This window comes from Anolis carolinensis, chromosome 2 (genome assembly GCF_035594765.1).
Source record: "Anolis carolinensis isolate JA03-04 chromosome 2, rAnoCar3.1.pri, whole genome shotgun sequence".
NCBI classification, from domain to species: Eukaryota; Metazoa; Chordata; class Lepidosauria; order Squamata; family Dactyloidae; genus Anolis; species Anolis carolinensis.
In genome coordinates this window covers 250,995,098-251,139,276 of record NC_085842.1, presented here as the reverse complement: position 1 = coordinate 251,139,276, position 144,179 = coordinate 250,995,098, and the positions used below count along the sequence as shown (strand labels likewise).

General features: G+C 41.6%; 1 protein-coding gene and 1 long non-coding RNA gene across 2 annotated transcripts; one reads left to right on the top strand and one right to left on the bottom strand.

Moving 5' to 3' along the window:
• Nucleotides 1–55,274: 55,274 nt before the first annotated feature.
• On the top strand, nucleotides 55,275–116,780 carry slc28a3 (solute carrier family 28 member 3). Its single transcript, XM_003216519.4, has 18 exons — nucleotides 55,275–55,742; nucleotides 60,686–60,778; nucleotides 64,062–64,138; nucleotides 65,539–65,630; nucleotides 72,678–72,867; nucleotides 74,793–74,937; nucleotides 77,983–78,096; nucleotides 80,213–80,290; nucleotides 89,615–89,695; nucleotides 90,962–91,042; nucleotides 93,803–93,928; nucleotides 95,716–95,846; nucleotides 98,488–98,656; nucleotides 101,097–101,294; nucleotides 109,071–109,152; nucleotides 112,033–112,131; nucleotides 112,772–112,871; nucleotides 113,968–116,780. Exons 1-18 carry the CDS (start codon nucleotides 55,539–55,541, stop codon nucleotides 114,083–114,085), a joined length of 2,178 nt encoding a protein of 725 aa, XP_003216567.4. The 5' UTR covers nucleotides 55,275–55,538; the 3' UTR covers nucleotides 114,086–116,780.
• Nucleotides 116,781–130,669: 13,889 nt separating this feature from the next.
• Nucleotides 130,670–133,768, bottom strand: LOC134296628 (uncharacterized). The gene is made up of 3 exons (XR_010003424.1): nucleotides 133,344–133,768; nucleotides 133,114–133,218; nucleotides 130,670–132,990 (listed from the first exon to the last, which is right to left on the bottom strand). It is a non-coding gene; the product is annotated as an uncharacterized LOC134296628 (long non-coding RNA).
• Between the last annotated feature and the right edge of the window lie 10,411 nt (nucleotides 133,769–144,179).

Genomic DNA, 144,179 nt, shown 5'->3' with positions numbered 1-144,179 from the left:
TTCTTGCTTGTCAGCAACACAACTTTTAAAAACTAATCAGACCCCTTCCACTTTCAAATAAAGATTTTCTCCCTGATTTATTGGCTGCTCTTTCTGATCCTACTTTTATTAAAATGGATTTCTATCGTTATGCCCTTTTACTTTAGACAGCATATTAAGTAGGACTAATATACAGGGTGACAAAGGGGTCCTATATATACTGTATATGATTCTATGGTATTGGACGCCATTTACAAGATTTGATTTTTGACATGTAATGTAAATTTCCTACATAGATTGTATATTGGTGTTATGGTATTGTAAATTAAATGCAAAAAATAAAGGAGTTGTTAAATATTGAAACCCCTTCATGAATTTTACTGTTACTATTAGGACTAATCTACATCTACACAAATTTGGGGCTAGTCCAGAAAAAAAAATGTTTAGGACTAACCACAGATGCCACAGACCACATCTATACTGCCACATAATGCAATGTAGACTCATGTAATGTAACTCAATGTAGTTAAACTGCATTATAGAGTGGTGTAGATGGGGACCCAGAGGGCACTCAGTATGACCCATGGCAGCATTGGGGCAGAGTCCAAAAGATCCAGTGGGGCTGAAATCAGTTCAAACCCATAGAATTATCACCCTTCTCTGGCCTGTTGCTTTTGTCATTGCAGGCATTGCTGGGTACCTTTGCTGACAACAAAGGTAGGAGGAGGGGGCAATCCGATGATTACACAGCGCTGAGCCATGGCAGTTAAAATGCTGCCAAACTGCATTAATTCTACAGTGTAGATGCAACCACTGTTTGAGACATTGTCAAAGAATACAGTGTGGCGCACATACATACACATGTATCTGTGGAGGATTCCTTCCCGGACTTTGGATATGTGAAACCACCGATAATAGTGAAGTCTATTGAAATGAAGGTCTTCTGGCACAAGAATACCACAGGATTGCTGTGGAGTACCTAGAAAATGCCTGTAGATTACATATTTTGTTGGAAGTTTATAAATGAAACAGTGGGAAACAGTCCCCAGAATATGGGGGGGGGGGGTCATATTGTACAAGCGATATAACCTTATCATAGATAGCCTGATGACCCTTGAACTTAAAAGGTGTTGATGTTTGGAAGATTGAGGGCGGTTCTACACAGACATTATAATCTAGATTGGAAGTGGATTAAAACAAACCAGTTCCACTGCGCAATGACTACACAAACATCCCAGGAACTGATTTGAGGCAGGGACAATGGCCACACTATCCAGTGATTGTGGATTGGAGTCAAACCCAGGAATCACAGTATTTGTGGCAAGACAGCCACCCAAGAATGCAGGTGTGTGTTTGTTTCTTAACCAGCCCATTGTGATGTACCATGTCTGTTCGGGGTCACACTAGTTTTGAGCCCTACATGGGATAAACTATGGTCAGCTGTGGTGCATTAATTGGCTTATTCCAGACTTTCTGGTTAGTTTTTAGAATATACAGTTTTTTGCTTGATGTGTGCTGCAGTACATATTGCGGGAGTGCATTTTATGGACACCCTGTTCTTGAGCTGGCATCGAACTTCATTATAGTGTCTGTGTAAAATCGCCTAAATTAACAGAAAGAACAAGAAATATCTTCAAGCAAAATGTTATTTTTTATTATTTTCTCACTTATTTGCTAATTTTCTAAAGTAGCTTACTAACATTTTCATTGTTCTTGTTGTTTTGAGAATGATTTGTGACTTTTGACCTTTTAAAATACAAAATATGGCCTGAAATAGCTCCAATAATTTCCAAATACAGTAGAGTCTCACTTATCCAACCCTCGCTTATCCAACGTTCTGGATTATCCAACGCATTTTTGTAGTCAATGTTTTCAATATATCATGATATTTTGGTGCTAAATTCGTAAATACAGTAATTACTACATAGCATTACTGTGTATTGAACTACTTTTTCTGTCAAATTTGTTGTATAACATGATGCTTTGGTGCTTAATTTGTCAAATCATAGCCTAATTTGATGTTTAATAGGCTTTCCCTTAATCTCTCCTTATTATCCAACATATTTGCTTATCCAACGTTCTGCTGGCCCGTTTACGTTGGATAAGTGAGACTCTACTGTAACAATGTTTTGGGAATAAGGTAAAAGTAAAGGTCCCAACATTAAGTCTAGTCGTGTCCGACTCTGGAGGTTGGTGCTCATCTCCATTTCAAAGCCCAAGAGCCAGCATTGTCCATAGACACTTCCAAGTCTATGTGGCTGGCATGACTGCATGGACCGCCATTACCTTCCTGTTGAAACGGTACCTATTAATATACTCCAATCTGCATGCTTTTGAACTGCTAAGTTGGCAGACGCTGGGGCTAACAGCAGGAGCTCACCGCGCTCCCCGGATTCGAACCACCGACCTTTCGGTCAGCAAGTTCAGCAGCTCAGCTATTTAATCCACTGCACCACTGGGGGCTCCAGTGTTTTGGGAATGACAAGTAAATATAATTCATTATAACCCCTTTATTGGTGATTACATTATTATTTTCCAAAAATAATACATCCTTGGTTATCCCTCAAAGTCTAGAGTTACACATAACGTTATTATTTGTAATGCACTGCTTCCAAGTTCTGTTGCTAAGGACATCTACCCAAAATAAAACATAATGCCTGCAAATGATACTAGCATGGGCAAAGGAAGAAACAGATCACCCACATACTCACACATACGCACATACACACATATGCCTCGCTTGTTCTTGCAAAATAAAATATCTGTTTTCCTGAACAGACACTGGGCACACTCTCAAATCTTCAATGGAGTCATCAAGGTTTTTTTAATTTTTATATTTTTGCCAACATCACCGTCTTTGAAGCAGTACATGAATGTGGTGAGTAGAATCCAAAGAGGCACTATGCCACTAGAGTTCTGATCCTAGAAATTCAAGAGGCTTATCCCAAGTATTAGATTACCAGATGCTCTGATTTGTGCTAATCCATGCGCTTTTACAGCTGCATTCCATGGCGTTATACAGCTGTGAATCCATAAGGTGTCTCTTAAAGTGATGACTGACTTGGGAGAATAACCCTCCCTGTATCAGCACCGCAGGATGGAAACTCTCCCGAAAACCACTGCTGCAAAATAGTGCTCTTCCGACGGGTTAATCATTGTATGCTCTCTGCAAGGGAGAGGACAATATTTCTTCTTGCGGTGAAAATACAAGTTTACTTTAACTATCTTAGCATGAAGCCATGCTCACACATCAGAGTACGAAGACAAAAGAAAAATGTCCCCCCTCCCTTGCCCCCGAATAACTTAATGGGACTTTCCTTTGACCATATGAACCCAAACTCCAACAAGAACACGGATTCTATGTTAATAACATTAACATTATTTATGATATAAGCAAAAACAGACGGTTCCCAAAACCAGTCCTGTGTACAGTACTTTATTTAGTTATATATCATTAGTACAGACAGCCATTTATACCAGACCCAAAATAATAGTGTTGTGATTCCCAGAATTTTCCATCCTTTGCCTGGGAAGTGTATCTGGTAACGATCGCAACTGCTGTTCTAATATCTGGTTTGCAGAACCTGCCCAGTATAAATGAAAAATACATCAAACCCATGTTTCCATTAGTTTCCAGCTGTTTTGGAAAATGTTGATTATGTAGCAAAGATTTCCACTTCATGTTATAAGAAAGATCTTCTAGGAGAATTAGTATGCTCCTCTATGCAACCTGGCACAAGCTGATAAAACATTGGAAAATATTTCAGAACAGGAGAGAGCAGAAGGTTGATCTGTTGGTAGATCTCCAGGAGGTTTGCAGCAAGTGTTTCCAACTCACAGTCTTTTAAAAATAGAAACAACAAAAGGCATCTTATTCAGTCCAAAACTAGTCAAGAAAGCTTGAGGTGGGAGGGACATCTATTCTTCAGGATAGTGAACAGGTTTGCATTTGAGTTCAAGTTCTGAAAACACATTATTACGGTGAGTATATGCTCAGTGAGATCTTGCTCCACAAACTCATGTCTTTACCTGCTTGAGCCACTTCCATCAACTCACACCATCAGTGGGTGCATCTTCACTGTAAAATTAATGCAATTTGACATCACTTTAACTGCCATGGCTCACTGCTGTAGAATCATAGGAGTTGCAGTTTGGTGAGACACCAGCACCCTTGGGAAGAAAAATCTAAAGATTTTGCAAAATGACAACTCCCATGATTCTATAGTATTGAGGCATAACAGTTGAAGTGGTGTCAAATTAATTTGGTGCAATTAATTCAGTTTAATTGCACCAAAGGTCTTGAAAGGTTGGCATTTTCTCCCACTGATCACTGGATTTTTTTTAGATGAGGACTTCTGTTTGGTATCTCTCTGTTCACTGGAGATCTCCAAAGGAGTATCCTGCTCAAACTACCATGATTACTTAGGGTTGAGCTAAGGCAGTTAAAGTGGTAATTCTACAATATAGATGCACCCCCGTACATCTGTTCCAGAGCCTACTTTGGAAGTGATCATTCCCAGAATCCCACAGGCCAATGATCATCTTGGTTGTAGGCTTCTTGGATATGCAGTCATGAAAGTAGCTTCTCCAAGGTCTGACTGGTCTACACCTTTGCTGATTTCCACAGGCACATGATTTCTCTTAGCAGCACATTTTTCCATTTCTGGCTCTCAACTCTCCTTCCTTCCCTTCATTATTTCTGCCTGTCACAAATCATAAAGTGGAGTGAATGGCTGTCCGTCTATATTTGCCTGTGTAATTCTGTAAACAGTTGTGCCCACTAAAGTTAATGTTAGTGTAATAGAACAACCACTAGTCATTGTATCTTGTAAACCAAAGTGCAAAGAACATGCTGGAAGAGGGAACTATCAAAAAGAACTTCAGCATCATTTTCTCTGTGTTTATATTATCCTAATGGGAATGTCGCTGAGACAAGTTCATGGGCAGGCTGGCGAAATAATTTGTAACAAATGAAGGTATCACACTCTGTGAAATTAATTTCAGACCACTTCTCTTGAGCTGTTTGGCACGTATTTTTAGTGGAGCCACACCTGAAAGCACATCCCTTTGATCGCCAGCTTCTTTTAATTGAGTTCTATAATGCTGCTTCATTGTTTTGAAGAGAGAAGGAGTCATTTGTAATTTGTTTAGACAACCCAAAGAAATGCAGTGTCCTGAGGTAGCAAAAGATTGAGAAATTTAGAAAATGATTCACTGGTAAAGCAAATGGTACAACTTGTCCCAACATTGTCAGATCATGTAAAAAATATACTGAGGACACAGTCCTACAGGAATGTTCCCTATGCAACTCTCTTTAGAATGAACACAATAATAGATCTGGTAAGTATCCATTGAAAGAGAAAGTAATTACACAGTCTTTGCTGTACATATTGCAAATGGCCTTCTGTATCTTGACCTGATCAGTATTCTCTTGCTTTGGTTGAAATGGGCTATTCGTGGAATAGCCTGGAATCCCACCTTCAGTTTAAGCTTTTAAAAGATTATAGACACCATCATCTGAAACTTCACCATTGGCTTACTAATGGCCATTAAAATAAACTCCATGTTATAAAAGTTTCCCTATTTTGGAATAATTTTTTTATTAAATGGTAAGGCATAACAAGAAGCAAAAGGAACACAACCCTTTCTCAGCAGCAAATAATTCTATTTACAACAAAAACTGAATGATAGATGTAAACTTAATTCTTGTTCAGACCTCCCCATATAAAATATAAAATTATAGCAATAGAGTACATCGTAAGGTAGAACAGTCCAAACTATGAAAAATCATCCTTTTTGTTCAAACTACACATATTTTGCCCTTCTGTCCATACTAAATTACAGATTCTCTGATTCTGTAGGATGCAACCATGGCTGTAAATGTGGGATGGAAATACTTGGCCTTCCACATGTGTGTGTTTAACTTTTGCAGATTTGATTATTCACAAATTTGATTACTATGTTCTCCCCAGAAATCTCTAGGTCTTCCAGGGTGACTCAATGATCAATTTCTACTAGAGGACCTAGAGACCTCTCTGGTTTTTAAAAAAGTTATTTCTCCCATTTTCACAGTCTTGCACCCAGGTGGAGGGCCTCCTGTAGTGTGAATGAGATATAAGGAACAAATGAAACATAAAAATAACAATTTCCTATGATTAACCTATTTCCCCTTCCCCAACAATCTTTCTTCAGAGATATATGTTTTGCCAATTATCGTTGAAAATTAACATTGCGTTGACGTTCCAATTACAGGCTGCAATTTTTTCATGTCAGCAGCGACTTGAGAAACTGCAAGTTGCTTCTGGTGTGAGAGAATTGGCTGTCTGCAAGGACGTTGCCCAGGGGACACCCGAATGTTTGATGTTTTACCATCCTTATGGGAGGCTTCTCTCATGTCCCCATATGGGGAGCTGGAGCTGACAGAGGGCGCTCGTCCACTCTCCCCAGATTCGAACCTCCAACCTATCGGTCGGCATTCCTGCCAGCACAAGGATTTAATCCATTGTGCCTCCAGGAGCTCCAGTGCAATACCCTGTTTTCCCCAAAATAAGTCAGGGTCTTATATTATTTTTTGCTCCAAAAGATGCGTTAGGGCTTGTTTTCAGGGGCAGTCTTATTTTTCCAAATTGACTTTTTAAATGAACTATATCTAGGGCTTGTTTTTGAAATAGGGCTTATATTTTGAGCATCCTCAGAAATGCTCAAAATCATGATAGGTCTTATATTCAGGGTAGGGGAAAACAGGGTGCTAACTAGCCAAATGCAGGCCAAGCTTCTTTGACTCCTTGTTTTGTGGGAAAGGCTAGGTATAGATAAAAAAACAAGAGAAGAGGGAGAAGAATGGTAGGCACGATGATGATGATGATGATGATGATGATGATGATGATGATGATGAGAAGGAGGAAGAGGAGGGAGTAAATCATATGCTATAACAAATGTTGACAGATATCTCACTGTTTGTGGAATCATCTCTACAAAAAGAAGTTAAGAATATTGCTTAATATGACCATGCCATTGTAAATACCTATAAAGGACATGTGTCAAACTCAAGGCCCGCAGGTCAAATCTGACCCACTATGTCATTTTATGTGGCCCTGTGGATGCTGGACCACAACTCTGATATCCCTCCTCATCATTAGACATCATGACTGGAGCTGATGGGAATTGTGTTACAGTAACATCTGGAAAGATGCAGTTTGTTCTGTTTAGTCAGGATAGTGGAATCTGGAGTATCAGCTACTGCTTGAAGAAACCTGTAGCCCTATCCATGTTAGGGCTACAAGGCCTGTGGATATGATGTCTGACTTTTAAATTGCCTGTAATATTTCCCCAACCTCTGAGCCATAAGTGCTGTTGGGTTGAAATTTCCGTAACCCCATGGCAGATAATTAAAAGTGATGAGAGTTATCATTCAATAAAATGAGGAGACCCAAATTGAGTAAAAAGAGCACTGTCCTCTATATAAAATATATATAGTTGGCCCTTTGTCTCTACGGGTCCTCTGACCATGGATTCAACATCTCTTTGAATGCAATTATAAGGCCAATGTGGCCCTCAATGAAAATGAGTTTGACTCCCCTGTTGTAGAGGATTTAGCAGGTGAATTTTAAGTAAGATTTAGACAAATGAACACAAAAATCCAGATACTCAATAATCACAGAAACCTTGTCTTCAATTGTAGGTTCTGAAGAGCAGACAGAAGGGTACCACTTCCCTCCTCTTCAAGAGCTTCTTTGTAGAAGAGACAGCCATCTTTCCTTCCAATAGTTGTAGTTCCTGAGTGTATTGTCAGCAGTTGTTGACAGGAGGATTTTAAAGTCAAGAGGCATAGCAGGCTTGATGCTTTGCAACTAAGTAGCCTTGACACTTTTCAACTAAGTATTTCATTTGGGAATGGAGGGGGGTGCAACAAAACAAGAACCTGTTTACGGCAGAAAACTCAAGTGACTGCTTAGTGTGCCAGGCTTGTGAAGCAGCAGCCATGGGCTATTTGCTCAGCTCTCCACTTAGGACCTGAGAAGTACAAATAACTCACCTGGCATTAATAAATATGGATTTGCCGATCCTAGTATACACATTTATCATTTGATATGACAAGGATAAATGGTGCATAAAAATTGTGCATGCAAGTTGTGAAATAGTCTGCAAATGTAATAAATAAATGGAACACACAGGACAGGGGGTCAAGACACTCCTCCATAGCACCCTTTGAGATTTCTCTAATCTCTTTCCCTTTGCACTCCGCACCCCTTCCTGGATCCTAGAAAATTTGGCTGGCTTCTCCATTTTGTACCAGCACAGAACACACAAGTGATCTCACCTTGCTTTGTAGTTCCAGTCATGCTGCTGGCAGGCACTCCATGATTACATAGTCAGTTCACATCTGCCTTTTCAGCCTTCTGTGTGGGTGTTTTTTTTCCACCCTCCAAATGGCTTTGTTGCAAAGAGTATTAGATCACACGTAATCCACTACAAATGCAAACATGGTCTTAATTGTAAATGTGTTCATTTTAAAAGCATCTGTTTAGTAAAGGGGACTCATTCTGGCAGGCTTAGACATGCAACTTACAAATACATAGGGGAGCTTTCCACCTGTGTTGAATACAATTCCTATTGTGCTCTGAAGTTTATTCAGAAAACTTCTGTGCAGATATGAACTCTCTTTCTGACACATTTCAGCTGCAGCCATGAAGTATATCCACATTGCACAATTATAGTAGATTGATGTCACATTCATTGAGATGGCTCCATTTTATTCTTGGCAAATTCAGGGGCACTAAGTGTAGTTTGAGGACATGGTGGATTTCTTTTTCTTTTTTTTCAGGCTGTTCATCAATAGCAGATATGGGGACCAACAGTGATAATTATGAGCTGGCCACCTGATTGGCTAAGCCCCTCTGGATGAGGGTGGTGGCTTTGGGCTGAATGGGACTGGGCATCTCTAAAAATAGGACTCTTCTCTCTCCCTTCACTCTTTCCCTCTCTTCCTGACTTCTTAACCTATTGGTCAAACGTATAGCATTCTCAGTGACAAGGAATCTAGGTGGCTTGGTGGAAAGAGCAGTGAGGTAGCTGGTTGGTTGAGCAATTTGGAAATAAAAGAGGAGTGGGCCATCAGGACCTGCAGCATTCTGGAGACTGGTATAATCTAGAAACAGATTTTTTTTTCTTTTCCTCTATCAACACTGTTGTAGCTCAACCTAAGATTGGCCCCATTCAGCGTATGATTGTCCCTGCACCTGCCTTGCCAGAGGACTCTGGGTTTGGGTCAGAGATGCAGCCAGAGACTGAGATGCAGCCAGAGTTTGTCCCAATGGATTCTGGGACCAGAGACAGAATGGTTGCAAGCAGGGAGTTTGAATCACATTCCTCACAGCTGTCAAGGTCAGATCTCCAGGTGCCAGATGGACATTCTAGTTTGGATGTGGGAGCTGATAAAGTGGAGAGGGATAATGAGCTTGACAGGAGGAGGGCGATAACTCAGCAACAGAAAGAAAAGGAGTATGTCTGAAGAAGCAGACGTTTGCTTTTGAAGAGAACTAACGAACAATCTTCTCATGGCCAAGGACCTTGAATTTCTCTTTAAAAGGGTTGTTTTCTCTGACACAGCCAGAGGTGGTAACATTGCTAATCCAAGGGAGAAAGATTTTTGTCCCTTGTTCCTGTGCAGCCTTGTATCTTGTTTCAAATTTCAGCCTCACTTCTGCCTGTGAATCCAGTTGAATGTTCCAGTGACTTTGCCGTTTGGATTTCTCTTCTAGTCAAGACTGTGGCCTTGTGTTCCAGCATTGTCTTGGTACCTTGGACTACCTTGGAGTTTAATCCTACATTTGAGCCTTGTTTCCTGTGTTTCCAGTTTGTCTCATGCCTTAGAATTAATCCTTGATATCTGGTTTTAGATTATTCTTGATACCTTTCTTGGGACTTACTTTGAAATCCAGTTTGGACTATTTTCTTTAAGTGACTTTTATTGATTCTTGCTTCAAGATTTTCAGGTACGTTGTTCTTGTGAACTCAAACCTATTTTATTGACTTTGAACTCTGATTTTGCTGTTGCTTGCATATAATATTCAATAAACAGCTTGCTTGCTATATTCTGAGGCTTCAGTGTGGTTTTGAGGTGCCTACACAGCCAGAAGCGCCCCTAGGTAATTTCACCTTGTAGGCGAACCTAGTGGCCGCGCCCCCCCCCCCCGAAGGCGCCACACATACCGCCGACGGCCCCAGCAGGGGGAACCATCGGCTCCCGCCCCATCGGCCATTTTGGCCGACGGGACTCATGAGCATGCGCAGAGCTTTGCTCGCTCTCGCGGCACGGGTAAGGTACCCAAGCCGCCCGTCCGCACGAGCGATGGAAGCCCTGCGCACAGGAGTCCGGCTCCTGTGCGCAGAGCTTCCATCGCTTGCGCGGATGGGCGGCTTGGGTGCCTTACCTGTGCCACGAGAGCAAGGGACCCTCTGCGCATGCGCGTAAGGGTCCCATCGCCCAAAATAGGTGAGCGGAAGGGTCCCATCAGACATTTTGGGTGATGGGACCCTTTCACGCATGCGCAGAAATTCTGCCACAGAAAAACAAAAGAGAGGTGGTGGTGGGCGACGGTGGGGCCGCGGCGGCACCACATTTTCAGGGGGGCGCCTTGAGTGCACTCCCTGTTAGTGTGCGCCAACAGCGGCCGCCTACTTAGCCTTGCCGTTGGACCGCCTCTGTACGCAGCCTAGGGGTGCAACAAACACGCTACTTGATATTTCAGTGGATGATTTTTCAGGAGTCTGACTTCTTTTTCTGGCTTGCCTGGTGACAGTTTTCAGCCCCTCATGGGCCAGCTAAACATCTTTACACAGAATTTCAAACTTTTGTATATCCTTTAAAATGTATTAACTTTCTAGCAGATACCAAAAACAATAGTTACTACAGAGGCAAAATCAAGACAGCTAGTGTTATAATGGGGCAATGTGACCGTTTCCCCTGCTGGCCACCAGATTTGCCTGTTGCCCCATGGATGCCTCCAGTCGTCCCCCCCACCCCAGCTTGAGTTACTTAAAATGATGAGGTCTGTCGTTCCACTTTCTTAGCAGCTTTTAAAATGTCCCAATTTCTTGTTCTCTCCCTCCACTTTCCTCCTTTGTCCTCAGCTTACTTCAATTGCTGCAAACATAATTCAAAGTGCAAAAGTAGTTTGCCCTCAGTGAACACAGGAAGAATGGAGAGGGCAGCATTTTGTTCTTAGGCAAAAGCAAACTGCTGGAATCCTCCTAACTTGTGTTTTGTTTTGTTTTTTTCAAGATTGCCCTCTTGACCATACTCTGTTGTTGCTTTATCACACATATCCCGGTTTACATCTGTGAAAAGTTGGAAGATATAAAGTATAAGTTCATGTTCCCAGTGCCTCCTGATGTTCTTAACGCTTCCAGTCCTCCGGATGTTACAATTCATTGGAATTCCTGGCTGTATTCCTGAATTCAGATCACACATTTTAAACACTGTTAAACAGAACTGAAACTATGTTTTGTCATTCTCTCTGTGTTATCCAAACTCTATGCAAGATGACAGACCCAAATTTTCGATTCCCCATCTGGTGTATTTTAGCAGACAATGATAAATGCATCATATGGGATTGAAGAGGATTAGATCTCTTGGGCAGTGATTTATTCCTGGTTGTGTGTATTGTCAATTACTCATAGGCACTGCAAATGCTCAAACTTTATGTTTATGGTAACTGCATAGTAAATAATAGATGAATGTGTAATATATGAGAATCTATCCATCTGAAGCACAGATACCAAGCACCAGAGTACAAGTCTCCACTTTAATGTGTACCAAAGATTTTTTTTCTGCACATTAAAATGATTTCCCTTTAAAAGTAAATCAGAACATTGACATTTCTAAAACAGCAAATGGGGCAGTTATTTATTGACCAAATTTCATCTTCAAAAGAAAAGTGCACTCTAACCTTTTGACACAAAGCGAACAGTTTTATGACAGCTTGGGTAAATATCAGAAACTGAATATTGGCAGAAATATATTACTGGAGATAACAAGCAAGCAAGTAATTTGCTGAGGCAATACATCTCAGCTACACATGAAGAAAATGTAACATTTGCCACAAAGTACTGAGGGCAAGCATTTGACTTAAGATTTTTATGTTGGATTAGGTCCATCTCCTGGACTTAATCCAACCCACTGAGATTTTGGATCTAGTTTGCTGACTGACCTCCTCTCAAGATCTGAGCTCCCCCCCCCCTCCACCCCAGAAGACCTGAGCTCCTGAGGAAGCCACAATATTATCTCTGATCAGTGATCAGTGATCAGTGATCAGTGATCAGCAATAGCAGGGATACATTTTCCTGCTATCAATAGAAGCTTCCAATGGGTGGAATTGAGATCATGTCCCCAAGAGAAGCAAGGAAAAGAAAGGCTCCACCCATCACCCTTCCAACAATGTTGGAGCATAGCCACACCAACTGATATCTTCTGGCCTTTTGTTGACATTTTGTCTTGTGCTTTTCCCGTTGACTCAGAGAATCCTTGGATGAAAGCAAAAGTATGCCCATTCTTCCTCAAAGGATGGTGCACTAACCCCAACCCCTATATTGGTTATATGGTTACACTCTAAGTGCCTCTCTTGACATATATATGTACACTGTGGGATATAGGAAATCCATATCCATAGTTCCACTTACTCATGAGGCGGGATGAAATAGTATGTAGGAATTCGTTTTATCCTCCAAATGATTCTATGATATACTTCCCTCAAAAGTTATTCTTTTTGATCTATATGTGCTAGAATCCCCCAATGGCCTGCTAGCTCAGTGATTCTGGGAGATGTTTATCAAAATCATTATCTGTCCCATCATACTTTTTCTTTTGTCTTTCCACAAGGTTGAAAGTTCCAGTCCTAAGGGAAAGCCACCTTGGAGACCTCATATGGTGTTTGCTAAGGCTTGGAAGGAGAGGCACCAAAATCCAATCTCCCACCGTAAGAAATGTTCCACATCAAAGCATCTCTGAGGTGCTCAGTGGAGAATTTCCTATTCATCCAAGGGCCCCAGGGATGCATTCTGAAAACCACAGGATTGCAGTTGAAGAGAAGGTTAAAAGCTGGTTCCTTCTTTCACGTGTCTTTGCTGCTTGTGCCAAAGTCTTTGGCATCATTGATCTTCTGCTCCGAGCTGTCTCTGAAATATGTCTCCTTGAGAGCAATCAATGAGATGCCATAACTCCAGTCCATAAACCAAAGGCAAATAACAGGTTGTAGCAATTGTAGACTAGACCTACAGATAATGATTTTTAGAGACTTCATTAAAAGGAAATGTATGGCAGTAAGAAAGATGAAGCAATGTCTGGCAACATGTTTAAATGGTTTAAGAGTTTGGAGACAACAAAGGCACTTCTAACAGAAAACAAATGGTTTGAATTGAAATTAGTCCTACTGATTTCAATGGAAATGGCTAAACATGACCTAAACCAAAGATCAAGTAATCCTTTTTTTTCTTTTTGAAAAAAAAGGCTTAGGAGAAGGGCATATGGCACAGGACTCAGAGTGTTTATACTTCTTAGTGCCTAGGTCACTTCTTGTGACAATTTGGAAAACAGTGTAGGTAGAAAGAGTTCAATTCATTCACATGACAAGGTAGGTCTCCTTGATTGGTCTTGTTATTTGTAAAACTGAAAAATCATGAGAAGTTTCAGTTATGGAACGTCATTTATAGCTCTAATCCACCGAAATAAATTGAAAAGTCACTAACTTGGAACGATCCCCTGCTGAAACAGTGCAAGGCTTGGCAATCTGAATGAGGACAGAAAGGGATATACTGTATATAAATATTTAGATCTTGTGAAAGAGTTGGCAACAGAGGAAATGTAGGGGTCAGTTTGCCCACCTACAGCAGACTCCTTAGCCCTGGCCAAAATCAATCTGGAAATAACTTGTGGCTTGGATTTCATCTCATTTTAACCTTTGGAGAGTGAAGCAGTATCAAAAATACATTTTATGCAGGGAGGCATTTCATTTTTTAGTCCACAAGGACTCCAGGAACAATAATTAAATAATATGGATCAATTTTCTCTTTTCCAGAATTGGGAGAGCAGGGTAGCTTGTTTGAGGAGTTTGGGGAGTTTGGGAATGGTTTGGGAAGCCACATAAAGTCTATGGGGGCCACATGCCTCTTACAGGCTCCTGTTACTCCCCTCCTTGATCTAATGGGCTTGAAGATAATCCCCATCGCATACCTGGAGAATATACATCTGTGACCTCAACACCAAACACATTGAACATCCAGTCATTGCTCCCTAAATCCAACCAGACTTTCTGAACATTAACCGATGATATAAGCAAGCCCGTGCATAGCTCTGATTTAATGGTAAGGCAGAAAAATGCTGGTTTTAAGATACGATCTATGAGTGGGAAAGAATTCCTTTAGTTTGGTCCTTTTTTCTCATTTTGTTGGAACCATTCACCAGATAGATTATTCATATCAGATGGGCTGCATCCACTGATGTTCTTGTACCGATGCTAAGCCCTTTGATCCAGCAGAGGTTTTATCAGCAAAACAGGAAAGAAGGTGATTTTCATCACTTCTCCCTCTCCTCAGACCCTCTGCAAGCCCTTTGGATTTGTCCTCTGGACCACATTTAAAAGAGTCAGAAGGCTGGCAGCAGAGGGAGAGAGTCAATAAAACACATGAGGGAAGCGTGGAAAATTTACTTTTTTGGATTACATCTTCCAGAAAACGTCAGCCACTGGCCATGCTAACTAGGGGGTTAATACTAATGGACTCCATACTAATTGGAGTCCAAAACTGTTTACAGGGTATAGAAATATGCCCCTTTCATCATTACACAAAGTAGTGAGCAATTAGATGGAGCAGGACAAAGACGGATAGCCTGCTCTAGGATGACTTACAGAATGAAGGGGGGGGGGGGGGAGGATTCAGCACAAGATTTCCCATTGCAAACCCCAGTATGTTTCTTATTGTATAAGTCTATGTATACAGTGCAACAACGGCACCCAACAACTCCCAGGAAAATCAGCCACTTCTTTTCTTACAATGCTGACTTATTGCTCCGCTGGCCTGGGATTCTGGAAGTTTAATCCCAAAGAAAGAAATGATTTTTTCCAAACACTGCAAAAGAAAAAAACCCACAGACACCTCTCTCCACATTCTGTTGACAGAAATCTCTGTGGCCTGAAAACAAAAATCACAGTCCTCTGCCTACTTTATGATTTTCACACACAGTTGTCAGGATAAACCTCTGTGTATTTGAACTGACTAATTTCTTTGCGTGTCTGTTCTTTTCCTTTTACTCTAATGCAGGAAGGATGACTTAAGAGCGCACATAAAAACTACTGCTCTTGCAATTCCTGCTGGGACTCCAAGGAGCGATCTCAGCCATTTGTTTTCTTGCACACCATCAAGATGTTCTGTCTTCCCATGTCTTTGGATCTTAAGATGTTTCGCAGCTAATACCCAGAAAGCAGGGGAATTCAAATTTATCCACTTTGCTTTTTGTGACTGCTTTTAAACATTTTGGACAGTATAAGTTGGCTGAAGCTCTCAGACCATTTAAACAGCTCCCACAAACACACATAATTGATATGATGGACCTGTTTTACTGTATGGCTATCAAGAAGCTATTTGTGGTGAGCAGGACAATTACTAAAAACCACAACCCTATTCTTAATATGATTAATCATTATCAAGGTGCTTTTGCACACCATTTGGAAATCCCTCAGCAACTGTTTCAATCTTTGCTATGCAGCTGACGACTTAACGATTTTGTATTTCCTTTGGGGGTTCCTCTTAGTTAAATATTATCTGCATATGGCTGCATAGAGATTCGAAATAATATGAAAGAACTAGTACATAGTCCAGTTTTGAAACACTTGTCAATAGGAATGGAACCATTGGGCAGCCTACGTTAATGGCAGCTACTCGTATGTCTGAAAGATGGCCTTAAAAAGTAAGTCTAGGGTGACTTGGATAATCATATTATTGACAGAATAAGACAGAATATGAAATCAAATTAAAATCATGGCTTCATATCTTGATTTCTTTGGATGCTGTCAGGTATAGTTCCCATTTTGGAAAAAAGTGAAAAATATAATTTATAGAAGACATTCTCGTTTGTTCATTTGTTTTATTTGCAGGAAGAAACAAAAGCACTGTCTGCACAGCTGAAAGTTTCAGCCCTATCTCATCCTATTAAGTTGTGGTAAAATTGCCTGTACACAGCCATAGATTTGAATGTATATATCAACAAAGTGCCTCCTGATCATGGTAAATCAAGTCTGCCAAGTGGTACGCTGTGATTTTATCTTGTTTGTCCTGATCTGCCCTATCAAACAGAGTGGCATTTTCCACCAAAGCATTAAAAATCGCTTCCTAGACTCTTAATTTGTTGTATATTGGACTGAATACAAAATGTGTTGTTGAAGGCTTTCATGGCTGGAATCACTGGGTTGCTGTGAGTTTTCCGGGCTGTGTGGCCATGTTCCAGAAGCATTGTCTCCTGACGTTTCACCCACATCTATGGCAGGCATCCTCAGAGATGTGAGGTCTGTTGGAAACTAGGAAAGTGGGGTTTATATATCTGTGGAAAGTCCAGGTTGGGAGAAAGAAACTCTTGTCTGTTTGAGGCAAGTGTGAATGCTGCAATTGATCACATTGATTAGCATTTGATGGCCATCAGACAAGAGTTCTTTCTCCCAACCTGGACTTTCCACAGATATATAAACCACACTTTCTTATTTTGCAACAGTAAGTAGTAAAGTAAGTAAGTAAAAGTTTATTTGTATACCGCCCTCTCTCCTGAAAGGGACTCAGGGCGGGTTCCAATATAAAATCAGCATAAAACATTGTACAATAAAACACTGAAAACACTATAAAACGCTATAAGAATTAAAAACAAAAACAAAACAAAACAATTGACTAAAACAATCACATAAGCAGAAGGAATATAATCACTCAAATAACATATGAATCTGCAAAGAAAAAAGAAAAAAGACCACTGGGATGGAGGAGAGGATGGCCTGGAGGGACCACTAGAACTAAAATACAATGTTATATTCTAAGATGCTTTCGAGCAGAGGAATATAGTGCAATGTTTCAAGTCAAAGAGATGGCCTGTGCAACTACTATAGCTATGGGCTTGGTTATCCAAAGGCGCAGCGGAAGAGCCAGGTTTTAAGCAGCTTTTTGAAGGAAGCCAGGGTGGGTGCTTGCCGGATCTCCTCCAGAAGGGAATTCCAGATCCGGGGAGCAACAATAAAAAAGGCCCGCTCCCTCGTCCCCGCCAACCGAGCCTGGGATGGTGACGGGAGCGAAAGAAGTGCCCTACCGGATGAACGAGGAGGACGAGTGGGTTCATAGCGGGAGATGCGGTCAAAAAGGTAGGCGGGTCCCAGACCTCACAACCTCTGAGATGTGGGCAAAACGTCAGGAGAGAATGCTTCGGAACATGGCCATACAACCCAGAAAAATCACAGCAACCCAGTGAATACAAAATATTTCTCAATTGTGCTCCAATATTTCTGAAATTTGGTTTGTTCCTTCAAGGCTATACCTAAAATTCACTGTTTTTCTTCAATAGTCAATGAAAGTTTACTATAAAAAATAACACTGAAGAGCACAATTGGGTAATAATTCCTGGAGTACATTTTATCATTCTTAAAAAAATTTGGAACTACATGCAGGACTACATATAATATTTCATTCTTATCCCTTCAGCATCTTGCTACAGGCATTTCTATCATAAATGAAGCCTAACCCTTCCTAAATTTTGGCTCAGTTTGCAATGGCTTAGTGCCAGTTCTTCACTGGAACCAGTCCTCTTGTCTGCTGGTTATCCTCCTTGCCATCATTTTTCAGCCTTTTCCAAAATTAACATATAGAGAAAGAAAGAAAGAAAGAAAGAAAGAAAGAAAGAAAGAAAGAAAGAAAGAAAGAAAGGTCTCTCCCGAAACTCTCCAGTATCCTGACTTCCCCCAATGACAGCTTCAGATTGCTGTCAGATAAGTAGAGCTGGAGTGATTTATTTCTTGAAGTAAAACTCCCCAAATCCCCCAGAAAGCATGGCCACGCTCCAAACATTACTTTGAATTATAAAATAAGAGCTACAAAGTTGTCCCAAAAAAGGCTGATTTAGGAATTTTGGCTGTTACTTCAAAAAGGTAAGTTGTAGAGTGTAGTCCAAAACAGTGACTTTTCCTCAACTCTGGAATTAAGTATGCAGATAACTGGGAGCAGGGGCGTCAGCGGAAATGCAAAAGTATAAGAAAGAAGCTACATATATAATGCTCACTCAATGCTTTTTATAAGGAAAGAGGGGAAAATAGAAGAAGCTGTCCCTACAAACCGGTCTCTGGTTAAATACAATAATGGGGATTAGTCTTGCACAGCATAAGGCTACTAAATCCTGGGGTCAGGGGGTGGAATGTCTTTAGAAATAATTGCCAGAGAAGGGCTGATGACTCTTGTTACAACAGGGTTGCTCACTAGGGACCTCATCATACAGTTGAGGCACCCCTCCCCTTTCGCCAGCAATAGCCAGTGAAACAGCAGATGTGTAGGGCTCCTTGGGGTGCCCCATATGCCCACCCCCCTTCCTCCATCACATGGGGGAAAGAGGAAAAGGGCATTGGCACCCTGTTCCTATTTTTTTCGTGTCAGGAGCCACTTGAGAAACTGCAAGTTGTTTCTGGTGTGAGAGAATTGGCTGTCTGCAAGGATATTGCCCAGGGGATGCCTGGAAGTTTGATGTTTTACCACATGGGGAGCTAGAGCTGACAGATGGGAGCTCACTCCGCTCTCCAGATTCAAACCTCCGACCTTTCGGTCAGCAGTCCTGCCGGCAATATGGTTTAACCCATTGCGCCACCAGGATCTCCCCTGTCCTCATGAAACCGGGGGAAGGGAGGCAACGCACATTGCTACGCCAATACACAATTGCCACGCCGAACTACCCAATACACAAATTACTTTACATCGTTGGCAAGGAAGCGTCTTGTGATGCTTTCTTGCCACTTCATAGATCAATGGGGCAGGGCCAAGCCAGCGTTGTGTGATGACGCTCGGTAGGCCCTGTCCTCAAAGGGTAGCAAAGGGTCCAAAGCCCCAAGTGTGATAAGGTCCTAGGTCTGTTAGCCAAATAAGTCAAGCAAGCCTCTCTTTAAGAGCAAAAATGACAGGTCTTTATTTAAGTTTCCCTTTTGCTCTTTTAGCTCACATTATAGTCAAACTCAACATTGTAAATCTACAGTTTTTAGACTCTTGAAAATGCTGATATGTTTTGAATCTTGTTCAAAGCTGCATTTGAGTTTTCAGCAGTGTGTGTCAAACAATCAATTTCAATCTTTCTCTGGTTGCGTAGAAAGCACAACAAACTCAGCAAGAATCCAAGACAAACAAGACCTCCCTAATGCTACGTGTTTCCAAGAGTACATTTTTGTATTACAAGGCATTTTAAAAAAGTTTTAGGACATCAGATTTTTCCTAAACAAAGGCTCTAATATATAACACGTGCCCTGAGACAATATGCAAAATGGTCAATTAAGAGGAAAAGAAAAGTCAAAAAGTGAGACAAAGGATGAATGGGATGATGGAAGAACTGAAAAACTCCAGATCCAAATCTCCTATCTACAACTCCAGCACAAAGAAAGATTAGACTGAGGATAGTCCTAATAATTCTGACATACAGATAAGAACGATCCCTTAATGTCCTTGTAGGGACTTCCATCTTTAAGTGATAATGTGAATGACTTCATTGCTAGTGAAACATACCCACAAGCTAAACATCTGCTCTTTTACGGACAGAATTAACCCCCTTTCAATTACACTGCACATCCAATTCCTAGACAGGACACACACACCATCCACACTTGCCAATAAATAGATACTCAAAGAAAACAATGTATGTATATATGCAACTACTATCCTTAAGAGAAAGCCACATTGATATAATTACTAAATTCATGCATAGACCAACTCAGAAGTAAATCGGATTTACTTCCGAGTTGGTCTATGCATGAGTTTAGTAATTATATCAATGTGGCTTTTCTCTTAAGGAATTATAAGGGTTGCATATATACATACATTGGGTTTTTTTGTGTACACATAGATATCTGAGCATTACTTGCACTTGAATAAATAGATATTGTCCATTGCCAATAAATAGATACTCAATCCCTATAACACTGTTGGGAATTGTCCAGCCTATCATAAAATTGAGCTTCTATTTCAGCACCTGCACAGACTCAGACTACTCAGATGCCCACACTTCACCATTTTTATACTAGCAGATATAATTTGTATTATCTAGCATTTCTATGTGTGCTTATCAAACCTGGACGGTGAAGAAGGACAGTGAAGAAAACTGACAGGAAGAAAAGCAGCTCATTTGAAATGAAGTGCTAGAGAAGAGTTCAGCCAACAATATCTATATATATAGAAGAGTGATGGAATCAGGGCACCGGACAAAACAACAAAACTACAGGCCCCCCAACCTCGAAATTTGACAACACAACCCATCATCCACGGCTCTAGGTTGATACAACAAAAATAAAAGAAAAATAAAGTCCTAATTAGAGGGAGAGTAATAATTGTTTTTATCCAATAGCTGCCAGGTAGAGGGCTAAGCTCCGCCCACTTGGTCCCCTAGCAACCCACTCAGCCCAGGGCCTCAGTTTTGCTGTTTAGTTTAAATTAGAAATGGTCAGAACATTAGAGACTCATCTCTGGTTGCTTGAGAGTTTGTATTAATGCTATGACAGTCGATTCTCATTTAACCGGCACCCTTGGGGAGTGGCCGATGCCGGATAACTGAGAGTCGTCTCTGGTTGCTTGAGAGTTTGTATTAATGCTATGCCCCATAGTATGCCATCACATAACCCTGTATGAACTAGACATTAATAATAACTCCCTGGACAGGAAGGTAGGGGGTTCAATCAGGGCCAGCTAGCACCTCCAAACAAAGGATTCCCCCAGGGAGGAGGCAGCCAGGCTTTGAAGCTGCAAGGCCATTACATGCTAATCAAGGTCACTAATAACAGCATGCATACCTGCCACACCGAGACTATTCAGTGTATTCCAGCTCACCAAACTAGGATCACAATAGGAAGAAAACGGCCACACTTTGCGGCTGCAAGGCTATTGACTGCTAATCCAACTGGCCAACAAACAAATCCAAAAAGCCACAGCAACACGTGGCCGGGCACAGCTAGTGGACAAATGAAGATATCTTCCCGCAAATCATGCTTAAACTCTCATTACAAGTGATGATGATTAAACTGTAGCTATCCTATTTTGGACATATCATGAGGCAACATGATTCACTGGAAAGACAGTAATGCTTGGTAAAGGGGAAATGAGGGAGACTGTGCTACAGATGGATTGATTCAGGAAAGGAAGCCAGTCCTGAGCTGCTAGACCTGAGCAGGGCAGTCAAGGTCCAGGATCACTATAAGCTGAGGTTGGCTTGATAGAAAATAACAAAAAAGTTTTTCTAGTTTCAGTGTGTATCTTTGTGTGTTTTTGCCCATCATATTGGATAATACATACCTAGACATCATAAACTAGGGGCTTTTCAGATGCTGGTCTATATAGTAACATTATCCTCATCCATTGCCACTACTAAAATATGGTAGAAATCATAAGCCAAAACATCTGGAGAGCCCAAAAGTACCTACCCTTCATTATTAGCTGACATATTTCTGTGGAGCTATGTGCATTTCCATCCAGCTAAAGATTTTATCTTTTTCTGTGTGTAATTATGTAGACACATGCCAAGGCATGAAATAACACAAACAGCACATAATTCATGACATTTTTACTACAGATTTAGACATGAGTCTCTTGTTAAGAGAAAAAGGTCAGGGTCTAATAAGCCCATAAGAGACAAGCAAAGATAATGTTCCAACTGATGTCTTTATCTCACTGAATTATTCCTCTATATTCCCTTGAAATGTTCAATAATAAATTAATAATTTATGCTAAGTGAAGCTATGCTGTTGTGTGCCCAGCTGATCAAAACAGAAAGGACGCAGAGCTTCATGAAAGCAACAACTGAAATCCTCATGGCTTTGAGATAGACCAGAGTGTCCCTATATGTGGACAGGCTGAGGAGAAGTAAGAGCTGAAAGCAGAAAGAGAATGGCTTTGTGGAGCCATGCCAGATATTTCTGTCTCTCGTCTCCCCCAGATACATAATAATTATTGAATGGATATCGAGTTATACCCAGTAGGTATCCCTTAGATAGAGTGAAGGTTTCTAACAGGGAGGCAATTATTTGATAGAGTGAAGGTTTCTAACAGGGAGGCAATTTTTAACGGTTACCCTTCCAGTTCTCCGCACCTTCTTCCAGAGTGTTCTGACAAATCTATCAACTACCAAGAGCAGACTGGGTTTGCGGGGACAAAGGGAAATAATCAGACCAAGAGTTTGTCCATCAAAATCAAATTCAGAAAGGTTGTTTTTTTGGACTACAATTCTTGGAAGTTTCAGTACTATTTGAGAAATTCTGGGTATTGTACTGCAGAAGACACTACATTGCAGGGGGTTGGATTGAATGGCCTTTGTGGTTTCTTCCAACTCTATGATTCTGTGTGACACGCAGCATATACTTCCTTATGAGTCTACTAGTAATGGGAGCTTTTAACAAGCCAGTAAAGCAGGCCCTGTTAACATGCTTGAGAGATAAATTCCCAACAACCTTGGTGAAAATGGCTATTGCTGCAAAATGCTGAGAATATAGGCCAATAACAAAATGTATTCACTCTTGCAATAGCAGATCGTGCTCTGAGGATTCTTGTGGAAAATGTAAACATGGTGTTAGGATCATGTTGTGCTTGTTTTGATATTTCCATTGAATAAAGAAGCACAAAGTAGGAGTCCTAAAAAAACCATAGCTGATCTCTTTTGGATATCTTCCACATAAACAATATTTCCAGGGCTCCATACTTCTAATGTACCTTGAGAGGTGTTTTATACTCAGTGCTTAACCCATTAAGTGTTCTCCACTTCTGATGCCATCTCTTCATATGTGGTACATTACACATCTCTTACTTGCCCTTATGGGACACATACATTACTCCATAATGCTGTTTTGAAACTATTACATTAAACGTTTGATAGAACATAGCTTTTGAGTTCTTGCCAAAGCTGACTAACTGAGGCATAGATGTTTTTAAGAAAAGTGTTTGCTTTTGTTTGAAGAGTGAATTAATATCCCATGGCAGTGGGAGCAAGAAATGAAAACTCCATTGCCTCTCTATTCTCATTTATATGGTGCTTCCCCAGCAAAATAATTCTCTTCATATACACGAGGCAGTGCTAGTACTCTCAATCAAAGTCAACTTCTATGGAAAAATTGATGTTCTCCACTGAAAATGCAGAAAAAAGGTATTCTTAATCAGCACAATATAGGAAGGAGCTGTTATTTGATCTGGAAAGATGAGTCCTGGTATGATATGGAAGGCAGCAATCTATGAATCAAATAGAAACATTTGCCTTATTCTCTCTAATTTTAGGCTGGGCTGTGGCGCAGGCTGGTTAGCAGCCAGCTGCAAGAAATCACTCTGACCAAGAGGTCATGAGTTCGAGGCCAGCCCATGCCTGCGTCTGTCTCTGTCTCTGTTCTATGTTATGGCATTGAATGTTTGCCTTATATGTGTAATGTGACCTGCCCTGAGTCCCCTTCGGGGTGAGAAGGGAGGAATATAAATACTGTAAATAAATAAATAATTCTCAGAAATATTTGCCTTATCCTCTCTAATTTTAACTTAAGAGAGGAAAAAATTACAATATTGGAGACAAATGATTTATCACAAAAATACACTAAAGCCACTCCACTGGCTGCCAATTAGTTTTCAGGCAAAGTATGAAGTGTTGGTTTTTATCTTTAAAACCCTACATGGCTTGGGTCCTGGTTACCTAAAGGACAGCCTTCTCCTGTACAATCCACCCTGAACACTGAGATTCTGGGGGCAGCTACTCCAACCAGCCAGAACCTGACTGGCAACTAACACCTAGAGGACCCTTTCACCTCCAAGACTGGAAAACAACCTGCCGGTAGAGCTCTGACAGACAGATCAGCTGTCAGAAAGTAAAAACCATGTAAAGACCTATCTGTTCCGGCAGGACTACCCAGCTAGTCTTTAAGCATGAGTTTTAAATACGTGTCTTGTGTTTAATCTCAGTTTTGTGTATTTTAATATGTAGCTTTTAGAGAAATACATTTTAATATGTGGATTTGTAGCATTTTTACATTGCTTATGTGTTTTAATAATTTTGTAACCTACCTCGAGCCACGAGGAGAAGCAGGTAAGAAATAAAATAATAATACCATGTAGAGCTTTAAAGGCCAAAACCAGAGCTTTCATTTCTACCGGAAATGGACAAGAAGCTGTTTCAATGGGTCTGAGTGGGGCTATCACACGATCCCTGCAACCAGCCCCAGACAACAATCTAGCTGCTGCATTTTTGGACCTATTGACGTTTCCAAAGGCAGCCCCATAGAGAGCTCATTACTTTAGTCCAAATAGGATACAAACAAGGCATGTGTCACTGTAGCCAAATCTGACTTCTCAAGAGATAGGCAGTCACAGCTGGCACACTCGTTTTAACTGTGCAAATGCTCTCTGAGCTACAACCTACATCTGGGCATGCAGGTTCAGTTTGGAGTCCGGGAGCACACCCAAATTGCAAACCTGAGATTTTATAGGAAGAGTAACTCCATCCTGAATCCTTGTTCACTGATCTACTGTCTGACTGACCAGGAGCACTTCTGTTTTGTCTGGATTAAATCTGGTCACACTCATCAGTCCATTACTGGCAGCAGACGCTAATGCAGAATCAGCTTGAAATAAAATGGAAAGGTGAGACACAGTTGTGTGTCACCAGTATAGTAATATTCAAATCATAGGATCACCCACAAACAATACCCCCTCGTTTGAAAAAAATATTTTGAAGTATCCTAATACGAATCCAGGAAGTCACTGTAAACTGCCTAAAAGATTGGAATTAATGTGAGGTGATAATAACTGGAAAAATATATCAAAATGCAAGGACTGGAAGAAAGTCTTGTAAAATTCTATCACTGCTGAATCTGTTCCTTCAGTACTGGTTATTATGGGTCCTTCCTACTAAACCTTCTGGTCTTTAAAATATGGGCCTGTTCTCTAGCAATGGGCGTAACTGGTAACACAAGGCTAAACTCTGTGAATACATTCCTGGCCAATGCTGAAACCTGGTTTCCTGGCTCAGAGTTGAGGACAACAGTACAGCTAAGTTGCAAACCTGCATTTTCATAGGGAAAGCACAGGTTTCTAAGAACAATCATCTCATCTTTTTGTTAATCATCTGCCTTGTTCTTAACAATTCTTTGATAATTGTCCTATGAACTCAATGGTTGTTTTAAACTACACAACACTATCTGCTTGGATTTGATCCATACTACCCAAGTGAGATCTTAGCAACACTTCCCAGCCGTCACATCAATTTTCCCCACTCCTTCATCATTAACACATGGGTACGGAGAGAAGCCAATTGCCAATATCCTATTTAATTCTGTAATCTCATTAATTACTTTCTTCTTTAGTTGACCTTTTTAATAGACCCCTGTCACCACAGTATCATTATTTTTCTCTTTTCCAGATTGGGCCTGTCACCATCTGACCTTTGGCTAGTACAAGGAATAATATAATTCTACACCTGATGGAGTATAAAATGGAGTTCACTCTCCTTTTATTCTCATACACATATCTATGTTTTGTATAGTTAAAGGGGAAAAAACCCATTTTGGCCATGGCCATTGACTTATTCCTATCCACTGCGGGAATATGTTCTTTGCAAAACTTGTATAAAAGGAACGGGATGGAGCTAAACACACACATTTTTCTCCCTGAACTCATTTTGATTAAGGTTTCTTGCTTTTTGTTGTCGAAGGCTTTCATGGCTGGAATCACTGAGTTGCTGTGAGTTTTCTGGGCTGTATGACCATGTTCCAGAAGCATTCTCTCCTGACATCTATGGCAGGCATTCTCAGAGGTTGTGAGGTCCATTGGAAACAAGGTAAGTGGGGTTTATATAACTGTGGAATGTTCAGGGTGAGAGAAAGAACTCTTGTCTGCTTGAGGCAAGTGTGCATGTTGCAATTGGCCACCTTGATTAGCATTGAATGGCCTTGCAGCTTCAAGGACTGTCTGCTTCCTACCTGGGGGATCCTTTGTTGGGAGGTGTTAGCTGGCCCTGATTGATATATGTGTGGATTTCCTCTGTTTTTTTAGTGTTGTTCTTTATTTATTGTCCTGACTTTAGAATTTTTTAATACTGGTGGCCAGATTTTGTTCATTTTCATGGTGTCCTCCTTTCTGTTGAAATTGTCCACATGCTTGTGGATTTCAATGGCTTCTCTGTGTAGTCTAACATGGTGGTTTTGCTTCTTTTGCTGCTCTAGCATCAATAAGACATTTCAGGTGAAACACTGCCACCAAGTGTTCATCAACTGCAACCACCGAGATAAAACATCAGCCCATCATTTCAAGAATGATACTATATGTGACTTAAATATCCCAAAGACACCAGAAGTGCCTAAATAGATCTTGCAGGATCAACTCTGGTCAGTATTTGAATGGGAGACTGCAAAGGAAAACCAGGTGCTGTAGGCTATATCTCAGAGGAAGCAATTGGCAAAACCCCCTCTAAGTATTCCTTGCTGGAAAAAAATCCTATGAAATTCATGAGTTTACCGTATATAATAATAATAATAATAATAATAATAATAATAATAATAATAATAATAATAATAATAATACTTTATTTATACCCCGCCACCATCTCCCCAACGGGGACTCGGGGCGGCTTACATGGGGCCATGCCCAGACACCATACAATATAACAAAATAAAACAACATATCATAACACAATATAACAGTGCAAAAATAATCATATACATTACAGCACAAATCAGAGAAAACAGTAAAAAACAGGGCGGTATATCAATAGGCAACTTGAAGGCACATACACACAGACAGACACACACACCATACCATATGTCTTTTTGTAAATTTTTCTCCCAGGTGTCTCAAGATCCTCATTATGGTTCTCGGCGTCTTACTGTTGCTGGAATTTAATGTGTATCTTGTATTTTGTATTCTGAATTCAAGCATATTTTGTCTGCAAATTTCTAGATATTTTTCATCTTTCTGCACAATGTAAAATAAATCTATCCTATGTTTTATGATTCCTAAGTGATACATCATTATTTAGACTGGATAATATTGTTAACAGGAATCAAAGTCTCCATAAGTATTGGTGGAATAAGGAGACTGGGAAGGTGTGAAGCAAGCAAATAGTAAATAAGTACAAAGTCATTCAGAGACAGAATTTGGGAAAGTTAGTTTTTTGAATCTAACTGCCAGAATCAATTGTCCTTTTTAAAAAGAGTTGCAAGAGCCATCCAGTCCAATCCCCTGCCATGCAGGAAAAGCCCAATGAGAGCACCCCCCAACAGATGGCCATCCAGCCTTTGTTTAAAAACCTCCAAAGAAGGAGTCTCCTCCACACTCTGAGGCAGAGAGTTCCTCTGTTGAGCAGCTCTTACAGTCAGGAAGGTCTTCCTAATGTTCAGGTGGAATTTCTTTTCCTTGGAATCTCCTTTCTTGTAATTTCAATCCTACGTTTCCAAGCACCAGGAGTCTGTATATATCTCATTACCATGCTATATGGATCTTCTATAGAAATATATATGTTTGTTGAATTTTTGCAATGTTCATGTTTTTTAATTGTGTTGTAACCCACCTCTAGCCACAGGGAGAGGTGGGTAAAATTATTATTATTATTATTATTATTATTATTATTATTATTATTATTATTATTATTATTATTATTATGCCGTAAATTATAGTATTGCTAGGAGGCATTAGAGAACCACTCTCTGCATAACCATCGAACTGACAGGAGATGGCACTACAAAATCAGATAAGATTAGTGTTCATTCTCCAACAAAACTAAAAAAAGTACTGGCAGGATTGCATCTATTTCCCTCTAAAAAGGCCAAGGGGCTGATAGAAGCTTGGTGTCGATGTACAGAATATCAGCAGTACTTTGGAAGTGATTCTGGTGGCACTGGCATGTGGAAAATATCTATGTAAGTGAGGAAAGTATTTGCCCAACATCATTTTCAGAAAATGGAAGAGACCATTTTAACTTCTCATTCCCATTCAGCATTTCTTGGAATAAACGCAATAAAAGGAGCTAAACACATCTAAACCAATTTATTCTCGTACACACACATATATACACATATACAATTTAATAGCATGAAATACATATATGTTAAACTACATAAAATAAGCAGGAAAATACCCAACCAAACTAAAACCAACTTACTTATATAACATACAAATGATTAACTAACCACATTTAAGCTACCTCTACTATTACAACTACCACTGCATATGACTACATACAGACACCTAATTGACAAATAGTAAATATGAATTCCAACTTGCCAGTTAACAGTTGTAAATTATCAAATGTTTCATCTTTAACCAGGGATGGAAATTATGCTTTAAGCACCTTCACACCACAGAAATATTCCTCTAAGCTCCCAATGCATCTGGGAGTACAGTTTCCCATAATAAAGCCACTTTCCCTGATCTGCCTTGGATCTAATGTAGTGGGGTTTTGTTTTGTTTTGTTTATTTTTAAATGAGTGGCTGCCACAACAAGAGGGCTGGAAATTTGGGGTCATTGCAGATTCCAGACTTCCATGGCTGCCCATCCCTCTTAAATGATTCGACCTGTATCTGTAACATCTGGTCTTTTGCTATTGTGTTTTGTCCCAGATCCTGAAGCTTTGCCTAGGGATCTGCATTTCATAGAATCATATAATCATAGAGTTGGAAGAGACATCACGGGCCATCCAGTCCAACCCCCTGCCAAGAAGCAGGAAAATCACATTCAAAGCACCGCCGATTAATACTAGATAGCCATCCAGCCTCTGCTTAAAAGCCTCCTAAGAAGGAGCCTCCATCACACTCTGGGGCAGAGAGTTCCACTGCCGAACAGCTCTCACTGTGAGGAAGTTTTTCCTCATGTGCAGGTGGAATCTCCTTTCCTGTAGTTTGAAGCCATTGTTCTGCGTCCTAGACTCCAGGGCAGCAGAAAACAAGCTTGCTCCCTCCTCCCTATGACTTCCCCTCACATATTTATACATGGCTATCGTGTCTCCTCTCAGCCTTCTCTTCTGCAGGCTAAACATGCCCAGCTCTTTAAGCTGCTCCTCATTAAGCTTGTTCTCCAGACCCTTGATCATTTGAGTCACCCTCCTCTGGACACTTTCCAGCTTGTCAACATCTCCCTTCAATTGTGGTGTCCAGAATTGGACACAGTATTCCAGGTGTGGTCTGACCAGAATAGAAGGGCAGCATGACTTCCCTGGATCTAGACATTAGACTCCTATTTATGCAGGCCAAAATCCCATTGGCACTTTTAGCTGTCGCATTACATCGTTGTCTCATGTTTAACTTGTTGTCCATGAGGACTCCAAGATAATTTTCACTTTGGTCCATCCTCCGGAATTCTAGAATTTGTTATTTAGAATTCCTAGCCAGAGAGTATTAGCATTTCAACAAATTGCAGTAACTGACAATGTAGAATAGACAACGTTTTCCTAAACCTTTGGGTTTCAGCTTCCAGAATTGGATTCTGGGGCTTATAGTCCAAAGGAGAGTAACTGCTTTGATTTCTGCTTATTGCCCTTTTATCAGACCACCAATAGGGAATTTTGGGAGTTATAATCCAAAATAATAACTTTTTTGATCTTTGCTTAATATCCTAAAAACTCTCCAAATCACAAATAGGCACCTTTTCCCTCTCGTTTTCCACCCACACCACCCTGCATGTGTGGCCCTATCTATACTGCCACATGATGCAGTTTCAAACTGCATTACGTGGTCAGTATAAACTCATACAGTGCAGTTTAACTGCATTGGGCCTGTGTGAGAGCGGCTGTGTGAAATATACATTACAAATTGCCCTAAGTGTGTTCAGCAGGTCAGAAGAATTGCTTCCTATTGCCTTAGATGAATCTTCCTCCAAATGCCTTGCAAACCTTAATCCCATCATCTTTAAACCATGTAATACTTGCAGTTATATTGTAGGGAAGCAAGGGGTGATTAGGGACAAAATTTAGCCCATAATTCCACATCAGTCACTATAATGGATGGGAATCGTATTACAGCCATAATAGTTTGATGATGACAATTAATCTTTTCTGTAGCTGCTTTAGCCTGCTTTTGAAAGGTAATTCACTTTCAGCTTTCCGGTCAGAATTGCAAAATATGTTTAAAGAGACTTAAGTGTAAAGCTGCGTAAAATTAATACTCAATCATAAATAATTAGGCCTTTCCCAAAAGGAGTTGGTTAAGTCAGAAACAAATCAGCTTTGTGCATTTCTAACCTGTTAATTTATGCTTGTAATAGGGTAAGGAGAAGTATCTTTCCTCACTTAGATTATTTTGCTTCCATGAGTTATAATGTGATCACTTGGAGTTGAAGGAGCCCTCAGTTGCGCAGTGGGTTAAACCCTAGTGCCAGCAGGATTACTGACCGAAAGGTCAGAGGTTCGAATCCGGGGAGCAGGGTGAGCTCCCGTCTGTAAGCTCTAGCTCCCCATGTGGGGACATGAGAGAAGCCTCCCACAAGAATGGTAAAAACACCAAAACATCCGGGGGGGGAGGGGGGCTGGGCAACATCCTTGAAGACGGCCAATTCTCTCAAACTAGAAGCGATTTGTAGTTTCTCCAGTCACTCCTAAAACACACAAAAAACAAAACAAAAAAACTTTGAGTTGAAGAGGAGGCAGTTTGGGTGAGAAGTACCAATCACACACAACTATTTGTTATGGCTATTATCATTATTTTTAAGCAGAAGATTTTCCCAAAGAAAGTCAATCGGTATTAAACTAGTTTTGAGAAACTCATGATTTTATGTATTAAACCTGTTTTGCATTGAATATCAAGAGGTATTGGGGATCATCATCTTTCTGGGCAAAAATCACCTTGCAATGAATGGAGTAAGGTTGTTTGTTCACTCCCATGTGGTTCTTGCAGACGTCCATTGTGGACGCCATTAAGACCAGGGCTTTTGGCCCAATAAATGTTTACATGACCTGGGAGTATAGGTATATAAAATAGGTATAAAAAATAAAATATTTACTGATGACAAATTAGCATTTGTAAGGCTTGCTAAACATGCTGATTTCCCTTTTTATGAAGTACATCTGAAGCATCTTCTGCAGAGTTCACTGTAAACACTTCACCACAGATTTGTGTAAATGTCTAAAACTGCCACCAGGTGACATTCAGAAAGCTTTTACTGTTGCTAAATTTTTCTGGACCCTGCCATTGAGATAAGGGACCTCGTTTGGGGTTGGGACCTACAGTTTCAAAGACAGTAATTTAGACAACTATATTCAGAAAGTATATAAGAATCATATATCTTCAACAAATAGATTTAAATCCTTCCCTGTTCTACCACCTTTCACCTTCATTGTCACAGTCCTAGGTACTGCATGCATCTTGGACTTTTGTCTTGCTAAATATGATTTTATTATTATTATTATTATTATTATTATTAAACTTTATTTGTACCCCGCTAGCATCTCCCGAAGGACTCGATGCGGCTTACAAAGGCCAAGGCCTCAACACACAATATAACAATACAAAACAAAAAGCAAATTAAAAACAATTAATTTAGGTGACAATTACAGTATAGAAAGGACCCCAGATTGGATTTGGTGTAATAAACAGATCTATTGTAGTAAACTATTTGTTATTATGGCCCATAAAGCCCTATACAGTTCAAGTGGGTTATTTCAAAGGATTCTGTCTTCCAAATGAGCTCAGATCTTCAAAGGACATACCTCTTTCTATCCCACCACCTCCGTTGGTACGGTTGACAGGAATGTGGAAAAACTCTTCCATAAGTAAGCTAAGATAGTTCCTTTTTGTTAGTTTTTTCCAGTGGCAGATCAAGACCTTTAATTTCCAGCAAGCTTTTGGAAATTATTTCTTAACAAGAGAAGGGCTTTTTTCCTGATACTGTACTGCACGTAATCTTTGTCTTAAAGTAAGATTTTAAATGATTTTAATTTAAGTGTTGTTTAATGTTACTGTGATCACAATTTTGTATGCTTTTAACTATATAGAGTGGTTCAAATTGTAATTTTTTGCCCTTTTGTAAGCCACCTTGAGTCTCAGGTTGCATCTACACTGTAGAATTAATGCTGTTTGACACCACTATTTGTCAAGGCTCAATGCTATGGCATCCCGAGGATTGTGCTTTTACAAAGTCTTTAGCCTTCTCTGCCAAAGAGTTCTGGTTTCACATCAAATTGCAGCTCCCAGAATTCCACTAATTAATGGACGCTGATCCTGGCGGGTTGCCAGGCTTTGTGCTTGGCGACATTGCTTTGCTCCCTACCAGGTGCAATAGACACATGCCACCTTTGTTGGGCAAAGGCAAAGGGGCTGCAGTGGCGCAATGGGTGAAACCCTTGTGCTGGCTGAACTGCTGACCTGAAGGTTGGGTTGCTGACCTGAAGGTTGGTGGTTCAAATCCGCAAGATGGGGTGAGCTCCTGTTTGTCATTTCTAGCTTGCAGTGACATGAGAGAAGCCTCCCAGCTAACACATCCCTGCATCCCCTAGGCAACTTTTCTGTAGACAACTAATTCTCTCACACCAGAAGCAACTTGCAGTATGTTTTCAAGTCACTTCTGACATGATAAAAAAAAGTCCAGAGACAAAGAAGATACTTCACAGCATGAAAATTGCAAAAAACGACTACTAACAGTTCCCTGTTTCTGCACATGAGGGGGCTTCACACAGATCTGGAATCTCTTTCTGATGTTACTTTCAAAAGGCAGCAGTGGGAGTGCCTCACATCATGTTTGTTGCTACAGTAGAGTCTCTCTTATCCAACATAAACGGGCCCGGCAGAACACTGGATAAGCAAAAATGTTGGATAATAAGGAGGGATAAAGGAAAAACCTATTAAATGTCAAATTACATTATGATTTTCCAAATTAAGCACCAAAACATCATGTTTTATAACAAATCGACAGAAAAAGCAGTTCAATACATGGTAATGTTATGTAGTAATTACTGTGTTTACAAATTTAGCACCTTCTACTGTAATTCAGATGCAGAGGCCACAGGCTAATGCTTTAGCCACATGTTCAAGATAGATAAAGATAACAACATTTTACACTCAGTTCCTACTAAAGAAAAAGATTAAGACCTGCAAATCCTGGCAGAGGAGGAAATATGACAGCAATCTTCAGTGATTAATTGTCAGAGTTCAACATTTCCTCCACACCCTAGATGAATTGTGGATAAGTGTGGCGCAAAGAAAACAATGGCTTTTGTAAGAATTGTTCATTTTAGGGTGAAGCCAATCACAAAGTGATGATTTCCTTAGCCATGGAAGGAACCTAGGTTCATTCCAGTTTCACAATCAAAGCAACAGATGCACACACACTAGCAAACTAAATGCTTGTTCAGCCTCCCAGAGACTTCTGGTTTACCATCCACCTTCCCATTCATTCACTTATTAGGTAAAGGTAAAGGTTTTCCCCTGACATTAAGTCTAGTTGTGTCCGACTCTGGGGTTGGTGCTCATCTCCATTTCTAAGCCGGAGAGCCGCCGTTGATCATGTGGCTGGCATGACTGCATGGAGCGCCGTTACCTTTCCGCTGGAGAGGTACCTATTGACCTACTCACATTTGCATTTTTTCGAACTGCTAGGTTGGCAGAAGGTGGGGCAAACAGTAAAAGCTCACTCCGCTCCCCGGATTCGAACCACCAACCTTTCGGTCAGCAAGTTCATCAGCTCAGCGGTTTAACCTACTGTGCCACCAAGGTTTTAATTCATTAATTATTAATTTGCTCAAATCTCTTTAAATGGCACCCTTTTAAAACTGCAAAACATGTCCAAAAATTGAGAGAAATTTCTTGTTGACAACATCATAAGCACTAGCCAGTAGCTGTCATGAAAAGACAGTTGTGGCTGTAAACATGCAAAAAAAGTTTAATTCAGAAGAGAAACCAGATCTGGACTGAAAGCATGAAAAATGCATCAACAGATCCACCACTGTTTCATTGCTCTTTTACTTGTAAAATGCCATGTACAGTGATGGGTCTCGATAAATAAATAATGATATTGATATTATTATGGTGCTCAAAAATGTAGCATTTATCTTTATCTGGCATTTTCAACAAATATCCTAAAATCATACAGTTGTCACTGGAAGTTTTGGGCTAGTCCTGATGACAACAGAGACTGGACTTTATCATACCAAACTGCTATTCCGTAACAGAATTAGCATAGACAAGGGATGCATACCATGTTGAGCACCTTCAATATCGATCCGCTCTTTAGTAGCAAACTGCTCTGGTTCACCAATCTGTCTTTCTGTAATCAGGAAAGAGGCAAAACAGTAGAAGAATACACATGGCATCGTGTGATAGGAAGTGCAATGTCAGTTTGCCTGCCTTTTGAGATAAAGTCCAGTGACTCAACTGCTCTATAATAGTCAGTATCCAAGGAGCCAGCATGGTGTAGTGGTCCATGACTCTTATGATCACGTTTCAAATCCCCACTTAGCAATGAAACCCACTGGATTACCTTGGGTAAGTCACACTTTCTCTGCCTCAGAGGAAGGCAATGGCAAGAAACAACTCTGAATAAATCTTGGCATTAAAATCCCAAGATAGGGTCACTATAAGTCAAAAACAACTTGAAGACACACAAAAACAAGTCAACACCTATGTAAATTTGATTGATTCAGTAGGTCTACTCTAGAAAAAATTACCAAATGCACTGAAGCCATTAATTTATAGTGCTATCATTAATTTGGACTACATGACAAGGGATTTTCTTGAAAAGGGTCTTTCTTAGGATCTTTAGAGGAAGCCAAACATAACAATAAAATGCCTATGTTCATTTTTTTCATGATTTTCATAAGTAATACAACTCTGGGAGCCTGATGCTACAGTATGTATTGGAAATAGAATGTTTGAACAGATTCACTGAACCTGGGATTGATTCTGCTGCTGAGACAGAACCCATTAAGCTTATTTGTTTGTTTGTTTGTTTACTGAATTTTTACCCCGTTCTATCTCCACCCTGAAGCGGACTCAGAGGGGCTTCCAGTTTGGCAATAATTCAATGCCACATTGAATTATTGCCAAACTGTACTGTTTTCGAAATTTGAATTCCATCTCTGACACAGACATATGTACATACTGAAAAATACGTGCTTGGTATTTGATTTTTTTAAAAAGGGAAAACTAATCAGTATCCATAGGCAGCAATTTCATATGGTGATAAGTCAATCTGGCCTGTAGTTGACATTTTCAGGTGATCATACCTACAAGTAGAACATGTCAAGATTGGGGCATTTCCCCTAAAGACAATTGTCTTTCTGGCTGCAGCCTTGCCATGGTCTTTTGGCAGTGCTGATTTATCAAGTTTGTTCTTCCTTCTCTCTTTTGTATAAACACCACAGCTCTCCACCTAGAGATTTAAGAGAAACATTTGTCATTCAGAATGTCAGATTCTTTGGACTGACATCAACCAACTGGTTTTGCAGGGGATTGGCTCTAAAGTAGTCCATGATGCTTGCAAAGAGGGAAAGGTCAGGGCTTAAATAAGCTTAGTTCATGGAAATTGCTCAGTTCCAATAAGACAAGATAATATCTAATTCTATTCTGAACTGGTTAATAACACAGTGGCCGTATATATTTCTGCTTGATTTGCAGGCTTACCTACACTGGCCCAAACCTCCAATTTGGACCAGAAGACAAATCTGGATGTCCAGGTAACATCTAGGGACTTCCAGACAATAACACAGGTAAAACAGGTTAGCCTGGTTTTATCCTACATTACATAAAGTCATAGAATGCTCCAGGACAACCCTGTACTTGGGGTTAATGGGGACAGAAGGGATGACTCCAAAGTGAATTGGTTTGCTTTCAACACAGGTTAGCACCACTGCAGGGAAAAGGCGATAGACTGAGGCCGTGTTGTTCGTGTCATGGCAGCAGACAGCTGGAGAGCTCCTGGCTGTCACCAGACATCTTTGCTGATATCAGCAAAGGCACCCAGAGATGGCCAAGAGATCTCCAGAGCTCCTTGGCTGACTACCACAGCAACAGCAGTGGCAGGTGAGGTAAAGCTGACTATCTAGTGAGGCCAAACCAGGTTCGGCTTGATTGGACAGTCTGGACTCTGTTTCCACCACTGCCCTGGGTTGGGGATAGAACATCTGAACAGCTCCACTGAATCCAGGGCCAGTCTAAAGCCTTTATGCTTCCAACCGGCCTCAGATCTTGGTGTATATGTAGATAAGCCCTGTGTGAGTCCTCAGCCTCCATAGTGTTAACTGAAGTCCCTTCCTACCCGAATTTCGCTTTTGGGACATTTAATTCCTATCTATCTATCTATCTATCTATCTATCTATCTATCTATCTATCTATCTATCTATCTATCCATCCATCCATCCATCCATCCATCTATCTATCCATCAATGCTGCTGCTGATGATGATAACAACAACAACAACAACAACAACAAAACAACAGCAACAACAACAACAACTTTATTCTTATAGTCCACCTCCATCTCCCCGAAGGGACTCAAGGCGGCTTACATGGGGACCAGACCCAGCATAAACAGAGTATTCAAAGTACAAAATTAAAACACATAATAAAACCAATATAATTAAAATATTTAAAAACTGAGAGAGCAAAAGCATCATAAAATCCACCTAATCTTTCTCCTTGATTCTATTTGAATTCTGCATGATCCAAATGTGTAACTAACAATCTTATCATAGCTATTACTGCTATCATAAGACAAAACTTTTTAAGTCAATTATTAACACTGACTCACAAAATCCATTGTGTATAGTAACTGAGTATCATATAGGCAAGATTTAAAGGTAAATGTCTGTAGTCTATGTGCAAATACTCATTCTCCAGGAACAGTAACACTTTCTTCCTTCTTAGACTTCTGCTTATGAAGGAGAAATAAGTTTTTCTCTATAAAGGATCATAAAAGCAAAATACACAAGCACTAATGAATATGAAGAAAGGACTCAATCTTGCCCTAAACTTACTCTAGGCCTGGTAGACCTTTTGAGGATATGCCACATATACTAGAAATATAGATGAACATGAAATTATTTGCCAAGTTCGGTTTGTACAAAAGGTGAGTCTCGGAGAACATAATGGGCTGTTGTGTAAATATGAACACTTCCGTGTAAAGCATACATATTTTATCTATATGCTGCTGATGTCTGGCAGTGGCTCATCTTCGGATTCCCTTGGGAGATTGGAAACTTTACTTGATACAGTTTACTTCCCTGTCTGGCATTGCCTCCTTCTGATGGAACCACCCCACAGTAGATGGGGAACCCGTAAAACCCCTCAGGGATACACGCACAAACATTTTATATTACTTAAGTCTTTCTCAAGAAGTAAGCGCTGGACTGCAAATGCCCAGAAATGATTTCCCGCTCCAGAGCATCTGACTTATCTTTAATATACTACATATAAGTGGAAGTCCCAAAAGGGTTATGACCATATAAGCTTTGTTTTTTAAAAGAAGACAGATGTATAGTTTTGAGACAATGAGGGAAACTCCTCTTGTTAGGGGATTTATAGATAGGCTGTCTGGGATTAGTGGGCACACATTTCCTCTTCAGTTCCCCTAAGGTGTTTCGTTTGTGAAAGGTTAGCTAATACCCTTTGGAATGTGTCGTTTCCTGGCTGGACTACTGGGAATGAAGTCAAATGCAGGGAGGGGGAATGCTATTATTTCGATATTGAGAAACTTATATAATAATAAAATACACATATAATATCAGAATTCATGTGGAGTCCATTTTTTGCAAGGAGGCGTCAATGTTTCGGTAATACATGAGCACATTGTTACTTTTGGATTTTAAAAAATCATGTTGAACTGCTCTTCTATTTTGCCATGTAAGAATCTATCTCTATTCTCGTCATGTTATGTCTGCATTTGGAACCATCATTTCTGATAAAGAGGTCATGTCCAAGAGTTTGAATCCTCACTCAGCCATGAAAACCCACCAGGTGACCTTGTGCACTTCATACTCAGAGGAAGGTAAAGACATACTCTCGTGGAGAAATGTTGCCAAGAACACTGCCATAAATCAAGAACAGCTAGAAGGCACACAACAAGAACAGCAGTCTCTGTATGAACCTGTTGGGTCTCTAAGGCTCCATCCACATTACCATATAATCCAGTTTCAGAATGTAGATTAACTGCATTGAACTGGATTATATGGCAGTGTAGACTTATATAATCATATGAGTCTACACTGACCATAATAATGTAGTTCAAACTGCATTATACGGCAGTATAAATGGGGCCTAAAATATTCAGTGCAGATCCCCACTCAATTTCACCATCTTCCCAGACATGTTAGGTTCAAACAAGGCAGGTAACCTTTTTGGTGACTGCTCCCAAGCTTTGGAACTTCCTGTCTAGGAAAGCCAGGGTGCATTTACACTGCAGAATTAATGTAGCTTGACACCACTTTAACTGCCAGGCTCAATGATATGGGATCATGGGACTTGTAGTTTTACAATGTCTTTAGCCTACTTTGCCAAAGAGCACTGATGTTTCACCAAACTATAAATCACAGGATTTCACAACATTCTATACCAGGCATGTGCAAACATGGACCCTCCAGGTGTCTTGGACGTCAAATTCCACAATTCCTAACATCTGGTAAGCTGTTAGGAATTGTGGGAGTTGAAGTCAAAAACGCAGCTAAATATCCTGAAAGCACCATGGACCTCATCACATGGATGAGGTCCAGCACCGTGATTTGCCAGCCTCCATGGGCTATCCTGGTGCCCCAGCCTCCAACTGACACTTTCCCATCCCACGTGGGAAAGCCCGCCACTCCACCTAAACCCAGTTGTTCCTTATGGAACACAAGGCTGCTTCCATGTTGGAGGGGGCAGGGTCCCACCTTGTTGCTACCCCAGTTTGCCCATAAAATTGGCATACATCATTTGATGGGCGGCGTGAGGCCCCATAGGTAAACCAGGGCAAAAGTGTCCTAGGGCACTTCAATGGCCCCACTGTTAACACCTTTTTACAAACAATAGACAGTCAACCCTCTACATTTGCTGGGATTATAGGCGCAAGACAATGTAAAAGGAAAATATTGCTGGGTTGCTGTGAGTTTTCTGGGTTGTATGGTCATACAGTCCAGAAAATGCACAGCAACCCAGTGATTTCGGTCATAAAAGCCTTTGACAACACAAAGAAATTGCTTTTTTTACCTGAGTGAATGCCTCCCTGGGAAAGTCTAGATCTCCCACCATGACTCTATGGTTAAATTTTGCTAAAAGCTGATCTTAGAATCGTACTGGAGTACCTAAAGATTCCCAGAGAGATATTCTTTCTTGAAATATCAAGGTCCTTCAGCATGACCTTAGACCCCATTTTACTGGACAATTACAGACCAGTCTATAATCCCCTATTTTGGGGCAAGGTACTGGTGCATGTGGTGGCTTCGCAACTCCAATAGTTCCTGTATAAAGTGGATTATCTAGATCAATTTCAGTTTGGTTTCAGGCCTGTTTATGGGACAGAGACAGCTTTGGTTGCCTTGGTGGATGACCTATGCAGAAAATTAGACAGAGGGAGTGTGTCCCTGATGGTTCTCCTGGACCTTTCAGCGGCTTTCAATACCATCAACCAAGGTCTCTTTCAGGTCTCCTTTCTGGGATGGGGCTTGCAGGTGCTCTTCTTCAATAGCTCTGTTCCTTCCTGGAGGGACGTTCTCAGAAGGTGGTGCTGCGGGACTTCTGTTCGACTCCATAGCCACTAGGACTCTGAGCTGTCATCTGTACTTTAGTTGATCCAAAGAGCAGCAACCAGACTGGTAACTGGGACTGGATACAGGGAGTGTACCGCTCTTCTGTTGCAGCAGCTCCACTTGCTGCCAACACAATTCAAAGAACTGGTTTTGACCTAAAAGGCCCTACATGGCTCCGCAGCAAGTTATCTGAAGGGTTGCACCTCTTTCTATGAACCAGGTAGACATCTACAATCTACTGAGATGGGCCTTCTCTCTATCCCATCACCCACTCATGAGCATTGGGTGGAAATACAGGAGAGGGCTTTTTCGGTGGCTGCTCCCAGGCTGTGGAACTTCCTCCCAATAGAGACCAGGACGGCTGCATCCCTGATGGCTTTCTCAAGCAGACCAAGACTTTCTTCTACCAACAGGCATTTGGGGAAGAATAAGTGCATGCTGCTGGGGAATTGGGGGTGGGATTCTGGAGGGTGGAGTGAGTTTAAAAGGCTATTTTAAGTGCATTTATTATATTTTAAACTGCTTTTTATTTTAATCCTCACTGTTTTATTTAATTGTTATTTTTATTGTACTTTCAAAACTATAACTAAAGTGTGGGATTGTTAGCCACTTTCAGTCCCCACAGGAAGAAAGGCAGAATATAAATAAACTAAATTGGAAGAAGAACAAGAAAAGGAATGGTGACTTAAGGAAGTCAACCATAGAATCCCTCTGGAAAACCTAGAGATTCCTAAAAAGAATATTTTAATCACACCCATGAATAATCAAATCTGTAAAAGTCAAAACTGCAAATGTGGAAGGACAACAGCATTCTCTGTTTAGTCTGGTTAATATTTGCAATTACCCCTAACATATGCAGACACATTTTTTGATAGATCCCTAACATGCTTCTAGAGCTACTGCCTTTCAAAAAATATTTACATCATGATCACAACCATTATGCTGAATGAGGAAATTATTGCACAATCACAAACCGCAATGAGCAATTGTCTCAAGGTCTTATGAAATCAATAGCACATCCTTCCCATAACTCTGTTTCATTATGTATGATTTGTTTTTCAACTCGGTGCCTTAACATAGCAGGAAGTGGCCTTCTAGATGCCAATGCTTAGCGACTCTCATCACAGCTAACCACCCCTTTTCAGACAATTTCACCTCCCTTTCTCTCCCTGAGACAATTGGATTTTGAAAATTTTGGATTGTTATGGAAACAAGGACTGGTGATAAAGCTTCAGTGGAAACACCTTTTTCCATGCTAGCTCTTCCAGGAGTGACTTCCCCTTCCTAGAAGTACATTTCTTTCACTTCCTGTTGTCTAACTCCCATTTGTAACTAAGAATCATATTTAAGTTGGACGTTTGTAACCTAGGGTCATGTCTGAATTGGGATTCAATGCCTGATCTCCAGAGTCATGGTCCAACACCCAAATCACTACACCAGGCTGGGTCTATTGGAGAGCAAATACAATTACGGTAAATGTTTACATTGTGATCCTTTGCAAATTTACCTAGGAGTGACTCTCACTGAACCCAGTAGAAGTTGCTTCTAAGTAAACACTTTTAGAGAGGTGTTGATTGAAATCAGTGGTGCTATATGTACACAAGTCAGTTAAGCCTCATTTTTTCATTAGGGCAGAAGCAGATTCAGTGTTCCCTCACTACTTCACGGTTCATTTTTCCCAGATTCGCTATTTTTCAATAAACTCTAAAAGACTATTATAAATCATAAAAAATTACAATTTACAGCCTAAGGAAGGGAGGAAGGAGGAGCCAAAGGGAGAGAAAAGGAACCCAAGTGGCAACTGGAGGAGAAGGCGATTTATCAACACACGATTGGCTGATAAAGACTTAAAATAGTGTATAACTACTAAAATAATGTATAAATATTAAAATAAATATAGTGTCCCTACTTTGTGGATTTTCACTAATTGCAGGTGGTCCTGGAACCTAACCCCCACAATAAGTGAGGGAACACTGTATTGGAATTTTACCTTTTCAAAGTAACTCATCCCCATTACAAATGCAAATACATCATAGTGTTTGGAAAATAACCTATTGCCTATTGTGATGTTGGAACAAGTAACATGTTCTGTTCTTGTCAGGACCCAGGCTGCAGAACACCAATAACCATGCGCAGAGACCAGAATCTAACTAATATCTTTATTAGGGAAATATATAAAGTCAATAAAAATAAGTGTAGAATATAGTTCAGAAGTAGACCTTTCAGGAAAGGTCAAATATAGTCCAGGAAAACAATGTCCAATATGTGATATTAAAGTCCAAAGTTATAATCCACTTCACCGAAACACACACTATTTGGCAAGCAATAGTGTGGGGAACTGTCCATAGTCTTTGAGGCTTAAGGTAAATCCTAAGGAAACTGGAAAACAAGGCTTGAATCAGAGAAGCAAGGTCCGTGGTTTAAAACGCAAGGCAAGGCAAGACTTGAAACTTGGCAAGAACAAACTTGAAACAAGGCAAACATGAATCAAAAACTGAGTCCATAGAAGTCCATGGTACAAGGCTGGGCTGGAAACTTGATCCGGGATCTGGGAACTGGAGTACGAAGTCTACACACGATTTCACTCCTCAAGCCGACGAATTGACTCCGCAAGGATTCCTTTGCGGGCAAACACCTATATAGGATCTTGTTTTCCCGCCAAGGAACACTTTCTCTGGGGAACAAGAAACGAAACCTATACTGTGTCCAGATGCATGACTCCTTAAAGTTTCCCAAGGGAAGGAGACTTAATCAGCTAATTGTCTGGCAGCTATCCTGGCGCTCCGGCGAGTCGCCTCTCGAGCGCCCCTATCTTGATTATAATAATCCCGGCGAGAAAATGGGGGAGATTTCTGCTCAAGGCTTGTTTGGCTGACTTCTTGTGGGCAAACATCTTGCAGGTGCAAGGGCTCCAAATCTGGCAGAAACGGTGGGAAACCCAAGTTTTCCTCTTCATCTGCCACAATACTACATGGAACGGGACTACATGGCCCATGAGTCATCACACTATCCCCCTCCTCAAGACCCCTCTCCGAAATGGGCCCTCTTCCCGAGGTGCTGGGCCGCGGCTTGGCAGGGTAGGCCTGATGGAAGCGGCGGACTAAATCGGGGGCATGAACTGTGGAAGCATCTTCCCAAGAGTGTTCTTCGGGGACAAAGCCCACCCAGTCAATGAGATACTGAAGGCGGCGGCGATGAAAGCGAGAATCCAAAATGTCCTGAACCTCGAATTCCTCCTCCCCATCCACCAAAACAGGGGCGGGGGCCGGCTGGTCCACATCAGGGCGCACACCATCCGCCGGAAGGAGCAGGGAACGATGAAACACCGGATGAATGCGCATGGAGCGCGGAAGTTGGAGTTTGAAAGTCACGGGGTTAAGTTGTGCCACCACTGGGTAGGGACCAATGAAACGGGCATCTAGCTTCCTGCAAGGACGGTGGGAGGGCAAAAAACGAGTGGACAATAGAACCCGGTCTCCTACCTTGATCTCGGGGCCCGGCTGGCGATGGCCGTCAGCGTGGCGTTTATAGTCTTCCTTGGCTTGATCCAGTTGTTGGTGCAAGAGTTGTTGCACCGCTGTAAGTTCTTGTAACCAGTCCTCTGCTGCAGGGACTTCTGAAGTTTCAATGACAGAAGGGAAGAAACGCGGGTGGAAGCCGTAGTTTGCAAAGAACGGGGTTTCTTTAGTTGAAGCCTGGACACCATTGTTGTAAGCAAACTCCGATAGCGGTAACAGGGAAGCCCAATTGTCCTGTTGGTAGTTTACATAACAGCGAAGGTATTGTTCCAAAGTGGCATTGGTGCGCTCAGTTTGTCCATCCGTTTGGGGATGGTGAGCTGAAGATAAACGAGAGTCTATGCCCAATAGTTTTTGTAGTGCTTTCCAAAAACGAGAGGTGAATTGAGATCCACGGTCCGTGACTAAACTCTTGGGCAATCCATGTAGTCTGAAAATATGCTGAAGGAATAAATCTGCAGTCTCTTTGGCCGTGGGGAGGCCATCGCAGGGAATGAAATGGGCCAACTTGGTAAAAAGGTCCACCACTACTATAATCGTGGTGAATCCAAGGGAGGGTGGTAAGTCAGTGATAAAATCCGCGGAAATTATCTCCCATGGGCAAGAAGGAGTGGGAAGGGGATGCAGAAGCCCTGACGGCTTCTCTCTCCGTGTCTTGGAACGCTGGCATACAGGACAGGTATTGACATATTTCTCCACATCCTTGCGGATCTTGGGCCACCAGAAATCTCGTAGAATCAAGTGCATGGTTTTAAAGAGCCCAAAATGCCCTGCTGGCTTGCTGTCATGACACAGACGAAGTGCCTTTTCTCTGCCGGGGCCTGGAGGGATGTAAACATGGTTCCGGTAGCACATTAGTCCATCCTTAAGTGAGAAAGGGAAACGTAATCCTTGGCGAATCTGGTCTTGAGCCCAGGCATCTGCCTGCTGGCTGGCTCTAATTTCTTGAGCGCAAAGGGGTTCTGGGTTGGAAGGAGTTGGTTCAATTGGAGTGGATTTGGTGTTTCCCACTGTGAGCGTGGCAAAGTTTTCGGGTTGCAGCAATCGGGATTCTGAGGTCTCTTTGCGTCCTGCAGCATACTCTGGTTTCCGTGATAGAGCATCTGCTTGCTTGGTCTGTGCCGGGGTCACATAATGGATCTGGAAGTCAAAACGTTCAAAGAACAAAGCCCAGCGCTGCTGCCTTTGATTTAGCTTTTGTGCGGTCCTTAGGTGCTCTAAATTTCGATGATCAGTATGAACCTCAATGGGAAATTTGGTCCCTTCCAACCAATGTCTCCAATTTTCAAAGGCTGTCTTTATGGCCAAGAGTTCTTTCTCCCAAATAGTATAATTCCTCTCTGGGGCTGTTAGTTGACGGGAGTAATAGGCACAAGGATGAAGATGCTCTCCCACTGGTTGCATGAGTATAGCCCCAATTGCCACATCAGAGGCGTCAGCCTGCACAACAAAAGGGGTTTTAGGGTCAGGGTGCTGTAGAATTGGCTGGGTCGTGAATAACTTTTTTAATTGTTGAAACCCTTTCTCTGCTTGCTCCGTCCAGCGGAAAGGCTGTTTTCCACGGATGCAGCTGGTGATTGGGTCAGACCAGCGGGCAAAGTCTGGGATGAATTTGCGGTAGTAGTTCGCGAACCCCAAGAAACGTTGCACTTCCTTCTTGTTGGTTGACGCCCGCCATTCCAAAACTGCTGAAACCTTTGCCGGGTCCATGGAGAGCCCTTGTGGCGAGACGCGGTACCCCAGGAAGTCTACTTCTTGCAGATCAAAGGCGCATTTTTCTAACTTGGCATATAGTCCATGACCCCGCAATCGTTGTAGCACCATTCTGACGTGGTTCTTGTTATGATTGAGCCTCATGGCTCTGTTACTGACAGACGTGGGCGTAAGACTCCTCGAGAGTCAGATACTCTCGAGGAGCGAGAAAGAAAAAGACTGCGAGACATTTTTGCAGCACCATCTGACGAAGAGTCTTTTGAGGGGTTTACGGAGAGAATGGAGGAGGGGCTGGTTAGCTCGGAGGAGGATGAGATGGATTGGACTCGGGTAAGGGAGGAATTGGGTGCCACTGGTCATGATGGGATAGAAGATGAATGGGGACTTTCAGGATTAGACCCATGGCTTAGCTGGAGGGATGGGACGGGATCCACAGCTGGAGATGCTGTGGGGCGTAGTCAGAGGTGTTCCAGCTCTGATGAGGAAAGTGATGAGGAAACGCCCGGGTTAAGGAGGACAGCTGACAGTGATGAGGATTTGTAACTGGCATAAAATGGGGCTTGGGAGCAATTGCAAATTGCGTTGGGCAAGGTAATCTGGACGAACGCTTGGGATCTGTGTGGGACGCTTTCCTGAAGACTGGTGTGTTTTCCTGTGCTGAGACCTTGACCTTCCGTCGTCTTCTTGACGGACGCCATCTCCTGTTTTGAAAACTCGGACTGAACTGACCACGGCTTGTCTTCCCCCCTTCTTGGACTTGGAATCTACAAACGTCTGCTTCTGGCTTTGATCTACGGAAAGGAACTGGGTCTACTCTACTGCTACAATCCTTGGCTGATCTGTTCGTGTTGGAAATCCTGTCTGCTGTGTGTGTGGGAGCGACGCAAGTTACTCTAAGCACAGTGTTGGCAGCAGAGAGGAATCTGCTGCCAATTAGTTGCATTCTTTTGTATCTTTTGTTCCTCGGCTTTTGTTTTGTTTATCCCCAGGCTGAAGCAAGCAGTTTGTTTTTACCCGGATTAAACTCCGGTTTAATCCGGTTTATCTTTTGAACGTTTTTCCTTGCCCCTTTTTGCTCCTAAAGGCTAATACTGCCTGGCCCTTGTATTTTACGGGCATTTTTGAGTTCTGTAATCCAATAAACTCTGTTATCTTGAACCTTGTGGCGTTCTGTCCTTGACAGATTGCCCAACGCCCATAAAAAGTTTATTGCAGCAATAAACCCGTCAGGAAGACGATGGAGGAGTTAAGGGCCAAATTTGACCAATTACAAACGGCTTTTACCGTCAGCCAAGCAGCTCATGCTGTGAAAGGACATGTTTTGACTCCTGAACGCTTTGACGGAACCAGGTGCAAGTTGCCAACCTTTTTGGCACAAGTGGAGCTTTATTTTTCCCAGCTCAGTGCTCATGCTTTTCCTACAGACACTAGCAAGGTGGCATTTATTTTGAGTTTGTTGACCGGTCCCGCAGGACAATGGGCCACTAATTTAATTTTGGGAAATGACCCAGTCAAGGACAATTTGAATAATTTCAAACAGTTATTAACTGACACTTTTGGGGATCCTCTCCGCACGGAGAATGCTGGGTGGGCTCTGTATCGGTTGAAACAGGGAAAGGGGACTGTTTTGGATTACTTAAATAAGTTTAACCTGTATCGCCACCAGCTGGATTGGGGGGGAAATGCATTCATGCTTTTATTTACTGCCGGGTTAAGTGATATGCTCCAGGATGAATTAGCACGCTTGGAGCCGGCTGAAAATTGGGACGCCTTAGTAGCTAAGGTGCTGCGTTTAGACGCAAGGTTCGAGGCTCGTAAACACTCGAAAGCAATGTGTGCGCCACCCATGCATATTACCAGGGCACCTGTGGTGATGGGGGAAGAGCCTATGGAGCTTGGGGTCTTTAAAAAGCTGTCTACAGAGGAAAGGAGCCGTAGGAGGCAGCTGGGGTTGTGTTTGTACTGTGGGAATGCGGGGCATTTTGCCAAAAACTGTAATGTGAAACCTTCTCAGCTTTCGGGAAAAGGCCAGCCCTAGTGCGACGTGAGTCCAACGCACTAGGGCTCCTCAAGCAGTCAACTGAGGGGAGGAAGCATGTTTTCGTACCCATTACATTATCTGTTGGGGGAAGGGAACTTGTTTCTACTTTGGCACTGCTGGACTCAGGGGCTACGGTCTCTTATGTAGATATTGAATTTGCTAAGAAGCATGGCATTCCTAGAGTGCGCAAGGCATGCGACGTGTGGGTGGAAGGAGCAGATGGGAGACTGCTGGAGACTGGGGTGGTTAACCATGAAACCTCAGCAGTAATGTGGGAGGTGCAGGGAGTAACGGGAACGTTTGTGTGGGATATTACGAGCTTGCCTAGATATGATGTGATCCTGGGGATGGATTGGCTAGCTGTAGTAAACCCACAAGTAGATTGGGCGACACGTAAAGTGACCTTAAAGAGGCAGGATTGTTGCACTCTGAATGTTACTCAATCTGATATGGAGGGAGTGCCTGCTGAGTATGGGGAGTTCTCTGATGTATTTTGTAAAAGAGAAGCGGACAAATTACCACCGCATAGGCCATATGATTGCGCCATCAAGTTAGCAGAAGGTGCGAAATTGCCAGCAGGAAGGCTGTATGCCTTGACTGTACCGGAAAGGCAAGCTTTGAGGGAGTTTCTAGATGAAAATTTAGCCAAGGGGTTTATTCGCCCATCTAGCTCTCCAACTGCGGCACCAGTATTCTTTGTAGCCAAAAAGACTGGGGAACTTAGGCTGGTCTGCGACTATCGGATCCTAAACAAATACACCATTCGGGATAGGTACCCGCTACCTTTAATCTCGGAACTATTATCAAGGGTGCAAGGGGCTAAGGTTTTTACCAAGCTTGACCTGCGGGGGGCATATAACTTAATCCGTATACGGGAAGGGGATGAATGGAAGACGGCATTTAACACGTGTTTCGGATGCCACGAGTTCCGAGTCATGCCTTTCGGACTTTGCAACGCTCCTGCGGTCTTCCAGAGGTTCATGAACGATGTGTTCAGGGATCTAATTGACCAATTTTTAGTGATTTATTTGGATGATATCTTGATTTTTTCTAAGGACGAGAAAGAACATCGTCAACATGTCAAGCAGGTTCTGCACCGTCTGCGGGCTAATGGGCTTTTCGCCAAGGCTTCCAAGTGCGTCTTTCATGTGCCTGAAGTGGAGTTCCTAGGTCATGTAGTGTCAGGTAGGAAACTTAAAATGGATCCACATAAGGTTGACGCCGTCAACTCATGGCAGGAGCTAAAGACTAAGAAGGACGTACAAAGGTTCTTAGGTTTCGCTAATTACTACCGGGAGTTTATTCCGAATTTTGCAAAGCTCACGGTACCTTTGACGCAGCTCCTGCGTAAGAAACAGCCATTTGTGTGGGGGCGGGAAGCTCACGATGCGTTTCTACAACTTAAGTCTAGTTTTCAATCGGATAACATACTAACACATCCTGATGTTGACAAACCGTTCGTGGTAGAAGCGGACGCTTCTAGCTACGCGTTGGGGGCTGTATTGTCTCAGAAGGATTCCTCAGGGACCTTGCGTCCCTGTGGATTTTACTCGCGGCAACTAACACCCTTCGAGCAGAACTATACCATATGGGAGAAGGAGTTGTTGGCGATTAAGGTGGCGTTTGAGGTGTGGCGGCACTGGCTTGAAGGGGCACGGCACCAGATCGTGGTCAGATCTGATCACAAGAATTTAGAGCACTTACAAACAGCAAAGAAGTTAAACCAGCGTCAAATCCGATGGGCTTTGTTTTTCTCCAGGTTTAACTTCAAGGTGCAGTTCGTGGAGGGGAAAGCAAACTTGCGGGCCGATGCTTTATCCCGCAAGCCGGAGTTTAAGACCAATGAGCAGGTAGTATGTCAGACCATCTTGCCTACTGCCTCTCTATGTGTTGTAGATAATGAGCTCGGGTTACATGATCAGATCCTTGAGGCTCAGAGGGATGATGTGTGGACTCAAATCCGATGGGCTTTGTTTTTCTCCAGGTTTAACTTCAAGGTGCAGTTCGTGGAGGGGAAAGCAAACTTGCGGGCCGATGCTTTATCCCGCAAGCCGGAGTTTAAGACCAATGAGCAGGTAGTATGTCAGACCATCTTGCCTACTGCCTCTCTATGTGTTGTAGATAATGAGCTCGGGTTACATGATCAGATCCTTGAGGCTCAGAGGGATGATGTGTGGACTCAGGAGCAACTGATGCTGCTATCAGCAGGTAACCGTACAATACTGCCGCATCTACAAGATCAAGACGGAGTATTGGTACGCAGGGGGCAGGTATACGTACCAGTGGGGGCCCTCAGGTTGGAGGTGATTAGAGCCCACCATGACGAACCCATGGCTGGGCACTTTGGCAGGTTCAAGACCGTACAGCTTATCACCAGGAGCTACTGGTGGCCAAAGATGCGGCAAGACATTCTGCGCTTTTGTGACAGCTGCGCTGTTTGCCAGCAGAGTAAGACGCCTGTTGGGCGCCCTAGAGGGTTGTTGTCGTCTCTACCTGTTCCGGAGAGGCCATGGCAAATCATTTCCATGGATTTTATTTCAGATTTGCCTAAGTCTGGGGGTTATACTTGTATTTGGGTGGTGGTGGATTTATTTAGCAAACTGGCTCATTTTATTCCTTGTTCAACCATTCCGGCGGCCCCTACGTTGGCCTTACTATTTACTAAGCACATCTATCGTTTGCACGGAGCACCCGAGGTGATTATTTCAGATAGGGCTCCGCAATTTGTGTCACGCTTTTGGAAACATTTCCATGAGTGCTTAGGGACTAAGTTAAACGTTTCTTCAGCCTTTCATCCGCAGACGGATGGACAGTCGGAACGGGTTAATGGGCTCTTAGAGCAGTATTTGCGTTGTTTTTGTTTAGATCAACCCACGGCTTGGGTGAAGTGGTTACCGGTGGCGGAGTTCGCTTACAATAATGCGGTGCACACGTCTAGTCAGCATACGCCATTTGAGCTAACTTATGGTTTTCACCCACGGGGAGGTGTGGCGCCGTCGACCAATGTGGTCTCTTCGGACCCTGTATACCGCTCTTCGGAAATGGCTGCACTGCATGATGTTGCCCGTCGCTTACTGTTGGAAGCTAAGGCAACGCAAAAGACTCAGGCTGACCGCCACAGGCAGGCAGGGGAGGAGTTGGAAGAAGGGGATTTGGTGTGGTTATCTTCCAAACATATTAAACAGGCTGGGGGAAAGTTTGCGCCGCGATATTTGGGTCCCTTTCCTATCGTTAAAAAGATTTCTTCCGTTGCGTTTCGTTTGCGTTTACCGTCTAGTTTAAAGGTCCATCCAGTCTTTCATCGTTCGCTGTTGAAACTAGATACCTCTAGTCGTCGTGGTGCTATAGCGGAGGGTATCACTGCCACTTCTCCGCCATCGGGGGAGGAGGCCTTTGTGAGAGGGGATAGTGTTATGATTGAGCCTCATGGCTCTGTTACTGACAGACGTGGGCGTAAGACTCCTCGAGAGTCAGATACTCTCGAGGAGCGAGAAAGAAAAAGACTGCGAGACATTTTTGCAGCACCATCTGACGAAGAGTCTTTTGAGGGGTTTACGGAGAGAATGGAGGAGGGGCTGGTTAGCTCGGAGGAGGATGAGATGGATTGGACTCGGGTAAGGGAGGAATTGGGTGCCACTGGTCATGATGGGATAGAAGATGAATGGGGACTTTCAGGATTAGACCCATGGCTTAGCTGGAGGGATGGGACGGGATCCACAGCTGGAGATGCTGTGGGGCGTAGTCAGAGGTGTTCCAGCTCTGATGAGGAAAGTGATGAGGAAACGCCCGGGTTAAGGAGGACAGCTGACAGTGATGAGGATTTGTAACTGGCATAAAATGGGGCTTGGGAGCAATTGCAAATTGCGTTGGGCAAGGTAATCTGGACGAACGCTTGGGATCTGTGTGGGACGCTTTCCTGAAGACTGGTGTGTTTTCCTGTGCTGAGACCTTGACCTTCCGTCGTCTTCTTGACGGACGCCATCTCCTGTTTTGAAAACTCGGACTGAACTGACCACGGCTTGTCTTCCCCCCTTCTTGGACTTGGAATCTACAAACGTCTGCTTCTGGCTTTGATCTACGGAAAGGAACTGGGTCTACTCTACTGCTACAATCCTTGGCTGATCTGTTCGTGTTGGAAATCCTGTCTGCTGTGTGTGTGGGAGCGACGCAAGTTACTCTAAGCACAGTGTTGGCAGCAGAGAGGAATCTGCTGCCAATTAGTTGCATTCTTTTGTATCTTTTGTTCCTCGGCTTTTGTTTTGTTTATCCCCAGGCTGAAGCAAGCAGTTTGTTTTTACCCGGATTAAACTCCGGTTTAATCCGGTTTATCTTTTGAACGTTTTTCCTTGCCCCTTTTTGCTCCTAAAGGCTAATACTGCCTGGCCCTTGTATTTTACGGGCATTTTTGAGTTCTGTAATCCAATAAACTCTGTTATCTTGAACCTTGTGGCGTTCTGTCCTTGACAGTTCTCGTGCTCCAATTGTGATCTAGAAAACACCAAAAAATCGTCCAAGTATATGATCAAGAACCGATCTAGATAATCCTGAAAGATATCGTTGACAAAATGCTGGAATGTTGCGGGAGCTCTGGATAATCCGTAATTCATGACCAGGGACTCGAATAATCCGAATTTGGTCTGGAAGGCGGTTTTCCATTCGTCCCCCTCCTTGATGCGAACTAGATTGTAACCCCCCCGGAGATCCAGCTTGGTGTAAACCTTGGCCCCTCAAAGCCGGTCTAATAGGTCCGAGATCAAAGGCAGGGGGTAGCGGTTCCGCTTCGTGATATTATTCAATGCTCTATAGTCCACAACCAAGCGTAGGTCCCCTGACTTCTTTTTCACAAACATCACCGGGGAAGCAGCTGGGGATTGAGAGGGTCTGATGAATCCCTTGCGAAGATTTGACTCTATGAACTCCCTGAGAGCTTCTTGCTCTGGTTCAGTCAGGGAGTAGAGGTGTCCTCGTGGGATCGGGGCCCCCTCCACCAAGTCAATGGCACAATCGTAGGGTCTATGTGGGGGTAGTTTCTCGGCTTCCTTTTCATTGAAAACGTCCCAGAAGTCTGAATATTTCTTGGGCAAGGTGATGATGGGCTCTGCGTCTGTGGCATGGCAGACCTTGGCTACTAGGCAATGGTTTTGGCAATACTTTGAAGCAAATTGTAGTTCTCTGTTGGTCCAGGAGATGTTTGGGTCGTGGAGTGTCAGCCATGGTATTCCCAAAATCACAGGGAAGTGGGGGACCTCGGTGACGAAGAAGGAAATCTCTTCCATATGTTCCCTTATCCACATTCTGGTGGGTTCAGTCCACTGGCTCACTGGACCCGTCTTTAGGGGACGACCATCTATAGCCTGCACGACTCGGGCATTCTTGAAATCGTGATATTGTAATCCCAGAGAGTCGGCATACTCTCTATCAATGAAATTGTTTGTTGCTCCTGAGTCTATCATGGCATGGATCATGACGGGTCCCTTTTTCGCTGACCACAACGTGACCACTAGGAGAAATAGGACCCCCGTCTGCGGCTCTTGAGTGGGGTTTTTGACCGGGTTGGCGAGCCTCTCTACGCCCGGTCGCTGGCTTCCCCCGCCGGCTTGGCCCCAGCCGCCTCGGCCGTCTCCGGCTCCACGGAGGACGCCGCTGCCAGGCGGGCGGCGGGCTTTCTTTTGGCTAGGCATTCTCTGGCGAGGTGGCCCCCATTTCCACAGTACCAACACAAATTCAAACATTGGCGGCGGGCCTTTTCGGCAACATCCAGTCTGGGGCGCACATTGCCCAACTGCATCGGTTCTTCCTCGCTTCCCATGGGGTTTGGGGCTGGCGGTGGAGATTTCCATACTGGTCGTGGTTGAATACTGGTAGAAGCGGGGGGTCTCACCCCGGCTCTTCCACTCTGACCTCGGAGCCACTTTTTTTGTTGGCAAGCAGGACTTCGGCTCGTAGACAATGATTAATGAGTCTCTCAAGAGTCTCTGGGGGATCCACCTTAGAAATTTCTTCCTGCATCTCAAAGTTAAGGCCCTCACGAAACTGCCCTCTGAGGGCGATATCGTTCCAACCGGTGTTCTGAGCCAGCACCCGGAACTCAGCTATGTACCGGGACAACGGCCTGTCCCCTTGAAGGAGTCGCCGGAGTTTATGGCCGGCTGCCTCCTCGTTGTCCTCGATTCCCCAGGTCCTCCTAAGGTGGTTCAAGAACCCTTGCGCGGAGCTTAGATGCGTGGAACCTGCATCATACAGTGCCGTCGCCCAATTGGCCGCAGGCCCATCTAGAAGACTATAAATCCACGCCACTTTGACATCTTCGTGGGGAAATTCAGCTTGGCGGGCTTCTATGTACGCCTGGCACTGGCGACGGAAAACATGAACCTTGGAGGCTTCTCCAGAAAACTTGGTTGGGAGCGCTAGGGCAGGGAGGCGCACTCCACGTTCCTTCAAGCCCAGAATTTCACCCTCCTGTGTTCGGAGAGTATCACGGATCCTGTCGAATTCATCTTTGGAAATGGTGTAGCTGAGCGGTTGGTCTTCCGCCCCGGTTCCCGTAGACATTCTGGTCTTAGGTTAATTGGTGCTTAGGGTGGCGGAGTCAAACTGTCAGGACCCAGGCTGCAGAACACCAATAACCATGCGCAGAGACCAGAATCTAACTAATATCTTTATTAGGGAAATATATAAAGTCAATAAAAATAAGTGTAGAATATAGTTCAGAAGTAGACCTTTCAGGAAAGGTCAAATATAGTCCAGGAAAACAATGTCCAATATGTGATATTAAAGTCCAAAATTATAATCCACTTCACCGAAACACACACTATTTGGCAAGCAATAGTGTGGGGAACTGTCCATAGTCTTTGAGGCTTAAGGTAAATCCGAAGGAAACTGGAAAACAAGGCTTGAATCAGAGAAGCAAGGTCCGTGGTTTAAAACGCAAGGCAAGGCAAGACTTGAAACTTGGCAAGAACAAACTTGAAACAAGGCAAACATGAATCAAAAACTGAGTCCATAGAAGTCCATGGTACAAGGCTGGGCTGGAAACTTGATCCGGGATCTGGGAACTGGAGTACGAAGTCTACACACGATTTCACTCCTCAAGCCGACGAATTGACTCCGCAAGGATTCCTTTGCGGGCAAACACCTATATAGGATCTTGTTTTCCCGCCAAGGAACACTTTCTCTGGGGAACAAGAAACGAAACCTATACTGTGTCCAGATGCATGACTCCTTAAAGTTTCCCAAGGGAAGGAGACTTAATCAGCTAATTGTCTGGCAGCTATCCTGGCGCTCCGGCGAGTCGCCTCTCGAGCGCCCCTATCTTGATTATAATAATCCCAGCGAGAAAATGGGGGAGATTTCTGCTCAAGGCTTGTTTGGCTGACTTCTTGTGGGCAAACATCTTGCAGGTGCAAGGGCTCCAAATCTGGCAGAAACGGTGGGAAACCCAAGTTTTCCTCTTCATCTGCCACAATAGTACATGGAACGGGACTACATGGCCCATGAGTCATCACAGTTCTTGAGTTTGTTTTTTGTATTACTTTCTGTTACATTTTTGCAAAACAAACTCTGAGACTTCATGATATAAAACATGAAAACCTTCTTCCCAAATACTTATAACATGACTCCAAAAGTGATCTGTGAATGTTACTAGAAAGTATTACTCAGTATACCAATGAAGTATACCAATCAGCATGTAACTTTTGACATGTAATTTTTCTGTGCCCTGTTGACTTAAAAGTACTTCCAAGTTCTGGAATCACCTGCACCCCATTTTGCAATCAATACTTATGGTTTCACAAAGTGTGAGTCTTCTATATTTACATCCTTTTGTTTTTAAATGGTACTGAAAATCATGCTTGCAGAATGGCATCACATTCAATGGGCATACAACAATATTGAAATGAACTGCTGTACATTTGAACAGTACCTGTTGTTTCAGTAGACACAAGAAGACATCAGGGCCAGCAGATAGATTTTCAGTGTTTTTAATAGAACCCTTAACCAGACACTATTCAAAAGGTATATATTTACTAGAGCCTTGAATGTGCTCTTGAGTCAGTTCCTGGACAAAAAAAATTGAAGAAGCAAACACTTCAGTAGCGCTTGAGAAATTCACTTTTTTTGGCCTACAGCTCCAGGAAACTTTCAGCTAACATGACCAGTACAATATAGCCAATTTTACAGGGATTGACATGCAGTGACTCTGTAAGAGAGGTAATGATTGAAAAATCATTTGAACTTTGGGATGTCTCAAAGCCATGTCTTAACCATCCTCTTTTGTAGAATTTCACAAGCTTGGATTTTTTACTCTGGTGTGTAGACATGTATGCAATTGTGTGATTGACACACACACACACAGGAAGGTGGAGCAATGAATTCAGCCGTAAAGTTCTGGGTGTGGTTACAGTCAGGTAAACTTGAAATAGTAAAAAGATTTCCTCCATCCAATGCTGCCTTGGATATTGTTGCTGGTTGCACAGGGCTGAAAAGAACCCAAAATTTTGAAAAAATAATTCTTCTGGCTAAACATATGGCTGCGCCAGAAGCTAATAGCTACAGGAACCCTGTGTTTGAGGTAAGTTGAATCTCCTTTTTCCTCTTCCTATGGAAGATGAAAATGCCTCAGAATCTTTTCTCTTTCTTTATAAACCATAGGTTGTCTTTTTCTGGCAGAAATTATTTTGGCAATCATTGAAACACCTATCCAGTGCCACTCTGTCAACACAAAATTCCATCAAATACAGAAAATAGTTGGAGCTATGTGAACAGAGGATGTGTGCATTGGTTTTGTTTTGTAGATGTATAGTATCTATCTAGTAAACCAGTCTTTTCTTTGCTTTAGGTTCTGTGTGAGGCAAAATTGCACTCAAAAATATTACAAGCACTTTGTTCATTACCACTGCTTCATCAAAAAAAAAATAGTCTATTGAAGTTTCTGCTACAATTTTCCTTCTCTCTGTTTTAGACTCAAAGATATTACATGATCCCTTTGTATACAGTTTCAGCTGCTCAAGACCTCAGACTAGAAGTGGATCGTTTTGGCTGTGAATATAATTTTGATGGTATGCCTACCTTGGTTAGGAAGCCTTTGTTGTTATTCATGTTTGTAAGAATCCTGCTATGTCATGTTTTTTTTATATATATACAGTAAAGGGACAGAAAACAGTCATACCACCTGCACTGTTAATAACCTTTAGTGTAGTTTTATCCAGTACTTGGAATTATGAGAAGCAGCATCTAATGCTGAAGTAAAACAAATCCATTCCTATTGTCAAGAGTTTTCCTTTCTCTAAGGACCTCATCACATAGAGGTCATTAAGCCGGGGGACAGCGGGCGCATCTGTGGGGCAGCATGGTGAATCCATCGGGATGGCAAATCCATCAGGGTGGCAGTGCTCCACATGGCCCCCTTGCCATCCCACACTGTTATCCCTTTGTCCCCAACTTGCTTCCGCGCTGTCCTCGGCTTGTCCTATGAGAACACAGGTAGTCACCCATGTTGTCAGGACTGGCACTTAGCACACTGCTGAGACACAGCATGCATGGAGCAGGCATCGAGGTGTGCTGGAAGTAGCCCTGCGTCAAGTGATGGGCTCTGGAGGGCTCCATCCTGGTTGTGCATCAGCTGCATCCTAGCATGGGGCTGAAAGCCCATGTGATGAACTTGTAAACCCCACATAGAAATGAAAGAAATCTGGCTGTTTTTCTATTCAACAGATTCTAAGCAAATAAAAACAGTGAGACCGATCATCCAAATGGACAGTAGAAATCATTGATGACAAGGTTCACTAGCCATGAAAAGCCTTGGTGTATGTGTATAGCCCTGTTCTCTGACAAATTATATGCAAAATAGGTCACTTCATATTCCAGAAGTATTTTTGGCTGTAGTGGGGGTGGAGATCACATTCAAGATTTGGGGATAACAAAAATGGGATTAAAAAGTTCCTTTCATGCTGAGTTCCCAAAACATGTCACCTGGGCTGTTACTTTAGTTTGGGAGTGAACTTTCATTGCCTTTATCGGTTCTCACCTTCTTTATTAGTGTGGAGGAGAAAGTACACACAGAAGTGTAGAGGAGGAGATGAAGACACATCTAGTCCTACCTTCATGGAGAATCTTGGAATACTAGACATGTTTAAATATTTGAAAAGATGCCATATTGAAGATGGAGTAGGCTTGTTTTCTGCTTGACTGGTTCAACACAAACACTTTCCACTTCCTCACATTTACCTTGGGAAATGTCCTACGAATCTTCTACTGCTACTGGAGGACAGATGGGCTCACTGCCCATCAGACAATACAAGGGAGTTTCATGTGGAAGCCCTTACTCCAACTGGAGGGAAAGTGTTGTATGATGCTTCCCTCTCAATATGCGAGGCTTTCACAAGAGGGTGACACTTTGGAAAGCGTTGCCAAGAGGGAACTGCATGCGGGGTGACAGATTCGCCCTGCTGCCCCCTTTTTCCTCCCAGGTGCCAGGCAAAGTGGGATGCTTCGCCTGGCTAATATGATGAGGTCCAATTTGCAGGCTGGTCCAGAGTGTCAAATTCAGATTGACCCCAGGATGGTCAGCTTCCATGCATGAAATGAGAAGACATATCATGTAATTCTTTACCTCAGGAAGAAATACATCTTAGGTCACCTCGACTATATGCATGGTTCCTCCATGCCCCCTCATCAAAGGTGATCTTGCCAGCTCCCTCCTCCTCATGGTTTGTTATTCACAACATTGATCATACTTATTAGTTATTCTTTTTATTTAAATACCCACAGCAACTTAAGTTTGGAGCTTGTGAAGTCTCAGATGGTGTGTATGATGACTTTTGGTGTATATTTCATGGCTATGATGACATTTTAGTGGTTTCTGCAGCTAATGCCTTGATCAAGAAATCTTCTTACCAATGACCACTCATTAGAAATCCACCCATTTTGTTGTTGTTTTTGGTGGTTAATTTTAATACAAGATGATGGGAAAAACCCTACCTAACAGTTAATATTAAGAATATGATATAAAGATTGGACACCTACCAATCTACTTTAAAAGAGCCGGGAGGTGGGCCTTATTCTCCTCTCACAGTTTTAATCCATTCTCAATTATGTCCCCATCCTGAATCTATTTAGCTATGCAAAAGGAAGTGGTGGCAGTGGCTGCAGAGGGTTCTTTCTTCATGACTTTATTTCTCTCTCTCTATTGTTAAATCCGAAAGAGTAACAAAAGGCAAGATAAGAGATCAGATACCTATTCCTCTTTGCTGCTGATGAAACCTGCAATCTTGAGAAGCTACCTGTTAGACTCTCACATAGATCTCCAATATCTGATGTGATTAGGTCCCAAATTGCATTCCTCAGTTCTCATGGGTAAACAGTTTACTGACTGAATTTAAACAGAGTATCACTTAGTGCTCAAGTAAATCTTTTACAGTTAATTCTTTATTGGAAGTAAATAAGGTAAGCCATTAACGCCTAGCTTCTTCTGAACGGTCAAAAAGGCCATAGCAGTATTTATTATGGGTTTTTTTTTTATCTTTATGTATATGCTGCCGATAAGGAACCCAGGGCAGTTCAGAACATGGATTAAACCAATTATAATGGTTAAAAAAACTTTTAAATAAACGGTGAGATAAATATTTGCTATGTATGATACTGAGGCAGAGATGCAGAGTGACATTGTTTCAATAAGTTATAACAGCACAAGTCCAACATACAGTATTGTAATTCTTGTTTTGGTTATCACAGAATTTCTTACCAAACATGCCAACAATTAAAACCTAGACTTACAGAGGTCAGAATACTTTATCAATCATGCAACAGTCACATGGAGATAGAATCATAGAATCCAAGAGTTGGAAAAAATACCAAGGGACAGACAGTCCAACCCTCTTCAGCCATGCAAGAATACACAATTAAAGCCCTCCTTTGTGTGTGTGTGTGTGTGTGTCAGGAGTGACTTGAGAAATTGCAAGTCGCTTCTGATGTGAGAGAATTGGCCATCTGCAAGGACATTGCCCAGGGGACACCTGGATGTTTTGATGTTTTTACCATCCTTGTGGGAGGCTTCTCTCATGTCCCCGCATGGAGCTGGAGCTGACAGAGGGAGCTCATCCACACTCTCCCCAGGTGGGATTCGAACCTGGCAGCCTTCAGGTCAGCAACCCAACCTTCAAGTCACAAGGCTTTATCCCATTGTGCCACTGGGGGCTCCTGACAGATGGCCATTCAATCTCTGTTTTAAAACCTCCAGATAAAGAGATTCTACCATACTCCCAGGTGGCATATTCCACTGTCTAATAGTTATTATTACCATCAGGAAATTCTTACTGAATTTACTATATGGTGTGTAAACATGTTTTATCAAGCCTTTTTGATACTGTGATGTGGCCTAAGGGCTGATCAATAAATTTACTATTTACTCTGTTATTTACTCCTGAAATTGTAATCTAAGCACATCCAAACAGGATCAGGTTGTGGAGGATGTCATAGGCTGTGTTATAGAGATCGTAAGCCTATGGCCCGTCAGATGTTATTGGGCTGATAGGAGTTGGAATCCCACAACATCTGGGTTTCTTTCAAACAACAGAGTTATAACACTTTGAATCAGAGTGGTATATTTTTTCCTGTGGAAAATTCCTTGAAGGCTGCACTTCCTCATGCTGCATAGTTCTAATGTATGATTAAATGCTGACGGTTAGGAGCAGGGCTCACTGTTATAATCCGACTCCTCCTACCCCAGTGGACCCTTGGAGCTTGTCTATACTGATGGACAAAATTCATTTTGGTACTGGATTTTCTTTGTCCACATTGGCCCTGCAGTGGATCTGTTAATGCCACAAACATCATACTGAAATCACCATAACAAGTCAAACATTTACCTCTGCTGAACTGTTATTTTCAATATCTATTATTTTCAGCCACATGGCTCTGGACCCCTGCCACCATCATGAATTCAAATAAATGAAATTTCACTAATATTGATATGCTGATATGTAAGAATCCACATACATGAAGTTTTATAATTTATTTTTAAAAATTCAACCCAAGAAATAGCCAATCTTGGTGAGAAGGATCACCTCCCATCAACTAATTGTGCCCACCACTAATTCTTCCCCCACAATGACACAGCAAAGAGATGCTGCCTGGGGGGCTGGCCATATTCCTAAAAGTCTGGATTTTCTGTTATACAGTTTAAAGCCCAAAGAAACATATTGTAAATAAATTATTGCAAATGTCATGTGCCAAGTTCAGACCCCTTACAAGGTGAGTACAAATTGCAAATTACAAGGTGAGTACTAAATTCCATGTAGAACAGGCATCCCCAAACTGTGGCACTTCAGTTTTTTGGTTGGGGCTGCTGGGAGTTGGAGGCCCAAACAGTTGGAAGGCCGCAGTTTGAGGATGCCTAATGTAGACAAACCCCTAAAGAACTTTCTGAAAAGCATTATTAGGTATACTAAATTCTCATTCCTTCTTGTGAAATGTTGTCAGTATGCTGATCTCATCTTGTATTATTTTGTCTTTTAGGGAGACATTGAAAAAGACAGTCCAAATGAAAAAAATGATATTGCACTTAGAAACAGAAATTTGGAAAATGGCAATTCTCTACATCCTGAAGAAGTAAGTTTTTTTCCTACTAGATAACTACAAGCTGTGGTGAATCCAAACCAAAATCAAACTAACTTTTTGGACTATGGCTCAGAGAATCCTGAAGCCAACATAAGAGTTGATGAAAAAAGTTATCTTACATACTCTGCTCAAACTATTTATCAGGGTTTTGGACTACAATTCCAACCAGCATGTAAATGGTAAAATGTTATGGGAATTGTAGTCCACCAAAACATGTAAGGTGACAATGTTTCTAGTACTGTTGATTGTTCACTGGTGTCAGACTAGGCAAATATAGCAATCTATCAACTTGTCTCCCAATAAGCTTCCAGGGGAGGTCAGCACTTGTGAATAATCACTAGTTTCAATATACTTTGGACTGGTGGTGGCATTGTTCCAGGCAAGGAAAGAGCAGAGGTATTTTTGTGAAAACCCAGTTTCTGCCTCTAATGTCCTGCCGAGACGCTGTTTTTGTCTCAACAAGCAGAGGAGGTAGGGGTAGAAAAAACACCTATTCCAGCATGGCAGCTGTAACTCACAGCAAAAGGAATATCTAATTGCCATCTTTAAAGAAGATTTTTTAAGAGTGTACCTCATGATCCATTCCTGGATTTTGGACTATTAATGTCCCATCAGCATTCATCTTCTGCTCTTGGAGACATGAGTTATCTAAATCTCTTTATCAGAAACTAAATGAAATACAAGTAGAGACAGCTGTTGTCAACTCCCCTAGAGCTAGTATTTAAAAAGACTGCAAGGTTAACAAATTATGTCAACTGTAACATCTAAAAGTATACACAACCATCAAAGGGTAAAGTTTTTGTTTTTCCTCAAAACCATAAAAAATTACTTTTCCCAGGACAAAGAAATAGGAAATAGATATTTGAACTGTAACACCTCCCTTTGGGGTTAAACCAGTAGATAGCAACAGCAGCAATAACAACAAAAAAAACCTGAAGAAAGATAAGGTAAAAGTAAAAGGTTTCCCCTGTCTAGTTGTGTCCGCTCTGTGGGTTGGTGCACATTCCATTTCTAAGCCAAAGAGCCAGTATAGACACCTCCAAGATCATGTGGCCAGCATGACTACATGGAGCACCATTGCCTTCCTGCTACTCACATTTGTATGTTTTTGAACTGCTTGATTGGCAGAAGCTGGGGCCAACAGTGGGAGCTCACCCCACTCCCCGGATACGAATTGCCGACCTTTCGGTCAGCAAGTTCAACAGCTCAGCGGTTTAATCTGCTGCGCCACCAAGGAATAGAAAGTGTCGCCTTGTGTTCAGATACATTACTGACACCTTGCGTTTGGATATATTACAGTAGAGTCTCACTTATCCAACATAAACGGGCCGGCAGAATGTTGGATAAGTGAATATGTTGGATAATAAGGAGGGATTAAGGAATAGCCTATTAAACATCAAATTAGGTTATGATTTTACAAATTAAGCACCAAATCATCATGTTATACAACAAATTGGACAGAAAAAGTAGTTCAATAGGCAGTAATGCTATGTAGTAATTACTATATTTACGAATTTAGCACCAAAACATTGTCTACAAAAATGTGTTGGATAATCCAGAACATTGGATAAATGAGTGTTGGATAAGTGAGACTCTACTGTATTACTTTTAAGGAAAAATGGCTATGAAAGGCCCAATGGCCAATTACTTGAAACCAGTAGGATTAACCCAGTTTTGACTGAACTGAAAATGATGAGGAAAGAAGTACAGTAGAGTCTCACTTATCCAACACTCGCTTATCCAACATTCTGGATTATCCAACGCATTTTTGTAGTCAATGTTTTCAATACATTGTGATATTTTGGTGCTAAATAAGTAAATACAGTAATTACTACATAGCATTACTGCGTACTGAACTACTTTTTCTGTCAAATTTGTTGTATAACATGATGTTTTGGTGCTTAATTTGTAAAATCATAACCTAATTTGATGTTTAATAGGCATTTTCTTAATCTCTCCTTATTATCCAACATATTCGCTTATCCAACATTCTGCTGGCCCGTTTATGTTGGATAAGTGAGATTCTACTGTAACAGCAGAAATGAAAGAAAACATAATTCTCTGGCAAAGCTGACTAGGGAGGCAAGTCAGACAAGCCAGAATTTGGTGAAACTGGAATCCAAAACCCAGCAGCAAATAGCAAGATTCGGAAAAAAAAAATTCCCTGGAAGCTATACATAAAGCCTTCAGAAAGGGGATGATAAGTGACTTAAGGCCAAACAGAAAAATGCTTTTTTGTGGGAGGATATTATCCTTGTGTTTGGTATAATTTTTTTCTTTGTATATGTCTTTGTGTGATGGTAGATTTGTTTCTTTGAATAAAAAAGGAATTAAAAATGCAAAAAAAAAATTATGGTGATAGAGAGATCAGATTTGGCACTCTCAGATGCACAGGGAGGGAGGTACTCCCCCCCCCCAGTCCCATGGTTTTTATAAATTGCACATACTTAGACAGCTTTTTATGTGAGAAAGAAGCTTAAATACAAAACTTTAGTCCTGGCTTGCTTATTCTTTAAAATATAAATGGTCAGTTCAGTAAGTAAGCTTTTCAGAACCGTGGCATGAGGAAGAGGTGGGTTGTAGACAGGGCCGTAGCCAGAAAAAAATTTCGGGAGGGGTTTTGAAAATTTCGAGGGGGGGGTTGAACCCCTAGCACATACCCCTCCCCGCTACAAACCTGTCAATATCTGCTTGAGATAGTGCCTGGAGGGACTCTTAATGTTTTGCATCTCATAGACTTAGCATGGGGATTTGGTTAACCAGTTAAAATTCATGAGTAAACGAGATTTTTTTTATAACTTGAAAAATTTCCGGGGGGGGGGGGGGTTGAACCCCTAAACCCCCCCCCCCCCCTCGCTACAGGCCTGGTTGTAGATGTTTGGTTGTACTATCAAAACTGGATCTCTCACATTACCTAAATCTGGGAGAGAAAAAAAATCAAAGTTTCCATAGCTAAAGATATGAATAACATAAAAGTTCACTCAACCACTTATCCACAGCTTATTAAAATGTTGGTAACATGACATTTTCAGTACAGCTCCTCAATTCTCCCAATAACTGATCCAAGCTATTATTAACAGTATCTAATTATGAGTTGATGGTGGCGCTGGTAGTGGGAAATGTAGATGGCACGATGCTGGTCAAGGTTTGTTTGCAAATAAAAATCTTGCTTTCCTTATAACTAATGAAAAGCGTGTGATGAAAATGCAAAAACAAGGGATACGAATCACATCATCAGTATTGCTTCATGGTTCCCCCCCCTTTCTTTCCACAGCATGATGCAAACATCAATATTGAGATGGATGATCAACTGAATAAACATGAATCACATGCAAAATCTGTCTTCCACAGGTAATCATTTCATTTTGGATTCTCCACCTATCAATTTTCCTCTTTACTTGAAGTCCCAATGGCCACTGATTTACTATCAGGGTGGATGTAGTCATGTTCCAGCTGCCCTTTCACAGCTGGAAAATTTGGAGCAGGCTCTAGCACAGTATAAGGTGACAGCTATTTCCCTAGGTGTTCAAGGGTAGTTGAAATAGAGCAGGGTACGTTCATGGAGCCAAGCATTGGCCCCAGAATGGAGCTGCAAGAAAGATCTCCGTCTATGTGCGAGAGCAAGACCAGTATTCAAAGCAACCTGCCTCTTCTCCAGAACTCTGTTGCATTCTTTAAATGCAAAATGGGGCCCATAGAAGCCTCCATACTTGGTAAGGAGCCTTTTAAAAACATTTTAAGACCTGAAGGGAGTTGAGAGAAGGTGGGGGGAAGGGTGGTTGTCTTTCTGCCCCCTCGCCAAAAAGTCCCCCTTTGCATGGGAAGCCAAAGCGCAGGGAACTGGAGGTTTAAACCCCGGTTCCCTGTACATTTTGTGCTGTGTAGAAGAGACCTTAGAACAGCCCTGCGTGGTTGACTTGACTGCTGTCTTTTTGTACAATATTCAGTTATAGCACTTCAATTCTACTTTAACTGTAATTACCTCATCCCATGAAAAATGTAGGATTTGTAGTTTTATATTTCAAACTCGCTGTCAAGAGCACCAGTGACTCATCAAACTACATTTCCCAGGATTTCATAGGATGCAGCTATTACAATTTAAATGGGATCATGATATATAATGATGTACTATATAAAGATGTAGCTGTGTCTCATGGGTTTCCTCCCTCCCATTACTTTCAATTGCCATTCTGCTGGCCATTGAGTAGGAGGGAGGCAGCCAGCAGGGGGGAAAAATATCCAGATAAGTAAATAAATAAATAAAGATACAGTGTGAAACAGATTATAGTTGTTCTAATGTTATCACTTTACCTCAGGCCACTCATTTGGTGTCTGAGCTGAAAAATCTTAAATTCTACATGCTATAAGTAGATTGAAGTCTCATTGACCTAGGCTATAAACCTCTAAACTGTTCTCAGGAGACAAACCTATAGAACCCAATGGGATTTATGCTTGGGTAGACATGCCTAGCATTAAATTGTTAATAGGAGAAATGTAACTGCATGCTTTCCATTTAAAGCAATGGTATTCCAGCAAGACTTTAATTTTGTCTGCATGATTCCTCTTATGTCTTTAATGGTTTACTGGATAAGTATGTGAAGTCTAAAATACCTGCACTACTAGTGTGCGAATTGTTACAATCATTATATTAATTGCAACATCATTTGCCAACATTTCTTATGTTGATGTTTTAGAATTATTATTTTATACATATTCACAGCCCTACACCTCTTTTTCAATTGTACTTCCAGGTACCTTGAAAAGAAATATGATACGGTCCTTCACTTTTTCAAGAAACATAAAACCATAATTCGACAGGTTGTTTATGGAATATTGGCAGCAGGTATTTATTTGAAGTTTGAGTAAAATGAAATGCCTTTCTTTGATGTACAGCTTAGGTTTAGAAGGCAGCCTGAAGCTTCTGCTAGCATAAAGTTTGGTACAGTCATTTTATACCATTTATGAGAGAATTGTGTTGTTTGTTGCCTATTCACATTCAAGTCAAGCTGCTGGTGCTTACCTTCAGAGCCTTGAAAAGCTTGAGACCAAAATGCTAGATAACTCATTTATGATATTTCCATAACAACTGCCTACATTTTGGACGCTGGTTCCAACCCACAATAATAGTTGCATAGAATCGCCCTTTGACAAAGTAGGACTCATGTAGCATGGCAGATATTGAGGGAATGCAGCTCCCAACATTCCTCATTACTGGCTATGCTGGCTGGGACTGCTGGAGTCAGGGTCAGGGTTACATTATTCCCATCCATTTTTGTACTCAAGTTCAACTTCAATATTTTGTAATTAAATGAGGGATATCGCTATATCTCTGACCTTGCAAATATCAATATAATTAATAAAGGGTCTTTGGTGTGGCTCCTGGCATCAAAATTCCTCTAAGGGAGGTCGCCTAGGTGCAGAGAGAGAGAGAGAGAGAGAGAGAGAGAGAGAGAGAGAGAGAGAGAGAGAGAGAGAGAGAGAGAGAGAGAGAGGGAGAGGGAGAAGATTGGTATAAAAGGACCTTCTTGGCTTCGCAGCTCACATGTGGATGCCCTGATGTCAAGTGCCATGCATAGAACATCACAAGACCTCAGAAGAAAGGGTTTTTTTCTGATGCCTAAAGTAAAAGAAGCTGAGCAGTTGAATGCAAGTAACTAATAAATGAATACTTCTTATCGATGTACTTCCACTTTTGATTGCATTTGACTACTGCATGTATACATACATTTTTATTTGTTTTGGGGTGCCCAGCTCAAAGGGGGTGGGTTTTTTTTAGCTGAAACCCTATCAGTGTTTCAGTTGGATAATAAAGGGTATGTGTCCCAAGTTTGTTCTAAATCCATCAAGCCATGTAGGAGCCTTTGAGGTACAAATATACAAACATATATACATACATGTGCATACATTCACTCTTTTGTTTCCAAAATCTAGACATTGCATTGATGATTTCAGGACATTTCAGGATTTCTCTCCTTTCCCAAGTTTTTTTTTTCTTCCTAGCAGGAAGATGGTTTTTTTTATCATTTAAAAATACTTTTTAGGCTAACAGCCTTTCTCCTGTGTCCTCCCTTTTTCCTTTCCCCAAATGTTTTAAGTTGGTTCTACAAAGGGATTTGTAAAAAAAAGCTTGTAAAAAAGCTTGTACTAGAGTATGAAGATGTTATTGAAACTCCATGTACCTCTGCTCTTTATTTCCAAAGTTACTATGGTAGACAAAACACCCAGGCAATAGAAGTAGCTGAAAGAAGTAAGAACTGTGTGGGTTCACAATGCTTAGATCCAAAGAAGTCATGCTACCTCTCTTTTCCGTCTTGGTCAGACCACACCTGGAATACTGTGTCCAATTCTGGGCACTGCAATTGAAGGGAGATGTTGACAAGCTGGAATGTGTCCAGAGGAGGGCGACTAAAACGATCAAGGGTCTGGAGAACAAGCCCTATGAGGAGCAGCTTAAAGAGCTGGGCATGTTTAGCCTGCAGAAGAGGAGACAAGATGAGGGCCATGTATAAATATGTGAGGGAAAGTCACAGGGAAGAGCGAGCAAGCTTGTTTTTTGTTGCCCTGGAGACTGGGATGCAGAGCAATGGCTTCAAACTACAGGAAAGGAGATTCCACCTGAACATTAGGAAGAACTTCCTCACTGTGAGAGCTGTTCAGCAGTGGAACTCTCTGCCCCGGAGTGTGGTGGAGGCTCCTTCTTTGGGGGCTTTTAAATAGAGGCTGGATGGCCATCTGTTGGGGGTGCTTTGAATGTGATTTTCCTGCTTCTTGGTAGGGGGTTGGACTGAATGTCCCACAAGGTCTCTTCCAACTCTATGATTCTATGAAATATATGGGTCTGTGGAAAAATCATAGACAAACTTAGAATTCTCTGGAACAGAAAAGTCCTCTGAAGGGGTCCATGACCAAAAATGTTTGGAAGCCGCTGTCTAAACTCTCATAATTTAGGTAATTTTATCCATTGTTATAATTATATTCATTTTTACTTCCAAGGATGGAGAGAGGCAATCATAGGATCAGGTTATTTGCAAAAAATTTGGCTTTGGTCTGCTTTGTAAAGGAAAAAAATATCTCCCAAAACATTTCCCCAAATAAATTATCCATTTTTTGTAATCAGTTCTTTTGTTCTCTGAAGGACCTAGGGACCAGTATGTATGAGGAGCAAAATAGGTCTTTTATTCTATTTATCAAAGAGATTATCCTCCCTCTAATATCCCATAGAATGGATTGAACCAAAAAAATATCTGTTTTCCTCATCATGAGAGCCCCTGATTGAAAGCCCATTCTCTCTAGAATGGTCAAATAGTACAAACAGAATCAATACCGATTTTCTTAGTTCATGGTTGTAATTTCCTTTCATTAGCCTCTTTGTTACTTTCTGTGCTTTTGCATGATCAGCCAAACTGGTTACATTGGAATGACAGGCCTTGCCAGAACTGTGGTCCCAGTTGTGTTCTCAATGGAACTAGCCCAGAAATTGGCCAGATTTCAAAGGGATGGTTCCTTGTAACTGGCAGTGTTTGACTTCCCCTGTAACCATGAAATGCTCCATGCTATCATTAAGTCAACATAAAATTTATTTGTTCAAGGTGGATTGATTTAAATAGTAATATAAATACCCCCATTGTTGATTTAAATCAAGTTTCCTAAGTATGCTTTCACTTTTGGTTGTTTCCAAACTATGGTGACTCTAAGGCAATTCTATCACAGGGATTTCTTGGCAGTATTGGTTCATGGTAGTTTTGTCCTTGGCGTCATCAGAGGCCCCATCTAGACTGCCATATAATCTAGTTTCAGAATGTAGATTAACTGCATTGAACTGGATTATATGACAGTGTAGACTCATATAATCCAGTTTTATGTGGTTCAATCTGCATTATATGAGTTACACTGATTATTATAATGCAGTTCAAACTGGATTACATGGCAGTGTAGACAGGGCCGAAGACAGAGAATGTGACTTGCTCAAGGTCACCCATTGGGTTTCATGGCCAGCAGGGATTTGAACCCTGGTCTCCAGAATTGTAGTCTAATTCTCAAATCATTACACAACATTGACTCCCACTATTAATTTACAACTGAAATAAAAATGTGTACATGTTTTCTCTTACACTCAGATTCTTTATATCTCTGACTCTTTATATTTCTGTCTATATTTTGCATGTTCTTGCTTTTTTAAGGTACAGCTTAAAATTATTTTCCAATACAGTCTTTCTGAGAACCAGTACTTACGGCAATTTGAAGTTAGCAGACTAGCCCTTTACAGAAATGAGTTACAGTGAGTTCAACGGTGCTTAAATCCATATAAATGGGGGCAGGGCCGGCCCAACACGGAGGCCACGTGCGGCGGCCGCCTCGGGCGCAGGGCCCGGGGGGCGCCGTCAGGCTTCCCCCCTCCCAGCGGGGACCATGAGCTCACTCGCCGGCGAACAGGAAGGCCTGTTCGGTGACGAGCGAGCTCTCATGGCCGGCTGGGATGGCCCTGGATGGCCGGCCTGTGCGCCCTGGCCCCGCCTCTCACGTTGTGTGAGAGGCGGGGTCGGGGTGAGCTGCGTGGGAGGCGGGGCCAGGGTTGGCCCTGCCTCCCGCGCAGCTCAGCCTTGCCCGTCTGGCCTTTTCCAGGCGGGCAGACTGCACCGAAGGTCCCTGCAGGCCGCGATCGCGGCCTGCAGGGACCTCCGGTGCAGTCTACCTGCCTGGAAAAACCCAGGCCGCGCGGGGCGGGAGGCAAGGCCCCGTCTGGGCGGAGCCCTGCCTCCCGGCCTGTGCGCCCCGGCCCCGCCTCTCACGTTGCGTGAGAGGCGGGGTCGGGGTGAGCTGCGTGGGAGGCGGGGCCAGGGTTGGCCCTGCCTCCCGCGCAGCTCAGCCTTGCCCGTCTGGCCTTTTCCAGGCGGGCAGACTGCACCGAAGGTCCCTGCAGGCCGCGATCGCGGCCTGCAGGGACCTCCGGTGCAGTCTACCTGCCTGGAAAAGCCCAGGCCGCGCGGGGCGGGAGGCAAGGCCCCGTCTGGGCGGAGCCCTGCCTCCCGGCCTGTGCGCCCCGGCCCCGCCTCTCACGTTGCGTGAGAGGCGGGGTCGGGGTGAGCTGCGTGGGAGGCGGGGCCAGGGTTGGCCCTGCCTCCCGCGCAGCTCAGCCTTGCCCGTCTGGCCTTTTCCAGGCGGGCAGACTGCACCGAAGGTCCCTGCAGGCCGCGATCGCGGCCTGCAGGGACCTCCGGTGCAGTCGGCCTGCCTGGAAAAGCCCAGGCCGCGCGGGGCGGGAGGCAAGGCCCCGTCTGGGCGGAGCCCTGCCTCCCGGCCTGTGCGCCCCGGCCCCGCCTCTCACGCTGGGTGAGAGGCAGGGTTGGGGTGAGCTGCGCGGGAGGCGGGGCCAGCCCTGGCCCCGCCTCCCGCGCTGCTCGCCGTGACCCCGCCTCCCACGCTACGTGAGAGGCGGGGCCAGGGAGCAGGAGGCGGGGCCCGCCGGCGCCGCGGTAGGCGTGGCCATGTGCCTCCCGCGGCACATGGCCACGCCTCCCGCGGCGCCGGTGGGGGGGGCGCAATTTCCCCCCTCGCTTTATATATAAATTTATCTCCGGCCGGCCCTGAATGGGGGTAAGACTGCAATCTAAATATGGGATTTTTTTTTCGTGTCAGGAGCAACCGGAGTTGCTTCTGGAGTGAGAGAATTGGCCGTCTGCAAGGACGTTGCCCAGGGAACGCCCGGATGTTTTGATGTTTTTACCATCCTTCTGGGAGGCTTCTCTCATGTCCCCGCATGGAGGTGGAGCTGATAGAGGGAGCTCATCCACACTCTCCCCAGGTGGGATTCGAACCTGGCAGCTTTCAGGTCAGCAACCCAACCTTCAAGTCACTTAGTCCACTACGCCATCTGGGGGCTCCAATATGTGAATAAAAAAGGAGGAACACTTGACAGTTTCCTACTTTCTGTTGTTCTTTTCTGCTTCACTTTTTGTGGCTGAATCTTGGCTGCAAAAAGAAAGGAAGGGAAAAAAACAGTAAACAAAAATGAAATGGCTACAAATCCAGGTTTAATTATTAGTTAGCCCTCCGTATGTATGGATTCGGCATACATGGATTCAGCCACCCACAAATTTAAAATATATATTTTAAAAATAACCAAGCAAACCTTGATATTGTCATTTTATATAAGGGACACTATTTTTCTATGCTATTGTATATTATAGAACTTCAGCATCCATGGATCTTTGGTCCTGAAACCAAACCCTAGCAGATACCAAGGGCCCACTATACCATGAAGATCAAATGAAAATAAAATCTCTATAACAGGCTTAATTTCATGGTTTCCTGCTGTGCTTATTTTTTCCTAACCAAAGTTACCATATTTGAGCACTTGCTTTGGTTATTAATAAGGATGTGGCGCATCAACTAATGGTCCTACCCATCTCCTAGTCTCAAGGTGTGGGTAAACTTATTCAATGATTTAAAACTCTTTGTGAGTAGGGATGTCTGTACTCATTTTCCCTGATACCAGCACACAGATGCTGAGGCTAGCAGGGATGCAGCAGTCAAAGGCAGGCTAATGGGCACACTCTCCTCTTCTTCCATTTATTCATTCTATTCCATTCACTGTAGTAATTAGGGGGATTTTTTCTTCCTTCCCCATCTTCCAACCCATATCCTTTCTGATGCATAAGGAAGGGGTAAGAGGACTGATCAAAGATGATTCAGGGTGAAGGTAGTTTGACACCATTTTAATTGCCATGGCTCAATGGTGTGGAATCCTGGGAGCTGACGTCTGCTAAGGCACCAGCACTCTTTGGCAGGGAAGACTACAGACTTTGTAAAACTACAACTCATAAGATTCTATAGCATGGGGTTAAAGTGGTGTCAAACTGCATTCATTATACACTGTGAATGCACCCTCATTCTATTGTGTTGAGGAAATAGAGGAAATCCCATGTTCCAAGAACACCAAGGTATTTCACAAGTCCTATATTAAAGAAAGGGGCCCCTGGTGGCACAGTGTGTTAAAGCGCTGAGCTGCTAAATTTGCGGACCAAAAGATCCCAGGTTCAAATCCCGGGAGCGGAATGAGCGCCCGCTGTTAGCCCCAGCTCCTGCCAACCTAGCAGTTCGAAAACATGTAAATGTAAGTAGATCAATAGGTACTGCTCCAGCAGGAAGGTAACGGCGCTCCATGCAGTCATGCCAGCCACATGACCCTTAGAGGTGTCTACGGACAATGCCGGCTCTTCGGCTTAGAAATGGAGATGAGCACCAAGTTGGTCACGACTGGACTTAACGTCAGGGGAAAACCTTTACCTTTACTATATTAAAGAAAATAAGTGTTGTATGGGGGAATTATATGTTATCAGTTTATGCAGGAAAGTGCTTTCTAAAAATACTTTGTTGAAGAGTCTGTGTGACTCAAACCTCAGGCTGAAACCAAAAAAGTCTTTGTTTGCTTGCTGACTGATGGCCAAGCCCCAAGCTTTGTGTGATTGCTCTGCTTATGCTTGACATTTGAACTTACAAAGATATCTTTCCTTGAAATTTCATCTGTCTTTCCTCCACGGTTGTCTCAAAACTGACTCAGAAAGTGCTATTCTGTTTGACCAGGGATTTGAACCCTGGTCTCCCAGAGCCTACAAAGGGGTGTTTCTTGGACACCTTGACTTCTTATCCTCATTATTTTCTGCTTTCTAAGGATAAGCTTTTCTGCAAGTATAAGTAAAGATCTGTGGCTAAGCAACTTGAATCCTACATGCAAGATTGTTTGATGAATTGTTTTCCAAGAAAACTTAGCTAAAACTAGGCATCCTTGGATAAACTTAGCTAAAACCTTGGGGTTTTATTTGGGGAGGAAGTAAGGAAGAAGACTGAGTTACCGCTAACTGATGTGTCCATGTGCTTGTTTCCATGACAGCTTATCTGGCAATGGTAATTGCAGCCTGTACCTTGAATTTTCACAGAGCTTTGCCTCTCTTTGTGCTGACTATCCTTGCCATCTTTTTCATCTGCTGGGACTTTTTGATGGCCAAATATGAGAACAGAATTGCAAAATCTCTTTCTCCTTTTGGAAAGTTTCTGAATAAACAGTGGTTTTGGCTGAAATGGTAAATACGTGATGATTTTCTTTCTCTGTTGATTTAGATAAAAAAGAAGAGTCAATTGTTGTTTTTCTTTTGTTGTTTTTTTATGACATAGCAGTTGGAATTAGATAATTAAAAATTACATTTTGAAACTATAAAATAGTCAAAAAATAAAATAAGACTTTGGGGGTGGAAATAATCTGATTCTCACAATGTTGTTAGACTGCAACATTATCCCTCCCCAGAAAAAGCAATGGTGGAAAATGTTGGGCTTGTAGTTATGGAGGACCACATAATTTCTACCTCTGTCCTAAACAAATAACAGCTGATATATCCATAACATGTAAACTATAAAATATGCAATGATATCAGAGCTGAAAATAACCCCTTTTAAAAATACCAATCTGGCATGCAGCAGTTAACACATATTGGCCAATGTCCTGCTGATGATATAAAAGTGTAAGTACACACATGTGTTTTTTTGGTTGTTGGAGAGGTTGGTATTCTCCTCCACCTTCCACAACGACCAAAGTCCCATTCCTCAACTCATAGTTTTCCTGCAATATCAATTTGAATGACCACTTCATGACTGGTGGAGAACATGGGGACTAAAGAAGCATTTGGCTATGTTGCTGTAGCCAGATGCAAAATTATTACCTTACTCACTGAAACTTCTGGAAAATTCCAGGTGATCTTAGTGGAAGATGATGACTGTCTGTGCCTGGTTAAGGGGCATAGCCAGATGCTTCTTTGATTCCCTGTGTTCTCCACTAGTTACAGAATGGCTGTTTAGGAGGCTATTGCAGCAAAACTTGCAGTGGTGAGCAGAGACCTATAGCAGAGTTCTCAGCTAGGACATTTCTACACAGGCCTAAAGACCATGATGGGATCCAGATTAGCCTGAGGCATCCAAACCAAACCTCAGGTTAATCCGGATTAACACAGAGTAAACCTGGATTTCCAGGTTTACTTCAGGTTAAAAAAAAACCTGCAAAGATTCAGACCTTTCAATAAGATCTGGATCTTTTCAGGTGTGCATCTTGTTGTGACTGAGTCTCAGGATCGCCTTCTGCAATCCCGAGGGTCAATCTCCACACCATCTCGTTTTTTTGGACTCTAGGAACCCAAATAACCCGCATTGCCACCCTGCCCTCCCTCACCCCCTTTTCTATCAAACACCTAAAAATACAGTTACAATTCCTGGAAATGATACAATTGAGCTTTAGAGGAGGAATTCCCTCTTCCCCACTCAAAAGCTCCAATGCATTATTTCCAGGAGCAATAGAGCACTTTGATGCCCCCCAGGAACAGTAACTCTTAAGTTGTTTAATGATAAAAAGGGGGGCAAGGGAAGGCAGGGGGTGGTGGCCACACCCTGTGCCAATGCTGGTTTGATATGGATGTAGCTACAACCTTGGGGTTTTATTTTCCAATTCTATGATTCTATAGCTAGATCATAGACAAGAATTCAGTAGATAAAGTTAACCTATTTACTACACTTTGTCAAATTTCTGCCATTCATTAAGGTGTTAAAGATACAGTCATAGGAGTCCTGTTATGAAATACGATAACCATAACATTGAGTAATCTCAAACTTCCCAGACTTCCATTGTTTCTTTTTTTGAAATCAGTTTTAGTTGTAAACTGCGGCACAGCTCAGTACTAGGATGATTTAGCAAATACAAAATACATCTCGGATGCCTTATCTGGTCCTTTGCAACCCACGTAACGATTTATTGAGCTCCTCATAGATAGCTACACATGAATGACATATTGTGTTTGGCTTGGAGGATATAGTTTCTTCATTGGAAAAGTGGTAGCAAAATGGTCTAATTAGATAAAGGAAATTAGATGAAGATATAGCAAATTAGATAAAGTGTACTTATCAGATTATGAGCTTTTCACTATCCTTTGTCATTCACTGTCCTATTTCAAACCCATTTTGCTAGGGTGGTGTGGATCTCTCTAATAACTGCCATTGTGTGCTGGCTTATCTTTGACACTGCCAAACAAGGAGCCAAACAGCTCATATCCTTTGCTGGACTAGTCGTGTATGTTCTCTTGATGCTGATTTTTTCTAAATATCCAACTAAGGTGAGTGTTTCTGATCCTTCATTTTCCATTTTGGTGCTTATATATTATTTGATGGGCATTGATTCATCCTCTCCTGAGCTGACCTGTGCAAATGCAATGGGCTATGACTAGCTGTCACTGAGTAGGAATGATGTGAGTTTTACTCCAACAAAATTGGATGGTGTCAAGGTTAAAGAAAGTTGCAGGAGCTGACAGTGAAAAATCTCTTAAATTCCTTCTATAAAATGTTTATAATACATAGTACAATTACATGGGGAACGGTATTAAATTCCAGAATTCCCAAACCGGAATGACAAGTGACTATGCTGGGAGAAAGCTGAATGATTTATAGGCCAAAAAGGTAGTGTTTCCAAGCTCTGTTATTCAATTTTACCCAGAGTTTATTCTCATTATCTCCCTTTATTGTGAAAGGCTAGCTTTCATAAAAGGGTAAGAAAGCCATCCATGGGTGAGGGATGTTAACCTAAATTTGTTGTTGTTCATCACCAGACTTATCGCTACTCTGTGGATTACAGATCACACTGCTCAGATCTTTCAGACTTATGGCTTCCTAACCATCCTGTCATCAAAACCCTTCTCATGTCTTGCAGACTCAGGCTCATGGCTTCCTTGATTGAGTCTATCCATTTGTAATGCAGGCTTCATCTTTTCCTATAAACTTCTACCTTCCCAAACTTCATTGGTTTTTTTTCTTGTGAGTCATGTCTTCTTATGAACTGTCAATAGTACAACGGTATCCATTTAGTCATCTTGGTTTCTCAGAAAGTTCAGGCTTCATTTGCTCTAAGACTCCATTATTAGTCATTTTGGATACCTATGGTGAATGTACACCTCTATGCCAGCACCACATTTTAAGTGAGTTGGTTGCTTCCTATCAGCTTTATTCATTGTCAGGCCTTCAAATTCATACCTAGAAACCAGTAATGATATGGCATGGATGTTTCTATGTTTGGTATTTAGCAATATGTTTTTACATTTAAGGGTCTTATCTAGTTCCTACATAGCTATCCTTCAGAGTCTTAGGCTGTAGAATTAATGTAGTTTGATGCTATTTTAGATGCCAATGCTATGAAACCCTGGGAGTGGTCATTTGATAAGGTCTCTTGCCTTCTCTGCCTCACCAAACTACAAATCTCAGATTCCATAGCACTGAGCCATGGCAGTTAAAGTAGTGCCAAACTATATTAATTATATTGTGTAGGTGCTGGCTTACTCTGCTTCTGATTTCTTGGCCAATCTTCATTTTTATTGCCTTAACCTGTATACATTTATGAATGGAATCTTTATCACTCATAGAGATATAGCAGATGGAACCTATGGCCACAGATCCTTGAACTTTTGACAAGAAAGCTTCTTATAAAACAGTTTGTAAAGGCATGCCTAGAAGACTTGAAAACACTGGGAAAATGAGTAGTTTTGTGTCTACTTCCAGACATGCTTGGACAATCTAAAGTTGGCATCTAATGCCAGCATGATGAATTTTCCCTTGAATAAAACTGACTTTCAGCCCATGATCTTTCACTTGTGGTTATCCAGAAAAGGATTATGAGTTTGTCCTTTAATTCTTGAAGGCACATCATAAGCTCAGGGTGTCCTTATGTGTCCTTAGCTTCAAAAGATAATTCTGTCTCTGAAGATGTATTCTTGATTTAAGCACAAATATCTGTAAGAAGGGAGAGCAGGGGATTTGGAAGTTGCTCTCAGCCAGTAAACTGAGCATCAGGACATGGGTCACTTTGTTATAGTCTTCACTGCTATGGTGAAATACATTGTACTCTGTTTAAATTAGAAGAATACTTTCTAAATTTGCATCTCTGTATACAAATGACCATATTTTGTGCAAATCTCTGTTCCCCTCTATCCTCTCCTTCTGGTGATATATTCTTTCCTTTTTAATAATGGATAAATGGCTACTCAGTTAAGATGGTGGAAAATATGATTGATTAAAGACAATTTCTGGGGAGAAAAAATCAACTGATAAAAAAGAAGGATGTTACTGATGATGTACTACAGCATATGCCAAAATTAATCTTTTTAATAGTCCATTTTCTCCTTCTCCTTCTTTTCTGAACATTCCAGCTTTTCTATTTTTCTGGATTTATGTTGTGAAGAACTACAGCAGTGCCTGCTCCAAACATATATGTGACAGTGACATTAAAAAAGCAATCTTCTTTGATCAAAAAAGAGCCCAGCTTACTTTTTTACTTAGTTTTTGTTCTAGTCCCAAAAAGACTTTCATCTGAGTCATATATTATTAATTCACTGCTTCAGTTCACTGTGTCACTGATCTCTTTTCTAAAACTTTCAACTCTTTTTCTGTCTGAGGAAATAAGAAATATAGCAAGGGATTTCTTACAGGTAAAAATTCCAATAAGCCAGTCTCCCAATAACACTGGAACAATGACTACCTTGATATTTTTCTTAATCCACAATACTGTACAGAGTAGACAGCTGAAGTGAATGTTAATGAGCTACTCCTGTGTATTCATCCTTATGTCTTCGTTGCCACTGATAGCCTAGCCTACATTAATATGTGATGTATCACAGAGTATCACTTGATCCCGGCGCTCCTAAACTTGTTCAGCATGGCACATCTGAATACAGTGTCGAAGGGGGGAAACAGTCGATTGCTTTGGATTCTAAAATTAATAACCAGTTCTAGTGTAGTTTGTAGGATTCTTCCATGTGATCTTTTTCCATAATAATATGGTCAACTTGACAAAAGCAAAGCCCAACACACACAAATAGTGTCTCTTACACAAAATGGCAAAATCCAAATTGCTTTTTGGCTTTTAGTTTTCATATTTTCATTCAAGCCATGAATGGTTGAATCTGTGGATATGGACAGCTAACTGCATGTATTCAATTTCTATCCTATTTTTCTTCCCCACTAAAACTCGGGGCAGGTCGTAATAAGATTTTTAAACATCAGGCACAAAAACACAATGAATAATAATAAAATATGGTTAAACAAATTGTCCTATTAAAAGATAATTGAAATAAAAGCCATTTAAAAATGCTTCTACTATTTGTTTTTCTGTATAGGTTGTATGGAGGCCAGTATTCTGGGGGATAGGACTGCAATTTGTCCTCGGACTAATAACATTAAGAACAAAAGTAGGATTTGATGCATTCAATTGGCTTGGGGTACAAGTACAGGTAAGCCCTATTACTGTATATGCATGTATTTGACTACGTTTCTGTGGGATCACTACTTGTATATGTGTGTGTTAAGGGAAAAACACCTGGTCAATTACAACTCATAGTTGAGTAATTAGAACAATCAAGGCTAACAAGCTTGAACCACTCCCTGAATAGGGTATATTTGGGAAATGTTTGTAATGTCTTTTGGGGACTTACTGAATACTTGCTGACAGCCTACTACGAAGATGCATGAGTTTAATGCAAGGAACTTTATGTGAGTTTTGTTGCTGGTAGTTTTATTGTGTTTCTTTTTGACTCTGCTACCTAAGAGTAAATTTTTGATTTTTCTTCCATTTTCCTGGCTTGTTTTCTTTTGCTCATTGTGAATACAACAAAGGACTGGATAAGTCTGGACGGGACTGCACGCAGTTTGTTTTTCAACAAACCCGTAACAAGCCCTGGCTGAAATATATGGCTGTATTCTCCCTCCTTTCTTTAAAATATATATATATACTAGTAGCAAGAACTGGAGTTGGGATTTATAGAAAGGTGAATGAAATCAGTATGAGATCAGTAGGATCCTCTTGGTTATTTAATCTTGCATAACTGGCAGTAGTTCTAGCATGTGTACTTCTTTGATATTGTATAAGGAACTATCCAGTGTATTCCTGAGTAATACAAATATAGATAAATCATCACAGGAAAATTTGTTCCTATGAGCAAGAACGTGTCATTTAACAAATCATCCCCAAAACTGTGGGAGTTCTTTATTCACACTTCAGGATTTATCAGTTACTTTGCTTAGAAAATAGCATTTTCTTTACAGAAATGCTGTTTTCTACATAGAAAATAATATTTCAGTGTGGGAAAACTTATTTTCTGCATAGAAAATAACATAGCTGCACAGGAAATGCCATATTCAGCACAAAAACCCACATGAATTTTATGCACAAAATAAGTCCCTGGCTAAGGAGATTCTACTTTGTCAATGACTCTCCTTGGGTTTTTTTAAAATATGGGATTGAAATATTCACGAATATTCTTTACAACCCTCTACAGTATTTGTTTGTATTGCAATGGTGTTGCAGTACAATACAATGGTTTGGGATTTTAGGAGGAAATGCAGATTGTGAAATGGCCGGAGAATGTCTGGGTACAGCCCAACCTATTCTCTCTCCCCAAAAGGTCAGTGGTCAGCCAGAGAAGAGGGTCTTGTGAGGGTTCCCTCAAGTTATAACCTTGTTGGCAATTGTTTTCCTCCTGCAATTTTAGTTTAAGTGTGTTGGTGGAACTTTATTTTCCATCAGCATCCCAAAAGATTTTGATCCTTATTTGGAGAAGCACTGGCCCTTAACTGGAGATCCGTATCTGGAGAAGCAGCAAGGAACCAAGCTGGTCATATAGTGGCTGCTTAGGGCATCATCGGGTGGATATGTGGAACTCCTTACAAATATGAGAATGTTGGCCACTTTTTCTCACCCAGGATCACAAGTAATGAAATAAGGCATAAATTGGCTTGAGACCTCAGAGAGCTATTTTCAGAGATATGATAAACAGTGTTGGGTTAAATCAGACTTGTCCAACCTGCAGGCCGTGGGCCACATGTGGGCCTAGGACACCTATGAATCTGGCCTAACACAAAATTGTAAACTTAGTTGAAACGTTAAGATTTTTTTTTTGGTAACTCAATTGTGTGATCTTTGAAAGCAAATGTTGTAGATAGCAATAAAATGGAAAGAAACAATCAGATTATCTTAACATCTACAAATATCAGTGCCATCTGTAATTCACATAATAATTGCAAACAGTCTCTGAACAGGGCAGCACATAATTAAGATTATTGTGTGAGGCCTTTTTTTTTTTTTGTTAAACAAAAAAATGCAAAAACCTTTCTGGGTGATTCCCAACTCTGTAGTTTTTTCCAGGATCTGTTTTCATAACTGTTCTCAAGTGTACACGACCACCTGCTGAGGCATACCAATTAAAACACATACATTCAATTCAAGATGACTGGGATAAATTAAGAAACTGCAATAGATTTTGTCTATATATGAATAAACTGCAATATATTATTATCTATTGCTAGTTTGGGTTGTGGGTTTTTTTAAATGTGTTTTCTTTCTCATTTAAGACTTTTTTGGGATACACAGATGCGGGGTCCAAATTTGTGTTCGGGGAAAAATACACAGATCATTTCTTTGCCTTCAAGGTAAGTTACAACTGTTGTTGTTTTATCAAATCTAAAAGGAGAGTATCTGTTTAGGAATATGTTTACCAGGTCCTCTCTTCTACGGGAGAAGAATTGTTAGTGGGAGTTATTTTCTACTAAAGGAATGTGATTGTTGTAGTCCAGCCTTTGATTGGGTCTGTACCTGATCTCACTGGGGATTCTGGGCTGTTAGGCTGCCTGATGATGACATTGGGGATTCTGGGCCTGCAAACCAGCAGGAGAATCAGGAGATTTTAAGCCCTGGGAATGAGAGCTCTCTGTCTGAGGGAGGCCATATTCTAGAAAGGCAGTTCCCTAGAAATGCAAGGTCAGAGACAGAATTGAGCTCAGAGGGAGAAAATGCAAGTCCAGGTGGCCAGGTTAATGAGCAGCAGTTAGATAGAAGATCAATGTTCCATCAACATAGAGCTTCTCAAGAGAAAGTACAAAGATTAAGCCGCTTATTAGAAAAGGAGCCCTTATCAGCTTTTGAAGGGAAACTGCACGGTTTTCTGTCTATATTAGAGACACTAGCAGATCATTCCTTTAGTCCAGGCAATATTGGTGTTAGAGTATAGAACTTCTACCAAGTCAAGTCTTCCAAGGGAATTCTAGTTCCAGGTTTCTTTGTGTTCATGTTTCAAGTTTCTAAGGGCTTTTTCTGTATTGCATGTTTTAGATGTATCCTGCTTTTGTGTTCCTGGGTTTTGATGCAATCATGTACTTTGAACCCTGAGGATTATTCTTGCGTTTTGGATATTGATTTTTATACACACACACATACACATTCTTCAATAAACTGTTTTCCTATTTTACCTTGGAATGGATTGTGTGTTAAGTACAGAGGTGTATTTCAGTCTTGGGATGCAACAGTGATATACTTGCCAGCACACAGGTACTGAGTTTAGAGAAAGCAAATCCAGGCACAGATTGGAGAATAATGCAATTATCTGAGAAACAAACTTTATTAAGGATCTCCAAGCTAAATCAACTCTACAGGCCTCTGACATATTTTGCTGCTTATATAACCTTAATAATCTGTCATAATTATGTCAACATCAAGTCAGCTTCACCTTATGATAACCCTATCTCAGGTGTTGTTGGTTTTTTTTTAGTGATGGGGGGAGCCCCCGGTGGTGCAATGGGTTAAACCCTTGTGCCGACAGGACTACTGACCAAAAGGTTGGCGGTTCGAATCCGGGGAGAGTGGGTGAACTCCCTCTGTCAGCTCCAGCTCCCCATATAGGGACATGAGAGAAGCCTCCACAAGGATGGTAAAACATCAAAAACATCTGGGTGTCCCCTGCGCAACATCCTTGCAGATGGCCAATTCTCTCAGTTTCTCAAGTCGCTCCTGAGACGGAAAAAAAAAGTGAGGGGGGGAGATTTATTCATAAGCTATTTACTAAAGTGTTCCTTTTAGGCTGTTCCATTATCCCCACATTGAGCACTAATACTATCACAAATAATTCTTGCTGAAATCTAACTTGTAGCCCCATCTAATGCAGGCCTGATGAATTAAAAAGAGCTTCATAACCCAACACTTATTAAATGGGTCTAGTCTAGTTGGGATTAATAATTGGATTTATTGTATATAAAGGTAAAGGTTTTCTTCTGACATTGAGTCTAGTCATGCCTGATTCTGGGGGCTGGTGCTCATCTCCATTTCTAAGCCGAAGAGCCGGTGTTGTCCGTAGACGTCTCCAAGGTCATGTGGCTAGCATGACCGCATGGAGCGCCATTATCTTCCCACTGGAGTGGTATCTATTGATCTACTCACATTTGCATGTTTTTGAACTGCTAGGTTAGCAGAAACTGGGGCTAACAGCAGGAGCTCACCCTGCTCCCCGGATTCAAACTGCTAACTTTTCAATCTGCAAGTTCAGCAGCTCCGTGCTTCTTTTCGGTTCTCTGGAGGTGGGCTAAGCTCTTGTCTTTTGCCACTTTACTCAGAGAAAAGGATGGTTACTGTTGTTGTTTTTAATAAGAGTTAAGGTACAGACTTACATTGACTCATAGACAAACCTAAAGTTTCTAGTCGTATACATGAAGTTTAGATTATTTTTTTCGTTAAAGAAGGGTTGTTGACTTTTTAAAAGGAAAGTTTCTGAAATTTTGAGTGGATTATCAGAAAGGTTGTTTCAAAAAAAGCAGACTAGGGCCACATGTGTACTTATTACAGAAATCAATAAAATGCCTCTCCAAGACCTTCTCTCATTTCTTTCATGGACCAAGGAAAGGGCTCAATAATCCTTGACCTCATAAGAGGGACATGTTGCCCCGCAACCAGTCCTTCACGTCTCTTGACTATTTGGATAGAGAATATGAAGCAATAAGATATTTTCCCTCTCATTCTCTTTCTCTCTTAGTGATCCTATTCATTAGACTAAGGAGATTGCATAGGGCAGGAAGTGATTCATTTAAAAGTCCCCGCATTTTTACAATCCTTTTATTTTGAGTACTTCAAGTAATAGAATACCCAGCAGGAAGATGTATCAGTCGCAGGATTGGCATGTTGATAAACATAGTCTTTTTTTGTCCGAAAGGTCCACCTGCCTTTTAACCCTTGGAAGGGATGTTTCTTATGAAATATTATCTGGGACTGCTGTGTTAGAGAATTTTTACCAAGTATATTTGAGTATCCTTGGGTGGTCTTAACATTTTTAATTCACCTGAATGGAATTTAATCAAATTGATAATTAAATTATTACATTAATGTTGTGAAATCATTTAAAAGTTGTCAGTCCTGGTGACATAAGGAGTTGTTCTGTCAATAATTTGTGACATTTACTTTTGTATAACAAATAGTGAATTACTTTTCAAACGTAACAGTTCAAGCACTGAGCTGAAACAATGACAAATAATGTCTATACCTGCAGAGTCAGCATAAGAAAGCATTGTATTGTTCATAAAAAGCAGATCCATTTACTCTACTAAGGTTGATATGTTTCCCAAACAAACATCAAAAACCCTATTTCCTAGTCAAAACATATACAACTGTCACTAAGAACTAGGATCCAGAACACTTAAAAACATGTAATAGCAAGTATTAACAGCAATTCATACTCTCTCATTTTTAGAGGAAGGCAATGACAAATGTCCTTGGTGGCGCAGTGGGTTAAACCCGTGCGCCGGCAGGACTGATGACTTGAAGGTTGGGTTGCTGACCTGAAGGTTGACGGTTCGAATCCAACCCGGGGAGAGCGCGGATGAGTTCCCTCTATCAGATCAGGCTCCATGCGGGGACATGAGAAAAGTCTCCCACAAGGATGGTAAAAACACCAAAACATCTGGGCTTCCCCTGGGCAATGTCCTTGCAGACGGCCAATTCTCTCACACCAGAAGTGACTTGGAGTTTCTTAAGTCGCTATTGACATGCACAAAAAAGGCAACTCCTATTGCGCAAGTTTTGCAAAGAAAACACATAGGGTCAATATAAATCAGAGTCAACTAAAAGGCATACGGCCTCATCACACCAGAGTATGGATCCACTTTAAATCCGGTTTCTGCCTCCTGCACAATTCTGGGGTTAGTAGTTTAGTGAGGCCAGTACCTCTCTGGTTGAGCAGTTTAAAGGCCTTCCCCTAAACTACAAGCCCCAGAGTTCTGCAGGAGGTAGAAACCAAATTGAAAGTGGATCCATGCTCTGGTGTGATCAAATAAGCAAAGATCTGCTTCAAAGGAAGGCTTTCAATCAGTGTCCTCCCGTGACATTTCACTGCTTTAAGCAGTTAGTCCAACTAGGTCCTTCTCACTTGCGGTATCATTGATATCTGCTTTCCTTTTATCCGTTCCTCCTTTGTGATGTCGCCTGAAGCACATTACTACTCCCTGGTGGCTTTAGTGGCCATGTTATACCCTTCTGTCCCCAAGCTTATGGAAAATAGCAGGTATGCCATCGGAACCAATCACTGAAAAATAAAAGTGTTGGATAAGCAAAAATGTTGGATAATAAGAAGGGATTAAGGAAAAGCCTATTAAACATCAAATTACATTAAGATTTTACAAATTAAGCACAAAAACATCATGTTTTACAAGAAATCAACAGAAAAAGCAGTCTCGACTGCACCTCGTATGTTTTGTGCCCCAAGCAACCACTTAATTCGCCTCATTGTTGGACCGGCCCTGCATGCCATCCTACTGTGTCAGACATTGATAAGTATAGCACTCAGCAGTGATTGTATGCTTCTCTCTGTGTCCACCCACCCATAGAAATTTTATCAAAAGCAAGTTTCATGTCTCTTTGATATTATAACTCCTGGGAGACTTAAGATATTAGAGGTCCTGGAAGAATTTCCAGGATGCTCTTGGCCCTGTCAAGAAAGTAAAGAATGGTTTGGGAGGTGGTAGCAGCTAACTGCCCCAAGTACTGATCCTACCAAATGAGGAAAGATCACTTATGACATCAAAGAAAGGCATACTCAGTACTAACACTGGTACTTTGGGCAAAATAACCACAAAAACATTGTGCAAAAACAGAATTCATAGTGGCTTTCATTGTTAACTATAATAGGAGGTATCTCGGGCTCTTTAGAGAGAAATCTCTGTTTTCAATGATTGAGCAGATCACAATTTGTGGATCTGAGCAACCCATTTGCTCATTCTAGCTCTCAGAGCAATGTCTGCAGGTGTTTTATCAGTAGGAATTGAACACAAGGTTCTTTGGAGGCTGATAAAAGGCTCTGTGGGCCTGGTCTCCATGCCATGGGAGATCACAGGCAAAGATTTCTCCCCACATTTCTCAAAATATGCCCTGCTCTCTGTCAAACTTTAAACCTTAGATCCTAGAACTCAGTCAGAAGCTTTTTAATATTCAAACAAATGGCAGGTTTAGTTCTGCCCACTGAACCAAGAGTATTTGAGTCCGAACAAATTGGTTTCTAATGCTAGTTGGTTTTTTAAAATAAAGATCTTAATACAAATATTTTGTAAAATAAACTGCTAAAATATTTGTCTCTAATGGGTGGAGAGGATACACATTGGTTCACCCTCTGATCATTTTTAGCTTTTATTAAAGAATGCAGTAGAAGCTCAATCTGTATTGCTACTGTTTTTTATGATTAAAATTAATCATACTGGGTTCCCCCCCACCCAATTTGGGATCATTAACATTTGGCTCATTGCCTCTGCCGTAGTCCTTTGGGAAATCCAGCCATTTCACCCATCCCAAGACCTTTAATAACAACAACAACAACAACAATAACAACAACAATAAACTTTATTTCTATTACACCCTATCTCCTCGAAGGGACTCAGGGCAGATTCCAACAAACAACTACATACATTCAATGCCTTCATAAAATAGATAAATATTGGCATAAAATTGCAACACGACCCCATATATGAATAATACAGCGTTTAAAACCTAAAATCAAATTAAACCTAAGCTCCTCTTCCTCTTCCTCCTCCTTTGTTGCTTCAGGCTAAAATTTCCTTTTCAGACTTGTTTCTGTTGATGGCGCTTCTTCCATTTGTGTTCATTTAGGTGAACATGAGAAACATTGCTGCCTCCCCCAGATGTAATGGGAATGCAGCTACCATTGTTCCCAACAACTGACTGTGTTGCCTTGGTGCTGTGGGGATTGCATTCAGACAATACAGCAATATATGCATGTTCCTTTTCCCTGTTTGATTACTTAGGTCCTTCTCCTTTTTTATTCAAGTGCTACTAGAAAAGTGGAGCCCAGTGGCTAATTTTGACCCTAATTTTGACCGGGCTGTGGTGCAGGCTGTTGAGCAGCAGCAATAAATCACTCTGACCATGAGGTCATGAGTTCGAGGCCAGCCCGTGGCAGGGTGAGCACCCATCAATTAAAAATAAAAAATAGCCCCTGCTCGTTGCTGACCAGGCAACCCGAAAGATATTTGCATCTATCAAGTAGGAAATAAGGTACCACTTGTTTAAAAAGTGACCATGGAATGGCTTTAGACTACGACCTGGGGATGGCGTGATATTAATTAATTATCAGGTTTTTAATGCTATTGGATGAATTTTTAATTTTTGCTATATTTTAAATGTATGTCTGATATGTGTATCTGTAGGCATTGAACAAGTGCCTATGTAAGCCACCTTGAGTCCCCTCTGGGGTGAGAAAGGCGGGGTACAAATGAGGTAAATAAAATAATAATAAAATAAATAATAATACTACAAGATATTCATTGAAAAACTGTAGCAAAATCTGTCTCACGAAAGCAATTTTTTTACAGTTTAATAAACTTTTTCCATGTTTGTATGATAGAACCAATTAGGAAATGAGATTTATAATCCAGGAATAAAAATCATGTTGCATAGTGTGATATCTATACATACAGATGGTGCTTTCTGTATTGGACAAACATGACAATAAATATTTAAACACCTGCAGATCTGGTCCACAACAGGTTCCTTTCAGTATTTCTGCAACATAGGAGAACAGAATCATCCTGCTTTAAAAATTCATATTTATTGAACAACCAAAAGAGTAGTGATCCTCATCTTTTTGTCCTTCAAATGTTTCAGATTTCAACTCCCAGTATCATTTACTGGGGTCCATGTATTCCAGAGCTTCTGGGAACTGAAAGTCTCAGTCTAAAGGATCACAGGCTGAAAACCAATGCCATAGACATTGTGTTCTGAAAGGGAGCAGGCCCTTAATTACCTGCTTTTCTGATGGTCACAGATGTGCTTTTTTGACGTCCTGTTTCTGCTCTACTTACAAGTCTGGAATGTAGCAGAATTTTCATATTATTATTTTAAAAGCACTCTGTGTTCCTGCTCATTGATGCACAGTCCCAAAGTACCTTTCTTTGGTACAATAATCAAAAGCTTTATTGTGAAGGACAGCTGGCCCTGACCAAGGAACTCAATGTTGGAATGTGGTATATTACTAGGTAAAACTCATGGCTAGTGATGTGCTTTAATTAATCCTGATTTCATTATTGTTAACAAGCCAATGTGGGGTAAAAGTCTATACTCCAAGTCAGCATTACCATTTCCTGTAATTATTTAACAAATCACAAACATACTTATGTAACTCAGAGCCAGTTGAATAATACCTTTGAATTTTGTATGCCCTTTTCATGCTCCAGGCAGCATTATCCCCTAGTATGACCATGTAAAAGAAATGTAGAACTTTTATTTATTCAGTTCTATTATCCCCACCTCCACCCCACACCCAACTTTTCAAATTTCCTTTTTTGTGTATTTGATTAAAAAAATGTCAATTTTTGTTGTTGTTGTTGTTGATGATGATGATGATGATGATGATGATGATAATGTTATTCCTAAAAGGGGTGGGTGGCTAAATGACGTTTAGCCAAGAGGAATCAAGTTAAGGGCTGGAGAACACTTATTTAAAAGGTACCCTTTAAACCCTATTCTTCCTGAGAGAGAGACAGCTTTTCATGTCTGTGTATCTCATCAGGCATGGAACACACATGCTTTCCTTCCTTCCCCCCTGTGTGGACTCCTCCAGAGCACTTGCATTTCTCAAAAGCCTCAAACACCTGGTCAGCTGATCAGCTGTCAAATGGAAACACAGGTGACTCAGGGAAGTACAAGTGGAAAGCAAATACAGTAGAGTGTCACTTATCAAACGTAAACGGGCTGGCAGAATGTTGGATAAGCGAATATATTGGATAATAAGGAGAGATTAAGGAAAAGCCTATTAAACATCAAATTAGGTTATGATTTTACAAATTAAGCACCAAAACATCATGTTATACAACAAATTTGACAGAAAAAAATCGTTCAATACGCAGTAATATTATGTTGTAATTACTGTATTTACGAATTTAGTACCATAATATCATGATGTATTGAAAACATTGTCTACAAAAATGCGTTGGATAATCCAGAACGTTTGATAAGCGAGTGTTGGATAAGTGAGACTCTACTGTACAACTCTCTCAAATTCTGTCTTTTACAGTTTGTAATGTAAAGAGGGGACCCTCCATCTTAATCCATTTCACAAGACTGTTGTGAGGACGGCAAGGGGCTATGTAGCGGGACTGGGAGGTCTGTGTTTGGACTCCCTTTGTGGTCCCGCATTTTAAAAACCCACTTCTTTGTCCCTCATTTTGGTGCTGTCTGGGCACGCCCTGAATGTATTTAATATGTCCATGTAGATGGGCCATAAGAACATCCTTCTTCTCAAATCTTCTCAACATTTGAAAAACATTTTTCAAATATTTGCCAATATTATTTCCATCCCCAATCTCCAGGTATGTTATTAGTATGCTGGTGAAATGTCAGTGATATTTTTCTTCACTTAGGCCAGTGATTCTCAACTTGTGGGTCCCCAGGTGTTTTGGCCTACAACTCCCAGAAATCCTAGCCAGTTTACCAGCCATTAGGATTTCTGGGAGTTGAAGGCCAAAGGGACCCACAAGTTGAGAACCACTGCTTTTAATGTCCTTAACCTGGAGACATTTCCAATTCCTTTTACAGTTTGTCCCTGAGTTACAAACATCTGACCTACAAATGACTCCTAGTTAAGAATGAGAGTGAGACAACAGGAATCTACTCCTAGAAAGAGAAAGTCACTCCTGAAAGATTTATAATGGGGAAAAGGTGTCTCCACAGAAACCTTCTCACCAATTCTTACCCTGTTTCCCCTAAAATAAGACATCCTCAGAAAATAAGACCTAGTAGAGGTTTTGCTAAATTGCTAAATATAAGGCCTCCCCTGAAAGTAAGACCTAGCAAAGTTTGTGTTAGGAAGCATGCCCGCCAAACAGAACACCAGAGCATGTAGGATCGGTAAATGTACATACCATAGATGTATATAACATGGAAATATTGGTAGTAACAAGAAGTTCTTGATAGGATTTACAGTTTGTCTGGTTATGCTGGTTTGTGATGACAACTACTGTACAGTATATAGTAAATGTTCATTTTTTGTTCAATAATAAATGTGAATTCTTCCTCATGGAAAAATAAGACATCCCCTGAAAATAAGACCTAGTGCATCTTTGGGAGCAAAAATTAATATAAGACACTGGGGAAACATGGTATTTATACAATAATCCAATTTTTTCAAAATCCAATTTTCACAGGGACAGAAAGTGATGTGAAATCTTCTGAACAGGAGCACAGACAGCAAAACAAGCACCATAGGGGTGCTAACCCTTCCTTATGCTATCCAAAGCTTAAACATACATATATATATTTGGCTAGAGTTACTCCTTTAGAATGTACCTGTTCCGCCTTAGATACAAATCCAACTTAAGAACAAACCTACAGAATCTATTTTGTTCATCATTTGGGGACTGCCTGTATTTCTGTTTTGAAATATAGAAAATGGAAATTCTTCATACTTTTAATTGTTTTTTTTTTCTGTCCAGGTGCTGCCTATAGTCATTTTCTTCAGCACAGTGATGTCTGTTCTATACCACGTTGGATTCATGCAATGGCTTATTAAAAAGGTAAAGCCCAAGGCACATGTTTTCCTGCATAGCCTACAGCAGGGGTTGGCACACACAGAGGGTTTTGGCATCACTAAGCCCTCAATTTTGGCAACGCTGAACCTTCAAGTGGACCACAGCTTTCAGGTTTCAGTTTGTTTTGGAGTTTGGGAGGGAATTAATTAAAGCTCCTTTAGAGTGTGAGAGTAAAACTGTCTTTAAGGCTTTTACCACAATACTCTGTGTGCCCAGAGTTGTTCTGGAGTGAAATTGCACATTTTGAAATGTTTTTTTTTTAAAAAAAAAATAAAGTAAAATAGAGAATCCTAGGCATGTCGAGAAACCTGCTTTGTGAAGGGCTGGACAGCCTTCCATCATTGTAGCTCTTGAGAACTCCTCTTATGGCCTGATGACCCAAGGTGGTTAAAACAGTGATTAAAATATACGGACCAGCCCCACTCCATGGCAGAATACTTTAAACAGGTTAAAGAGGTTAAAGTAGTCCTCCATGGTCTAGAGATGGTCCATGAGCTTGCTACTACTCTGTATCAAGTTTCCAGGACAGAGAGAAACTGTAGTCTATGGATACAAATTTGATTCCAGTCTCTGACACATTGGTAGAACTAACGTGTCAGTCCTCTGCATTAGATAGCTTAGATCCAGTCTAAGTCTCAGAATCCAAAATTAAGGTTTCCAAATTCTGCTATAAACCTTCTTACCTACCCTCTTAATATCCATCTCTCTTTTTCATCTCTTCTCTAAAAGTTTACCAACCCAAATTATGCGGTTTTCAGACTACAATAGGGACCTGCTCTCTAGGCCCCTCTAATTGGTAAGAAATGGTAGATACAAGTCACATTTCTTCTTTTTTTAGATGTTTTAAGTGTTTGCACAACTTGTAGAAAGTACAAAGCATGGCCAAAAGAGGTTATCCAACAAAGTAGGATCAAATTCCTGGCCTGTTTTGGTTTCTGAAGACACTGTTTATTTGGGTAACAGACTGGCATATAGGAAGTTGCAGCTTAGATTTAATCCAGTGAAGAAATACTTATTCCATCTCCCTGGTGGCAACTGTCAGTCATCATCTCCTTCTTCCCATGCAAGGCTGTCCCTATTTTTGTGAATTCCTGTATTTTAATAAAATTATATTTATGTGAATGAGATGCCAAAAGTATTCCTTTTGAAGGCTGAACATGAGTCAACTGGGGAAGATAGGAAAATGGTACTTTTAAGCAGTGTGATAACAGCAGAAAACTAATTTTCCACATAATAACTTTCTTTTCTTAGGTTGGATGGATAATGCAAATTACCTTAGGGACAACCCCTGTTGAATCCTTAGTTGCAGCCGGCAATATATTTGTGGGACAGGTAAGCTTGTACAACAGAGAAATAATCTACTAGCCTTGAGACCCCCTTCTTGAAATAGACCATGGTTTGTCATCATACTAAGCAATTTTTCTCTCCTAGGAGATAAAGTAGAGCAAATATATATCCTTCCTTGGAACTTATATACACTCTAGTAGAGAAGCATTTCCATTAATGAGGCAAGAGCGTGGTTATCTCTAATGCACATAATGCCATCAGGGGTGGAAATTAACATCCATTGAGGCACCTTCTCCTGACCGGGTGCTCTCACATCTGGAGGACACCCAGTTGGAATTAGCTAAACTTTACATTTTATCTGCTCCAAGCTTCTTGCCTTTCCCCCACATACTGCAATCTGGCCATCCATGTTGCTCTAACTTACCTCCTTCAAAACTCCACAGACCTACCTTGTTCTGTTATCTCTTGAAGGAGTAAATATTTATCAAAAATAACTCTCTCAGTGTTGGAATACAAATTTCTCTGAAGATCACAAACTTTTCTCCATCTTTTGTGCATGTGTAAATTGGATCATGGAACTTCTGAAGTTATACAACTATAACTGAGGATGCATCTACACCAGAGCTTTCCAAATTGTGTGCCATGACATATTAGCATGCTAGCTACCATGTGCAGGTGTGTCACAAAAACATAATGAAAAAGGACAATAATCTTTGAAATATATGTTATCTTATTTTATACATGTGTGTGTGTGTGTGTAATGAAAACCATATATATAGAGAGAGAGAGAGAGAAAAACGCACGCGCACGCACACACACACACACATATAAAAGGTTTTCATAAGATATGTTGTGTCCCCATAGATTTTGTTATTACAATTTGTGGTACAGTTTCATTATCTGGGTGGAGGTCAGAAGAGGATGCTAGACAGAGAGGGAAAATCTATTTTATGGGTGCATAGTTGAAGGAGAAAAACCATTTCCCCCGTTTCCGCTGGTTATTCCCTCTTCCCACTTCCCTTTCATAAAGCAGGGTTGTTTCCACAACAGCAACATATATAAATAAAAGCTAGTATATAAATAAAGATCACGCAGGCTTCCGTCCAGGGAGACAGTTAAATCAGAGAGTGTGAGAATGATTTTAAATATAATAGGGGTAGCCAAACAAGACCTAAATAGAAATATTGCATTATTTCTTGATACTGAGAAAGCGTTTGCTAATGTTCATTGGGAATTTATGGAAAAAGTCCTGTCCCAATATGGGGTGGGACAACAATTTAGAAATGAAGTGAGCGCAATATATTCTAACCAAAAAGACTAACGATAAATGGCCAACTGTCAAATTGGATAGAAATACAAAAAGGAATAAGACAAAGTTGCCCATTGTCACCAATTTTGTTTAGCTGGATGTTAGATATATTAAATATTAAGATCAGAGAAGATAGGCATATCAAATGAATGAAAATAAAAAGAGCAAGATTTTAAAATTAAGGCATATGCAGATGACATGGTAGTCATCATAGAAGATCCTATAAAGAGCACATCAAATTTGATGGGAATAATTAGGAAGTATGGAAGTGTGGCAGGTCTTAAAATAAACAAAGAGAAACCAATGTTTTTAATGAGAAATCTTTCAAGAATAATATTGATAAACTGGAGAGCATTTCAGAGTGCAAGCTTACAAGAAAAGTTAAATATTTAGGAATATGGATAACTAATAAAATAATAATTTATATCAAGATAACTATGGTACAGCACTCCACAAAACTTGCAAATTGTTACAAGATAAAGCAAATAAATGTTGGAAGTGTGAGAACCAGACAGGCACATTTTCCATGTCTGGTGGATGTGCGAAATTGCCAAGAAGTATAGGAGAGAAGTGCATAAGAAAACACAGAAAATGTTAGACATAAAAATTTAAATGGAACCAAAATATTTCCTCCTGGGAATGCTGGGCATGGAAAAAAACCGAACAGATACTGTTCAATTATTTAGTAACAGTGGCAAGAATAGTCTATGCCAGAAACTGGAGAATCAGAGAAGCACCCTCAATCAATCAATGGTTACTGAAAATAATGGAGATTATAAGCATAGATAGACCAACTTACTTGATATCAACACAACAAGGAAAACCAAAAACTCAAACAGATTTGCAACTAAAGATTATTTGAAATGCGAAAAGATGAAAATAATAACATGAACTAGAAAGAAGATATAATAAAGTAGTTGTTTCATAAGTGAATAAAGAGAGAAGGGGGATGTAAAGAAGAGAAACTATTAAGCTTTTGTGAACTTTGAAAGGACTATACAACACTATGAAGTAGATGGAAGTCAACATACCCCTATTTCCCCTATCCTTTTTTTCCTATTCCCTTTCCTCGTCTTTTCCCCTTGTATGTGTTTTTCTCCCTCTATAACTAAAATTTTCTTTTCATCATATTGTAAATATTCTATATGTGTTATTAATAAAAAAAAATTTTTTAAAAATAACTATGGGAAGGCATGGAAGGAGGTTAAAAAAGATCTGGATAGACGGCAAAGGATTCAACTATCTTGGTCAGGGAGATAAAAATGATATTTTTAAATATCATTATTGCTAAAAATGATATTTTAAAATTGACAAATAATTAAGGAAGTGAAGATTTTTGAAAAATGGAAAAAGGAATTTAGTTTACCAAATGAAGTTGGTCTGAAATGGTTTCCACATGACTCCACTCCATGGATAAAGTAAAATACCGGTAATGTGAAGTTATGGCCAGAATGTACTTATTTTCTTCTCTTTTGTTCTCCTTGTCCTTCCTGCAGTCAGAATCTCCACTTTTAGTGAAACCCTATTTGCCGTATGTTACAAAGTCAGAACTCCATGCCATCATGACAGCGGGGTTTGCCACCATCGCTGGAAGTGTCTTAGGAGCATATATTTCCTTTGGGGTAAGAATGAAAATACACGGTTATTTTCCAGACCTTTCTTTTCCTGCTCCTCCCAGAATGGTAGGATGCCGTATAAAATAAAAGTTTCTCCATCAACCATAGAATTTTGTAGAAAACAAGTATTTTATTCACAGTTTGTCTTCCAACAATTTTTTAAATGTTTTTATTCTATGGAAAATAAAAGAAAGCAAGTAGCACAGATGGGAAATAATGCCTCATCTGAGAAAAGCTGTGTTTTCACTATGGATTAACTGTGATAATAAGGATAAAAAGAGAAAGCCTGATATTATCGAGGGTGCAGCAATGGGTGAAAGCCTTGTCCTGATAGGACTGCTGACTTGAAGGGCGGGTTGCTGACCTGAACACCACCGGTTTGAATCCAACCCAGAGAGAGCATGGATGAGCCACTTCTGTCACCTCCAGCTCCATGAAGGGACATGGGAAAAGCCTTCCACAAGGATGGTAAAACTTCAAAAACATTCAGGCGTCCCCTGGGCAATGTCCTTGCAGACAGCCAATTCTCTCACACCAGAAGCGACTTGCAGTTTCTCAAGTCACTCCTGACACACACACAAAAAAATCCAGGGATGTGAAAAATCTTCAGTCATTATTCTCACTTTCTTCTTACCAATAATCTTATTTTATCCTAGTTCTGTATTGACTATGAGACTTGTATTTTTAAAACAGATATTGTTAAATATTTCCCTCCCCCCAAATATGCATTTTTGTATTCAACTTTCTTTTGATTGAAACATTTTTGCACATTTTCCTCTTTTTTATTTCTTTTTTAAAAAATTATACATTTTCAGTACATTAAAAAGGTAACGTCCTTGCAGACAGCCAATTCTCATACCAGAAGCGACTTGCAGTTTCTCAAGTTGCTCCTGACATGAAAAAGTACGTTAAAATAATCTTGAAAATAAATAATGAAGAATGAAAAAACAAAAAAGATTACTTCATCATCATCATCATCATCATCTTGGTTTGTATTCCACCCTATCTCCCCAAAGGGAGATATCAATAGCTGTAATTGCATACCTTACTTAATCATGCTTAGCTCTTTAACATTTATGCAAATCAACTTTTCTTACTCAAATCCTTTCTGATCATCCAAACTAATAGTAAGTGAGTCATTTTTTCCTTTGCAAAAAGTCCATAGGGAGCTTCCAGTCTTTTTTTAAAGTCACTAATGGTTTATTTCTAATTCAATAAAACAGTTTATCAATTACTGCTAATCTATCAGTTTGAACAACAATTTTTCATAATGTTTTCCCTTTATACATCCAATTACAACACTCTATATAAATTGCCCCCAACATCCTACATCAATAATGCATCATTTTAAAAGTAAATTTTCCATAACATCTGAACATGATATACATTCAATGTAACTATCTTATCTATTAATCCACCCCATCCCTAGTATATATGAACTTCGGAGTCTGACTCTCTTCTTTCATACAATATCGCCTTTCCTAACTGAAGTGAGAGTCTACTAAAGAAATATTGCTTCTCATTTTTTCTAGTGAGCTATGTTAGGAAAAGTCGCCACCCTCCTCAAAAAGCTAGATCGCATTTTGATGTTTTGATACTTCAAAAGTATTATACTTCTATTCCCAACATACCCATTGTAACCTCCTCCAAATGGGCTAGACTACAGAAAGATGATGGATTTTGAACGATTAAGTTTGTAGTCAATCAAATCTGGAGGGCACTTTATTGGGAAGCTATGCTACACAGCAATAATCTTTAACACTTTCTTTCTTTTTTGTCCTTTGAAATCTCAGGTTTCAGCCACCCACTTATTAACTGCTTCTGTGATGTCAGCTCCAGCAGCTTTGGCTATTGCCAAGCTCTTTTGGCCTGAAACTGAGCAACCCCGAATAACCGTACAGCGGAGCACGAACCTCGGGAAAGGGTAATGAGATGTACACTTGCATGGCTCAAGACTTACTCAGAGCTGGGAAATCATATAAGCAGGTTTAGTTGTTACACTGGTTAATAATTTAAAAGTATCTATAAATTTGCCAAGGGAGATATCCTGCTGATTATACACACACACCTTTTATGACCTCTATTGATTTGCCCTCATTACCAAAATCAGCAGCACTGAAATTGGTAACACAAGCGGGTCATTCAGTTATGTCACCTAGTTCTTTTTTCTCCTTCTCTTGTAAATCTGGCTCAGAGTATTCCTGGAACAAGCAGTATATGCTGAATCTGGGGCCACTGACCAGGTGACCTGGAACTGCGTAGGCCCTGTTGGGTGGAGACCTCCACTATGTCACCATCGTTACCAAGTTGCTGTAAATGAAGAGGTGACCAAGACAATCTGGAAACAAAGTACATGAGGAATGGTTTTGGGAGCTGAAAATTTTGGGCCTTGCCAAGAGAAAAGCACAAGATGTGACACAATAGCCATCTCCAAATATTTGCAGGCATGCCATGTAGAAAATGGAACAAGCTTGTTTTCTGCTTCTCCAGAAATTAGGACACAAATCAATGCTTGTGGTGACATCTCTGTCCTTGTCATCTGATCCTGTTAGGAAAAAGTTTCTGATATTAAAACCTACCCAACACTGGAATGAAATCCCTCAAAGGGTGGTGTTTATCTCTTGGGAGCACTCTTGGGCTGGACTAGATGGCCTTTTGGTTCCCTTATGACTCTGTAATTCTCATGCTCATCAAGGGAGCCTTTTTCTTGTTTCTGATCATAACTTGACAAGAACATCAAAAACAATATTCAAATTAACTCTTGTCAATTCCATCTCCAAGATCATTCATCGTTAACACTAGGTGGACTATTTGTGTACATTCTCCAAATGGCTATGTCTATTTCTTCCTAGTGTCAGAGGCGAGGAATCATTCCTGGGTAATACACAGGCATAGAATAGCATTTTTCCACTCCGATGTTTTGGATCACAATCCCCACCATCACCATCCAATAAAACGATAACTGTGGCTCTCCAGAAAAACTCTCGAAGATAAATAAAAAGTTGAATTTATGCTGGAAATGTAAACAAACTACTGGAAGCTTTTATCATATGTGGTGGACTAAAGGCTAAAACCATATGGATAAAAGTGCATACTGGTATTGAAAACATAATAAAAAATAAACTAACACTGAAACCAAAAACTTATTTATTGAGACTATTTGATACGCAAATGCTGAAACACCAGGAAAGTATCTTTCTGTACATGACTACAGTAGCAAGAAGTCCTTATGCAAAACTATGGAAGCAACAGAGAAGAATGGATTACAAAAAAATTGAAATGGCTGGAATGGACAAATTAACATTAATTCTACAACAATATAATACACAAAAACTGCAAAAAGAATGGAAACCTTTTATGGATTTTATAAAGAAGATGGCTGCAACAGAATTTGTAAATTAAAAGTGTTATGAAATACTTTTCTTGTTAGAGAAAATATCATAGTTGGAACCTTTTTCTTTTACTTTACTTCCTCCCTATACTTAAGAATATGTATAATGTTACTTTCTCCCCCTCTATGTCTTTGATGATATGATAGACCCATGTGTAGAACTATCAACATGACTCCATAACTTACATACTATATCCTGTGATGTTTCCCACCTTTCCCTTCTTTTTTCACTTTTTAAATTGTTTGAGTTGTTTTCTTTTCTTTCTTTTTTTTTGAAAAAAATAAAAGCTTATTTGTAAAAAGAGAGAGAGAGAGAGAGAGAGAGAGAGAGAGAGAGAGAGAGAGAGAGAGGACAATAGCTGTGGCTGATGGTAGAGAATCCAAAACATTGGGGGAGGCCAGCCAAGGTAGTATGGATCATGAATCTGAGCCAATTGCTTTTCCTGTGCAATTGGTTCCATGCAAGCCAACAGAAGACGGGCATTTCAGGAACAAGTTACATGGAGATGATAGCTTGCTTTGCCTAATATCACTACTTCCGCTTTCCTTTCCTTGTGTGAGCGCAGAAGGAGTACAAAATAACAGTCTGTAGCATGAGCCATATGAGACCCCAGCCTGTGTCTGTAACACAGCTTTGGACCTGAAAGCCTGATAAGCCTAAATGAAGGAGCAGTGGCAATTCAAGTCACAGATTCCTTGTATGTGACATTTCGCCAGGAGATAAAGAAAGTTTGAAGTTCTTTCAGTGCTTACAATATATATATGTAGGTAAAGGTTTCCCCCTGACATTAAGTCTAGTCATGTCTGACTCTGGGGGTTGGTGCTCATCTCCATTTCTAAGCCGAAGAGCCGGCATTGTCCGTAGACACCTCTAAGGTCATGTGGCTGGCATGACTGCATGGAGCATTGTTACCTTCCCGCCTGAGTGGTACCTATTGATCTACTCACATTTGCATGTTTTCGAACTGCTAGGTTGGTAGAAGATATATATGTGTGTGTATTTTGTATTACAAGTATTATATTAATTGCTTTGTTTTTTTCTGGATTTTGATTATCCTGATATTTTTTTAAACTACCTATTACTATAGGTGAAAGTTTTATTCATGCATTTACTTTGCTAACCAAATAAATTCCAAATAAAGATGCATATTTCATTTCTGTTTTCTTGGCAAAGGGATTCCCAAAATCTGTTGGAAGCAGCCAGCCAAGGTGCCTCTTCCTCCATCTTCCTGGTGGCAAACATCGCTGCGACTCTGATTGCTTTCCTTGCTGTGTTGGCTTTCTGTAATGCAGCCTTGTCATGGCTGGGGAACATGTTTGACTATCCGCAGCTCGACTTTGAGGTACTGGCCTATGAGGTTTTAGCTGAGACGTGGCTTTTTTTTCTCCGCATGCACATGTCATATAAACACAATATGACCTTTAATGTTTTACCCATACAAATAGAAAAGATGGCTCCAAAAAGGCAGTCAAGACAAACAATGGAGAACACAGCTAGTCAGGATATTTCTCCTGACTAGCTCTTTCTCTAACATTCACTTTTCTCTTTAAGATTCTGTTTTAGATACAATATTTAGTGCAGTTAGTGTGGCCAAACTATCTGTCAATAATAATAATAACACAATCCTTCATTATCCTTCTTTAACACAGTTTATGTTATACCCAATAATTTCACGGATATTTTCTAATTACAGAGAACCATAAAATCACTTCAGCTTTAATTGAAAGACGATGTATATTTTTCAATATGGCCTTAATTGTGCGCTTCGTTTATTTGTGCATTGACTATTTGCGAAAGATGTTTGCAAAGAAATAAAGCAAGATTTACGCAAGAGGGTTATTAATAAGTGGAGGACATTTCCTTCTCACTCTCCTCATGGCAATTAATCATTTGCATTGCTCCATTCTCCCATAACTATTGAGAGAAAGGAAGGAATTGTTTATTAATAGGGTAGGATTCTTCTTAAAGTTAAAGCGCAGGAGTCTTGCTCGTTTTATATATGCTCAAAGAATTGTGTTGCTACCTGGGCTGCAAAACAAACAGCATATTGTTTTGCAGCCCAGAAAGGATTGGGCTAGCATTTCCAGATGCTGTTTGTAGCTCTCCAGAGGTTATTTGACCATAGCTTTTATCAGAATTACTAGATAGCTATCAGGCAGAAGTGCCTAGGTGAAGCAATTAGAAAGGGAGGTATTAAGCATCCCTCTCCAACCTCTCCTTTGCCATCTAAATTGTGCCATCTCCCGTCTTTCCAGATGCAATTCATTGGACTAATGGACTTAATGATGCTCATCAGCCTAATTGGTTGATTTTGTAACCTAGCATTTTGGAGAGATCATAATTTCTCTCCACTTCACTTATTATTTCGCAAACCTCTTTCGTGATCCCCCAAAATGGGTAACTTGTGGCCCTCTAGATGTTGTTAGACTGAAACTTTCATTGTCCTTTGCCATTGGTTGCTATAGCTAAAACTGTGAAAAGTTGTATTTAGTAATACTGTGCTAATTTAGAGGGACGCTTTAGGGAAGAACTTTTCAAACTCCGTGTCACAATATATTAGTGTATCAGGTGCAGTGTATGGGTGTGTCACACAAACATAACATATCTCTGGGTCTATGTAAAATAAGCAATAAATCATATTTTAAAAAAAATTAAATGAAAGGTTTTTAAGAGATATCTTGTGTCACCATATATTTTTATTACAATTTATGTATGTGTCTGTATGCATAACCTCTGGTTTCTGAGTAAAACTGAATTGTCATGTCATGAAATGATACAAGTGTGTCACCACATGAAATATTTGGAAAGTTCTGCTTTAAGCTAATGTTCAACCTCACATGCTGCCTCAGTGTCCAAGCACTCCTGAATCCACTGAAATATCTGGCAGAAAGAATGCTTGTTAATGAATAAATAACTTCTTGAAAATAAAATAATAATAATAATAATAATAATAATAATAATCCAAACTTTTGTCTTTTACACAAATGTGAGGTCTGGTGTATTGTGTTCCAAAACTTTGTCAGTCTGGATTTGAAAGTCCCACAGTATTTTTGCGATTGCCAGTGGTAATCGGCACACTGGATGCCATGCCAAAAGGTCTCAACCGGCATTTGAAAACAATAAACATTGACAAAATCACAATCTGTCAACTGCAAAAGGCCACCTTACTTGGATTTGTGTGCATCATTTGAAAATACATCACACAGTCCTAAACTCTTGGGAAGTGTTTGTCTTGTGATTTTGTGATATGAAATCCAGCATATATATCTTGTTTGCTGTGTTATGCTGTGTTTTTGTGTCAGAATAATAATAGCAACAACAACAACAACAACAACTTTATTCTTGTATCCTGCCACCATCTCCCCATAGGGGCTCGGAGCAGCTTACACACAGCACAAAAGTGCCTTAAAACAGGGAATAAAATTAAACACAATATAAAATGCAATTAAATAAAACAAACAGACATAAAAAACACAACTTAAAGCTCAATTAAACTAGCACTCTTCTGGCAGTAAACTACTGTAAACATGGCCAGGCTGTAAACAATGGGCAAGGGAATGGGATAAGTGCAAAGGCCATTATGACTAAGCCATTTAGCCCTGATGCTAGCTCATGGAAATAATTTCGCAAGCTTCAATTACTGTAGAACATGACTCTAGATGCATCTCTGCATCTCCTCTGTCCTTTTTACTTCTTTAGGAAACCATTTTGAGAAATCCCAGTATGTGGTCTTATTTGTTTTTCATTTAATCACACTTTCTCATTTTTTCAATTTTGTGCAGATAATTTGTGCCTATGTCTTCATGCCATTTTCTTTCATCATGGGAGTCGACTGGGAAGACAGTTTTATTGTCGGTGGACTTCTAGGTTATAAGACTTTCTTCAATGAATTTGTGGCTTATGAACACCTATCTAAACTGATTCAGCTAAGGAAGAATGGAGGGGAAATGTACAGAGATGGTGTGAAACAATATTTGAGTGTGAGTATAATTTTTGATTCATAAAATCCCCCTCCATCGTTGATACAGTACAGTGCAGCAGTTAAAACTGAATTGTGAATTAGGAACAATTTTCCCATTGTACAGTTAATACTAACACCAAAATTAAGGAAGCAAATATACCACCAATATCCTTTTGCTCCTGTTATGTCTCAGTACCAAATCTAAGGAGCCCCCGATTGCGCAACGGGTTAAACCGCAGAACTGCTGAACTTGCTGACTGAAAGGTCGGCAGTTTAAATGGGGTGAGCTCCCACTGTTAGCCTCAGCTTCTGCTAACTTAGCAGTTCGAAAACATGCAAATGTGAGTAGATCAATAGGTACCACTCCAGCAGGCAGGTAATGGTGCTCCGTGCAGTCATGTCAGTCACATGACCTTGAAGGTGTCTACGGACATCGCTGGTTCTTTGGCTTAGAAATGGAGATAAGCACCAACCCCCAGAGTTGGACACAACTTGACTTAATGTCAGGGGAAAACCGTAACCTTTACCTACCAAATCTAAATTATGCAGTATAATCTGTAATATAGCAAGACGTTATGTAGGGTGGAGAAACAGCACATGGAGATTTGGGGCCCTTTCACACATGGCTAAAACCTTTGCCAAAATGGGTTAAAGTAACTTGCTTCATCCCCCAACTCAAACCCTGGACTTTCTCTTGGGGGTGGCTACATGCTATCGAGATTGAAATCAGGATAGCATGAAGCCACCTGAAGTCCCCCATTTGGGCCTCAAAACTTACAAAAAGGCCTGCCAACAGCACATGTCCCTCCCCGCAGTTCTTCTGGTGAGAGAAAATGACATGTCAGGAGGGGGAAAGAGGGAAATCCACTTCTCAGTGCATTCAAAAACAACAAATTATCCTAAGAAGTCAGGCTTGATTGAGATTAAGGGTAAAATTAAAGCTGTCATTGCTCAATACAATGAAATCATGTGATATTTAATTTGGTGATGTAGAGAAGGCCAAGAATATTGCAAAACTATAATTCTCATAATATAATTTAAATATATATATTTTACTAGCTGTGCCCTGCCACGCGTTGCTGTGGCCCATTGGAATTGCACTGAATAGCTCCGGGTTTTGGGGTTTTTTAGTTCCTGTGGAGGTTCGTGACGTGATATTTTGTGGTTTCAACCTCGAGGCATGGATGATGGATTGTGTTGTGAAATTTCGAGGTTTGGGGTGGGGTTAGTTTTGTTGTTTTGCTCGGTGCCAGGATTCCATCACTCTTTTATATATATAGATTAGATTTTCCTTATACATAAATTTAAAAACAAAAAGAAAATACAGGTGTATTTCTATAGGGTATTAAGAAAAGGGTATGGGTAAAAAAAGAGGAAGGAAACATATGTGGTGGCAATAAAAAAAAGTTGAGAAAAAAATAGATTAGGGAAAAATTATACTAGGAGTTTCAAAGTTTGGCTTCCAATCTTTCTCCTTGTGTCTATACTCCATTTATTCAATCCTATCCTTGGTATTCCTTTCTCACTTCTCCTTCTCTTTTCTCTGTTTTTCAGATGGTCTTTCTTAACTTTAATAAATTCTCTATATCATCATTTTTATTTTTATTTTCTTCTGGGTTAGATAGTCTTTCACTGGGCTCCAGTATGTTTCCCCTCTTGTCGGTCCTTGATATCTTGATAATAGGTTAGTCGATTGATCCATATTTCTCAGCTCCAATATCTTTATTTCCCATTGTTGAAGGGTTAGTATTTTCTTTAATCTCCAATTTTTTGCATACACTATTCTTACCACAGTTATTAAATAACTTAATAACATTTCTTGATTCTTCTCCAATTTCTTATTAGTTATTCCTAGTAAATAGGTTTCCGGTAACATTTCAAAATGAATATTTAATTTTTTTTTTGGGTTTCTTCGTGTATTCTTTTCCAATATTCTTTTGCTTTTTTGCACATCTACCACATATGGTAGAAGGTACCTTCTTGAGATTCACATTTCCAGCATTTTGTTTGCATATTTTTATTATATTTTCCTAATTTTTGTGGTGTGATATACTAACGGTACATCATTTAAATCCCATTTTCCTTAAGATCATATGCATACATTAATGTTAGCTTTCTGTCCCATAAGTTCTCCCATTCTTCCAATCTTATTTGTCATCTGATGTTTGTGGCCCATTTGACCACGCATTCCTTAATCTCTTCTGTTTCAGTATTCCACTCCAACAATTTTTTGTATATTTTTGTAATTACTTTCTTCTCTGAGATAGCATTGAGTCATGGCAGTTTAAGCAATATCAAACTACATTAATTGTGCAATGTATATGCAACCAACGTCAGGGAAATCCTCTTCTTTTCTTTCTTTTTTCTATTAGTTTTGCTTAACTCCTGAACTTGTTTTTCCTTCTTAAGTTCTAATATTTGTATCATAAATAAGTCTCTGGTGTTGTAGATTTCAGGATGTTTTCAACATGACATTGACAAATGAAGTTGGAACATTCCATTTTGATTGAAAGTGCCCTCAAAGGTCTCTAATACAACTAGGTACAAGTATCTCTCTCAAAGAGAGAGTACTTAGCTTCATGTCCACCTCCGCAACCTGCAACAATGAGGCTTCCTAGCTTTCAATCATTTCCTGGAAAAAATAAGCCCAGGGAGGCCTTGAAATAGTTTTCTCTGTATATGCATGGAGCAAAAGAGACATCTACAAATTGCTTCTTTACAAACATGAGGGGCAGAAATGAATGTCTAATCAACTGAAGTACTAAGATGATTTTACTAAAAGCAGGGAACAAAAGGCGGGAGAGCTGTGTTTAGTGGAGTCTGTTGCCTTGAACTAAGATGCTCTTTTTTCTTTCTTTTTTTTAAGACCAGAAAAGTTTGCCCGGAAGAAGGCAGTCTTTGCTTTGGACATTGTAAAGCTGGCACCAGAGAAAGTTTCATTAATATATATAATAAAATAAAGCAACTGTATGGTTTTATACAATGCAATAGGGTTTTGCATAGATCAGTTTTTCCAAACAGTCTCTGGCTGTTTTGGCCAGCCGCAACGGCAAAGCCTCTGCCACCATTTTTTCCAAGTGGAACGCAAAGAGGCAACTGTGCTCCCGCACAGGTTTTTCCTGTAAGCCTTACCTCTTGAGCCAATCAGAACAGAAGAAAGCCACAACATGTCTTTTAGACAAGCTGGGCCTCTATTTTTCTGTTGCAACAGGCTTCTGAGAGAGGCAAATCAGTAATCTAAATTCTCAGTGCCGCTCACAGCTCTGCAATAGCTTGGCTTGCTTTTTGACTCAAATAGCAAGCAGTTTACTTTCTATACTCTTAAGAAACTGCCACCTATTGTGTCCTTCACATGAGGCAAGCTTCAAATGTGAGGTGGAGGTATCTTACCATTTTTAAAGCCACTGTAAAATGAGGAGGCAGGAGGTGATTATGAGAAGCAAGGAACTATAACTTCAGAACTTAATGCTTGCATCTACTCTTAACAATGATTGGTCTTAAGCTGTATGGTACTCTAGTTAAAAAAAATTACAGGAACTTTTCTGTGCTTACTTATAAGGAAAAAGCATCCCAGAAAGAGCGGTTTCTTAAGTCTGGTGTTTTTAATCCATTTTTATTGAAGGATATAAGGAGAAACGATCCCAGAAAGTGTGGTTTCTTAAGCCTTTAACCCAAGTCTTATTGAAGGCTAGAAGTAGAAAAGGATGTTTCTTAAATCTGAAGCCTTAAAAATGACGGAAAGGGGAGCCAGATCTTCCTGGATCTTTTGGTTGCCAGATTGCAAATTCAGGAGGCTACCGAAAAATGGATCTGGGGATCCACCGAAATCTGGATTCTGAAAACAGAATGGGGTGTAACCAAACTGCACACACCTACCATACAAGCTTGCTTTCTTCTGCCATTTTGCAAAATGGCTAAACTTCTTAACTGAAGGTATATTGACTCGTCATTATTGGCAATCCCTTGTGTCTGAGTATGATTGCCTTCCAAATGTAGTTTCTTTGTGGTGGTTCCGTAGGTGACCTATTCTTGATCTGCATATTCTTTCACAATGAGGACATTGACTGTCCTGACAGATCTTCCTCTTTACACATTTCTCCCTTTCACCTCTTTGAATTACACAGCACTGTTGGTAACAGTTGACCTTCAGTTTGAACACTTGAGTGTTAGGGCTTCCCAGTTCTCTATGCCACAGTTTTTAAGGTTAGCTTTAAGTCCATCTTTAAATCTCTTTTCTTGTCCACCAACATACCGTTTCTGTTCTTGAGTTGAGGGTAGAGTAAATGCTTTCAGAGATTGTGATAGGGCATTTGGACAACATGGCCAGTCCAGCAAAGTTGATGGCAAAGGATCGTCCCCTCAATGCTGGTTGTCTTTGCTACTTCAGAATGCTGATATTTGTCCATCTGACTTCTGAAGAGATTTGCAGGATTTTTCAGAGGCAACACTGATAGAATTGTTCCAGAAGTTGGGTGTGACATCGGGAAATGATCCACATTATATACCTGTATAACAGGGTTTGGAGAACAATAGCTTTATAAACAAATATCTTGGTATCCCTATGAATGTCCCAATCCTCATACACTCTCTACTTCATTTGGAAAAATGCTGTACTCACAAAGCAGACAGTGTTGTATTTCAGTGTCGATGTTTTATAGAGAGGTGGCTGCCAAGGTTGTTGTCAACATTTTCTGACATTACACCATTAAGCTGTATGTACTGTACTCCAATACTCTGTGTTTAGACATGTGGTGAAAACTCACCTATATAGTTGAAATTACAAGTTGAGCATCCCTTCTCTGGAATTCTGAAAACTGAAATACTCTAAAATCCAAAACTGGCTACATGGGTAGCTAGCTAACATAGTGACACCTTTGCTTTCTGATGATTTAATGTATAAACTTTGTCCCATGCACAGAATTATTGAAAATATTGATTATTTAATTTACCTTCGGGCAAGGTGAATAAGGAGTCTATGAAACACAAATAAATTTCAAGTTTAGACTTGAGTCTCATCTCCAAGGTATCCCATTAGGTACCTACATGCAAATACAAAATGGAGAGGGAGCTGAAATCCCAAACACATCTGGTCTCAAGAATTTCAAAAAAGGGATACTCAATGTGTATTAGAATCTTAGAATAATAGTGTTAGCCATGCAAGAAAAGCACAATCAAAGCACCCTCAATGGCTGGCCATCCAGCATCTATTTAAAAGCCTCCAAAGAAGGAGCTTCCACCACACTCTGAGTCAGAGTTCCACTGCTAAGCAGCTCTTAGAGTCAGGAAGTTCTTCCTAATGTTCAGGTGGAATCTCTGTTCCTGTAATTTGAACCCACTGCTTTGAGCCCTAGTTTCCAGGGCAGCAGAAAACAAGCCTGCTCCCTGTTCCTTATGACATCCTTTCACATATTTGTACATGGCTATCATGTCTCCTCTCAATCTTCTCTTATGCAAGTTAAACTCTTTAAGACCTTTGATCAACCCTCTCCTGGGCACATTCTAGCTTGTCATTATCCTCTTTGAATTGTGGTCTCTCCTCTGGCCACCATCCAGCTTGTCAATATCTCCTATAAACTGTGGTGCCCAGAATTGGACACAGTATTCTAGGTGAGGTCTGACCAAAGCAGACTAGAGAGGCACCATGACTTTCCCTCAATTTACATACTATACTCCATTTGATGAAGCCCAAAATTCCATTGGCTTTTTAGCAGCTGCATCACACTGTTGGCTCATGTTCAACTTGGTTGTCCTCAAAGACTCCAAGATCTTTTTCACATGGACTGCTGTCAAGCCAAGCATCATCCATTCTGTATCTTTGCATTTCATTTTTTTCTGCCTTACATTTTACCATGTTGAAATTCATTTTGTTAGTTTTGGCCCAGCTCTCTAATCTATTAAGATCATTTTGAATTCTCATTTTGTCCTCCGGAATATTAGCTATCCCTCCTAATTTAATGTGATTTACAAATTTGATAATCACACCCCCTTAATCTTCACCCAAGTCATTAATAAAGATATTGAACTGTATTGGGCCAAGGACCGGACTTTTTCTATGCTAGCTATGACTGCTCCACTAGTCACCTCTTTCCAGAATGAAGTGGAACCATTGATGAGTACCCTTTGGGTTCGTTCACATAACCAATTATAGATTCACCTAATGGTAGCCTTGCCTAGCCCACATTTTACTAGTTTGTTTGCAAAAAGCTCATGAAGGGTTGCATTTCCCCTATTACCTCATCTGCTCTGTATTGCTCAGGTTGAACACCAATCTCTTTTTCAGAGAAGATGCAGACAAAGAAGGTGTTGAGCAGCTCTGCCTTTTCCCTATCTCCTGTTAGCATTTCACCACCTTCTCCATGCAGAGGCCTACTATTTCTTTTTTCTTTCTTTTTCTACTGATATAAAAACCCTTTTTATTGTTTTTAAACTCTCTGGAAAACATGAGCTAATTTTGTGCTTTAGCCTTATGAACCTTTTCCCTACATATGTTGGTTATTGATTTGAATTCCTCTTTGGCGATTTCCCCCATTTTCAATTTCTTGTGCATGTCACTTTAAAATCTTAGCTCAGTTAAAATCTCTGGACATCCATTCTGTTTGTTTTACACTTCTCCATTTTTTTCTCCTTGTTGACACTGTTTGCAATTGTTCCTTCAGTATTTCACTTTTATGAAACTCCCATCCATCATTTAGTATTCCTGTCCATGGAATCATGTTCAGTGTTTCCTTAAATTTCATGAAGCTCTCCTAAAGTCTTGAATGCATGTTTGACTTCCCTTCCTTTCACTTGTCTTTTAACAAACTCTAGGAGCACATGGTCACTCCCACCTAAGAATCTCACCACTTCCGCTCCATTGACCAGATCCTCAGTGTTGGTTAGGATCTGATCCAGAATAGCGTATCCCTTTGTTGCCTCTTCGTCTTTCTGGACAATAAAATTGTCTGCAAGGCAAGTGAGGAATTTGTTGCACTTTATACTTTTAGCAAAGATTGCTTTACAGCAAATATCAGAGTAGTTGAAGCCTTCCATTACTACTATATCTCTTCTTTCTGCATGTTTGGTCATCTGGTCAAGTAAGGCTTCATCCAATCCTTTTACCTCGGTTGGAGGTCTGTGGTAGACCCCACAACTATGGGCCCTAACAGACAGGCCCTATATCACAGGATCTTATCCCAGGTTTTCTGTTTATCCCAGATTATCTGGCAGTGCAGGCTCATATAATCCAGTTAAAAGCAGAAAACCTAGGATCAGATCCTGGGATATAGGACCTGTCTGGAAGAGCCCTGTGTCTTTTTCAGTCCTTTTTTCCCTTAATTCTTATCCAGATGCTCTCCACCTGGTTTTCAGGATTGAAGTCTTGCATCCTTTCCCAGGTGTAAATATTTTTGATTTATAATGCTACTCCACCCCCTCTCCTGTTTGGTCTATTTCTCTGAAATAATTACCTATAAAATGTTAATTGTTGGGGATGTTAAGAGATACTTAGTGATCATTTCTCAAGCCTTAGGGCAGAATGTTACTCATTACAAATTAACTTCATTCCTTTCCTTGTTTTTGAAATATAACATCATTTCACAATTGTTTACTAGAAAATGTAACTCATTACCGAAACAAGGTACCTTTTTAAAAAAAACTGCATTAGTCATTGTCCTTTAATTTTGCTCTAAAGTGTGCATTTATTATGCTTTTTGTCCATGTTAGCAAGAACGGTTGAATCCTATTTAATTAAAAAATGCAGTTCAAAGTGTTAAGTTAATGTAACTGAATAAGATGTTCTCTTGTACTTGAATTTCAGATCCGGTCAGAAACCATTGCCACTTATGCCCTGTGTGGATTTGCCAACTTTGGTTCCTTAGGAGTGGTGATTAGTGCTTTGAGTAAGAACATTATATAAATATCCTACATGGAATATAGAGGTGCTCCGGAAATCTCTGTAGATGTCAGATAAAAGATCTGCCCTTAGTTTAAGTAGGGAGAATAGCAAAAACATGAAAACATTTTATATAGTTACAAAGGTGATTTTTCCCCCCATGTCAGGAATGACTTGAGAAACTGAAAGTCACTTCTGGAGTGAGACAATTGGCCGCCTGCCAGGACGTTGCCCAGGGACACTTGGATGTTTTACCATCCTTTGGGAGGCTTCTCTCGAGTCTCTGAATGGGAAGCTGGAGCTGATAGACAGGAGCTCACCCCACTCCCCAGATTCGAAACACTGACCTTTCGGTCAGCAGTCCTGCAAGCACAAGGGTTTAACTCATTGTGCCACTGGGGGCTCCAAAGGTGAAATGAAATGTGGGGATTCCCAATGGTCCATAAGAACACATCAGCTTGACTTTGATGCCTGTTATGTATTCTGTCAAGGTCAGACGCCAGCCAATGGATGAAAATACAGTTTATTTACAGTTTAAACAACTCAAAAAATAAACAACTGTAAAAAATAAATTTACAGTTTATACAGTTTAAACAACTCAAAAAAGCTCTTAAAACAAACACAGGAACTTGCGACACTTAAACTTCAGTGTGAAAAAGACATTTAAACTGAAAAAACTCCAAAAAAACCAAACCGGAGTATAATCCAGATTATCCAGAGATATAATCCGGATTAAAACAAAACTGCTTAGATTCAGCTCAAAATTGCAGGATAACTTGGAGAAGGCAAAACAAACTACGGGCCGAATTCCCAAGGGTCCAAAATAAACAGAATCCCAACTGGGTTACAAAATAGAGTTTTAAGGCTCAAAACAAACAATGTCCCAAACCGAGCCAAACGGAGGCAGCACAAACAAACCGGTGCCGGAAACAAAGTAACGAAGGGCAAAGAGTTACTGCAGGGTCAGAAGCCAAACCAGTGGTCAGTAACGGAGCGTAACTGCAGAACCAGGAGCCAAACTGGAATTGGGAGCGAAGAGTAATTGCAGAGTCAGGAACGAAGCCAGCAGTCGGTAACGGAGCGTAAATGCAGAACCAGGAGCCAAACTGGAATTGGGAGCGAAGAGTAATTGCAGAGTCAGGAACGAAGCCAGCGGTCGGTAACGGAGAGAAGTTACAGGGTTGAGAATGAAGCCAAGCCGGAATAGGGAGCGAAGAGTAATGCCAAAACGATGTCCAGTCCAAGGTTCAAGATGAGAAGTCGTCACAGCAAAGTCCTCGTCAATGGGTTGACACAAGTAGCCAAAACGACGGAGGCAAACTAATGCAGACAGTAATCACAATGCAGTCTAAAGAAAACCCACACAGTTCCAACCCCCGTCGTAGACGTAACCCAGAATAAACTTACGTCGGTGCACAGTCTCAAGCCAGTCTTCAGGAACACAAACACGAAACCCAATGGTGCCCAACAACCACCTTGCCACACACAAGGGCCCAATGGCCAAATGCCCTCAATTTATTTACAATTCGTCTTCAGAACTTGAGCTGGGCACTGCCCTTCCCACAGGTTGTTCCCATTCCTCATCTGAGCTGAAACCACCCTGCCGACGCCCAGACCTACCCTCAGCTGTGGAACTATCCCCACTCCTCCAATTAGACCACCTTGGGTCCGATCCTGAAGGACCCCACGTTTCCTCAACGTCCCCATCACCAATGAGCCCAGTCTCCCCACCACAATCCTCTGGAGCACGTGTCCACTCCATGCCATCCTCTTCAGCCTGTGCCACATCCCCAACATCCATTTCAAGCCCCTCATCCCCTTCAAAACCCTCAAATGAATCCTCATCTGTTGATTCCTCAAATATCTCTTTAAGTCTCTTTCTCTGTAACTCCTCAAATGAGTCTTGCTCCCGAGGAGCCTTTCTTCTCTTCCTGCTACTATCAGTAGTATCATTGACCCCAGAAGGCTCATTCACAACATATTCACTGATTCTATTACTTGTTACAGTTAGTCAAAGGTCATTCCATTGTAGAAGACAAGTAAACAAAAATAAGTACATTAAATTAAATTTGTCTCCTTTCAAACTCATTTGGAACTCTAGCAGGTGCATTGACAATTCAAAAGATGAAGAACTTTAAAATCACAGAAGTTTAAAAATTGGTTTACATTTCCCTCACTGCTGTAGTAAAATTACAGCCCTATATGCAATATGCAATTTGTTATCTCGCAATAATTACAACTATATTCTATATTCCCCTGGTGGCACAGTAGGTTAAACTGCTGAGCTGCTGAACTTGCTGACTGAAAGGTTGGCGGTTTGAATCTGGCGAGCGGGGAGCTCCCGCTATTAGCCCCAGCTTCTGCCAACCTAGCCATTCGAAACATGCAAATGTGAGTAGATCAACAGGTATCACTCTGGCGGGAAGGTAACGGCGCCCCATGCAGTCATGCCAGCCACATCACCTTGGAAGTGTCTATGGACAACGCCAGCTCTTCAGCTTAGAAATGGAGATGAGCACCAACCCCTAAAGTCGGACACGACTAGACTTGATGTCAGGGGAAAACCCTTACCTTTAGCTTTATATTCTGTAGAATTCTGTCTTGAGTAGCACAAGAAAATAAAGAATAGAAATTGTATTCCTTGGCTCTGGCATTGTCTTATCACAAATGCAGAGCTATCCAAATGCTGGCCCAGCTGAGTCATAGAAGATCTTTTGGCTGCTAGGAGAAGTCCCGTCTCTGCTGCTTCAAAGATTTGGTGGTGTGGGGGGGGGGGGGGGTATCTGTCTCAAACTAAGCAATGTGTGTATGAGAGGGAAAGAGAGTATGTTGTTGGTTACTGCGTAAACATCACGCTTTAAAGCTCCTCTTCAAATGTTTTCCTCAGCTGCCTTAGCTCCCTCCAGGAAGAAAGACATTGCCAACGGGGCCTTCCGAGCCATGGTCGCTGGCACCGTGGCCTGCTTCATGACCGCTTGCGTTGCAGGTAATACAGCCTCAGACACCACACAATGGCACTGTTTTGTTTTGTCAGCTTCTGCTTTCAGCACATGGGGCTCTCTGGAGTCTGATAAATAATATATCATTGAAAGAATATGTTCATTCCATAAGATGAAAATCTGCCCCAAAAAGGCCCCCTCGAGTAAGAAAAATGGCAGGGCAGGGAGGAAAACAGGCATTGTACCTTAAAACAGCAAAGCTGTGTTACATTAAGTCAAGATTGTCCTTATTTACTTTTAATTACTGTATTTCAAAATTAATATCCAATCAATACAGAGTTTATGGTATAATATAATGTATTAGTTGGGACTATTTTAATAGTAACTCTCAAGCAACCGGATACTACATTTATCCAGCATCTTTCAGACCCCATGGGTGCAGGTTAACTGAGTCTACTGTATTAGAAAACAAGGTTCTACTCATCACTTTCAAAATTGCAGGGTTTTTTTATTTCCATTCACCAAAAATACATTGAATAAGGTTTCATGCAGAATAGGAAAAAAAATCTCTGGAAGTAATGAGAATTTCAAGGTTTTATTTTGTTTTGATTTCACCTGTATATTCCCAGGTTTGCACCCAAAAGTTACAATTATTGCTTATAGGTTGTCTTTCTGCTCTGTTTTCAGGAATTTTATCTGTGACAGAAGATCCATGCACTACTTTATTAGAAAACATGACTACCAATAGTACAGAGATGATTACATGTTGTTTAAAGCTCGTAAACAGGTAATTATAAAAGGATATTATCTCCAATTTATTGGGATCATCTATGAAATCAAATTGTTGCTCTCAATTGTGACAGGAATGTTATCTGTCGGTTTTTGTGGAGGCTCACATATATAGTATCAATTACTCCTTTTATGAATCTATAAAATAGAGGTTGATATTAACATGAGACCCCAACATTGCACTGCCTTTCTGTGGTGATGGGATTCCATTCCGAGAATATCTGTAAATTTAAAGCATGGCTCCAGCATTGGTAGGAAGAGACTTCTTCATTGCCGCAAGGGCCAGCCACTCAGCCATTTGTACAGGCAGCTTCTGCTGAAAACAGGAGTTAGTTCATGTGCTCTGACCTGAAAGAAATAACAGATTCACACTGCGCTTGTAGCATAAAATAAGGTGGGCAAGAATTTAAAATTTATCATAATTAATTTGCTACATATTTGCTTGCAATTGATAAATAAGAACCAGCATGTTTTGCAAACTTTTGAAATAGGTATATGCCCTTTTTGTAGTTTGTGAGAGTGATCATAAAAATCTCATAGGGAAGAGATTTTTAACTTTTTTTGTTCCATGAACTCCTTAGCTATTTAGGTGAAAACCATGACTGTAGCAGCAGATAATTTTATGATGCACAACATTAGCATATCACACCATAATTTGTACACACCAGGACCGTGAACTTGTGTTATCTAGCATCCAGTCAAACAATGACTGAGCGCAAGTGATTTTCAAAATATGCAGCAAATAATGTGATATGAAATTAATATTTCTGTAAATTTATACTACGACATACATTAATACATGAAGGAAATGCTAGATTTCAGTTAGAGGTCAGGGAAAATAAAGATAGCAAATTGATCTTTTTCAATCCAAGCTTATGGGCCCCTTGAAATCTTTCCACGGACCACCTTGCTAAGAACCTCTGTTATATGGGAAAACAGAGTACTATAATTCTTAGAAATTTTAAAATTATTATTTCCAAGACCTATGCAGCTAGTTGAAGAAAACCACTGGTTTTGTCCAAAAGCATTCTAATTTAATATGCTTAAAATTAATTTTGTTTTATTATTCAAATTTCTTTTCCCTTTTCCACCAGTGCAAACAGTTCGACAGAGATCTTCCTGAAAACAAACAGCAATTTAACCATGACTGGATGTTGTAAAATTCTGCACCAACCCACAATTAACTGCAGCTGGACAAATACATTATCTTAAATTAAGATGTTTTTGTGTAAGAGACAGACCTATACATTTATCTCACTGGAGGGGGTCTAAAGTTGTATCTTGTGGCAAACAAAATGCGGGGAGAGAAAATATCCCACAAGTCATGCAGCACAGCATTCTTTATTTAAGTGCATGAGTGTTAACTCACATTGTTTCTAGGAAATTATCCTCACCCAGTTGATGCTCCCAAGAGCAAAACGGCTCTTTGAAGGACTGATTTTGGCAAAGAGTTAGGTGCCTGCTCCCATTCAGCCTTCCTCTATACTTGTTTATATATTCATCGGTGACTTTTTGTTCAATCATCAACATCATCTTAAAAGCCAAGAAGAAGTTAGTTGGAACTCAATGTCATGTACTATCTGGTTTTGACACAATTGCAATCAAAAGGAACATTCCTTTCTTTATTTATTTATTTACAATAATTTTACCCCGCCTTTCTCACCCCGGAGGGGACTCAAGGCGGCTTCACAACATGGCAATAATTCAATGCCTTTTAAAAACAAAATACAAAAGTGTCAATTAGATAATAAAATATTAAAAGACAATTAAAACCATAACATTTAACTCTGACAACAGAGTAAATCATGTGATCCAAGCGCATAGTCCGGGCGGTTCCCTTTGTCAAATGCTGCACCAGATTTCCAAAGGCTTGGTCAAAGAGCCATGTCTTCACTTTTTTGTGGAAGATCAGGAGGGAGGGGGGCTGATCTAATCTCCCTGGGGAGGGAGTTCCATAGCCGAGGGAACAGCACCGAGAAGGCCCTGTCTCTTGTCCCCGCCAATCGCGTCTCCGAACATGATCTCTGTAAAACGAATTTGTGATGAAACAGTGCAGAAAATAAAATATCCCATCAACCAAAACAAAGACAAAACAAACAGTGTGGATGGTATGTAAGGAGATGGGAAACAGTAACTTTCTTATACACTAATTGGCTGTTGGCAAAGGATAGTTGAGAGTTTAGCATGATTTATCTTAGGGAAGCAAAAAACATTTTGTTGTATGGAATGAAAAGTTAAATGTTTCAAGATCTAAGTAAACTTCTGTCATATTCTTCATAGTACTATATCAAATTATTGAAACCCAAAAGACATTACCTTCCTGAATACTTGAAATTATCTACTTATGCTTGAAAACATATTCCCTGAATAAATTGTTCATTTATTTGTCTGAATTTAGGCCGAGTCATGAAACTGAAACAGCCTTAGTCGCCTTAATAGATGATCTACGCAGGGAACTAGACCGGGGGAATGTGTCCTTATTGGTTCTCTTGGACCTCTCAGCTGCCTTCAATACCATAAACCATGGTATCCTTCTGGGATGCCTCATGGGAATGGGGCTTGGAGAAACTTTTACATTGGCTCCGATCCTTCTGGATGTTGTTGGGGGACACCTGCTCAGCCCCATAGCCTTTGTCTTGTGGGGTCCTGCAGGGCTCAGTATTGTCTCCCGTGTTGTTTAACATCTACATGAAGCTGTTAGGAGAGATCATCCAGAGTTTTGGAGTTCGATGTTATCTGTATGCAGATGATGTACAACTCTTATCACTCCTTTCCACCTATTCAGGCCCTGAACCGATACTTGGGGGCTGTGATGATCTGGATGAGGGTGAACAAATTGAAATTGAATCTAGACAAGACAGAGGTACACCTGGTCAGTCGGAAGGCCGAACAGGGTATAGGGTTACAGCCTGTGCTGGATGGGGTGACACTCCCCCTGAAGACGCAGGTTCGCAGCCTGGGAGTTCTTCTGGATTCATCACTGAGCCTGGAACCCCAGGTCTCAGAAGTGGCCAGGGGAGCTTTTGCACAATTAAAACTTGTGCACCAGTTGCACCCATATCTTGAGAAGCCAGACTTGGCCATGGGGATCCATGCTCTCGTTACATCTTGAATAGACTACTGCAATGTACTGTACATGGAGTTGCTTTTAAAGACTGTTTGGAAGCTTCAAGTTGTTCAACGGCAGCCAGATTACTCACTGGGGTGGCATACAGGAAGCATACAACCCCCCTGTTACATCAGCTCCACTGGCTGCCAGTCTGCTACCGAGCACAATTCAAAATGCTGGCTTTAGCCTATAAAGCCCAAAACGGTTCCGACCCAGCTTACCTGTCCGAACGCATCTCTTTCTATGATCCACCTCAGAGGTTAAGATCATCTAGAGAGGGCCTGCTCTCGATCCCACCTCCTTCGCAGGCAAGGTTGGTGGGGACGAGAGTCAGGGTCTTCTCAGTGATGGCCCCTCGCCTATGAAACTCCCCAGCAAAATTAGATCAGCTCTCTCCCTCCTGACCTTTCAGAAAAAAGTAAAAATGTGGCTTTGGGACAAAGCTTTTGGACAATAATCTGCAGTATAATTTAAAAAATATGGAATAGTCTAATGACAATTGGAACAACTACGGATTACAGCTCTGGATTATGTGGTTTTAATTAGTTGGGATTTTTGTTTTGTTTTAATGTTGAGATTTTTTTTAACTTGTTAGTTTTAATGTATTTGTGATTTTATTGTATGTATATTTGTGACATCGAATGTGCCTTTTTGTAAGGCCGCTCTGAGTCCCCCGCAGGGTGAGAAGGGCGGGATATAAATGTGGTAAATAAATGAATAAATAATTTCTATATTAAGAGGAAAACATGTCAATGGCACAGATAATTTTGACTGACTAGTAAAAGAACACATACTTCAGCACTTGCATAATGCTTTCTTTAAGTACATATATCATTGCTGTTTGCATTCTTGGTAAAAACATGCCTATTCAGGAACTTAGTGTACTGTTTTCATAGTATGTTCAGGAACATATCCCACACAAATCCAGGGGTTGAACTGTATTATGTATTTTTCTCTAATAAGGAAATGTTGAAAGAACCAGTGAAATAACAAGGAAGACAAACTGAATACAAACATTATGTGAAGCCCTCATAAAATGTGATGAATGAGGCAGAATAGCTGTGTTATAAAATTTTCATATAAATCAGCTTTAAGAAAATAGACGAATATACATGAAATAGAGCAATAAACAGCAATATTAATTTAAATCACAATTCCTTCAATTAAAATCATCCTTAAGCAATTTACTCACAAAGCTACATCATGCCTTAGCATATCTCATTGTCTTTGGAAAGACCTGAGAAAAATATTTTTAGAAATCCCAATCTCCTAATACTTGCTTCACTATAGCAACAAAAGATGGTGGGCACTACGGGCATATTGCCTTGTGCAGTGTAATTTACTAAAGAACAGACTATGCAGGCAAGGAATAACTGAGATTAAATCAACCAGCAATATTGTATTTGTTTCTTTTAACATGCATGGCCTTCCAGATATTATTTGAACACAACTTTTACCATTCTTCACAGTAGCTATTCAGTAACAAAATTTTACTGCAGTTGGTGGTTTAACCTTCTGTGCGCTCTCTCTCTCTCTCTCTCTCTCTCTCTCTCTCTCTCTTCTATATATATATATATATATAGAAACCCCAGCCAAATATATATTAAAATACCGCAATCATTATAATCATACAACGCATTAACAAGAACTGAATCGCAATATCTCAAAAGATGACTGAAATATAAAGACATATTTTTGAAACACAAAGGGGGATCCCTAAGATTAGAAATGAGAAAAGAATTAGAAAAAGAAGGGGTCAAAGTGCAGTGGTTTTTATACCTGAGGCTAACAGAACGTTTCGGAATGGATGGTAAACAAGATTTCCTATATATATATATATATATATATATATATATATATATATATTATTTATATAAATAAATAACAGAACAGAAAGAACAATAATATGTGCTGATCTGGGCAAAACATTTGGAAGGGTAATTGACATTGACCAGTGGTAAAGTGTTTGGAAAGACATGGTGAGTTTTATGTGTTCTAGCAATCCTAAAGAAAATTGTTATAAAGTCCACTATCATTGGGATTTAACCCCACAGATGCTAGCTAAAATACATAAAACCAGAAAAGACTTATGCTGGAAATGTGAGAAAGAAAAAGGTACAATCTGTCATATGTTATGGAACTGTAAAAAAAGTTAAGAACTATTGGAAGAATAATTAATAGTATTTTACCATTAGAATTAGAATTTGCGCTGCAGTGGTATCTTCTCAACATGATAGATGTACAAATCAATAAAACCTACAAGGCGAATAATTATGTATGTAATTACAACAGCAAGGATAGTATTGGTACAAAAGGGGGAAATAACTTCTATCTATAATTGGTGATTGAAATTAAGAGAAGCCATGGAAATGGATAAATTAACTAGAATAATGAAAGGGAGCTCTCTAAGCAAGGTGTGGAAAGATTGGGAGACAAAAGAGAAATATTTTAAGGAAGATATAGTCTCTGTAAACAAAAGTAAGCATTGAGTATTTAAGTTCCTTTTTTTACCAAATGGAATATAAGAAGATTTAGGAAGAACCTCTACCTCAAAGGAAGGGAAGGGAGTAATGTCTTTGTATTTACTGTTTAATTTGATTATGTTATGTTTGTTTGGTTTGTGTGTGTCTTTTCTTCTTTGTATCTTATAGTGTTATATGTTTTTTTTCTTCTAAAAATCAGTTAAAATATATCAAAAAAGGAAGTTTTTCCTAACGTTTAGGTGGAATCTTTTTTCCTGCAATTTGAATCCATTGCTCTGTGTCCTAGTCTCCAGAGTAACATACAATAAGTTTCCCCCCCTCCTCCATGTGACATCCTTTGAAATATTTAAACATGGCTATCGTGTGCCCTCTCAGCCTTCTTTTCCCTAAGCTAAACCTACTCTCTACAGCACTTGGTTTCCAAATATTCTGTCATTTTGGTCACCCTTCTTTGAACACGTTGTTGCTTGCCAAGTGCCCAGAAGTGGGCACAATATTCCAAGGGAGATCTGACCAAAGCAGAATGGAGTTGGACTATGACTTCCCATGATCAACACTATACTCCTATTGATGCAGCCTGGAATTGCATTGGCATTCTTAGCTGCTGCATCACACTGTTGACTCATGGTTAGCTTGTGGTCTACTAAAAGATGCCTAGATTCCTTTCACGTTGACTGTTTTCTAGCCAGGTGTCACTCATCCTGTATCTGTGCATTTCATTTTTATTACCAAAGCATAGTACTGTACATTTCTTCCTGTTGAAATTCATTTTGTTAGTTTTGGCACAGCTCTCTAATCTGTAAAGGTCATTTTGGATTCTGATCCTGTCCTCTAGGGCATTAGCTATCTCTCCCAATTTGGTGTCATCTGAAAATTTGATAAGCATCTCTTCTATTTCGTCATCCAAGTTTTTTTTTCTTTTGTTTGGCTTGGTTGAACCATCATACTACTTAATTTTTAATAGGAGAAAGAAAAGACCCACAAGATATGTACATACAGCAAGCAGCATGTGGAATTGGGCCAGGTGTGGTGGGTGACTAAAGATACAGACTTTGATTATATCAGGCTGTTCCCAGCAGCTGATGGGGCATTTCTGGGTTAAATTTGCGTTGCTTGAGTGTAGCTCCTTGGGTTGGTGAGAGTCGGGCTTAGGCCCTCCGTTGTGGCAGTTGGCACGGGACTTGGATCTAGGATAGAAGGCCAAGTGTAGGTGGGCACACTGGTAAATACCAAGGTTTCCATAGTGGAACCAAGTTGGGTGTGGATTAGAAGGGTCCTGCAGAGGCAAACACATACTACACCAAAAACCTGTGGAGTGAGACGAATCGCAGTTGCGGTGGTTAAGCAGATTGTCTCAGGCAGTCATGTTGGATAACAACTCCTCTGCTACAGCATCTGCACTGGCTGCAAATTTGTTTCGGAGTCCAATTCAAGGTCCTGGCTTTGACCTTTTAAAGCCCTAAACGGTTCAGATCCAATTTACTTATCCAACTGCATCTCCTTATACCAACCGGCCCACTCGAAGATCTTCACGGGAGGTCCTGCTGTCACTTCCACCACCGTCGCAAATGCAGCTGACATCAATGAGGGAGAAGGCATTCTCGGAGGCCGTCCCAACCCTGTGAAAAACCCTCCCAAGAGAAATTAAAACTGCTCCCTCCCTGTCTAAACTTTCCTGTTTAGACAGGCCTTTAGTGAAGGAAATTAATCTGGAGTGACAGAAAACAACATACGTTATGAACAGGAGCAAAGTGCAATATATCTCAACATGATGCCACATGAATGTGAATGTACATTGTAGTTGTTTCTTTAATTTGCTTATTTTATAATGTTTATATCTATTATTGGTGTATTTTGATTGTTGTTTATATGATTTTAATATGGTGTAAGCTGCTTTGGGTCCCATGAGGGAGAAAAGCAGGATATAAATAAAGATTTATTATTATTATCATTTGAAACACAACAAGATGAGTCCACAGCAGACACTCTGCTGGCTGTCCATTGGATTACACGTCGAACACTTCCCAAGTGTCTAGGACTGTGTGATGTATTGGCGAATAATGCGCGCAGATCCCAGTAAGGTGGCCCTCTGCAGCTAGCAGGTGGTAATTTTGTCAGTGCCAATTGTGTTTAAGTGCAGGCCAAGGCCTTTAGGCACTGCACCCGGTGTGCCGATCACCACTGGGACCACCTTGACTGTCTTGTGCCAGAGTCTTTGCAATTCAATCTTTAAATCCTCATATTGTGTCAGCTTTTCCGGTTGTTTCTCTTCAATCCTGCTGTCACCTGAGATTGCAACATCGACAATCCATGCTTTGTTTTTTAACACGATCGTGAGGTCAGGAGTATTGTGCTCCAAAACTCTGTCTGTCTGAATTCGGAAGTCCCAGAGTAGCTTGACATGTTTTGTGTAACTTTTTCTGGCTTGTGATCTCACCAGTTCTTTGTCGCAGGCAGATGGTATTTGTGGCACAAGTTCCAATGAATCATCTGAGCAACGATGTTATGCCTCTGCTTGTAGTCTGTCTGTGCAATCTTCTTGCAGCAGCTGAGGATGTGATCCATTGTTTCATCTGCTTCCTTGCAGAGTCTACATTTGGGATCTGTCGTTGACTTTTCAATTTTGGCTTTGATGGCATTGGTTCTAATGGCTTGTTCTTGGACTGCCAGAATCAGGCCCTCCATCTCCTTTTTCAAGTTCCATTTGTGAGCCGCAGCCATGTTTTTTCTTTGTCAGTTTGGCTCTCAATTTTTCCCAGGAACTGTTCGTGGAGAGCCTTCTTTCGCCAATTTTCTCTTCTTCTCCTATTATTATTATTATTATTATTATTATTATTAGCATTAGCATTAGCATTAGCATTAGCATTAGCATTAGCATTATTACCTGTGCTAGACCAGTTATCAGACAACAGTGGGTGGCAGGTGGGCTGGCCAGGGACAGGACCCAGACCCATTGGCGGCCAGTCCTTGTGAGTTGTAAGCAAATAAACTGTAGCCTTTTATTTACCCAAATATTGTAATGTCAGTTGTGTATGCGTGCAAACAGAGCCAACACCCCCACCTACCTGGGGAAAATTAACCCATTGTAATATAGGCAGTAAATGTTGGAAAAATGTCATACTATGAGACTCTAAGCAGTATATGGCACACTTGGAATTTACATTCACTTACCAACATGCAGTATTTTTATAATGTTTTCATTACGCTTCAACAAAATATATACATCATCAAAAAGGACAAAGATAAAGGACAAACTTAAACCAAACAAACATAACATAATCCAATTAAATAATAAAAATAAAGACACAACTTCAGTGTCTTGTCTAAACTTCCTTCCTTCCCTTTGAGCTAGAGGTTCTTGCCAACATGTAGTCTTTTCTTCAAAGCCATGCTGGTTTGGATTTTTAGTCCAAATACTAATTCCCCCTGTCCAGAATAAATTCCTGCATGTTGTTATCTAAAGAAGATTTATTTAATTCTTAGAAAGGATTGTTATTTATCACTATGCTGTAGTCAAACTAAAGGGAACTATAATAGTGTCATAGGATTCCTAAATATCAGGGTGAACATTCAGTATGTACTTTGAGCAGATCATCCCATCCTGATTTTTCTTTGGAAAGAAGCACTAGGTGGCAGGATTTCACTACAATTATACCTTAGGAAGATAGAAGCTTGCTTTCTGTAGCAAGACCTGCTTGCCAATTTTGATCCAGAGAATGTCATCTGTGTTTTGCAGAACCTATGAAAATTAACCCTTTAAAATTTGACATTCACAATAGCAAACTGCAAAAGAAACATCCCATTCGTGGTGATCAAACAAAACTTGGCAAGTGATTTTTTTTAAGGAATTAGTCACAGTCATTCTTCTGAAACTGCCATTAAGTTGACTTCAACATGACATCCCCATAAATGAGAGACCTTCTTCACAGGTCTTGCAACTCAGGGTTATATTCCAGTCTTCATAATTTCTACTACCTTCTACCTTCCCAAATACATGTGAGCCTGTGTGCATGTGTGTGTTTACTAGAGAGTCATTTTTTCGTGTCGGGAGTGACTTGAGAAACTGCAAGTCACTTTTGCTATGAAAGAATTGGCCATCTGCAAGGACGTTGCCCAGGGGATGCCCAGATGTTTAATGTTTTTACCATCCTTGTGGGAAGCTTCTCTCATGTTCCCGCATGGGGAGCTGGAGCTGACAGAGGGAGCTCATCCGCACTCTCTCCGGATTTGAACCATCAACCTTCAGGTCAGCAACCCAACTTTCAAGTCGGCAGTCCTGCCGGCATAAGGGTTTAACCCATTGTGCCACCAGGGGCTCCTACGCCGCTTTGAATCGCACCCACGGGAGAAAAGCGGGATAGAAATGAAATAATAGTAATAATAATAATAATAATAATCATGATTTCTTCTGATATGTCCAAAGTACAACTATTTCAGCTTCATCATCTTGGCTTCTCGGGAGAATTCAGGCTTGAGTCCCTAGAAGCCAAGATGATTTTGTCTTTTTAGCAGTCCACGTGATCTATAGAACTCTCCTCTGGTACATTTCATATGGGTTGATTTTCTTCCTTTCAGGTTTCTTCATTGTCCAGCTTTCACAGTCATACATAGGAACTGGAAACAGGACCGGCCCAAGGGAATCTTCAGGGGTACGCAAAAAAAATTTTGCGCCCCCCCCACCGCGCCGCGGGAGGCGTGGTCAAATCTGGCCCTGCCTCCCACGCCACGCACGGGCGCCCTGACCCCGCCCCACGGCGTGGGGCAGCACAGGAGGCGTGGCCAGACCTGGCCCCGCCTCCTACGCTGCGTGCGGGCGCCCTGACCCCGCCCCCACGGCGTGGGCGGCTTGGCCAAGGCGTGCGCGGCAGGAGGCAAGGCCAGAGCTAGCCACGCCTCCCACTCCGCACACCCTGTCCCAGGCAGGCTGCAGCGGGAATCCGGTCCTTCCAGGCCACGGTGAAGGTCCAGCCGCGACCTGGAAGGACTGGACTCCCGCCACAGTCTGGTTGGGACAGGGTGCCCGCCGCGGGAAGCGGGGCTGGCCACGCCTCTCGCGGTGGGCACCCTGTCCCAGCCAAGCTGCAGCGGGCGTGCGCTGCGGGAGGCGTGGCCGGTCCCGCCTCCCGCGGCAGCCACCCTGTCCCTACGGCAGGCGCCGCAGGAGGCGGGGCCAGACTTGACCACGCCTCCCGCATCGCGCGGCCATGCCTCCCACAGCGCGGGAGGCAGGGCCAGGGTGCCGGAGGCGGGGCCAAGTGTGGCCACGCCTCCCAGGGGCTCGATAGCGCCCCTGGGAACATGGCGCCCAACGCGGGGGCGTGGCTAGCGTCCCGTGTTGGGCCGGGCCTGACCGGAAACATATGGAATGGACAGTCTTAAATTTAGTATTCAATGCTAATTTTTTATACTTCAGAACCTTGTGAAGTTCCTTCATAGCTCCCTTTCCAATCCCTATTCTGATTAATCATTGGCACAGAAAATCCTGTCGTCAACTTGTATTTCAGCATTTTCTAATTTTTAGTCCATGGAACCCCAGGAGGCTACAATATTCTTACAGGAAATCTACCAAGTCTCTCACAATAAAATAAATACATGAAAGGAAGTAAGTAAAACCTTCTCTCCCCATTTTTTGTGGTGGCATTTCCATGGCACTAGCACTGACATCATTGCACAGGAGTTGCACAGGAGGGCACCTTGGTCTAGTGATGCTATGATCCTGACAACAGATTCTATGGTTGTTAAGGCATAGTGGAGCTGGTGAACTGGAGCTGTTGGAATGGGCACCAGCGATAGGGCAAACTGTGGCCTGATGCAGCAGCTGATACTGATGTGGATGTCAATGCAGAGAGTGAAAGGGACTGAGCATAGACTGGTGGGGAGCGGAAGAGTAGCAGCATTGAACAGAACCTGGTGCTTCATCACACTAGAGCACGTATCCACTTTAAATCTGGTTTCTGCCTCCTGCAGAATTCTGGGGTTTGTAGTTTGGTGAGGCCCAGGACCTGTCTGCCTGTGCTGTTGAAAGCCCCCTCCCTAAAGTGGATTTAAAGTGGATTTAAAGTGGTTCTAAGCTATAGTGTGATGAAGTCCCTGGCTGCCAGTGGGGTCACCCCTCAGAGCATTAAAGTGCCCAATTTCAACTCTAATGATGTGCCTCTGCATCACTGCCTCGCTTGAGGTCAACTGCAAGTCCGTCTGTCTTGAAAAGACAGAAATCAAATGCTAGGGCACCATAATCCCATTGTCTTCCAACACAGCTGACTTGGGGATGCTGGTAGTAGAAGTTCAAAAATGTAACTTCTCTGAACTTTGCTTTTGGCCCTAAGCATTTACATATTTCTCAATTCACTCCAAATTCGAAGATCCTTGATGTGCAATGTTACATATCTGATGCCCTTTAAGGTTTTAAATAATACTCCACAGCTACAAAAGATATTTAAAAGAGGTTGAGAGTAAATAAAAGATTAGGAATTACTGGGCCATTATTCAATTCTAAACCTGCCTTTGCATTTTCTTTTTTTACTTTCTTCAAAAATCTTCCAACTCCTTGCTATTTTCTACTAGTAGAAGGTGTTACATGCATATGTTAAATTGTTGAAGTTCTTTCCTCCAGTTTACCGATTCAGGGCTAGGGTGTCCTTGACTAAATCTAATCCTGATTCACGCATGATATGTTCAGCATACAAGTTAAGCAGATTGATAAATACAGCCTTGCCTGACCTCCTTGCCAATTGGAAACCTTTCAACTTCTCTGTATTTTACCCTGACAATAGCCTCTTGTCCTGAATACAGACACTCAGGTGTTGTGACACACCCATTTCCTTCAGCGTGATCCATCAAGTTGTCTATGATCTACTTAATGAAACATTTTTCTATAATCTATAAAGTACATGCTACTTTTCTTTTGAAATTCTTTGGTATGCTCCTTTAGCCAATATGTTTACAATATGGTTCCTAGTTCCTCTTCCTTTCCTGAACCCATCTTGGACATTTGGCATTTCTTACTCCATATACAGGTTGAATTTGTATGTAAGTTGGAACAGGCACATTTCTTAAGTGTAACTCCAGCTATATATATATACAGTGTTCCCTCACTTATTGTTGGGGTTAGATTCCAGGACAACCCGCAATAAGTGAAAATCCGCAAAATAGGGACGCTATATTTATTTTAATATTTATACATTATTTTAGTAGTTATACACTATTTTAAGTCTTTATCAACCAATCGTGTGTTGATAAATCACCTCCTTTTCTCTCCCTTTGGCTTCTCCTTCCTCTCTTCCTTAGGCTGTAAATTGTATTTTTTATGATTTATTATAGTCTCTTAGAGTTTATTGAAACAGCGAATCCGCAAAAAGTGAACCGCGAAGTAGTGAGGGAACACTGTATACACACACACACACACACACACAAAAGCTTTGATAGCAAAGGGAAGGATTAACACCCCTATGGTGTTTGTTTTGCTATCTATGCCCCTGTTCAGAAGATTTCACCTCACTTTCTGTCCCTGCCCATTTTGAAAAATTTGGCTTGTGGTAGAAACAAAGATTGATGAGAAAGCTTCAGCTGAAACACCTTTCCCCCAGGATACCTCTTTCAGGAGTGAATTTTTCTCCCTAGGGGTAGATTTCTCTCACTTCCTGTTGTCTCACCCCAATCGTAACTATGGGTCATTTGGAAGTCGGATGTTTGTAACTAAGGGACTGCCTGTATGTTGAAAGTTTGTTGTAGAATTTTGAGCATAATTTGCTTTCATGTTAGATTGATGCAATGGTCATGTAGTTACTGCCATGCTTGGGGTCCCTTATTTTAGGGACCTGGAATATATATTGGGGTTTTCCAATCTGTAGGCCATTCTTTTGTTTTCCCTATTCAACCTCTGTAGTTTGAAGCAGCCTTATTGGTACGCCATCTGTTCCTGGATTCATTTCTCCCCAAGTGGCTTAAAAGTTTTCTAAAATTATAGGTTTATCTTCAAATGGTGCTTCCTTAAACGAATCTGTCCTTTTTGCATCTCTTTTTTTATATAGTAGACTCTCAGTGAGATTGGTAGATGCCAGATAAATATATTTTCTGTTTGCTTCAGAGTTACTATTAAAATAGACCCAACTAATACTATACCCCACAGTATACCATAACAGAAACTCTGTATTCGCTTGATATTAAAATAGAAATACAGTAATTCAAGCAAATAGTTAGTTTTGCTTTTATTTGCTTTTGAATACTGTATTCAATACAATTTAACTGATAGATAGATAGATAGATAGATAGATAGATAGATAGATAGATAGATAGATAGATAGATAGATAGATATGTGTGTGTACCGGTATATTATTGCTTGATAGCTCCAGTTGCTTGAGTTTCAGGTTAATGAGGCCCCATCTAAACAGCCATATAAATCCAGATTATCTGCTTTGAAGTGGATTATATGGCAATGCAGACTCATATAATTCAGTTCAAAGTAGACAATGTGGTTTATCTGCTTTGATAATTTGGATTATATGATAATGTAGAAGGGGCCTGAGTCTACTGCAGTTCTTCAGTGTAATGTTTCCATCAATTTCCCCAGTTTTTGTAGAAGATGTCTCTTATTCTTCCTTTTTTGTTTCATCATCTGTTTCTCTGAATTTATAGTAGAATCATAGAAACCTGCAGTTGGAAGGGACCTCGTGGGCCACCCAGTCAAGCCCCCTGCCAAAAAGCAGGAAAATCCCATTCAAAGCACCCCCGACAAGTGGCCATCCAGCCTCCGTTTAAAAGCTTCCAAAGATAGAGCCTCCACCACATTCCAGGGTAGAACGTTCCACTGCCGAACAGCTCTCATAGTGAGGAAATTCTTCCTAATGTTCAGGTGGAATCTCCTCTCCTGTAGTTTGAAGCTGTTGTTCCACATCATAGTCTCCAGGGCAGCAGAAAACAAGTTTGCTCCCTCCTCCCTATGACTTCCCCTCACATATTTATACATGGCTATCATGTCTCCTTTACCTTCTCTTCTGCAAGCTAAGCATGCCCAGCTCTTTAAGCCACTCCTCATAAGGCTTGTTCTCCAGACCTTGATCCTCTGGACACATTCCAGCTTGTCAGCATCTCCTTTAAATTGTGGTGCCCAGAATTGGATACAGTATTCCAGTAGTGCTCTTGTGTCCTTTCACTGAAAAGTTGCTTTAAGGGTTCTGACCCTATTTCTGTTACTTTTCACATTTGCTTTTCATCTGTCCTTAGCTGCTTGAAACGTTCCATCTGTCATCCATTTAGGCTTCTCTTTCTTTTTGTCTGCAGTTGGGATCTTTTTGCATTCTTTCTTGACAAAGTCCCTGGATTAAGTTTAAAATTTGTTTGACTCTCAATTAGATCCAATAGTTCCAAACTTGCTTACTCACAAATACTACAGACGCAGCTGCAGTTACTTGTTTTTTAAGTATTATTTTCATTCCTTGTTTATTAAAGTAAGTAAAATTGTTTACTATGGTCCTAAATATTCTCAGCTAAAAGCCAATCAAAATATCTCTGGGCAAGGATATTGAACTGAAATTGTGCTGCCATCCAAAGCATTTGCAAAAATCTATCAAGAACACTGGTGTTGAAAATATTTCCCACACTTTGCTCTTAGCATTAAAGAAAAATGCTGGTAAGTTATGAATGGAAAGTTCTGGGAAGGAATGACAGCTTTTCAGAAATTATGTAAGGAAGAAGCAAAGAACCTTTTGGTGTCACAAGAAAGGGGGTCTCCATGAGTGGAGTTGTTTTGGATCACAAACCAGATAACTAGATCAGAGAAGATTCTCTTTCTTGTTCATTCTCTCCCTCACAGACTTACCACATTGTCAAGTTTCTGGAAGCACCAAATATGTTGAATGAGGAGAAAGTAATACTAATCCTGTTAGTTAATTACATTGCCATAAGTCAGACATATACAATCATTGCTCATTTTTGTAGTCATTGAGTAGATCAGAATTTTTCAAACAATCAAGTGGCCCAAATATCCCTCATTCACTTTATTACCATTGCAGCCCTTTCCTAAAACACCTGTTGGAAGGGAAGGGTATGAGTTGGGATGTGTCCATCTCTTTTCTTGTAGCTGGATGCTCTGCAAGGATGTCATCTACATAGCGCTTGCAAGGACAAACAGTTCTCTGCCTACACCTGTTGTAGTGGGTCTAGCTACAAGAAAATACCTGGGTGTCATTCTCCCATGGTCCAACAACACAGAAATGGCCACTGGGAGGGGCATGGAAAATGTGGCAATGGATACATGATACACACATGTCTCGATGCAGGATCTCAACCTAAGAGATACTGTTGTTGTTTTTTAATTAAGGCAAACATAGTACAATCCTTCTCCCAATAAAATGACTGGCCACATTCCCTTTTGTGTATGTATTGTGTATGGAAATATAATAATTGTATGCACAAGACTAAGAAAAGACAAATGGCCCTATCCTCAACAGATGCTGAAGAACATGTTCAAGAGCTTACCTACTTATTAGGGCTAAATACAGCATCACAATCCACTCCATGGTTGAGTAACTTGCATCATGAAAGTTAAGGTCAGTATTGCATAGCAAAATAATTATAACTTTCTAACTCACAGGACTCAGGCATGTATTTCCATGACAGAAAAAAATCACTTTAAGGCTATGTTTGGAAATACGACTCTAGAGATCGTGTCCAGATCTCTGCTGAACCATGGAAATCCATTAGAAGACCTTGAGCAAGTCACACTCTCTCAGACTCAGAGGAAGGCAAAGGCAAAGTCTCCTCTGAACAAATCTTGCCAAGAAACTCCCATGACAGGTTTGCCTCAATGTTGCCATAAGTTGGAAATTACTTGAAGACAACCAATGCATTTTTCCCTTTGTAGAGATAATATTCTCTGGGAACACATGGGCATTATCTTGTGCAAAGTCCACTGCAAAAATATAACTGGCAGCAAATATAGGCATGTTTTCTTGGGTGCAAGACATTGAATATAAGAATAAAGGGGAAGCAATTTCTTTGCTCTCAGCAGCAGCTGGATCTACACTAGATGACGTGCACCAAAAATGTTAGCTGCATTGCAGAATGGCATGAAAAACATGTAATAAAGAGATTCGGGTGAAAATGCGCTGTTACGAAGTACTGTATATCCCTGCACTCAAAGAAACACAAGAGTTCCTTACGATACAGTGGTTTAGACTGCTCTAGCACTTATCCTTATTTTATAACTGGGAAATCTGCTTGTGTACATTTTGTTATATCCACACCAGCGCTTATGAGGTCCAGTACATCTCAAAGAATCAATAAGGAGGAAAATTTAAAAAAAAACTTCAGGCAGATGTCCGGTATCTTTTATGGTTCCCTTCAATCTGCATTATCTAAAACTGGCAGAAAGGCACGGAGCCTGCTTGTAAAGTTTTCCTGGTGTGCTAAAATGGTGCATGAGGAGAAGGCAAGGGAGAATGAGGGACAGCTGTTTCCCTGTAAGTTTTAGGATTTAAATTTGGGGTTTGGGGAGGGGGTGGGTGCCATCCCACACCTTTGGTTTCCAGGAGCCCAAAAGGTGCGAGGTGGCTGTGGGGACTTACCGGAAAGCAGCTGGCAGGCACAGAGCCTGCTTGTCAATCCTTCATTTCCCCTCCCCTGGTTTGATCCGAATTAATTTGCTTTTACCTGAGGAGTAAAAGCATGACAGGCCCCACATTTTTGGACTTGTCTGGAAGGCACTTATTCTCTTAGGCTGGATCTACACTGCCCATACCCCAGAATCTGATTCCAGATTATCTGCGTTGGCACACAGTTGCAGCATAATGACACCAGGCCCCTTCCACACAGCTGTATAAAATCCACATTGAACTGGATTATATGGCAGTGTGGACTCAGATAATGGCTGTGTAGAAGGGCCCTAGGAGAAATGAGGAAAGGGTGAAGACGCTTTTCTATTGCATCCCTTCCTAGCAACCACAAAGGATTTAAGCATTCCTGTCTTATTTACTTCTTTGTACTGCTCATGGAACTCATCCACTAATACACCTTTTAATTGACACCCCATACATTACATTTTCATTTATGAACTTTTCATTCTTCTTCCTCGGTTTCTTAGGTAGGTCCATTGCTATGGTAACTGAGAGCCAGGTTTCTTTAATTTCACTTACATAAAGACTAACCAATTCAAGAAGGCTGTTTTACAAGCTTCCCATGGAAACAATTTCATATTAGCTCTGAAGTGAATGGCAACACCATTTATTTAAATCAATGCAGTCCAAGGAGCTTTTGACGAGTGCGAGTTCAGAGCTGTAGCTTTACAAAACTGAAGCTTCCAAGGGATCTTTTTTTAAAGTGCTGCACAAGATGGGAGGCTGGGGGCAGCCTTTTTATTGGCATTACATATTTTTGAAGATTTTTACAAAAGGAAAAGCAAAAGGAATCTGTTCCCCAGTCGGACACGCCCTAATCCTAATTATGGAGTTTTCTACACCAGCAAAATAAGCCATTTGAAATATTGGAATAATCTGCCCTGGGTTTGCCTCAAATCCCTCTGCTCAAATTCAGATCGTGCCCACTTTTTTCTCTTCTTCTATTTAGGGTTACCACCCACTGCCCAGCTCAACCCAGCCATGAATGAGATTAACTGTGAGGTGATAGATTGCCGTCCTCATGTAGGAAAGGCCAAATAAATTGTGTCTCCTCTGCTGAGCATTGGTTGCATTGCTGGATGCTTCAATCTGATCGCAGAGCAAGTGACTTCACAGGCTAGAATTTGCCCGAGAGTGCTTGGCAAGGAAGGCAGCAGAGGGGCTTTGGTGATCTTGATCCAGATAGACACACTAGAAAAAAAACATATATACATAATAGAGTTGCTTCTTTTTCTTATTTTGTTTTACTTTATTTGATACGTTAATTGCCCTATCACTGGAACATGCTATACAAAGAGTCAAGATACCTTGTTGAATGAGGTGAACTGTGATGCAAGTGAGTCCCCAAATCAACTGAGGTATCATAAGTGAACAAACCCTTTACTGACAGAATACCTTCTAGTGTAGAAAAGCAGGATACTGAGATCCTTTCCATTCTCCCAACTTTAGTCCCACCTCTGGTTCACTGCTGGCCTTCTACAAACCAGAAAATTCTTTGATCCCAATGTTGCTCTGGGTTTTGTTACACCTATGTCTCAAGAAGGCAAAAACTTGGAAACTTCATGGAAAGAAGTTACAAGTGGAGTGCCGCAGGGCTCCGTCCTGGGCCTGGTTCTGTTCAACATCTTTATTAACGACTTAGACGAAGGGTTAGAAGGCACGATCATCAAGTTTGCAGATGACACAAAACTGGGAGGGATAGCTAACACTCCAGAAGACAGGAGCAGAATTCAAAACGATCTTGACAGACTAGAGAGATGGGCCAAAACTAACAAAATGAAGCTCAACAGGGACAAATGCAAGATACTTCACTTCGGCAGAAAAAATGGAAATCAAAGATACAGAATGGGGGACGCCTGGCTTGACAGCAGTGTGTGCGAAAAAGACCTTGGAGTCCTCGTGGACAACAAGTTAAACATGAGCCAACAATGTGATGCGGCTGCTAAAAAAGCCAACGGGATTCTGGCCTGCATCAATAGGGGAATCGCGTCTAGATCCAGGGAAGTTATGCTCCCCCTCTATTCTGCCTTGGTCAGACCACACCTGGAATACTGTGTCCAATTTTGGACACCACAGTTGAAGGGAGATGTTGACAAGCTGGAAAGCGTCCAGAGGAGGGTGACTAAAATGATTAAGGGTCTGGAGAACAAGCCCTATGAAGAGCGGCTTAAAGAGCTGGGCATGTTTAGCCTGCAGAAGAGAAGGCTGAGAGGAGACATGATAGCCATGTACAAATACGTGAAGGGAAGTCATAGGGAAGAGGGAGCAAGCTTGTTTTCTGCTGCCCTGCAGACTAGGACACGGAACAATGGCTTCAAACTACAGGAAAGGAGATTCCACCTGAACATCAGGAAGAACTTCCTCACTGTGAGAGCTGTTCGACAGTGGAACTCTCTCCCCGGGGCCGTGGTGGAGGCTCCTTCCTTGGAGGCTTTTAAGCAGAGGCTGGATGGCCATCTGTCGGGGGTGCTTTGAATGCGATTTCCTGCTTCTTAGCAGGGGGTTGGACTAGATGGCCCATGTGGTCTCTTCCAACTCTACTATTCTATGATTCTATGATTCTAACTTCCCTTCTGGCCTGAGGTTTCATAGGCAGTCCATCCCATAGTTTCTTTCTCAAAGTGATATTCATTAAAAAAAAAAAAAAAGAGGGATATTCCTATCCCTCTGACCCTGCAAGTGTTGATGTTTTCTAATGATGGCTTGCCATGGTCCTCCTAGCAACAGATGTTGCCTAGGCCCTGGAAGAGAGAAAAAGAGACTGTTGACTCGTGTTCAGTTTAAATATTTGGTAATGTAAGAAAAGAGAAATATCCCTACCTCTCTGACCTTGCAAATGTCAATGTAATCCAAAATGGGTCTTTCTTGTTGCTCTTGGCACCACAGATCTTGGGATACAAGTCGGCTAGGTGCTAAGAAAGAGAAATAAGATTTGGAGGGGTGGGAATCTCTTGGCACCCTAGGTCTTTCTGTTTCTTTTGATTGTGAGGGTCCTGGTACTTTCTTTTTAAATTGGTTACCCCTTTCATGCTCACCTCAAGGCTCATGCAACTGCAGGCAAAATGAATTAGGTGGGAGGCACAGTCAATGGCCCTGGCTTGATATTGATTGCTGGCTACCTCTAACCAGAAATGGATGTGCTGTGGAAGGAAGCAGAAGTTTAGGGCCTGTGTAGCTCCCAACTGATTGCCTGACCAACTTCCCCGAGGGAGACCCCTTTGGGTTTTTAAATGGAAAATGAGTGGGTCTCCTCTTTAATACTTACCTTCAGCATGAAGACAAGGTGGTCCATTATGGGATCCCCAGACCACAATCTTTCTAGCTGCAGGTAGTCCAGATTCAGGATGGATTCTCGGTATAAATCCTGAAAGGAAAATGAGTAGTAGCCATGAGAATTGGTGATGGCAAAGGCGCCGACTCTCCTGAAATTCTATCTAGAGAAGATCCAGGGTATCAAACAAGCTGGAACTTGCTGATGGGAGAAAAACAAAAGCAGTCCATTAGAGGGAGGAAAGGAGAGAGAGGTTGAGAGAATCCTTCTGTCTCTTCCAAGCACAGGACCTAGGGGAGACCCACCCATTTCTCTCTTCATTGTTTTTAAGTCCTTAAGAAGTAGAAGTAACAGGCTCCCACATAAGAGAAGGAAAAAGTCCTGTTGTATTTTGAGAATTAGCTAAGATAGGGGTAGAAATCCTGGTCACCTCCCATACTCCCCAAATCCACGGTGAGCTTGCAGAAGACACAGCCAGTGCAGGTATTCTTGGCATGAGATGGAAGAGGGCAATCATGTATCAAGAAAGACCAATAAGGGCATTGGGTACAAAGGCAATCTCTCCAATACCACCCGGGAGAAACAGAAAGAGGTGAAAAATAAGAGTCCTGTTAACCACTAACCTACCCCAAGAGAGAGAGAAAAAGAGACTACCCCCAATTTATATTTCATAACCCAGAATACAAAATAAAGCAAATACATTTTATAATAAAATACAAGTACTTACCTACTTGAAAACTAATACAAGTAATCAATAATGTAATTTTTTTTCTACCAGAAGTGTATCATAGTAGTTCAGGGTTTGGATGTACGAGTAGAACAAAACACAACACTTTATTGATGAACACTTACTAATGACACAGGAAACCATAGTGGCACAATGGGTTAAACCCTTGTGCTGGCAGGACTGCTGTCCGTTAGGGCAGCCGTTGGAAGCCAGGGAGAGCGAATGAGCTCCTTCTGTCAGCTCCAGCTCCCCATGCGGGGAAATGAGAGAAGCCTCCCACAAGGATGGTAAAGCATCAAGACATCCAGGCATCTTCTGGGCAATATCCTTGTAGATGGTCAATTCTCTCACACCAGAAACGACTTGTAGTTTTTCAAGTCACTCCTGACATGAAAATAATAATAATAATAATAATAATAATAATAATAATAATAATAATATAACTAAACTTCACAAAATCAAATGTACAGAAAACTCATAGAAGAATTGCTAACAATCACAATGTTATCGCTATGAACATTCACTGTTAAGTGACTCCAAATCAAATAGCCAGCCTCTATTTATATGGAGCTAAATTCCAGGAATTCTTGAAAGGTTGAGAATGAGTGAGAAATTTCTCGAATGTGCAGTTCCAAGAAATCACTCTGACGTTCAGTTACAGGAAGGGCTGTTAAAACACATGTGCACCCCACTGAGCCTCATCATCTGTCTGTCTCGCGCTATCATAATTTTGGAGCTAGTAGCAGCAAAATGACCAACTTAGCAAATTTCCATCCAGAATGTAATTTCTAATTTTTTTGTTTTGACTCTACCTTTTGCTTCTTACTTTTTAATTTAGTTTAATTTGTATTTATTTTATTTTCCTGGAACAGCCGCTGAGCCTCTGGGAAGTGTACACAGAGCCCTTAGGGCTCCACTGAGCACAGTTGGGGAACCACTGCTCTAGAGTTTCAGCTACATAGAAGAGCACTTCTTAACTCAGCTACTTCCCATAACTATTTTAATTTTATGTTGCAAACAAGACATTTTCACCCAAAATGAATATTGTAACTTCGTCTGTGAACATTTGCACAAAGATAATTTCAATACCATGAATGTACAACTTCAAGGGTATAGGATAAAATTTTGTCCCATGACACATTCCTGCGGAAAAAAACAGGAAAATAACGTAACACTATGTGGGCTTATAAAGAAAATATTGTACTTACAAACTAAAAGTGTTCTTATTGAAGCTGAAGCTTCTTTTAGGCTTTGGTCATGGAAAAGAATGCCATATTCAGAACTGATATTTACACTGGCTATATTATATTCTCCTCACTGTGTAGGCATCAACTTCTGATGAACGGGAAACCCAACCTTGCCACCAGGGCCGGCCCCACTATAGAGGCACCTGACGCCGCCGCCTCGGGCGCAGGCCCGGGGGGGCGCCGTCAGGCTGGGCGGGAGGCGGGGCACCGCCCTGACGGTGCCCCGCCTCCCGCCCAGTGCGCCCTGGCCCGTCTGGCCTTTTCTAGCTGGCCAGACTGCAGCGGAGGTCCCTCCAGGCCGCAATCGCGGCCTGCAGGGACCTCCGCTGCAGTCTGGCCAGCTAGAAAAGGCCAGACGGGCGAGCAGGAGTAGCGTGGGAGGCGGAGCCAGCTCTGGCGCCGCCCGCCCCCCCGCCCAGCGTGCCTTGGCCCTGCCTCCCACGCAGCGTGGGAGGCGGGGCCAGGGCACGCTGGGCGGGGGGGGCAGAGTTGGCCCCGCCTCCCACGCTACTCCCGCTCGCCCGTCTGGCCTTTTTTAGCTGGCCAGACTGCAGCGGAGGTCCCTTCAGGCTGCAATCGCGGCCTGGAGGGACTGTGATGAGTCATGGGCCATGTAGTCCCATTTCTGGCACTGTAGTGCCAGATGAAGAGGAAAACTTGGGTTTTTCACCGTCTCAGTCAGATTTGGAACTTTCCCAGCCAGATTTGGGAACCTTGCACCTGCAAGAGATTTGTCTTCCAGAAGTCTGTCAAACAAGCCCTGAGCCTAAATCTCCTGTGTTTTCTCGCCACGAGTTTTGTAAACAACAGAGGGGAGTTCAAGCAGCGTCTCGCAGGAGTGCTAGGATAGCTGCTAAGTATTCAGCTGATTAAGCCTGCTTTCCATGGGAAACTTTAAGGAGTCATGCATCTGGACTCAGAGATTAGCTTTCGTTTCTGGTTCCCCAGAGAACTGCTCTTTGGTGGGAAAACTAGACCCTATTTAGGTGTTTTGCCCACAAAGGGTTCTTGCGGAGTCAATTCGTCAGCTACGGGAGTAAGTTGTGTGTGGACAGCGCGCTCCTGTTTCCAAGCCTTCGTTCCTGTTTTCAGCCTTGTTTACCTCCACGGATCTTGCCTTGTTTCCTAGGATTTAGCCTTGTTTTTCCAGGACTCAGCCTTGCCTTGTTTCCCGGATTTTGCCAAGTAATTCCACGGATCTTGTCCTTGCTTCTCGTTCCTTGCTGCCTTGTACCAAGCCTTGTTTCAAGTTACTCCATAGCCTCGCTCAAGTTTCATGGACTAAGGACCTTGTCATCTCCCCTCACTTTGCCTGACAAAGTGAGTGTTTCGGTTATTGGATTACAACTTTGGACCTTAATATTTCATATTGGACATTGTTTCTTTGGACTAATTTTGACCTTTCCTGAAAGGTCTAATTCTGGACTATTTTCTACACTTGTTTTTATTAACTTTATATACTCCTTCAATAAAGATATTAGATAGATTTTGGCCTCTGTGTATGGTTATTGGTGCTCTGCAGCCTGGGTCTTGACAGTTTGACTCCGCCACCCTAAGCACCAATTAACCTAGGCCAGAATGTCTACCGGAGCCGGACCGGGAGGTCAGCCACTCAGCTACACCATCGACAAGGAGGAAGTGGACCGCATCCGTGATAAGCTCAATGCGCAGGAGGGAGAAATAAAGGGGTTGAAGGAACGCGGAATCCGTCTCCCGGCCTTGGCATTGCCAACCAAGTTTTCTGGAGAAGCTTCTAAGGTTCATGTTTTCCGTCGCCAATGCCAGGCTTATCTAGAGGCCCGCAATGCCGAGTTCCCCCAAGAAGACATCAAAGTGGCGTGGATCTACAGCCTTTTAGACGGGCCAGCGGCCAACTGGGCGACGGCACTGTTCGACCAAGTTTCCCCGCATCTAAGATCAGCGCAACACTTCTTGGATCACATTAAGGCGACTTGGGGGATCGAAGACAATTTGGAGGCAGCCGGCCATAAACTCCGGCGCCTCTCTCAGGGGGACAGACCCTTGTCCCAGTACATAGCCGAGTTACGAGTGCTGGCCCACAGCACCGGATGGAATGATATAGCCCTCAGAGGACAATTCCGGGAGGGTCTCAACATCGAGATGTTGGAGGAAATTTCCAAGGTGGATCCCCCCCACTCTCTTGAAGCACTCATTGATCAATGTTTACGAGCTGAAGTCATGCTGGCCAACAGAAAACAATGGGTCCGAGGCCAGAGCGGTAGAGCTGGGGTGAAACCTCCCGCTCCCACCAGCGTCCAGCCGCGTCCAGCATGGAGACCCCCACCACCAGCCCCATACCCCAGAGGGAGCGAGGAGGTGCCGATGCAGTTGGGCAATGTGCGTCCCAGGTTAGACGCCGCCGAGAAGGCCCGCCGCCAACGCCTAAATCTCTGTTGGTACTGCGGAAACGGGGGCCACTTCGCCAGAGAGTGCCCAGCCAAAGGGAAGCCCGCCGCCCGTCTGGCGGCGGCGTCCTCCACGGAGACGAAGACGTCTGAGGCGGCTGGCGCACAGCCGGCGGGGGAAGCCAGCGACCGGGAGTAGAGAGGCTCGCCAACCCGGTCAAAAAACCCACTCAAGAGCCGCCAACTGGGGTCCTGTTTCTTCTAGTGGTTACCTTGTGGTCAGCAAAAAAAGGACCCGTCATGGTCCATGCCATGATAGACTCAGGAGCCACAAACAATTTCATTGATAGAGAGTATGCCGACTCTCTGGGATTACAATATCATGACTTCAAGAACGCCCGTGTGGTGCAAGCCATCGATGGCCGCCCCCTCAAGACGGGCCCCGTAAGCCAGTGGTCGGAACCCACCAGAATGTGGATAAGGGAACATATGGAAGAGATTTCCTTCTTTGTTACCGAGGTTCCCCATTTCCCTGTGATTTTGGGCATTCCATGGCTGACACTTCACGACCCAAGCATCTCCTGGTCCAACAGGGAACTGCAGTTTGCTTCAAAATATTGCCAAAACCGTTGCCTTGTAGCCAAGGTCTGCCATGCCACAGACACTGAACCCATTATCACCTTGCCCAAGAAGTACTCAGAATATTGGGATGTATTCAATGAAAAAGAGGCCGAGAGATTACCCCCACATAGACCTTATGACTGTGCCATTGACTTGGTGGAGGGGGCCCCGATCCCGCGAGGACATCTCTACTCCCTGACTGAACCGGAGCAAGAAGCTCTCAGGGAGTTCATAGAGTCAAACCTTCGCAAGGGATTCATCAGACCCTCTCAATCCCCAGCCGCTTCCCCAGTGATGTTTGTGAAAAAGAAGTCAGGGGAATTACGCTTGGTGGTGGACTATAGAGCATTGAACAATATCACTAAGCGGAACAGCTATCCCCTGCCCTTAATCTCGGACCTACTAGACCGACTTCGAGGAGCCAAGGTCTACACCAAGCTGGATCTTCGGGGGGCGTATAATCTAGTTCGCATCAGAGAAGGGGACGAGTGGAAGACCGCCTTCCAGACTAAATTCGGATTATTCGAGTCCCGAGTTATGAATTATGGATTATGTGGAGCTCCCGCAACATTCCAGCATTTTGTCAATGACATCTTTCAGGATTATCTAGATCGGTTCTTGATCATCTACCTGGACGATTTTTTGGTGTTTTCTAGATCACAATCAGAACATGAGAACCACGTCAGAATGGTGTTACAACGATTGCGGGATCATGGACTTTATGCCAAGCTGGAAAAATGTGCTTTTGATCTACAAGAGGTAGATTTCCTGGGGTACCGCGTCTCGCCACTAGGGCTCTCCATGGACCCGGCAAAGGTTTCAGCAGTATTGGAATGGCGGGCGCCCACCAACAAGAAAGAGGTGCAACGATTCTTGGGGTTCGCGAACTACTACCGCAAGTTCATTCCAGACTTTGCCCGCTGGTCTGACCCAATCACCAGCTGCATCCGTGGGAAACAGCCCTTCCGCTGGACAGATCAAGCAGAGAAAGGGTTCCAGCAACTAAAGAAATTATTCGCGTCCCAGCCAATCCTTCAGCATCCAGATCCTGAAACCCTTTTTGTCGTGCAGGCGGACGCCTCCGATGTGGCAATTGGGGCTGTACTCCTACAACCGGTGGGAGATCATCTTCATCCTTGTGCCTTTTATTCCCGTCAATTGACCGCACCAGAGAGAAACTACACCATTTGGGAAAAGGAACTATTGGCCATAAAGGCAGCCTTTGAAACTTGGAGACATTGGTTAGAAGGGGCCAAATTTCCCATTGAAGTCCATACTGATCATCGGAATCTAGAGCATCTAAGAACTGCCCGCAAGCTAAATCAGAGACAACAACGCTGGGCTTTATTCTTTGAACGTTTTAACTTCCAAATTCATTATGTAACCCCAGCCCAGACCAAACAAGCAGATGCTCTGTCACGGAAACCGGAATACGCTGCAGGGCGCAAGGAGACCTTTGAGTCCCAGCTGCTACAACCCGAGAACTTTGCCACGCTCACAGTGGGAAACACCAAATCCACTCCCATTGAATCAACTCCCTCTACTCCAGGGCCCCTTTGTGCTCAAGAAATCAGGGCTAGTCAGCAAGTAGATGCCTGGGCGCAGGACCAACTTCGCCAAGGACTACATTTTCCCTTTTCGCTTAAGGATGGGCTACTTTGCTATAGAAATCATGTTTACATCCCCCCAGGACCGGGCAGGGAAAAGGCACTTCGTTTGTGTCATGACTGCAAGCCAGCAGGGCATTTCGGGCTATTTAAAACTATGCATTTGATCCTAAGAGATTTCTGGTGGCCCAAGATCCGCAAGGATGTGGAAAAATATGTCAACACCTGCCCAGTATGCCAGCGCTCCAAGACAAGAAGGGAAAAGCCCTCAGGGCTTCTACATCCCCTCCCTACTCCATCCCACCCATGGGAAATAATCTCTGCGGATTTTATAACTGATCTACCACCTTCCTGTGGATTCACCACGATCCTAGTGGTGGTGGACCTTTTCACCAAGTTGGCCCATTTTATTCCCTGTGAAGGCCTCCCCACGGCCAAAGAGACTGCAGATGTATTCCTCCAACATGTTTTCAGATTGCATGGATTGCCGAAGAGTTTGGTCACAGACCGTGGGTCCCAATTCACCTCTCGTTTCTGGAAAGCACTACAAAAACTATTGGGCATAGACTCTCGTTTATCCTCGGCTCATCATCCCCAAACAGATGGGCAAACTGAGCGCACCAATGCCACTTTGGAACAATACCTTCGCTGTTATGTGAATTACCAGCAGGACAATTGGGCTTCCCTGTTATCGCTGTCAGAGTTTGCCTACAACAATGGGGTCCAGGCTTCTACTAAAGAAACCCCGTTCTTTGCAAACTACGGCTTCCATCCACGTTTCTTTCCTCCTGTCATTGAAACCTCAGAAGTTCCCGCAGCAGAGGACTGGCTGCAGGAACTCGCAGCGGTGCAACAACTTTTGCTCCAGCAATTAGACCAAGCCAAGGAGGACTATAAACGTCACGCGGACAAACATCGCCAGCCGGGCCCCGAAATCAAGGTAGGAGACCGGGTTCTTCTGTCCACTCGCTTTTTGCCCTCCCACCGCCCTTGCCGGAAGTTAGATGCCCGTTTCATTGGTCCCTATCCAGTGGTGGCGCAACTTAACCCCGTGACTTTCAAACTCCAACTTCCACGCTCTATGCGCATTCATCCAGTGTTCCATCGCTCCCTGCTCCTTCCGGCGGATGGTGTGCGCCCTGATACAGACCGGCCGGCCCCCCCTCCTGTTTGGGTGGATGGGGAGGAGGAGTTTGAGGTTCAGGACATTTTGGATTCTCGCTTTCACCGCCGCCGCCTACAATATCTCATTGACTGGGTGGGTTTTGGCCCCGAGGAACGCTCTTGGGAAGACGCTTCCACAGTCCATGCTCCTGATCTAACCCGCCGCTTCCATCAGACCTATCCCGCCAAGCCGCGGCCACGCGCCTCGGGGAGAGAGTCCCAGTTTGAGAGGGGGCTTGAGGAGGGGGATAGTGTGATGAGTCATGGGCCATGTAGTCCCATTTCTGGCACTGTAGTGCCAGATGAAGAGGAAAACTTGGGTTTTTCACCGTCTCAGTCAGATTTGGAACTTTCCCAGCCAGATTTGGGAACCTTGCACCTGCAAGAGATTTGTCTTCCAGAAGTCTGTCAAACAAGCCCTGAGCCTAAATCTCCTGTGTTTTCTCGCCACGAGTTTTGTAAACAACAGAGGGGAGTTCAAGCAGCGTCTCGCAGGAGTGCTAGGATAGCTGCTAAGTATTCAGCTGATTAAGCCTGCTTTCCATGGGAAACTTTAAGGAGTCATGCATCTGGACTCAGAGATTAGCTTTCGTTTCTGGTTCCCCAGAGAACTGCTCTTTGGTGGGAAAACTAGACCCTATTTAGGTGTTTTGCCCACAAAGGGTTCTTGCGGAGTCAATTCGTCAGCTACGGGAGTAAGTTGTGTGTGGACAGCGCGCTCCTGTTTCCAAGCCTTCGTTCCCGTTTTCAGCCTTGTTTACCTCCACGGATCTTGCCTTGTTTCCTAGGATTTAGCCTTGTTTTTCCAGGACTCAGCCTTGCCTTGTTTCCCGGATTTTGCCAAGTAATTCCACGGATCTTGTCCTTGCTTCTCGTTCCTTGCTGCCTTGTACCAAGCCTTGTTTCAAGTTACTCCATAGCCTCGCTCAAGTTTCATGGACTAAGGACCTTGTCATCTCCCCTCACTTTGCCTGGCAAAGTGAGTGTTTCGGTTATTGGATTACAAGTTTGGACCTTAATATTTCATATTGGACATTGTTTCTTTGGACTAATTTTGACCTTTCCTGAAAGGTCTAATTCTGGACTATTTTCTACACTTGTTTTTATTAACTTTATATACTCCTTCAATAAAGATATTAGATAGATTTTGGCCTCTGTGTATGGTTATTGGTGCTCTGCAGCCTGGGTCTTGACAGGGACCTCCGCTGCAGTCTGGCCTGCTAGAAAAGGCCAGACGGGCAAGCGGGAGTAGCGTGGGAGGCGGGGCCAACTCTGGCGCTGCCCCCCCGCCCAGCGTGCCCTGGCCCCGCCTCCCATGCTGCGTGGGAGGCGGGGCCAGGGCACGCTGGGTGGGGGGCGGGGCCAACTCTGGCCCCGCCCCCCTCACTATTCGCCCTGGCCCCGCCTCCCACGCAGCGTGGGAGGCGGGGCCAGGGCACGCTGGGCGGGGCCAGGGCGCGGGAGGCGGGGCCGGTGGCGGGGGCGCTTTTCAGCACCCCCGCTTCACATTAAAAAATATCTCCGGCCGGCCCTGCTTGCCACCAAACTAGGAAGGAAACCAATAATCAGACAACTAGAAAATGAGAACAACAAACTTTATTAATCTTTTACATTAACTGAATCGGAAATGGCTCTCAATAAATATAAAAATGGCAAAGCAGCTGGCCTGGACGATCTCCGGATGGAACATATTAAGAACTTTGACCCAAAAGCAAGGTGCTGGATGCTGAAGCTGATGGACAACTGCATTGCATCCTATCAGATCGCTAAAATTTGGAGGAAAGCAAAAGTCATAGCCATTTTGAAACTAGGCCAAGACCGTAATGATCCAAAAAGCCATAAGCCAACTTCCCTGTTGTATCATTTTATAAAGTTCTGAGATATTTATTTTGCATTTATGGAAAAAAATAGGCCTATGTATGATGCCACAGCAAGCTGGTTTCAGGAAAGGGAAAAGCTGCACATCATGTATTGAACCTGACTTAGCACATAGATGGTTTTGAAAGGCAGCAGATTGCAGGAGCTGTCTTCATAAACCTGTCAGCAGCATATGATACTGTAAATCATTGCCTTCTCCTGAAAAGCAATGAGACGTATGCTTTTATAAATATCCCAAAGGATTACCACCTCACCCGCTTCATAGGAAATCTGCTGCAAAACAGGAGGGTTTTTTTGTTGAGTTCCAGGGTCAGAGAAGCAGATGGCAAAAAACAGAAGAACAGCCTGCTTCAGGGGAGTGTGCTTGCTCCATCAATACTTAATAGTTACACAAATGACCAGCCACTGCCAAAAGGGACAGAGAATTTCATCTATGCTGACGATTATGCCATCACCGCCCAAGCAGGGAGTTTTGAAATGGTTGAACAGAAGCTCTCCAAAGCTTTATGTGCTCTTATTGCTTATTACAGAGAAAACCAGCTGATCTGGGCTTGACAACTATTTGAATTTATCCTTTTAGGGATTTCCGGGCTCCACGGAGTTTTGGGGATGAACTGTTGTGCAAGATCAGACCACTGAAACTTTGCATCTGTGAAAGTTAAAAGAAATAATCCATTTTCTTGGGAGGGGGATCGATTTTTTTTTTACAACTGATATGCATGAAGTTTAGGCAAGTGTAAAGAGATTAGTAGTGAGGGTTTATCCCCTTCTCTGCAAGAATGCTTTCTGATAAGGTTTATATCCCACAATCATTTGGCCTCAAGCACAGAATTTTGGGAGTTGTTCACATACATATTTACCATTTCCCTATTGCTTTTCCAATTTTCCCCCATACTCCATCCCTTCTTCTTTAAGAAGGGGAAAAAACTGAATACCTGTACCATGTAATCGCCTGAACCAACAGATCAGTCTTGGTGTCTCTAAGACTCAAGCTTGTGAGAGCCACATATCCGATCTGAGAAATTCAACTGTCTTTTTACCCTGAGAGGGAAATGGACACGATTTGGTTATCCCAAGACCTGGAGGCAGCTTACTCTTCCACTCTTCATAAATATATCATTTTAAGTGAACATTTGTAACCTTCCAAATAAAGTCCTCATAACCCTTTCCTTTTATTTCTTTTTCAGTCTTTTGTCTGTTCATCTTAGCTTTTCACCCCA

Bases quoted from the DNA above. Each gene is read 5' to 3' on its own strand.
- slc28a3 (XM_003216519.4), top strand. From the start codon at position 55,539: ATGAATTCAGCCGTAAAGTTCTGGGTGTGGTTACAGTCAGGTAAACTT. The intron at 78,097-80,212 runs GTAAGCCCTATT...TTCTCATTTAAG, and splicing joins GGCTTGGGGTACAAGTACAG to ACTTTTTTGGGATACACAGA. The intron at 93,929-95,715 runs GTAAGAATGAAA...TTGAAATCTCAG, and splicing joins GAGCATATATTTCCTTTGGG to GTTTCAGCCACCCACTTATT.